Source organism: Prinia subflava, chromosome 3 (genome assembly GCF_021018805.1).
Source record: "Prinia subflava isolate CZ2003 ecotype Zambia chromosome 3, Cam_Psub_1.2, whole genome shotgun sequence".
Classification (NCBI taxonomy): Eukaryota; Metazoa; Chordata; class Aves; order Passeriformes; family Cisticolidae; genus Prinia; species Prinia subflava.
Genome location: NC_086249.1, coordinates 26,496,270 through 26,640,448, shown reverse-complemented (window position 1 = coordinate 26,640,448; position 144,179 = coordinate 26,496,270). Strand labels below are relative to the sequence as shown.

Below are 144,179 nucleotides of genomic sequence, written 5' to 3'. Positions count from 1 at the left end.
CTGGAACCTTCTCTTCTCCAGGCTGAATAACCCCAGCTGTTTCAGCCTATCTTCACAGGAGAGATACTCCAGACCTCTGAGCATCTTTGTGGCCTCCCCTGGACTTGCTCAAACAGGTCAATGTCCTTATGATGGTGACCCCAAAGCTGAATGCAGTATGGGAAAGCTTGGGACAGCTAAATAAGTTACTGTCTCGAGTTTTCCTGTTCCTTCTGCACTGAGGATAGAGCTGTTCATAAATTATTTGACACTCTAAGCACATTAGAGGTAAATTGACTTTTTAATGCGTGAGGCTAATGAGTCAATGGGCTACCTCACTGATGGAAGGGACGATGCAGCTGGAAGCACTGATCTGGTCAGTGCAGTTCTCTTGTTCTTGCTTTCACTTATTAAGCTGGAACACAAAGAGTAATTTACTAGGGTAGCCTAGGGTTTATCATTGTGCAAGCCCACAGTCTCAGTCTTTGTCCTGTTTCATCCTTGAGACTGTAACCTTGCTAATCTCACAATCATTGTAGTCCAGTGAGTCTGGTAACAGGAGGGATTAAAATTTAAAAAAAATTTTGCACATCTTTTAGAAAATTTACTCATCCTGTATTGCAACTGCATCCTAATAGGCTCAATGTTGATTTTAAGTTTGTTTGTTGCTTTTTCAAACTTTGTTTTACCACTGTGGGTTTAGCCATTCTTTAAGGAAAAAAAAAGAAGGGGAATGGGGTGGGAAGGGGGGAGAAAAAACCCACACATATTCCTAGAAATTCTGTAGTTTACACAGAAACGAACTGGAGTTCAAGGTCACTGCCATTATTGCTGCTTGATTTATTCATTAAGGGTAACAGCCTCCTCTTCCATTGTGTCCTGAATGAATTCTATCTTGAAAAATCTCAAGTTTCCAGAAACATGTGCAATTAGCAGAAAAGATCATGACAAGAAAAGGGGAATAAATGAGGGCAGCTGATTAGTCGATTTATTTCTGCTGAGAATCCACTGCAAAAAAAGTTCAACAGCCTTTTCCTCCCTTTTCCTATGAGAAAGGGCCGTGCTAATTCCTATGTGAACAGTAGTCTTACTTTTCCTGGGTAAAGACTACACTGATTTGCTTCTGGTTTTCCTCAGTTCAAAGCAAGGACTTTACAGCAGCTGACAAGTGGTAGAGAACCATCTTGGCTGGTGTAGATGCACAGCATGGAAAGAAAACACAGGAGAAACACATCTTTATGCTCACTGGAGGGCAACTAGTCAGCTTCCAATGGACCCAAGCCACTGCACACATAATGGGATAACACACTGCATTTGTTACTGAAGCAACAGTTATTAGCGTGGGTCAGAAAGCATCTGCCCTGTCTCTCTGCTAAAATTCCAAAGTACCTAGTCTGGGATATATTTGTTAGCTTCTCCTTTGCAAGGGGTTCACGATGGATTTAGTGGAATGCTAAATGTTTTGATTTATCCCCTGGGGTTACTAAAATTTATTTCAAGCACAAGTTTGAAGATAACAGGCCAGATCTCTGAAGGACACATGCCTTCTCTTACCCCAGTTAATGTGAATGCATGCTAATCAATGTTTTGGTAGTACCTCCTGATTCTCCTTTTTTAAGGTGAAGCTTAGAATTATCTTTGCAATGTTGCCTGACAGGCCCTTTCAGCTGATCAACTCAATGTGTCTGTTCTGGAGTGAGAGCTTTGTGTTTTTTTCTTTATGGCCCTTAGTGGTTGAACCTTAACAATAAGGACTGCGGGTGGTAAAAATGGAAGATTACGCAATTATTATATAACAACTATGACAAGTTCCAACTTCAGAGGACTTCAAAAGAGGATGAGAACAGGCAGAACAAAAATGAAGAATTTCAAGGAAATATAGTTTAGCTCACATCAGTCTTCTAAAAGCAAGGAGGATCATAAGAACAGTTTCTGATTTTTAACTACCACAGGATAACTCATCATAACTCTTAATTTAGAACCAAACAAAGGGAATCATGTGTTAGTATGCCTGTGCACTGTAGGTATATTAATCTGATTCATCAGTAGTTGTAGGAGCTAGTTTGAATTTCATGGAGCAAGTAAGCATGAGGAAGATTTCTTTTTCTCCTTTACTGGTAAATTTTTACTTTACAAACATTAAAACAGAGTATGACTACGCCTTGGACCAAAACAACTGATGACACAATTTTTCATTCTAGGACCTTCTACTACAGGCAACAGCACTGATTTTGCAATATCAACAACATCCAGCTTTCACTGAAATAACTTTAATTAAATAAAAAAATAAATCTATCTTTTGAAATCTGTTCTTCCACTAGGCCAAACAAGACTTAATGACCAGGAGATAGATGATTTTATTTTTGCAGTGAACTGGAAATTTTTTCTTCCCTTTACTTTGTCCCCTCTATTTTGTTGCAAAAGGATTGAACAGTATTGAAAAAATGGGAGAATGATCAGTGGAGAAAACTAGCCAGGTGAAATTCTATCTTGAAAGATAAAGCAATTTTTTTCTCCACTTCGTATTTTTCTTAACAGTTGTCACTGGAAAGAAACACAGAGAGTTGAAAAGATGAACTTTTTTCCCTTTGAAACATGTCACTGCATTCCTCCCTTCTCTTTTGCCCTTCATCTGCTGTAGTTTACATGCAAGCTTTCTTGATGCTGTAGTATGATTATGATGCAGTAGTCTAAATATTTATTAGAGACTTTAAATTTAGTCTTATACTTTCCTGTGCAACAGCTCCAAGCTCACTTATCAGCTATCTATCTCTCTGGAAAGAGCTCTAAAAGAAGTAAACAAAGGAAAGCAGGAGAACTGGCTTCCAGGACCATGGGGTGCCAAGCAGGCATAGGTGAGCTTGTTTTTAAAATTGTTTTTGATTTTTAGGGCCTCTTACCATCTGATTGTTCTCCCTTGCTTCTTGAAAAGGGTCACATTTACTGGTCTTGGGCTCCTTATCCAAAAAATGAATAATCTGTGGGGATATCTGCTTGGACAGAGGGGAGGTTTCGCAGATAAGGCTTAGATAGGACACAGGGAGCTCACAGCTACCAGGTTGGAGCTGCCATTCCCTGTTCCACCCCACACAAGCTCCCTGGAACTGTGTTCCTGCTGCACCCTGTCTCAAGATCTGAGATAGGTCTGCTCTCTGAATCCTCATTTTTCTGTGAGGAGATGTGTTTTTTTCCTGCTTTAATGAACACTACCAGCTCAGGAAGCACTCGGGAAAGCATGACCACAAGGCAGCACTGGGACAGAGAGGAGGTGGAACTCCTTATTTCTTCTTTCATGGTGTCCTGGCTGCTTCTTTCAGCAAGCTCCTAGACTTGACTCGATTATCTGTAGCAGAACTCTTACTTTATAAATTAGGATATTAAAGCCCCCTCTTTATTTTCTTTAAAACTGAGGCATTTTTGGAATCTGAGAAACAGGAGCAAGAGATGTGTCAACCAGTCCAAAAGGGAATGTAATAATGACAAAATTGTGGTTTTCCTACAGTCCCCTTCATGTTTCTCCCATGTTAATTAAGACTTCAACACACTTGCCAGCTAACTGTGGCATGAGAATATGAAGAATCTTGCCCAAGGTCACATAGGAAGTTACTAGCAGATCCCAGGAGTCTCTGCCTTGCAACAGTGAACTGCCCTGCTGGAGTCAGAGGAAACAGTGCTGCTTAATTGAATTGGCATTCTGTGCCCCATTCTGTTCACTGCAAGCTGCAGAAGTCTTGTATCAGTAAAAACAAAATATTCCTGCTCTCCGATTCATTATTTGATTTGAACCAGATGCCCTTTTTGTTCCCTTTGGGAATAACTCCTTGGCTTATAAAAAAAAATCTTCTGGAGGAAATGCTACTGGGCTTGGCAGATCTCAAGAGAAAGCTAAATAAAGATAGATTGAGTGAGTGAGAGGTGACATTTCAAAGCAGGGCAAGATTGTCTTGGGAACCTTTTCTACCCTGCAGCTGAAGCCTCTGCCATCTGAAATCTGGCATCCTTGGGTGCTGCTGGTGGTGTTTATTTATTTTTGAGTCATATTTTATGCTTTAAGTTTCAGAAATGGGCATAACTTTGCAGATCACCTGTGAGAAATTGTCCCTTTTCCCAGGCACTGCCCAAAAAGCAGGGTTGCTGTTTTGGTTTCTTTTTTTGTGTGGCTGTTGGCTGTCCCTGTTTATCTTTTACTGGCAACCTCTCAGTCCCAGTGCTCCTTCCAATCAGCACTTAGTTAGCTCTGAATATATTTAATTAAAGCTGCCTCTTACAGCAGGGGAAGTATTAGCAGTCTGTGTATCATTAGGGGTTTGTTTTGTTTTGTTTTTAGGATCCTCACTATGAAAATATCATGACATCCCCATCTGCTTTCTCTTGACAGAAGCTGTAGCCAGCTACAAAATATAGACTGTGTCATCTGCAAGATGAGAGAAATCTCCTTCCTAATCAACATTGTCTTAATTGTAAAGCACTATGACTGCAGTCATGCTTTAGATTTTGTACTTCCTCATGTAAAATACTTAAATACTTCAGTGATGAAAGTTAATAAAAACACCTGTCATTGACTTATGTCAATGCAGTTACCAGAAAATGGGAAAGAGGAAATATGAAACAGAAAAAACTCCACATATAGATTTGGAGGCTCCATCCATCAAAGTTACTGAATAAGGAAATAAAGGGGGATTTTTGTTTTTGAGATGCAATTATGTCCTGGTTCCAGCCAGTCCAGTATTAATTTGTGCAGTGGCCGGCAGGAGCCATAACCAGGACCTAGAGATTATTCTATACCACCTCATGTCATTGCTGAGGGCAGAGAGAAGGGCAGGAGGAAGGGCAGGGAGAAGGAGTCCTTTCCAAAGAGAAGGGGTTCCTTCTAGACCAGTCCAGTAAGCGTGGCAGAGGGAGTGGCTGTGTGGCCCTGCTTCAGAGCTGGAGGGGCAGCACTGGTTCCGAGCTGCAGGGACCAGTCAGGGTGCTGTGGCTGTGGGGGTTGGGTCAAGCTTCACAGTGAGCATTTTGGCATGAGAATCGCTGTCTCTATTGTACACTTTTGTTATTGATATTATTTCTGTTACTGTTTGTTTTCTTAGCTCATTACTGTTTCTGATAAATTGCTCTTATCTCAGCACCCTTCCTTTGGTGCCTCCAATCCTCCTCTCCAGCCCACAGCAAGAGAGTGAGTGACAGTGTGGTTTGGAGAGGCCCAGCAGGAGCACTAAACTGGGGACTGCCATTCCTAAACCATGGACAACTATCTGACAGAAGTTTTTTTTTTTTATTTATTTCCTGTTTCTCTGCCCCATTGTCTTTCAAATACGCTGTAGCAGTTGTCATTGGTATTCCCTGGCTAGGGGTTGAACACCTTCTTGCTGCTCCAGGCCATGCTCTTCCACCAGTAAATCCCGAAATCCTTCAAAATCCAAACATGCATTACCTGTCATCACAGCCTCAGTCTATCTTCTGCAACATTGTAGCAATATTTTACCCTTGTACTACCTTTGGCAAGACTCTCTTGACAGTAAAAACCAAATTGAGCCTCTACAACTACTGGGAATCTAGAAATGACATCAAATGTGCTTGCAGGTTTAAAAAGAGAAAGTGGCAGAAGACTGAGGTGAATGTTAGAAAATGTTATTGGTTTTGATGGCTCAAGACTTTTGTTTTATCTAGACAAATTGTTATGCAGAAGGCCTCTGCTAGGACATCACTATTATTATAGTAGTTTAGAGACATAGAGTATATACAGACAACTTCACAGGCTGTATCCATGCATAATGGAAACTAAAAATGGAGCAAAGATGAAGGAAATCTTTGGAAAACCACTGCTTTGCTTTATTTTTGGTGGGAGGGGAGCCATATCCTTACAAAAATAATAAACTCCAGTCCATGACTGTAGGTTTGACATCATAATTTTACAAATTATTGTCATGTATCCATAGTGAGAGTCCTAAAATGTTGTAAGATTAATAAAAATAGTAAAGGGGTTCTATTGTTGTTTCAATGCCTAAAGAAATGGGTAGCTATGAAGGGGTCAGCATCAAGGAATTATTAATATCAATATGCTATTTCTAGGTTCTTTCTTAAGTTTATATAGTTCATCCTTTCCCTTTCTAGGTCTGATTTGCATCAAATCTGTGCAGTGATTTGGAGTAGGGTAGTGCACAGCAGGCCCAGTGTCCTGACTGACCTCCCACTGGGACCTCCACTCCTGTCCTCCGTCCTTTTCTCCAAGAGCTCTGCTTAAGCTGGGGCTGTTTTTATGCCTTGCCTAAGCTATACTGTATACATTCCTAGTCCTGTCTCTTATCTTGCTGGCTTGTTTCTGGTCTTGCTTCCAGCCTGTCTCTTGCCTCTCTGGACTCCTTGGATACATGTTGGACTGGATTCATCCCCTTCCTTTGTCTTGGATTGCCAACAAAACAGCTGTTATCAATACCCTGGTGGGCTCAGATATCTGGGTCTTGCAGCAAATCTCTGCTGCGATCATCTGCAGCTCCCAGCTCATCTTCCTGTGTGCAACAGCCTTGCTCTTGCTGCTCCCTAACACAAGAAATTTTTTTTTTCCCTTTTGCAGAAATTCTAAGTAGGAACTTGGGCATTATCTTGCGAACTGCCAGACATGAAGTTCCATTCAAACAGTATCTTGATTAAAAATTGCCAGAAATGAAGTGGAAGCTGAACACAAGATTCTTATCATCCAAGGGAGAAAGTATGTATATGGGAAGAATGAAATATATTTCATTCCAGAATTCTGATATTCTGATAGCTTTAAACCTGAGTGCATTAGTGAGATTTATAGCCAAATGGTGGGGGAAGAAGGGCAGAGAGGACAGAAGTTAAACGCAGCTTGTAGAGAGGATAAAACAGAATTTGATTATGTTGGACTGTGTTGATTGTATGAAAGAGTTTACAATGTAATTTGAAGGATTTTTTGGAGCCCATGAACTGTTCTTGAGTAACTGAGAAAAGGCAACATGCACTTCCCAAGAACAAACAACCAATAACCCAAACATTTTCTCTGGTAAGAGTTCTGGGTTTTGCTAAAAAAAGAGACACAATAAATTTCCCTTATCTTGGCTTCAGTAAAGAATTTCGAAACAACAAACAAAATGCTGTGATATATTGAACAACATGTTGCTACCAGAGAGAAGGAATTATCAATGTTATTGACCAAGGCTCTGGAAACTTGACTGTGATTGCAGTCTCTTTCCAGGAAAGAGTCATAACTCAGCCTCAGTACACATGTGGGATTCAAGACTTCAGACAACCCCAGAAAATATCTTTATCCTATATTTGGCTTATCAAAGCAGAGTTTGAGTGGACAGGTCATAGTGTTGAAAAGGAAGAACTAGAAAAACAGAAATTAAACAAATTCAGGAAAGATTTCAGAGAGTGTAAATACATTTAAGCTGGATAGCAAAAGTATCTAAGTTCCGAAGAATGAAGCTGTATGATGATCACTCAATAGTAACAAAAAGAGCAGAATTCAAATTGGAATTAATTTTAAGAAATAACTTAATCTGTTTATGAAATAAGCCTTGGAGAGGTTCCTCAAAGGTCTGAGTACACCAATTGAAGAGTTTCCTTTCACTCATGTTGTTTTTTTCAGCGGACTGAAGATGGATTGATTTTGACAGAGCACAAGACTATTTGGGAACTCTGACAATTGTCTTTTTCCCTTTATACTTGTACATGGTCTACTCTTTATTACTGTGTTCTTCAATTTATCACACATTTCAGACTGTTTTATCTTCACATGAATAATGAGAAATACTTCTGCTGAAGGCGCTGGTCCTGTGTTAATGGATGACTTATGGAGATAATTTTCCATTATTGTGCAGTGGCAAGACTGTATCCACTGTAATATAAATTCAACTCAATGCAAAATGATGTCTTCTGCTTCAAATAAATGATGGAGTTTTTTCACAGACACCTACCTTAAAAATTCTGTCTGCCAACCTTCTAAGTTGTTAGAAAGTTACAATTTTCCTCCCATACCTGAGAAAGTGCAGCTTGAATTCCCCTTTTAAGAACAACCTAGAATTAATGATATCTTTCAGGAAGAAGAGTTATATTCAGATCAGTGTAAAAAGCTCCTTTGGTTCATGTGTGGGAATATCAGAAATTGAAAACAAGAGCATTACTGGGCACAGGAACTGCCTGGTGGCAGAGGATAACTGGGAGGAAGGCAAATTAACATCCTGCCCTGGGCACTGAAATACCTGGATACAGCACTGCAGCCACTACAGTGAGACATGATATTTCCTCCCATGAGATAAAGAGAGGTGAAAATGATTCCATACTCACTCTTAACACCTTTGCAAAACTAAGGGGAGAGGATAACACCTCTGTGAAGCAACTGGACAGCTTATAATACAGAAATTCCTGTGATTGTGTATCAAGGTGTCTGATACTCTACTGCTCAGGAGTGTTTAGGAAGCAACAATCTTCTTCCCATTAAATAATTAATTATGCTTCTCAATAAAATAATCATAAATAAAATTCTCTTATTCATATTCATAATTCTTGTGTCTCTGTATGGTAGCCCTGATTTTCCTCTATTACAGTTTGAATTAGAGCAACCTAAATCTGCTCCTTTTTCCACTTCTGAACACTTCTCATCCATCCCTTCATGACTTTGGCACAGATGCTATTTCTGAAGCAAAGGCAAAAAGAGAATAAAACATTTCCCATCCTTGTAGGATTTCTCAGAACTGCTCTATTGCCCTACAGGGAAAAAACATTTTAACAAGGCTGGACAATTTTCATAAGCCGTTCTCTGTTTTCTTTGGAGGAAACCATCATGCTTTCTGCTTTGAAATCTAGTAGGTGATTCATGTGTTAAGAACTGTCAAGAAAAAATCATTTATAGGCCATGCAACGTTGTCTTGATTAAAAAAAAAATCCCACAACACCAAATAAATGTTTCTATGAATAGAAGTAATTTTAATTTGTTCCTTTAACAGAAAATATGAATTACAAAAACCTTTGTAGTTTGCGGAAATAAGTTTCATTGAGGTGTTCTTTCAAAACACTGGAGAGAGGTTATCTCTGTGTCTGTGTGCACCCACACCTCTCTGCAGTGAGGAGGAAGACACAGACTTGTTCCAGTCTGAAACCCCAGTGTTTCTCATTTCTTTCAGTAAAGGAGAAAATCTATGTCCAAGCTTGATGGGGAAATAGATTTGTGTTCTGGAGTCAAGGTGTGCGAGTGGATGACGTAGTTCTGTATGTGCCTAATCACAACTAAGAAGTTTGCTTTGGCTAGTGCCACATATCATCTTCTCCCAGTTTGCTAGAAGTAGTCCTGGTTATTCTGAGAAGGATTTTGTTGGTAAGCATGTGAGGAACACAGCTTGTTTCCTGGAACTTAAGAAACAACTAAGAGAAAAACAGACTGACATCTTCAGACTTTGACTAATGGGACAAAATTGATTTTATGGAGAGAGATAACAAAGCTGAGTAATGTGTGCAGCTTTGTGGGTTTGAGAAACAGATTTAAGCATGCCGGGGGACAGAAAACAGGAATATGAATAGCATGAGATGAACTTGCAGAGACAATCTCACTAGAAAATAGCTTTTAGGTTAGATAATTTTCATTTCAGTTTCATTTTTTATGTAAAAGGAGCTTTTTCCTTAGTTTTTCTTAGAAGAGACATTAAAAGCCATGTTCTTGTTTATGATATCACAACAAGAGTACAAGCATGGAGGAGTGAATTTATTTGCTCTAATTTGTTCAGGATTTTCCCTACTGCAAAACAATATCTTGAATAATTTCTCTTACTGCTCACAGTGCATGCTGTGATATATTATTTTAGGATGTTAATCATAATTCCTCCTTCATAGTTCTTTGGGAGATCTAGCCTTTTAGTTTCCTTTAATTTTTTAAATTCTATTTTAAACTTCAAAAATATCCACTGTATTACTGTGGATGAAGAGGAATGGCATTATGCCTCTTACTGTTGATCTTCATTTCCCCAAAGAATTGTTGGAACACATTAATGGCAAGCTCATTCCTTACAGCTGGTCAACTCAGGCAAAATAGGATGAGGTCATCCCTATCCAGTGTCTGAACATTTTATGCTGTGCTACTGTTTTGAGTACACCTCCTTTTGCCTTAGGTTCATGTGCAGTTCTCTCCAGACAGGCAAATATGAAGAAAAAAAAAATCAACAAGTTGGTCTAGCAAATTAAAAACAGAAAGTCTTGCCAGGAAAAAAAAAATATTGAAGAGAAGTTATTCAGTCTCTGTTTATCTCAGTTGGAATGACTGATGGCTGTTTTTCTTCTCCTCTTTGGCTGTTTCCTCTTCTTCAATTTGAGCTTAAAATCTTCATAAAAATATTTAAACTTCAAGTAATTATAATCCCTAAACACTCTTAATCTTGAGGCACGGATACTCAAGATACTTAGTCCTCAAAATTTCTCTATGGGCAAGTTTATTAACTTGTTAAGACTGTCTCCAGAAAAGCAATGACACCAGTATATATTTATAAATGTTAATTGCTTGAAACTATACTCATGCTTGTAAGTGCAGCATATATGTGACTTGTACTTTCCTTAAACAAATCAGCAAACATCTGATTTTTCTTTGTGTTAGTCTTGGCCAGTGTTTCTGAGCTGGCTAACATGGCTCAAAAGAAAACAAAAATTAACACACATGTAGTTTTCAAATAACACAAAAGTTGTAGGACAGGTCAATTGTATCAATAGGTTTCTACTGCTGCATTTGGAGTGTACCTATGAAGAGTTTGTTTTTTAAGGTCAAGGAAAGTCAAGGGAAAAGGCCATATACATATGGTAAGAAACTGTCTCTTGGAAAAATGATTCTGAGATAGGGGCTGGGACATGATCTCTAGCAAAGCAAGTGCAAGCTTACAGTATGGTGCTGCAGTTGAAGATAAACAGAGTACTTGGATCTGCCATCACAGGAACTTTAGCTAGAAAAAAATGTGATGTTGCAGTCATGTGCAGAACAGAGAAGACAACTACTGGAATGTTCTTACCAGATCAGTTTAATTTCTTCAAAAAGAAGTATCAAGCAATTCCTAAGCATTCTGAAAAGAAGTGAGAGATTTAAAGTTTTGTTTCAGGTATGGTAACTCAGCTTGATTTGCTGAATTTCTATTTGTTTGCAAATAGAAATATTACGATGTTGAGCCTTTTGAATATACTGACAGAAGACAATAAGTCTGTCAGTACTTGCTCTCTGACCTAAGAGCACAAGGCATGTCTGCGAATCTCTAGAAAATAAAGACAAATCAGTTTAGATTGAGAATGAAGTGAAACATTTGAATGGTTAATAAACTACTAAGAACTAAGAAGTGGAAGATTTTTGATTTACCATTTGAGTCATTAAATGAGAGTGGGTATCTTTAAGAAACATCATCAAGCACTGTAGAAATTGCTGGATAAAGTCCTTTGGCATGTGATACTCCAAAAGCTAGGCAGGATTACCTTAATTGTACATTGTCTCTAAAGGACTAACTGCTTTTTTGACAAGTAGTTGTGGTTGAAATCCCCAACCTGTCATTATCAGGTTTGACAGGACTTCTAATTTGGATCTCTGTAAATTATGATCAGGCATCTTTCTTTGGAAGCTGTGATTTAAGCACCCTTTCCTTCCAATCAGAACCAAATAATTCCAATACTTCACACAAGTCATAAAATAATGGAGCTAGGTGTGGAAACAGAGTGGGAAAAGATCACGGAAACCCATTTTTTTGAAAAATATGAAGATATAAATAATGATAGAAAAGGTGTTTCCTGAGAAGCCCATGGTTGGAAAAAAATATGCATAATGATTTGTAGGAATCTCTGTTGACACTGAGGGTACTGATATGTAGCCACCATTATTACCTGCCAAGTTTTTCTGAATGTAAAGTGTTTTACAACACCTTAAGGGTAGCATCAGGGACATGGTAAATGATGATTTTTTTATGGGGAGTGAAGAAGGGAACAACTTGCTCTCTTCTTCCTGTTGGGTCTCCCTTGACACATTCTGCTTTTAAAAAAGCTGTAACTTGCCTTCTGCCACATCATGCCATGGTCCTGCCACTTGTGCTATGATCATTTCCTTTGTCTCTGCAATAAAGATTTGGCATGCACTGGGGATTACATGAAGCAGAGGGACACACCTACACCAATATTTTACTGCAGTTGGTTGCCCCCCAAAAAGTGAAATGTCTGTAAGATTCACCTCAGTTCACTTTAAATAAAGACCAAAATGCAAACATTGTTTGATTTGTAGAAAAGCAAGAAATCCAGTTCTTGGTTATGAAATTAGAAACATCTTCTTGAAAAAACCCCAGAAATAAGAAGGCATAAGTCACAGAAACATTCTGCTGATGTTTTGTTGCAGATGACACTTGATGCAGACTCAGACTTGCAGGTTTCCATCTTCAGGAGCCTCTGAAGGCTGCTCTCACTCCTTTTCCTGCCTGCTCATATGGATTAGAAGAGGACACTGAATGCAAATGAGATTCAGAGCAGTTCCAAGGAACTCTCAGTTCTTCCTTCATAACAATGGAGATTTTTTATACGATTACTTCTGTTAATTTTATTATTTCTGAGTACAAATCCAGTCTTTTTTTCTGGATCTGAATTGCATTTTGAAATTCAATGAGACTGTGTTGTGTTGCTTTCTCCCCTAGGACGACCTCCCTGTTATGAAGCTAATTGCATTAGAGTCTGATCTGGATTTTTCCCAGTGTGATTTGCCCTATGAAACTTTGTATGGCTTCGTAGCAAATTACTGAAGCATAAATATTATTTGTAGACTTTCATAGTCTTACAATCCTTGACAAATTTCTGGCTTTCCAAGAAGAACCCTCATGCCAAGGGACTGATAGAGAAGTCCAAGGCAATCCTTAAGCCAGCTTTGCTGAAGCATTTTAAAGTTTCCTCCTCCTGCCTGAAGCTTTTGGTCAATTTTAGGGGTCAGGCCTGATGAATGATTCTATAAACTTCTGTAGCAGCCTGATCCTTGTTTTTGTGCTTTTGGTGGATTGTTTGTTATGTTTAAATGTTTTTCAGAATTAAACTCACCATAATTCTGTTTAATAAAGATAAAGACTCAGAGTTCTTCCTCTCCAAATTCCCATTTCTCACTATTTGAAAAGTTGTTTTCCAATTTCCTTTGTTTCTTAGCAGCTTCACATTCTTTCAGATTACTTTTCTGATTTGTGTTCAGATGTGCCTGAAACCAACTCTGTTGAGGCAATTAAAGCTTATCCATTTTTCTCTCTTTGCCAGTCTGTGTTTAGATATTTTTCTTCCATGCAACTGTGATTGGAGGCTGTCATACTGCTGCTTCTTCCCAGCAGACAGTAACATTTCTCTCCTTACTGTCTTCTCACAAATTCATTCCTCAGCTTCTTAGAGGAGATCCTCAAGTACCATCTTTATTCAATAATGTCTCTTTCCACAGTTTGTTTCTACTTTCAAATGCTTTATGATATTGATCATTATTTCTAGGGTTTCCTTTTCTTTGTATTTTCTTTATTTTCTTGTCTTGTTAAACCACACTGTACCATCACTTAGGATTCTTGATGGGATTTAGCTAAGTGGCTTATTACCATCCAAAATGTTGGGAACTTAGGTCAGTGCATCTTTTAACAATTCCAAATCAACTTTGTTTTGTCATCTGCAGATTTAATATGACTTAAATATTGATGCATATGTTCTTAGTCTAGTCAACACTAAAAACAAACAAAAAGCCCCCAATAAAACAAAATTCTAAGCTATTCTTTTTTATTCATATTGTTCATTTGGTTTCACAACTTTGATCTACAGTGTGGCAATTTTTCTCTTCCTCTTTAGTGTAGCCTTTACACATGTTACAGTATTTTTTGGGGGTTTATTCATTGAGCTGTTTATTTTTTTGGTTGAGTCTGATTAAAACTGACAATTGTCAGATTATTATAAAAATACACTTTACTTAGTTCTAAAATTCTCAGTTTCTTTTATGTAAAACGTTGTTCCTTACATATATTTGAATTGTATGGTCTAGAAACAATGTCAGAGCTCTTTTGAACCAGTGCTACATAGCATCCATCCTGTTCCACCAGGTTATAGTGTACCTGGGAGAGGAACAGACAAGGCAACCAGTCTGAGAAGGAGCTAATAGCAGAACTGGGGAGTATCATCCAGGAAGAAACGTACCTTTGAGGGGAAGGGCACATACAGGTCTTCAAAATCTTAAGCGCTTTGGTAAAAATTAGTACATAACAATTCTAATTGTAAAACAACAAATAGGAAACGTCAGATGAAACCGCTAAGTGATCTTATGTGGGTGAAGAAAATTTTGTTCATCTATAGTTCAGCTGTAGAATTTCTTACCCGTGGAGGTAGTAGACACTGAAAGCCTACATGGCTCTTATAGTGATGGACAATCATCTGTTGGGAAGGGAAATCGACTATAAGGGAAGAAAAATCCCGACTGACTCTCAGGGACCACCTGAACCACAAATACTGAGATGCTGGAAGATTATTATGGAGAGGCATCCCTAAGACTCTCACTGTTTTCTTATGTTTTTTACTGGCTGCCTTAAGACACAGGATAATGTACGAGGTGGTTTATATGATTCTGAAATGGATATTGAGCACAAAAGCACCTTTTCAGATTTTTATAATATAAACTTGCATGCTTGGAATTCAATAAATCATGATATGAATTGCAAGTTGTCTTCCGGCATTTTGGGTCACTTAACATTGAACAGAGACTGGAGCCTCTGGGGCAGTCGACTTTGAAAACTGCAAAGGCACTGCAAGTGCTAGGGAGACATAGCTGTTGTGTTTAGTCTAGAGAAGTATGTGTACCCCTGGCCTGGGAAGAGCATATATTCCCTAAAGCAACTCCCTTGTGAACTGAATCTGCCTGTATGTGGCACAAGCTAGAGAAGAAACTTGAAAAAGCGAAGGCAAAGAAGATGTACTGGGAGCCCAAATTTTTTCTCTTCCCCAAAGTGTTGTTTAACTTACCAATACTTGACATGTGCCTGGCAAGATGGCCAAAACCGCAAATTCTTTCTCAATCTCTATGGGAAAAAATTATCTTCTATCATCCCACATTGTTTATTCAGCACTGACAAGACAAAAAGATGAGGAGGGCAATTGATCTTGTAAAGCTTGTAATGTAACAAGTGGAAAGCCAACACAATTGGAGAGCAGAAAAAGGAAAAATTGAAGGATTTAGAACTAAAGAATTTCAACCATTCAGAATCTTAGCATTTTAGGGAAAAATTGCTCTACTTAAGCTTCTTATCTGTAAAATAAGGATATCTCACTAGGTTGCATGGAAATTTGTGAAAGGTAGAGGTGTTTCTTTTCTGCAGTAATGCACACAATAAAAAAGCTCCTGAGGAAACAGAATATTCTGTGTCCAAGCAATATATGAAAGTGTGAGGCCACACACTGGGTAAAGAGGAAAAGAAAAAATGAAACAAAGAAATAATAGATAAAATGTAGAAACAAAAACAATTCTGAACAGCAAGATGTTTCATTTGCTGAGCACTCTCCATCAAAGGATCTAATTAAAAAAAAAAGAAAAAATCCAAACCGCAAGATTTGTTAAGAGTACAGAGACAGTCTTCCGAGGATAAAATAAAAAGTCTGAGCAGCACTTTTTGTCCCTCAGCAGGTCTGAGTTAATATGAAAGGATGGCATATCATGTTTTTTATTTTATTTTTCCTCTGAGAGGTGAGGATTTTTTCCCTTATTACCGTATACCTTTCCAACTTTCCTAACTATTCAGTCTGATAGGTCTGCTACCATATTTTTCTGAATATCTATCTTCTCACAGCCTTGTGAGGTTTCTGCAGGTTTTCTGGACTTTTCATACAAGCATCTGTTCCTTGGAGCTATCCCCAGATCATTCATTTTGTTTGTACCATGTCAGTTTGCTCAGTCTTTGTGATTATGGTTCTGGATGCCAGAGTTATGCTCATGATCTTAATAACCATGGTTCTGACTCTCCTTCCGTACACAGTGAGGTGATATCCCCATTTTATCCAGGCTCAGGCACTACTTCATGCTCTTTGAGATGCATAATTTTAACTCTGGCAGTGCTCAAGTATCTTAAAGGTTGTGCTTCTACTCAGGCCCTAGGCATCTCTTCCCAGAAGGTAACAGGCTGCTCATTTTTTGCTCCCATGCAAGTCATGCTCTCATCTGAAAATTTTAATGACAGCTGAGCTACATCAAACAGACCTTCTCAAAACTCTTACCAAACTGGGAACTTTGCTGAATACTACTGCACTATTTTTCTTTCAGCTACAGAATAAGATGATAACTGGGTTGATTAAGTACCCTGAAAGTGAGAGCAGACAGGCAAGATGCTAGAAGATTAATGATGAGATATTTCTCAAGCTCAGGGACTAAAACTCACCCTGTGTGCTTTGTGGGAGGATGTGTTTACCACCAGCCAGCCAAACAGGCTGGGCTGGAAGCAGTGTCTTCCCTCTGGTGATGGCATGACACTGCTCTTTTACTCAGTGATTGTAGGATTCTGTAGGGCAGAAGACAGCTCTCTGAGCAGAAGAGGATAACCCAGGAACCTCATTTCCAGTCTCTGATCCAATGTCTTTCATGTCTAAAACATTTGACTCTAAAATCTGAGTTAAATATTTTGAAAACAAACAAACAAACAAAAAAACATATCGTGAAAACAGTTTTGAACATTATTTCACTGCCACATTAGTGAGAAAAAGTACTGGAGTATTAATCTCTCAGAAACAAATAAGCAATTAAAAAAAAACCCCCTTGCTTATCAAGTTTTCTATGGAATTGATTACATTAGAATTACTAAACCCAGCAATACTTCTCTGCATTACATGAATACTGGAAGATTAGAGCTCTATTAATTATCTTTTACAAATGGGATATGAAGATACTGAAGCTTGTCCCTGCCACCAATACTGAAGTTTTTGACACTGATTTGTGAATTGCCCTTCTTCATATGGAAAATTCCTTAGTATTTTTATCAATCTTCATGGTGAGTTGCTCCTTTTCACTGACACATCAAACATAAAATACTTAGATTAACCTTGGTGGTTATTACCTCTCATTTGCTATCACAGTATCAATCACCAACCTCTATCAATGAGTCCTTCTGACTTGCTTGGTCCACTTACTAAATCCATCAGTTGACACAAACTGGACTTTTTCCCATTCTGTCACTCTGGCTAAAAGAAGCTTGCTGTAAAAATATTGAAAGCCACTTAAATTGCCTGCTTCAAATCCTTCAGTACCATACTTACAAAAACCTTGGCCATGCTGGTGGGTTTGCATAACTTCTTCTAGTTATTAGTATCCTTGGTATCCATTGCTTTGACTTCAGTTCGTCTTCTCCTGCTTCCTATCTTTGGAAAATATGGAAATTCACAGCAAAGGATGGTGTTAGCCAGTGGTGGTAATGTTCTTAACATGAGTAGTTACTTTGATGTATAAAATGCACTTCTGCCATTCTATGAAAATGTTTCTTTTAAAAGTGTTTCTTAAACTTAAGCACAAGAATCTTGGTGTAAACCAGTGATGCATTTTAGATAGAATATTGCCATACTGTTTCCGAATTAGGTTGGCTTTATTTTTCCTGGAATGAAACTAATGCAAAAGCAAAATTTCCAGCCCCTAGGCTAGGGTCCCCCAAGGAACTGACATTTCTAGGAAGTCTGTTGTACTGTTCATTATTACTTCATTTAGTTCACTGAAATAACAAGTAGACAATGTTTAATGTAATAACCAACACTAAAAGCAATATTACAAAATGATTTTGGTTTTTTTCTTTTTTCTCATATAGCATGATAAAGGTCCTTGTTATACATCACTTTATGACTCTCTTTTGTTTCTTTAATTTATATAGTTTGATAATCAAAACATGAGAAAAGGCCAGCTAAATGAGAATTGTACTGATCACACTTCAGTACGTCTGACACTTCTTTGAAATATTGTCTAGGCCAGCTTAAAATAATGAATCTGACAGAAGAGTAACAGCTGTGATTAGAAAAATAACAGCAATTCTTTGTCAATTATTCTTGCCTTCAGAAAATAATATGCTGTATAAATCGTGCAAACTAATGTGGAAAAGTGAAAATCTCCAAGTATTCTGCTTTTTTATTGTTTTGGTTTTATTTAATTTCTCCAACTCTGCCCAGCTAATTCATTCTTGCTGCCTTTTTTCCTGCTGCTGGAAGGTTATGAGAACAACTCTGCTTCCTTAAAATATATTGCTATTTACTTTCTTTGAACAATAGAGATTTTAAATATCAATTCAGAATCAATACAGAAGTTAAGATAGTGACAAAGAATAAGGGTCAATGAGAAAACTAAAGTCAAATGTTATCTTGGTATTCAGTAGAAAAATGTGAATTCTATAATTAGAAATTACATGGAACAGGTAAACAATCAAAGCATTCTCCAGTGAGAACATCAGTTTCTCTGTGGTAGGTTCTTATTTTTTGTTGAGTTAGAACAATTTTATGCCAAACAACAGGGAGTTCTTTATTTAAAAAGATGAAGTGTATAAATAAATTGTATAAACTGCTGCAGCAATCATGGCAAAGGAAATGAATTTATAAAACTGTTCCTACTGGCATTTACATTTGAAAATAATTATACTTAGAAATATTATGGGATATAAAACAAATGAATAAAACTATAAAATGCTATCAGGACCTTTATATTTATATGATGCATTTTACTATTTAGCATCATAATGGTTTCTCTGATTGTGCCTACAAAAAGAGATGTTACTTTGAATAAATATTCATGTCTTTATAGATACCTAAGCACATGTATTGCAGATTTTTGCTAAAAGAGATTAAGTTTAGTGTTGTTCTATAGACAAACAGCACTTATATGATGCACAGTTTTGCCTGGAAGGTGTGATAAACTGTGGCAGCCCTGCTGTGCTAGAACTGGCCAGGGAATGATGTCTATTTTTGTGTCCTGGGGAATGAGATCCAGGTGCTCAGCACTCCCATCCAGGAGTGACTGTTGCCCTTGCAGTATATCTTACCTCACAGCTCTTTGATGGGTGCATAGAGGATGATGATTGCAAAGTGCTACAGGAATTGCTTTCTGCTGAAAGGGTAAGTATTTCTATTAGCACAACAGAGGATACTGTTCAATCTCTTATGAAATACCCATATCTTTCTGTTTTTACTAATCCTACTAAACCTCTTAGAAACAGTTCAATAGGTTTTAAAGCACCTCCAGCTGTGGGCATCATTCCCTTTCTCCTTCCTTCCTTCCCTGCCCAATTTTGCAGCGACACCAAAGTGTTCCTTGAGAACCTTATCTCAAAGCAAGGGCTGCAGAACCTGCTTCTCCACTCTCTTATGCAAGGCTATCAAGATGTGCAAGCCTCTACCTTCTCCACTCATCTGACACTGCTAATCCCAAATGCTCAAAAGCACCGTCCTAAGGAATGTTATCCCTCAGGGGGAGGAGAAGGCATGTGTGGTTTGCTTTTTGGTGTCTCTAAATCTAATCTCTTTCCAGCATCAGGGTAAGGAACTGTATGCAGATGCCAGTGAGGATGGGGAGGAGACACAGACGTAGCAAGAGCAGTTGGTACAGCAGCAGAACAAGCTGGAAGTCAGGGATTCTGCAATAGACTTGAAACAGAGCTGTGTTGGTAGAGCATCTACTAGGGCATCAGGATGCTCTGCCTAAGTGGAGGTAGAACAGCTTGAGCAGTACCCTATTTAAACAAGTTATCACTGGTGGAAAGACAAGGGGAGTCACTGCTTCTGGTGCTGGAGAATGCTGAGGCTCATCAAAGCCAAAGTTCAACACAGAGGAAGTGCAATGTTTCCTAACTGAAGCTGGCACTGGTGATGATGTGACAAAGTTCCTGATAAAGGAATCAACAAGTGATAGTACTGATAACTTATCTAAGGCTGCTGAGCTGACACTGGTGGTGACAGCAAGGTGACACTGCTGGCCTGTAGACACATGACTGACAGCCCTCCTTTTAACTGCAAGATCTTCTAACATACCCCTTCTCAGAGGGTGTGTGGAATTTCCTCCCTTGAGTGGGGACACTCCTAACGGTTTTCCCTTGAGCCTAAACAAAATTTGCCCACAATTGAGTATGGGTGAGTAAAATAAACCTCTACTTAATAATTATCTTGCTAGCTTTAATATCATTACTTCAACATTGCTTCCATTAAGAGGGGACTATACTAGTAGTTGTAGCTATCTGTGAAGTAAATAATTTTGATTAAGGTTTTTAGTCTAGGTATCACCACCATCCATTTAGACAGATCATTTATTTAGTTATATAAATACATTTGGTTTGCTGTTCTTAATCCTGTGGGACAAAATCTTATAAAGCATCAATCACGCATATTATAATCCTTTAGACATGAGCCTTTGACCAAGTCCGGGGCTAAGATTGGATCCAGCTGCACCTAGGCTCCTGTCTGAGAAGGAGTTGAGAAATCAAAGGGGTCCTTTCTGCACCTCATGACACAAGAGGAGGATCTCCCTGATAAACTTTGTCTGAAGCTTCCATTCTGTCCATGGCAAATTCCACTACTACAGCATTCCTTTAATGCCCATCACTGAGTTTCTTGAGAAGTTGGTCAATAAAAGGAAAGAAAAGGTCTTTCTCACAGAAGACACTGGTGTTTTGAATTACAGTGAAAACTATCTACCAAAGACTTGTTTGGGAAAAATGTAAAAATAACTTTAATTTCTGTAATTGCATTTTTTAATGTCTTGCAAATGTTTATCACATCTTCTTGAAACATATCACAACATGTCAGGAGATACACTGTGAAATTCTGTATCTCAAATTAACACTGTCATTAAATACTAATAAAAATACATGATTTTCTCAATCTACCCACTTCTACTGTAATAGTGTGACACAAAAGAAGAAGGTTAAGCATCTGGTGAACAAATTTGAGGAGCACCTGTTTTTGACAAGTTGTGTTAGCTTGCTAGTGTTCTACTCAGCATCAATATGAGGAGCTGGAACTTCAAGAGCAAAATCATACTTTTATGTACGCTTTTCCATTGTAGCAGAACAAAAACATTACTTGTGCTCATCTTCCTTTTTGCTGCCTGAATTTTGCATTATTTAGTGCACTGGATGAGAGTTTCAGTGGCATGTCCACATTCCAGTCTACACTGGAAACTGGTGGTAGGGAAAAAAATACAGGAATAAATCCCCTTGGACTGAGGACAAAACATGTAGGTTCAATATTAGATGACACTCAATGATAAGCTTTAGATCTAGTGGTCATCCTCAGCGATCTGGGATTCATTCTGTGGTTTTCTTATTTGATCCACTACGACCATGGACTATGTTTTGGCTTCTTGGAGTGAAATGTTCATGTTTCAAAAAACCCTAAAACCAACAATAACCCCACAAAAAACAGCACCAAAAACCCAACCAACCAACCAACAATTCCTCCCCACAAAAACCCCACAGAAACCCTCCATGCAAGGCCTAGTTCCAAAAAAGGGTTTAAAACTCACCATTATAAATTAATCAAATTCCTGTATGTCTGGAAATTTTAAATACATAGTTAAGGTCCTCATATTACTCAGGAAAGCATGTCTTGGTGGAAGGACAAACTAGATGACAAATGTAGCTCTACCTGCAAAGAACTATGATGAGAATGTGTCTGTGAATTCCTTCACCAATGTGTAGCAAGAGAAGTAAAGGAATCAAACATCGAGAAACAAAGTGAACAGTGACCAGCTTGTACAAATAATTTTATGCTGAACTAGCTTTTTCCTATTAAAGCATTAATTTCTGTCAAATAAAATCGTATAGATTTACATACTTAAAAATGTTAGTATCTTAGTGTTTCAGACTCTCCTTGTAGATGCTGGGGAATATTAGCTGATGAAAGACTGGTATTGAACTGAAAAATGTATTTCCTCTGGGAAGCAATTTAATTACAGAAAAATGTTTTTCATTTTCACAGAAAATTGACTGTATTTTGTTTGTTTATTTCTTTTTGCTTCTGCTGTCAGTCCATTACCATTACTGGAAGGAAAATGTAAATGGATTTCATTCCTGGCAAGCATATTTCACCTTCCCCTTGTGTTTCTTAATCAAACAGCAAAATTAGCTTGGCATTAAATTATTGAAAAATTGTGCTGTTTATTGACCTTTGGATTTTAAACACCTTTAAAAATATTTCCGCTCTTAATTCTTGAAAAATAATTAATATCAACTGTTTATTTGATACCATAATTCACATTTTTGCCTTCCAAAGCAGGCAATAATAGATAAAATTCCATTGAAGGTACAGAGCAAGAAAAGAACATCCAAAAAATCTGCTCAAGAATACTCAAGCATATAATTCACTATTTAAATGATTTAATGTACTTCAAATTGAATTTGTGAGAGAAAAAAACTTTTGCTTTTTAATAACATTTAAGAAGTGGAACTGCTTTCAGGCACCAAATGACCAAGTAAGGAGGAATTACTGATGTAATTCCAAAAGTCCAGCATAACTGAAAGTAAACGTTATTCATCTGTTCTAGTTTATAAAGTGTTCATAATACTTCACACAAAAAAGGATGAATAATGATTAGAACAATTCTTATTTGGCGGAATGAGAGCATTTCTTTCAAAGTTATACAATATATTTTCCTTAAGATGGAAATTGGAATTACTGAACAATTAATTTTGTATGTAAATGAATTAAAGAAAACATATCATTAATATCTATGCTATTCTTTTATTTTTTTAATCAGTGGAGCTAAACTTGCAGAAAGCAAAAATGTTCAAGGAAAACTTGCATGAAGAAACCAAGCACTTCCTCCTAGAGTATTTGTAAAAGGTGTTTGTTCATAAACAGATTATAATAAATTGTTTATATTTTCCTAGCAAGGCATCCAGTAAAAAAATATTATCTTCATATGCATTCCATGCTTTTTTCACCAGCTACAAATCTTGACACTCTTGTTGAAAGTGTCACACCTTCTCTATTCCATTTGTTTTTATCCTACAACACATTCACATGTAAATTTAATTTTTCCTCTTCTTAATCAATATGTAGCAAACTTTGCCCTGCAATAAATTCAGCCTTGTCAAACTTGCCTTTTAGAGCAGTAATGTACCTCATATCTGGGGATATTTATTTTCAACAACTTTTTTGGTGCTGGACTTCAGTGGCTTCCTATTGTTCTCTCAGTGGAGGGAATCGAAGCTGGTTACATCCCTTAGGTTCAGTGAGGCTTAACATAATCCAAAGTGTTCCTAGGGGAAGCCTTTGGCTAACGTATTTTGTCCCTGCAATACAGCAAGGTGACTGCAGCAAAGATTTGAGGCAGCAAATAAATAAGGAAAAAGACAACAGTGCTGCCATAGAACATGGTTGAGGCAATACTAAATAGTTATGGAAATAGCTCACTCTCCGCATAGCTGAGGGATGCAACTACCATGCAGGGGTTTTAATTTCTCAGTTGTGGAATTGGTCTCACACAAACTCCAGACCCAGCTGTCATTATGCTCTTGGTAGGTTCAGTTCAAGTAGCCTCACCAGAAGAAAAGTTTCATTAGTTTGCAAGGGTTGTATAGTGCTTGTGGCTCCAGAAGAATAAGGAACATTAATTTAAGGCCCTATTATACAGTGAGGAGACTTTCAGCTTCTCCCAAAAGACTGTCTAGTACAAAAGCACAGAAAAGTTTCAGGTAAGTAAGACTTGTCCTAGTTTTCTACCTAGATACTTCTCAAAGGAAAGGCACAGTCTGACAAAAAAAAAAAAAAAAAAAAAAAATTGTACCAATAGTTATAAGTAAATCATAAACCTCTAGATATTGAATAACTCTTAAATGTTAAATGCATGTTAATGCAATGTTAAATGTTGAAATGCATTTAACATTGTCCTGGTTTGAGACAAATTTGGGAGTCACCCCAGGACATCCATAAAGGTTCTCAAGCCAGCAGCAATTTTGTGTCAAGGTTTTTCATAATGGCTTTCTCTAATAAAACTGGCTCTGTTACTCAGAATACTGAGAACAAGGAGAAATACACATTATATTCCCAGCCTAACTGACATCATTCCATACACCTCTGCAATGTTTCTTGCCATTTACTCAATGTGCAAGACTTTGGTTAAACAGAGCAGTTACATATGTGCTGAAAGCCCTCACTGAGCACAGAAATCCCTTTACTTAACTGTAGGCAAAGTTAGACTGGGTGGCAGTGCTTGGTTTTTGTTTTTTTCTAAAGTTAAATTTGTGCTTAAGACCTTTACTGGATGAGAGCCTAATTGAATAAAATAGAATATTCGAGTTTATCCCCTATAATCTTCTCCACAATGTTCACAATCTTTCTTCTCTAAACTATCTTTCCTGATACTGTTTTCCTTGTCTTAGCACTAAATGCAACATGATCCCCTGAAATTTCCACATGGCACTGGGCTTCATAAAACTGAGCAAGGGGTGGGGATTCCCTGACATAATGAGATTTCCTTTGTAGGTCATACTAAGCAAGAAATATGAGTTAAATTTGCACTGCAATTAATTGTCAAGCAGGAAAATTAAGTATTGCTTTTACAAAAATAGTTGAACTCTGGTGTAAGGCCATTAATTCAAAATAAGAAGCACATTCTCAAGAAAGTTCATGAGGATTTTAATAAAAGAAAGAGAGAGAAATGTTGTTGTGTTCAATATTAAATAGAAAATACAACATCAGAATGAAATTAACAATTCTGACCCAAAAGCCTGCTACTGAAACTGGAAGTAGTAGTGAAGTCAGCAGCATGCCTGGCTGATAGGAGTCCTGGGTGGCAACTCCTGATCACTGTGATGATTTCTGGAAGGTGTGTTTGGAGTGGAAGACCTTTTCTGAAACTGGATCATTTAATAGTCTTCCACTTACTCTGAGAAATATTATACAGTCATTTCCATAAAACAATAGAGCTCCAACACCTAACAAGTTCTTTTCTCTTTCCTCACTACTCTCACCGGAAAGCTGTTCCAGCACACTGCTGCACCTTGTCTGATTTCCAGACTAAATTTAACCATGACCAGGGTATAAATATTTATTCACATACTGTGTTTCCCTTTATTTAAAGGCCGGTAGAGTGCTTTGCCTCACTAGTGTTTACACTTTTACCTCCCAGCACAGCTGCTTTGTCTGACTGAATCCCACATCACCTTTTCTCTCCAAGCCAAGCAGATCTTGCCCTTCCACTGTGTCTGCATTAGTCCTCAGCTGCCCTGCAAGTGCAGATGGATGGCACAGTCAGCTTTTCTGCCTGAAATCTGTACTGCTGTCATGACAGGTTCTGGTCTTTGCTTATGTGCTTTTGTGTTTTGTTGTTGTTTTTGTTTTTCTTTTTTGGTTGGATGATTTGCTTTTGTTGTGTTCACCTTTTATTTTTATTTATTTTCCCATGTTTTTGTGATGTTTTGGGGTGTTTTTTGGTGCTGTTTCAGGCCTTCACCTTCATATGGATGTTCAGAGATTTTTGTACCTCTGGTTATAGCTTGTCTTGCACTTCAGGTTGCCTATCTGTACTGGCAGCAAGACACATCTTGAAGGAAACCAAAAGGCATCTTTCTAAAAGCAAACTTTTAAAGGCAGAGTAATTAGAAGAGGTATATCTGAGCAACTCTTCTTTGCACCTCCAGGCGAACTTCTTTCTCAAATGTGCAGACAGCAGTGAACTTCCACACAAGTAGTCTACAGGACTCACTCAAGCAGGTTTTATGAAGACAAATGTAATCACAGAGTAAATAAGAGTAATAAAGTTGTGCATGGAACTTAATTATAGAGGATTGTGAAGTGTGGCAATGTGAACAGACAAAGAATCAACACTCCCTCAGGTAGGAATTTGTAATATCTGAAATATCTGACTAGAATTTGGTCACTTTTTATTTTGCTATGTCAAAACTGCTTTTCTGATTTTACTTTTTACCGAAATCATAGTTAGAAGTAAACATTATTCTCTGACATCCTCTGTTAGCTTCATGCCCTCCTTTGCCTTGCCTTTCTGATATTTTTTTTCCTGACCCACTAACTTTGTAGTAAAAGTGTAAACACCAGTTTGGCAAAGTTAATGCAGAATAACATGCCAGCCTCTCAGATCTGCTGTCTTGATGCTTTTAACTTTAGAGTCTTCCAAGGAAAAATGTTTTTCTAAGAGTTGGGGAAATATGGGTGTTTATTCAGTGTTGATACTTATGATGTTTGCATAAGCAAGTTTTTGGATGTTGTCTTGTAGACTTTAAGAGTTTCTATAAACTATGGTCTTTAACTATAAGAGTTGCACTATTAATGTTTAAATTTTTTTCAGTTAATCGAGACTGATGTTTTCTTGATGAGTGCCCTGGGAAACTTGGATACTGCAGATTACTTGGCCTTGACTTTAGTATCCTGGCATTGAATGATCCACCCTGACGTAATGTCAGCATGCACTACGTCACCTTGGGATGTGAGCTATGAGACATGTTTTATTTCTTGTCTTAAGTTACTGCTGCATGCTCTTGACCAGTTCTCCCTTTCTACCTCAGCAGTGACAGTGCTGATATGAAACCTTTCTTGACTAGTTTTTTTTTCTTAGTTCATGGACTTTTCAAAGACTATAAAACTATTAATAATTCCACTAAAGCTCTGGTCTCTCTTTGAGGGATTATTACCTTTTTACTGAAATGGGATTGATAGGATTGAAATACTGAAAAGGGATTGATATTCAGTGGTGGTGTGTTAATGTAATTGCTCAGTAACATTTTTTTTCCACACCAGCTCTGTTCAATAGCTTTTAATGATGGTCTGGAAGAATTAATAATATTCAGTTCAGTGCTGTAGTTAAATTGGCTAACACAATAACTTTGCCTCAGTCCTCACCAACAGGTGCTCCAGATACACCATCCAAACCAAAGAAGACAAAGGGACTGGGAGAATGCAGAACCACCTGACTGTAGGAGCTACGGAACATAAAGATGCACAAGTCCATGGTGCAACAGGCCATTTCTGCAGGTTAAAACATCTTAAAGGTCTAAAGACATTTTAAAGTTTATGCAGAGTTGTTTATTACATAAATGCATAGGTCTGAAGGCAAAAGAGTTCTGGATAAGCAGTCTTACAACAGTTATGAGCATAAAATCCCAGAAAGATGAAACACCAGGGTAAACAGCAATTTAGCATAGAATTTAACAGAGAATCTCAGCCTCAGAGCAAAGCAGCCTCCCGCTCCACCTCCTGTGCCCAGGCAGCATTCCCAGCAGCAGGGCCACAGTGACAGGAAGGGGTCCCAGGATCTCAAGCCCCAGCAGAGTTCCCACGACAGGCACCGCAAAGGCAGAGGGGGATCCTGGTGCTCAGATCCCAAGCACCAAGGACTGCAATAGACAATACCTTATAAATCCCATCTCAGCTCCCAGGCAGGGCTCTTCCCTCAGGCTGTGGATGGTGGAGGTTGGATTGATAGATTGGAAATTAATTGATTGATGCTTCCACTCCTAACCCAGAGGCCTTTTATCCATAAATCCTAAATGCATATTCATATCCTTATCTGTAAGATACCTAATCTAAGTCCAATTCTTAAAGTTCATAAAATATGAAAAACCACGAAAGGCAGTATCAAAAACCTATGCATATAGCATATCATATAGCACATCTATTAACGTAAGAAGCTCCATCTTACTAATGTAAAAACTCTGTCTTATTGTGTGCAAAAACTCTATCTTATTGTGCTTAAAAAACTTTATCTTACATGCGTAGAAATTGTATCTAAAGTTATGAACAGTACTCTACTATATTTTTGTTATGTCTAAAGTTATATCAGTAAACTTGAAGATCTGAACTCTATGTTAGCAGTTAGGCATTTGGCGTGTATTTTCTTAAAGTTAAAGCTTAAACCTCTACTTTATGTATATGTGGCTTAATATATTCTAATTTCTCTAAAGCCTTTAATTCAACTCCTGTACTTTTCTCTCTCTGTGGAGAATCCATGGAAACATAGGCTCTAACACCATGGGATCAGGTGAGATGCATCCACAGATCCTAGACAACGGGTCAATGAAGTGGCTAAGCCTCTTTCCACCCCATTTGAGAAGCTGTGGCAGGCCAATGAAGTTCCCACTTCCTGGAACAGGGGACACATAACTCCCATTTTTAAAAAGGGAAAAAAGGAAGACAGATGATTACAGGCCAGTCAGTGTCATCTCTGTTTCCACCAAGATCATTTCCACACTGGAAACTATGTTAAGGTAAAAGGAAAACGAGAAGGTGATTGCTGACAGCCCTTCACTAAGGGCAAATTTTGCCAGACAAATCTGTTTGCCTTCTATGACAGGGTTACAGTGTTGGTGGATAAGGGAAGATCAACTCATGTCATCTGCCTGGACTTGCACAAAACATTTCCCACTGCCTCACATAACATCCTACTCTCTAAACTGTGGAGACATGGATTTGATGGATGGACCACTTGGTGGATAAGGAATCGTATGGATGGTCCCACTCCAAGCTTGGTGACATTTTTTCAAAGAACTTCTCAAACAGAGTTGGTTGGCCAAATATAGGAATAATTGGCTAAAAACCTCTGGAATGCCATCTTGAGGAACTCTCATGGCCTCTAAAATAAATGCAGTATATATTTTAATCCCTGTACTAAACTCAGACCTGTTTCCCACTCACAGCAAAACCAAGGAAAGGCCCAAAAACTCACTGGAAGGTAGACAGGACCTAAAAGCTTTTACAAGGAACAAGATGCAGTGTGTTAGTGATCCTTACATCTGTGGTTCAATTTTGAATTAAGTGTTCAAGAAAACCTTGCAAACAGTTGGAAAAATAAATATAACTGACATTTCTCTCAAATTGTCATGGAATGCACTCCAGCTGTATTTATTATACACATTTTCCCCATGTGCTATGTGCTTGCATTCTTTAGTGATGAATGATGTTGCCGTGTGTTGGAGTCTTCGTGCTATCTTTCTTTGAATCAGGAATGTGTAGGAGGTTATTTGAGAACAAAATACTGTAGGACCTCCCCTCATATTTTTGAATTTGTAGCATGGAGCTAAGCAGTGGTTGAATGGCTTGGTTTAGGAGAGTTCACTGGAAGCAGAGCACAGCCTGATAATGCTACCAGAGGACTCATGCCTTGCTGCCCATTTTGCCATGCCTGCAAAAACTGAGGATCAGAACTCCATCTTTTGTTGTCTGACTTTCCATTGGGAGTCTTTGGACATAAACGTTACCTTTCTGATAAGGTAAATTGTGGGCCTGGGCATGCCTAATACTCCTAGACACTACGGCAGCAGTAAATAATGCATTACCATGAATCACTGTAGCTTCATGGAAATTAATAAACTTGGCTGCCACCCAAACCTGGAGAAGAATTTTACCCTGCAGAGGCCTCCAACTCCATCACAGAGCATACTAGAAAGCAAGCTGATCTTGTGGTAGGCAGCAAATGTAAAGATCCTGTTCCAAAAAGGGAAAGAAATGATACAACATGTAATGCCATAAAAGCCATATGCTATCGCACAGGATATTACTCACATGGCACAGATCCTCGCAGTGATGTACACTTTGATTGCTATTTTACCCTTATGTTGTGACTGAGTGCTAGAGTTAAAGGAAAAGTGATAAAGGTAAACAGCACGTAGCTTTAGTTTAAAGAGAAAGTCTCCAAGAAATACAAGTTCATTTGTGGGAAAAGCTTTCTGTTTCTGGTTTCTTCTGTGATTGCAGTTTTCCAAAAACACGTTGAATTTTGAGATTTGTTCTGCATATTTTCTTCCAATGGAAACAACAAATGAACAGGCATCCCAAGTCTCCTCTTCCTAGATGATCTTCTCTCTTCCTTAGTGCACTGTTACCACTTGGCCAGAATTGCTTTCTGATTTTCTCTCTGACCTCTTTCTCTTGGCTTCCTGGCAGCACAGTGGCTCACTTGGAGATTGTTTCCTTCTCTGACCCCAGTGAAAAGCAGTGGTTAGGAAACTTTCCTAGGATGTGAATGCAATGGCTTCAGCTCTTTGAGAAAGATCCAGCTCTCCCACTACTGGGCAAGAGCTGTAATCACTCAGCTGTTATGCAGAATCTGCATTTTTCCTGTTGTCTGTAATGAAGTCAGTGCCAACATTTTCTTGTCCTCCCATGATCTCAGTGCTAAGGGTAAATATTCCGAGAAGGCACAGGGGACAACCCCCCTTAGGGATGCATGTAGAATTTAAGGGCCTATCTGCCTAAATCCAGACTGCAACTGAGCGGAATATGAGGAGCCTGGATCGCTCCCCAGGCTGGGAGGACAGTGTTGTGCTCACGACAATACATGCCATCACTGCAGGAACTTGCAGGATGGTCATGATATGCTGACATGATTTAGGTGAGTTTAGGTGATTTAACTCTGGATCACTTTCAGGTACATAAGCAGAATTCAAGCACAAGAAAATTTATAAGCCATGTCTGTAACATTAACTACAACATTCAGCAAGGTGTTTGTTGTAAAGTACCCAAACTCACTTCAGGAGAGTAGATTTGAGGGTAGAGGATGTTGATGGGAAGGAGGCCTGGAAGTTGACTGTGCAGTCAGGATGACTTTGCTGATGCAGTAGAAGAAACATTATCAGAGCAACTGTATCTTCAGTGTCTAGGACAGTGTAGAGGTTGTCCTTGGCTGGATCCCAGGCACCCACTAAAGCCTCTCTATCACTCCTCTCTGCAACTGGACAGGGGAGAGAAAACAAAGAAAAAGGTTCATGGGTAGAGATAAGGACTGGGAGAGATCACTCACCAAATACTGTCCCAGGCAAAACAGACTGGAATAGGGGTTATTAAATTAATTTATTGCTAACAAAAGCAGAGCAGGATAAAGAAAAATGAAAAAAAGATTTTAAAAACACCTTCCCCTAATCCCTCCCTCCTTAGCAGCTCTATCTCCAGTGGTGCAGGGAGATAGGGAAAGGGTTCATTATGTCTCTGCTCAGGGAGAGGAGTCCTTCTCCTGCTCCAGCATAGGGTCCCTCCCATGCCAGACAGTTCTTCGTGAACTTCTCCAATACGAAGCAACCATCCCATGAGCAACAATTCTCCACAAGCAGCTACAATGTGGGTCACCCTTTCATGTGGTGCACTCCTTCAAGGACAGGTCTACTCCAGAGTGGGTCCCCCATGGTGTCACAAGTCCTACAAGACAGCTGCTCCAGCATGGGCTCCTCTCTCCATGTGTATGCAGGTCCCTGCCAGGAGCCTGCTCCATCATGGGCCTTCCGTAAGTTCACAGCCTCCTCTCAGATATCCATCTGCTCAAGCATGGGTCTCCTTCATGGGCTGCAGGTGGATCCCTGCATCCCTGTAGACCTCATGGGCTGCAGGGGCACAGCTGCCTCACCACGGTCTGCACCAGGGTCTGAAAGGGAATCTCTGCTCTGGTGCCTGAAGCACCTCCTGCCTTCCTTCAGCACTGACCTTGGGGTCTGCAAGGCTGTTCCTCTCACATATTCTCACCCTGCTCTTCTCTGGCCCCAACTACATCTGCACAATAACTTTCTTCTTCTTCATCATCTTCAATATGTTATCACAGAGTCATTACCTCCATTTCTGATTGGCTCAGCCTTGGCCAGTAGCACATCTGTCTTGTAGCCTCTTGAGATTGTCTCTGCTGGACATGGAGGAAGCTTCCAGCAACTTCTCACAGAAGACACCCCTGTAGGCCCCCTCACTACCAAGATCTAACAAAATCACACAAACCCAATGCAGATGGGCTGTCTACCTCAGCACTGCTCTGTCCAGTTGGTAGGACAAAGCACTAAGACCATCATAACCAGAGGATGGATGCCCACAAAGCAAAGATGAGCTCAAATGGTTTGAGAGTCATAACTTTTCTAATTATTTGGATTGTAACTAACATCTGTGGTAATTTCTGAGTGCTCTTAAGTTTAAAACACATGTTCATATGTAACTGGGATGGCTTAACACTGAAAATGAACTCAGCCTTTTCTGTGGAGGAAGAATGTAGATGTATTAGTGTGGCACTAGTCTTTGCCAGACTCTTTGGCTAATGATTCAAAGCCCTTGGCTGTTTCCAGGGAGAAGGAAAATAGGGATGTTTTCTACAAAAACACATTCCTTGCTCTGTACCTAGATATGATGTAGGATCCAATGTGGACAAGCATGAGTCATGTGCTCCATATGCCTTATGGCACTTTGTAAGTAGGCAGTGAAGTGCTGGCTCATGAGTCATCAGCTTCAAGTGAGTGGGCAGTCAAATCCTGCATAAGCTGATTTTTCAGAATCATTTCTAATGGGCAAATATAGCATGGACAAATTATTTTGGTTTTGTTTGTGTCTCCTCGGCGTCACTTTTGGCCAAGACCCCATGTTATTAGTCCTGACATATCCCACAAGTTTTATTTTGTGCCATCCCAGCTTTGACATGCTTGTCCCGAGAAGATTCATCACCCGCTTTTCTGTAAGCAGTTTCCATTTTCCTTAGCATTACAACAGAAGCAAGGAAGTGAATGGAAATAGCAAACAAGATAAATAAACTGTACTGTTTCTTCTGCTGTTAGGGCTGCTTTGGCATCAAACTATGGTTCTGTTGAGTCTTATTTTCAAAAGATATATTTTCCCTTTCATGAGTTCTCCTGTCAGTGTCATTAGCTGGTACAAAATGGATGTAATCCTGCTATATGAAAACTTCACCTAAAACTTCATATAGCCCCAGAAAGCCTGCCACTTGTTGAGATAGAGCTCCTGCTGCAGCAAAAACACCCTCAGCTGAGTTTCAAAGGTGCCATGACCTGGCACTCTTTATTCCCAGGACCACATATGAGCCAGAATTCCCTCCACCTTTATACAAGCTGCAGAAAGATGGCACCTTGCCCCCTTCCATTCTTCTCTGGACCCTTGGTGTGTGGCTCATAAGAAGCTCAAAAATTGGCAACTTTCCAGATAATAAGAGAAAGACAGCCAGCTCAAACTGGACTGGATGAGTTCCCTCAGCACCACTCCTTGGACTTGGCATCTCCCAGAAAACCAGCCTTGCTCTGCTGCCAGCTGCCACTGCTGCCGCTATCTCAAGGAACGCCGTGTGCACCGCGATGCCCGGTGGAACTGCTCCGCTGACTCACAAGGCTGTCCTGTTTGAAAGCTGCTAGCCACAAGCTTTTTATTTATTTTTTCTTTATTTTTAAAAAGCTTTTTCTTTATATAAAAGTTAGTATCCGGTGCAACTTTCCCTCCAACCCCACCCTCCCCAAACCCAGACTAAACGCGAAGACCACCAGCACAGGCAGACTGCCGGCCAAGCGCAGCAGCCCAGACTGTGGACAGTGGATGTGGAATTGCCCATGGCCCCTTTTCTTGGCTGCTGCTCGACTGCACACCCGCTGTGCCGGCACACAGGAGGCGGCCTCTTCCAGCGTCCTCCAGGGACACCTGATGGAGCAGGATCAGACTGCAAACAAATAACACAGCCTGTCCCTTCCCGGCTTTCGAGGGCCTCCCGTACCGCCCGAACAGTAGTTTCTTGGACAGCCTCTTTGTTTCACCCGAGCGGCAGAGCAGTTGCATGCACGGCTGCTCCCCCGCTCCCTCCTGCTTTCTGTATCGCATTTCAGCCCGGGCGGGAATGGGGGTCGGAAAAGTGGGATCCCCACGGACGGGATTCTCCGCGGGGAAACGCTCTTGGCAAGGCGGGGGATGCGAGGAAGCGGCCGCAGCGCGGCGGGGCAGGGCAGGGCAGAGGGCAGGGCAGAGGGCAGGGCACAGGGCACGCTGCCCTCCGGGGATGCCCCCGAGCCCCGCTCCGCCCCGGGCGGCTGCGCCGCGGCTCCCGGGGCGCTCGGCCGCGGACAAGGCGGCAGCGCCGGCGGGACGGGGCCGGAGCGCTACGCCCCGGCGGCCGGAAGACAGGGCGGGGGGTGAGGGGTGGGGAGAGGGGAGGGCGGCTCGGCCCGGCTGAAAAGGAGGGCTCGCCCGGCGGCCCCCACCCTCGGTCCTGCCCCGCGGGCGTCCCGCAGCATGGCGCTGTCCTGGAGGAGCTGGCTGGCCAACGAGGGGAGCAAGCACCTCTTCCTGGTAGGGGCGGCCCCGGGGGGAGGCTCAGGAGGGGCCCGTGGGTGCTGGCAGCGGCGGGGCCGGCCGGGCGGGATGTGCTCCGGCAGGGATGGATGCCAGCCCGGGACAGTGCCCGCGTCCCTGCCCTGCCGGGCTCGCACACGCTGTGCTTGTGCTTGCGCTTTGTTTGGCTCTCTTCGAGAAAGTTTGGGGGAGAAGATGCAGCTTCGTGGAGGACAAGTTCTTTCTTCCTTTGTCTCTTTGTTGTTGTTTTTTTTATTCTTTGAGTCTCTTAAATGCAACATCCAGCCAAAGATGTGGGATAGCGTCTTGTATGGGGGTGCTTTGGCAGCTCTCGGTTGTCGCAAGATACAAAAATTTTTGTGAAGTTCAGTGAAAGTGAAAATTTCCCACATAGGGGCACTTCCTTTTAGTACTTTAAAACATACTATGTGCATGAAGTTTGCTTTCCCATTCCATTTACACATGTTTATGAAACTACAGACCTATGAGTTTTATGAATGAAATGAACACTGAAAAGTTTGCACATGTAACTTTCACTTACAATCTCTTGTTTCTGTTTCATTTCAGTTTTTCTGGCTGTCCCTCAATGTCTGGCTCTTTGGGAAAACCTTCCTGCTTTATAATCAAGGTCTACAGTATTATTATTTGCATCAGATGTTAGGGGTGAGTGACCTGGACATTACTTTTTGCCCTGGAAATTGGGATGCTCGAGGATGGGATAAGGGGCAAAATGCATTTGCTAATCAAATGTGACATAAACTTCCTGTTAACTTTTCAAAGTGGGAAAAGATCAAGTAAGAAATTACTGGGATACTTCTGACAGTCATTTAGGAGTAGAAGGTGAACACTGTTATGAAGAAAAAGAGACAGTCAAGTGTGAGACAGCTATTCTTTTCCCTTCTCTCTCCCCTCCTGGTGTTCCCAGCAGCAGACAGGCTCACAGGAACACAGACATGCTCAGCAAATGACTGGAACTCCACTCTTCGTCATCAACACATTAAGCTATGGACTCATATTGGCAAATTCTTTCCAATTCAGTTATTGTAATATATACATGCTTGCTGAGAGACTTCTTTTAATGTCTTAGTTCTTTTCAATCTTTGTCATTCTCATGGATATACTGTTCTGTGTAAATTCACTGTAATGCCTATAACCTTAGTTTTGTTTTCTAATAGTAAGGTCTTTGATTCTGGATGGTTTAATGAACTTCCAGGTATTTTGATTCAGCAAGAGCAACACCCACCACCAACAGATGAACCCAAAAAGAACTCCATCTGCTTTGGAGATGTGAGATACTGGCCTGCCTTGGGAAGTTACCCACTGTAGTAATTTGAAAAAAACTTCTATCTAAAAAGGAACACAGTAAGAGTTAACATGTTTCTGGAAAATACCTACGGGTTGCTCAGAATTTGACAATCCAGGAAAAAGTGGCTGAGTAACACGATGCTTTGTAACGCTATGTCGTACTCAGGAGTGGATTTCAATAGAAAGCTGACATGGGATTAAACACAGATGATGCACATCCTAATCTGCTGTAGAGCCTCTGGCCTTTATTTTTGGTAAATCCAGGGTATATAGTTTCATGTGGCTGATATTGTCATAACTAGCCAGTACCATAAAGTTTTGTGATCTTGCTTGGAAATAAGTTGAGTTGATACAATTTTCTCTTTTTTTTTTCTTTCTTCTTATGGGTGATCCAGATGTGTTCAAGAGTGAATCTTAGCAAAGGCGGTGCGAAAAAAGAAGGGAATGACAATAATTAAATCCTTCATGGTGGTGACTTTCTTGACAGAAAAAGCATGAAAGTGTGTTTAATTTCAACTTAATATCTAGTGGCTTTGCAGCCCAATGAATCCATTTAAAAACTGCATTTGTTCCTGGTGGAGCAAATGGGTTGTTTATAAGCAAATGTTCTTGGGTAACATGCTGGACCAGATTTTCAGCTGGTATCAATCAGGAAGTTTCTCTCAGTTCAGATGACTTTTCTGCCTCATACCAGCTCATCATCTGGTTGGGATTTTATTTGGTTTTCTTATACTTCAAAATGGAAGACACTTGCAAAGTAACTTAATTTGTGTTCAGAACCTGTGAGATGACTCAGGCAACAGATTCTCTGTCTTGGTCAGGTGATGAGGACTAGGAGGTCATGCTTTTAAGTTTGTCTAATTTTGTCTGCCACTGTGAGAAAAAGTACCACAGAATTTAGGAACTTCCAAAATAAGTTTACAAATGAAGAGCTAAGTCTAAAAGATAATTTTGGTCAAAGTTATAAAACCAATTTTAACATTTTGAAAATACTAAAGACTGTAAAATGTACTTGCAATTCATTTTTTACAGTTTCTCTAAATATCTTCAGTAGATCTCAAAGTTAGCTTTCTCCCTTCTCTTCATCATATCTGTGTATGCGTATTAATCATAGAGATTATTTTGCAGGAGTTGGGAAAACTGAACCCAATTTGGTTTCTTCAGGAGATAGCATAGGCAATTCTACAGCTTTAACTGCTTTCCACAGGGATTTTTTCCCCTCTTCTTTTTCTTCATTGGTTTGTATAGCCACTGACCCATGGCCCATCTGCTTGACTAGTCTCCTCTCTGTTCTGTGCATGTGGTTTGCAGAACCTCTGTGCCATGTCTTGGCGTCTGAAGATTTTGAGATTTAGACTAATTTCTTTGTTTGTAATTCAAGAGTTGATAATTTTTGTTTAAACAGATTGAACTCTTTAATGGATACTTCAATGACAACTGGTTCCTTTTTCCGGAGAGCTAACAAAATTGCCAAAATGGAGTGGCACTTTTTGAATTAAAAAAGTTGTGGGTTTTTTTTGTTGTTGTTGTTTTGTTTTTGTTTTTTCCAGTGAGGTTTCCTAAGGAGTTGGCTTTTTTTCTTTCTTAGTATGCTACAATAGGCTATAATCTCCTTAAGAACTTCTGCACTTGCAGCATGGAAAGATTTACCACAAGTAATTTTGTTGTTTACCAAGTAACAGGATGGAGAACAAGAAGAGCTGGAAATCAGAGTGCGATATGAAATGAGATAATGGACTGAATATTCTGGGTATATTCAACAATGCCGCATCTTCATGCCATCTCTTTTCTTTCTGATGTGAAGAAGGAGAAAGAATGGAGTTGGTCTTTTGTTCAGTGGTCACTGATTTGCTTTCCTTCAGCTGTCTGTAGAAGAACGAGGCTCAGATTTATTCTTTTCCAATTGCATTCTATGTGATGTTGAACAAGGTCCTTTAGGACAGGATTTTAAAATTGTTTAGGTACCTAACTCTCACTCAGTCTTTCAATGACAATCGTCCTAATTCTACACCTATAAAAAGGCACTAAGAGCATGGTGGTGTCCTGGAAGTGCAAAAAGAACAAATGAGTGGAAGTGAGTAATGTGGAAGGAGGAGGTTGATCAGCCTTTTATGTACCAGGCAACTTAGTGGTATTTTGTGTCAAATATCTCTGCTTCCCTCAGTTTGACTTCCGTTGACTAGACCATGAACTCCTCACTGTGCAATCTCTATCCCTGGGCTTTTTCAAAACCTACTTGAACAAAAAACCCTGAGCAGACTTCATCTGAGTTTGATGTTGAACATGGGTAGAACAGGAGGTTTGAGCAGAGACATCCTGAGGTCCCTTCCAACCAGAATAATTCTGTGGTTGCATAATGCTTGCAGTGAAAGTTCACCAGAACCTAGTGGATGTAAATCCCTTTCCAGTACTTTTGCCTTGATGAACCATCCCTTTGGATACTGAATTACTTGTAACACTGCAGGTCATGGTCTTACTCTATTCATTGACATTGGTTCAAAAACACAATTCAGATAAAGAATCTCATTTTTTAATGATTTGATAGATGTTAAAGTGTGGTCTTACATTGCTCAAGGAAGAGAAGCCTGTGAAGAAATCCCCAACAGACATGAATTTCTCATAAAAGAGTTTGGCAAAGAGGAAAGGAATATTCTCATATTTGTGTGCATGATAGGTACTATACTGTGTAGTAGGCATGAGTTACAGAAAGGGAGAGTCTTCAATTACTTGACTCTAAAATCTTCGTGTTGAAGATTTTGGTGTGCTCAGTCAATGAAATTGTCCAGATTGATTTCTTCACAGACTTCAGGATTTCTCTCTTCAGTCTAGCTTGGCTGTATTTTTGTCCAACAAGTTTGATTGTGCCTGGTCAAAAAAAATCAGTCATAAATTTAGTACTGGCCTTGTAGAACTCAAGTCTTGCTTTAACAGAATTATATGAAATGCTTGTTTCTTGTTGCTTGAGTTCACTGTGAGCAGAAAGAGCTTTGAGCTCATTTTGTCATGGCATGAAGGGTCTCTGTTTCCCCCTTCCCTCTCTTGTCCCTGCTCAAATAACTGTAATGTAGTCAAATGTTAATGCAAGAGATAAGCTTCTGGGTTTCAGAGCAAAGTGAAGAAAATGCATTGTCAGAAGGATCTCTGGAAAAAAGACTGAATAACTGAAAATGGAGCTGAAAAGAAAAAGTGCTGCCTCACTTTTTTATCTGTACAGTGGCTGCCTTCTTACTGTGCAGTACTGTGTATAGCATTTGTCACCTTTATTCACTGTTTGGAATACGTTCCAGATGTTCCAGTAACTTTCATGTCTTTCCTTGCTAGTTTATTATAATGACAGAGATTTTGCTAATTGAGGCCAAGTTCCGCTTTCATTGATTGTTACACAACCACACTGCAAACTGCTTACCCTCCACATCTTAGCATTGGAGGGAGTTGCCTATCTTGATCCTTTGCTTGGAGATTATCAGAGAAGTTGGAAGCTATTACTGCACTCAAGATTAAGTTAGTTGCTTTCTTCAGTTTGAATGACTGATTTAAGCAGAAGGAGGAGTACATCCTACACAAAGGCACTGTGTATAAAATGGGAACGTGACCTAATCTTGTAGACAAGAAGAGATGGAAAACCGTCAAAGAATGCCTTTGTGATGAGGTACAAGTGAACAGGGAGAATACTGATTCTCAGTGATGCAGGGAAGATACCAGATACATATTAAAAAATATTGCACCACGTAAAATGATTTTTAAGGTGTTGCAGTGCATGAGATGGGAATTTACAGAGTCCTTCTGAAACCTTCCTTCTTCAGGAGCAAAACCAAGTCAAACTTTCGTAGAAGTTTTCACATGTTCTGGTAGGTTTCCCCTACTCTCACATTTTTCCTTCTTTTCAGCTGCTTCATGTTCTTGTTGCTAGAACTCCAGCCAGATTTGACAAGCCTAAGGGGAATAATTGCTGTGCACACAGTTCAGTTGTGTCCTACTCAAGAGAAGGAGTACTCCATGAAGAAAAGGAACTGGGTCAAAAGGACACATGTTGTGTTGCACAGTTGGTTCCACCTAGGAAAATAACTAACTTTAGCTGCTCCAGTACTGATCTGAGGAGGTGGTCTATGACCTGTGTCTACAGAGCAGCGTGTGGCTTGTGAGTCTTGCCAGAACCTTTCAAGGTGCCCCGAACCAAAGAAAATTGAAAAAAATTAAAGAAAGACTCTTAAGAGACATCATCAGGTGTGGTGTCTCTATTGCACCATGACCTGTTTAGGGTTGTTGCTTGTAGATACTGAAATCTTGAGAAACAGAATAACGTCACTCTCAGGTGTGGAAGGGTTTGCATTATTTTAACATTTTTTGATACAAGATTGACTTAAAAGGTGAGATAGGACAGTATTTGTTGAAATCTTCATTTTACAACCATGTATCAAATATCAGATTTCTGTGCACAGCAGTTGCAGGTAACATTCATCTCTGTATTTATAACTGATGAACCTTGAAGAATTTTGGGGTACGCAGTAAGGTACTTCAGCCCTCAATCTAATACTGAAATCATTTGCCTAACAGAGAAAGCTCCTTTTCCTGACAGAGGAAGCTAATTTTCCCACTTTCATTCTTGCTGACAGCAAGATTCAATGAGAACTGACTCTTCTCTGTCCTACTTTGTGTGTTGTATGAGCGCAGCCAGGAGTCCATCTGTATGTCTGTGGGGCTGTACATCAGACAGGGATAACTGGAGAACTTATATTCTGGAGTTCTTTTAAGCTGCATTGGAGAAGGTGGTGATTCCTTTATGCTTGTCTAGGGGAAAGAAATCTAATCTAGTTTTTAGGATTTGAGTTTGTGGATGGTCCAGTTCCCTACTATTTTTGCCACAGATTTAGTCTGTAAATTCGAGTAATCCTTTAGTTTTTCTATGCCTCTTTGCTCCTCCGTGAAATGACATACCAGTGTATGTTGTACCAGGTAGGCAGATCACGGAAGGAGGTGGACAAATGCTTGGGTATAGTATCAGCAACGCTGGATAAAACAGTTCCAGCAGAGATTTTTTTTTTCTTTTTTTTTTTTGGTCATGCAGAAATTTCACATGCTAGTAACATGCAACAACAATTTTTTTTAAGACAGCAAAAGACTTCAGGAAGAAAATAGGATTCTATTTCTCTCCTTTTTAAACTACTTAATAAGGCTATATATTGACTTTTAGACACAGTGAGTTGCCTTGGAGCAAAAATCATCCTGTATTCTACTATTGTTTAAAAATCCAACAATGTACTGTGTTAATTTGTTACTATGCCTCCCAGGCAATGCAAAGGAAGTTAAGACAGAGATCTCTTGGAAACCATTTGGAAAGAATTAGTTTCATGGTTATATTTTTAGCTTTTGGATATATATTAAGAGCAAACTTTAAACTCTTTCTTCTTGCATGAATTTTGATTCTAAGAAATTTCTAAATGTATTTACCATTGTTTGGTAAATGGGCTTTTATTGCAGGAAATATTGCTGAACTTTATTTCTTCAGAATAAAACCTTACATGAACCATTGGTAACAATATTTTAATGTTTGAATCATACTTCCCTGGCAATGCAGTACATATTTAAGCAGTTGTTTGCTGGTCTCTCTTCTTTTTTATTTTCTTTTTTTTTTCCTTCTATGTACAGGTGTTGATAGCATTGAATTATAATGAATGTAAGGACATTTCCTCCATAGCAATTGCATGATGAATGAATATTTGCCATTTGTTAAATAGTGGAGGAAAACAAAGGAAGGTTAAAAGGAAAGGCTTTTCTACACGTCACTGGTGATTCATACTTGTTAAATTGCTTGGCATTTTACTTAGAATCACAGAATATGCTGAGCTGGAAGGGACCCATCAGTCCAACTCCTGGCACTTAGCAGGGCATCCCAAGAATCACACCATGTGACTGAGAGTGTTCAAATGCTTCTTGAACTCTGCCAGGAGTTATTTCATTTACTTAACACTATACAGTGTGGGGTTGACTCTCTTCTAGACCAAACTATTGTTTTGTTGAAGCTTTGCAAGAAAAATGGTTATGCTTAGTAAAGGAAGTCTTGGGTAACTGATGTCGTGCCTAGTTTATGTTTAAACTCAAACACAACGTAAATTCTTGAGAAACTAATGATGCATCATATAGGCCATACAACAGAAGTTGTTAAAAATTTCAAACTGTTCATTAATGGTACTGCCACTGTTTCAGATTTTGTGTGTTGGTCAACAACTACAAAAATGATTCAGTTTACTTCTGGAGTTTGCGTAACATTGTTTCTACATAATTCTTGAGTTTTTCAAGTAATGCCCATTTAATCACTGCAATGCTGTCGCACATCAGTAACCCCCAATTAAAAATTCTTACATGTTTTAATGACCATATTTCTGAAGTTATTGCTCCAATGAGATGTATAGCTCATTTTTGACTTCTCTTTAGAAGATTTAATGAAAACAGAGACAGTGTTGTTTATGCAGACAGTGCATTATAGAGACATTTTTCTTCTCATTATGTCCAGTCTGTTCAAGGGTCATTTCCAGTTGGGAGGATCCAGAGTGGGGAGGAGAGGATGGCCTCAGGTCCGAAGAACATGGCTTATGAGGAAAGAGTAGCAAGAAAAAAATCTTGTTGTGCAAGCAATCAGGGAGTGAAGTAACAGATGAAATAGAAGCAAGGGAGGTTTATGTAAGGAAAAAGAGGATTAACAGTACATTAGAAGAAATAGTGGAGGACATCTGGAGAGTGGGAAAGAACTAAGTGACATGGCTCATTTTAGTCTTATTTTCTATCATTCAGTAGGTTGGAGATGATCTGTTCCTGGGATTTTTTTCCTGGAGATCTCACATTTACATGGTAGAGAACAAGGTAGAGCACATTTTGTGGGGCAATTGCTCCTACTTCTCATGGGCAGCTTTTGAGAGAGGGTACCCTGGTGACTGTTCTGTTCTGTGGAAGCTGGTAGGGTCTGGGAGGAGGTCCCTGGCAGTCAGGTCTAACTAAATAATGTAAAGTAGCCAGAAGAGGGAAAAGATTTAGGTGCAGAGCTTGGTTCTTCAGGCAGATTGAACATCTTTACCTTCTGTTTGCCTCCTGGTGCTGTGCCCAGGTGTGCTGCAGAGCAAGTGAGGTACATGGGTATTGCTAACTGTGAGAGGAGGCAGTTGTTTTATGGTAGTGGTGTTTGGAAACCCTTTCATACTGTTGTGCTTGACATCTTGCAAGACATTCTGAAGTGCAGTAATTCTGTTTTTTCTCACTAGCTTACATATTCATCCATTTCTGTGCCACAAACATAAGTCTGTAAATTTTGTTTCTTGTTGATAAAGAATATGATAGATGTTTCACGGATTATTTTTTGTCTGAAAAAGTAAAACATGCTCATTTTTTAATGTAGAGTTTAACTTTGAAAAGGTAATAAATCTTAAGTAATTTCTATTAGATAATTTGTATCTGTTCAACTCATTCACATGCTCCTGCAGTATGTGAGTTATCTTTAATATTATAATACTTTTTTACTAATTTATTCAGGGATTGAAATACTTGGGGTTTTGAGAACACTATAAGAAATATCATTCCAGAAATCTGTTGACAGTCTAAAAACATCTTTTATATAAGCTAGTAAAATGGTAATTCAACCTAATAACTCGGAGAACAATGGCGTTTTGCTAACTTTCTAAAATCATAAATGAATGAGATAATATAATAAGATTAAAAATACAGGTTTATGACATGAATGTGTGCTTTGTTCATTTATTTGACAAGTGTTTTTGTTCTAATTATGTAAGTTCCAAATATATCAGTGAAAGCATTAGTGAAATTAGATTTCATTACGGTTCCCAGCTATTGAGCAGTTTAACTGAAGAAAGCCTACTTTCTTTATGTCCAAATGCGGCGTTGCGTAATGTGAATGGATGAGGAGTTTTGTGACAATTCTGTAACAGTCCTTGAAACTCTGTGACTATTTCAGTTTGACTGAATCAATATTTTTTTACATCTTTTGTGGCTTAACAGAAAATCATTACATTTGAGTGGTTGTCTAGTGTCATCATAGTATTTATCGCTGTTTTTTATTATGTCTGTTGAAGTCTTCAGGTGAATTCTCAGAGGACACTTGCTGTTGTCTCAGATGTTTTGCTCCATGTGACTTTGGGCACTGATGAGGATATTAGCTCTTCCCATAGAAAGTTTTCATTTGCTGTTGACAAAATTAATTTTTAATAACTTCTTGATGCAAAGATGAGAGCTGTTTCTTTCCCTGTGAGGACAGAATAGCATGCTGTGTGTACCATGGTTTCTCCAGTACGATAAAACATCACGAAGCTCCACTACTGTGGTGACTCAGAGAGCAAGGGAACCATTTGGTTTCACAGCAGAGAAAAAGAGGGACAATACTGACACCTTTCTCCCAGTAATCTAACTCTTGCAATGTTTGTTCAGCTAGGATTGTGTATAAGCAGAGCTTCGGCATCTGTCCTCAATCTCAACTGCTGCCTCGTCCTGCTCCCAATGTGCCGTGTCCTCCTGGCTTTCCTGCGGGGATCCCAGAAGGTGAGTGATTCCCAGAAGGAGTGCAGCACTTCAGAAGGGGGCCCTGGTCTCTGTTTAGTATTAAAGTGATAGGAAAAGTCTATTCCATCTCTGTTTGTTCTTACACCGTGTGCTTGCATGGTGCAAGTGTCAGACATTTAGCCTGGATTCATGACTCCTTTGAAGACAGGCATTGTCTGGTTTGATTGGACCTGCTGAGAGCGTGGTTTCTTCAGTGCCTTTTTGAAGGATGGGGAGTTGCTGGGGAGCTGTAGCCAGGTGAATTCTCCTCTGTCATTCCAAACTCATATATTGGAGGTATATGTGTCCTCTCAAGTGCTTCCTGGTACAATTCAACAGAGTAAACCCAACTTTGTCTCTGCATGACCACAAGTATCCTACTGGAGGTGATAGGACATTCTGTAAAAATACCCAAAGTGATACATTTGTTATCATGGGAGAAACAATGGTTTAGCTGCTTTGTGATTTGCCAGTTGCTTTTACAGAAATGTAAATAATGCTTTTGAGGAACATTTGTGTTTGCTAGATGCTTGCAAATTGAACCTGTGAGTTCTGTTAAACATGTGACAATACCTATAAAATTTGATGCCTATAGAGGCACATATGTATGCAAATATACTATTCCTTTTGATCTTGCCTATAAAAGAGTCAGTGATGCCTTCACAATTAATGCTGGAATTCCTAAATATTAAGGCCAGGAGGTACACTATATACTCTTGACGTCTGTTTAATGTCTTCATTAAGTCCTCAAAATTGTCTCCTCGGCATAAACCAGTAGTTTTTAAATTTAGGTACTACACTTGCAAAGGTGTTAAACCTAGTGAAAACTGAAGCTGCTATTATATCATCACAGTTGCTGTTAGGATTTTTTTCTTTCCTTTGTTTTGGAAGAGATTGTTTGAATTCTTCTCTTACTAGGTTGCCAGCAAGAAAACCAGAAGGCTGCTAGATAAAAGCAAAACTTTCCATGTCACATGTGGTGTTACAATATGCATCTTTTCAGGTGAGATCTTACTGTGCTGGGCCGCAGCACATTTTGGAAGCACGTTGATGCAGTACTTTGTGCTTTTTCTGCTGCAGTACATTTGGGGGTAGTCTTGCTCTGTGCTTGCTCATCTTAAATTGTAAAATCTTGCTCGAATGTGTGTGGGTTTTGGTTCATTTTTTTGCTTTAAACACATGGGCATACGTTCTAATGTCAAGCCTCTCCTTAAAATGCCAGTTTTTTAGAAGACAGGTTTGTGAGATCAGGTCAAGATCTGGCATTACAAGTGAACCCTCATTGTGCCTGAGGAATCTGAGTGAAAAAACAGGGTACTACACACTTACCTGCAAAGGAGGGAGCAGTGGAGACAGCTACCCAGTTTAGTGAAGGAGAAATATTCTTGGCTGGACACCTTTGCATGTTCTCTCTCAGCTGAAGCATTGCAGTACAGAAATCATTGCTGTAGTGTTAAAAAAAGTTCCTAAAATGCATACAGCTTTCTGTCATTAACATTTATAAGCTGATTTACTCTTGAAAAAGAATTAAGAATTCCTTAGTCCCTGGTATTTATCATGCAGGTGATGTGATTATATCTTGGCATCTGGGTGGCCATAGGGAACATCCAGGACTTGTTTACAGATACTCAGCTTTACTCAGTTTTTTTGGGTTTTTTTAGCCTTACATGTTGCTGCTCATCTGGTGAATGCTCTTAACTTCTCTGAGAACTACAATGAAGAATTTGTGACCCTAAATGCAGCAAACTATCGTGGTGAGGTGAGCCAGCTTTCTTTTCATATTTTGATTTTAAGCATATAATTTAAATATATGAATATTTGCAGTATTCAATGCCATTGTGTGATCTATACAGTGCTCCTGTTTCATGCACTGAAAACTCACCATCATGTGGATTCCTTTTTTATTTCTTTCTCTGGCCAAATTGTATTAAAGTGAGCAAGGTTCAGTCCTATTTGATTATTAGATGGAGAATGCAATCATCCAAACTTTTCACATGCACCTCGTTCTCCTGCTTCTCTTCTGCTTCTCTGTTTCTTGGGTAGGCCTGGTTGACACATTTCTGATGCTTTTTGGGCAGATTTGTTCTGCATTTCCACTATTTAGAATACAGTGAGATTTGAAACTGATTATGCATTTTGCAGCTGCAATGAATGCATATATGAATATATATGCTAAGCATGGAATTAGTTATCTACATGAACTGATTTCTACTTGCTAAATACTTGATTCGTGTGCCTTGTCTGACTGTGGGGCAGATCTCTTGCAGGAATATGAGATTCCTAGTCCCTTGGCCAAGTGCTTACTTGTGTATTTGGCACTGGAGAGATATTTGCAGATTTTAGTAGCTAGACCAGAGTCCAGCACCCTTTCTTCTTGGGCTGCAGTCAAATTCTCTCTTGTTTGTGTTCATTCTGGTCTCTGGTCTGCATTTCTTTTCTACCAGTTTCATTAGGAAATATTTAGAATGACCCTATCCCAGCTGCATGGTTTCCTGGAAAAAGAGAGCTTGGCTCAGTCCAGGCTCATGAGGACCAGCAACCAAGGTCTTCCACTCCCTGGGTGAATGATCTAATCTCTGAGCTATTCAATGGCAGACAGACATGCCAGACATGCAACACCAACTATTGTGCTGAGCTTCTGGGTTGAACTGTGTGTCTGCTTGTGTTAGGAGTGGTCTGATAGACTTAACTTCATCAGGAACATCAGCAGGAGCTTGCCTCGGGCAAGAACGTGCCAGGGTTCTAAGCCTCTGCTAAGCAGCCTTAGGAGTTTTGCAATAGAAAGTGGAGACAATAGCAAGGTTTTTAGGAACTCTAGGATCAAAACTCCTGAGTTTTAGGTAGTTTAGTAGCTCTTGCACCTTTGTACTTGAATCCCACATATATCCCTTTTTAAACTGTGGTGGACAGTCTGGATGCTGCTCTCATCCTCTCTGCCTGGGTACACACATGTGGATGCAGACAAGGTCAGAAAGAGGGTCACTTCATTTTTCCTGTCCTGTGTGAACACTTCTCACCTCCCCTCACTACATTTTACTGCAAGTTTAAATAAAAAAGTTTTCCAAGCAGTGAAGACAAAACCTCTTGAAGTATAGGATCGGGGAAATGAGGCAGTCTCCCTGATGCTGAAATATCCCCTCTTCCTTTCACATGTGCTGAAGGACACAGGAAGATCTGTCAGATCCTTTGTGTTCAGTCTTGCTTCACTAGGGTCCACTGCAAATGTCTTGGTGATGTAGCTGGCAGTAAAGTGCTTGCCTCTTACCTTACATTTAAATTCAAAACCTCTCCCTCTTGTGCTCCTCTCTGTCCTCTCAAAGGGATGAGGTAACTGAGTAAAGCTAAGCTTTCAAAAAATAATTATCTGTAAAATTATCTGAATCCAGATTATAGATCAAAACTATCTTTGCTGGGGGAATGCAAAGACTAAAAGTTTAGGTTTTGTTGATTTGCAGTCAATGTAAACTGTTACCGAATACCAAATCCATTCCTGCTTCCAGATTTAGGGACTGCATATGTCTTAAAATGTGTGAGCTTCATGGGCTACTTATTATTATAAAATTATTCATATTATAGTAGTATAATCATATTATTCATGTTACATATAAAATACCATATATTGCTTTTATTTGTTTTTGCTTGTCTGTTTTTCAGGACCCAAGAAAACTACTTTTTGCAACTGGTAAGTCCTGCGAGACTGAATGAGAAAAGTTTGCTGCTTGTCATCAGTCTGCAAACAAAACTTCTTTTGGTCCTGTATTGGCATGCTCCAGTTGTTGTATCTCAGCTATCTGGAGTTGCATTATTTGTGTTAATATAACCTGGGTTTGCTTATCCAGTAGTCAGGGGTCAGGAGTTACATAAGGCCAGTAGCAGGATGGGCAGCATCTTCAAATCTGTTGTTGTACAGGTGAGTCAGCAGAAATCCATTAGTTTCAAACAGAGATTCTTGTAATATTAAAACCAAATACCTAAATGATCCAATTTCTAGAAAAAGAAACATAATGGCAAACCAGTCTTTTTTGCTTCAGCTGGTTTATTTAGGGGCTGGTTGGGTTTCTGAGCAATCTAAACTGTTACATGGGAATCAGGCTTCAGCACTCATACAGAATAAATAGACAAAGACATTTTGGGAGCAGGAATTTAGAAGGGACCAATGTTTGGGTATGGAGGGGCAGGCACCAGTCTGAGCTGTAACACTTCATAAGCAGATAAAGTTCCTTCCTGATGCCATCACATTTCCTCCCTTATTTGGATCAAACACAAAAATCCTGACTTGGTAGCATTTAGGGTACAGTCAAATCAACCCTGTGAACAGACAGCAATGATTCTAGGTTTGTCAGTCCCAATAGGTGTCCTGGAATTAGCAGCTGGCACACCAGCATTTCCTAAAAACTCTAGGGAAGGTTTAGATCAGTTGAGAGTAGAGGAAGGGAGAAAATGAGCTGACAGAAACTGAGGTCAGAGTTATCCTAAATTTAAAATTACTCCATTCACTCCCAGTCCTAATGACTGGTAATTACCATGTACTATTTGTGCTGAAGGAGTGCTCAGGCAGGGACCAAGATTTGCTGCCCTGGGAGCTCTGCAAATAAGCCAAAACCCCCTGGTTTCTTCCCATACGGTTCAGAACTGCAAAGAGAAGAAATAAGGAATCAGAAGGATTTATAGAGTGATGATGGCTTTTCAGATTAGTCCAGGAAATAACCTCGTTGTATAAGGGTGTGAGGCAGACTGTGGGAGGAACAAGTATTCAAGATTATACTTACTGGAGCAAAGGAGAGTCAGGGACAGGGCAGAGAGGAAACACTAAAAATGAACTGATAAACTGGGGCAAGACTTTGAGTGATTTCAGTTTGGTGGAGAAGATAATTGAAAAACTGGACATAAAAGGTGACCTCTGGCTTGAGTAACAGTGTAGGAAGCTGGATCAAATGCTGTACTGCAATTGCATTGGAGGTATTTGTTCAGAGTTGACATTCATTGCATGCTACACATCAAATCAGATTGAGAAAAAAGAAATTAAAAAGGAGAGGCAGTGGACAGAATGCATATTTTTTTTATTGCAACTGCTTTTAATTGCAATCTTTCCATGAAGGAGGGAAAACAATTTTTTATGCAGTCCATGACAAAGTTTCCATTGATTGTAGGGCTGTAAAAAACTGAGGAGTGAAATGTGGAGTGTCAGATTTTGGGTATCAGACTTTTCAATAAGTGGGTATTGAGAGGTTTATAAAAAGATAAGATCTGAGATTATTTCTCCTTTGACTTAAAAAAGACCTTAGGATAAACTAGTTCTGATACAAGTCTTCATTTGAGCAGATGAGTCAAATCCTTAATATTGTTAACATTTGCTTCCCAAGTGCTGGCTGCAGATCACTCTCACAGACCTTGCTCTTTGGGCAGCAATTTCAAGAGTGGTACAATGCTGTGGAGAGTAATTTCAGCCTCTTCTTCATTCCAGAATAAAATGGGCTGGCAAAAAATTGTAGTGACAGCTTGCCCAGAAATTGATTTTCTTGAAATTCTGTCCCTGAACAGGTTTTTAATTGTCATGATCAACAGAGTATAGTGTTTGGAATAAAAAAGAAACAGAAACTTGCACAGTCAGGCTTGCAAGTAAACAGTGTTTGTTCTTAGTTACCTGCTTAGAAACAGATGTCCCAAGCAAAAGATGACAGGAGCAAAGACAAATAGGAAATTGTGATGCATGGTGAAATGCAAGGAAAAGGGTATTTTCCTTTGGGAAGGTGGGAAATTACACAAGAATCTTCTTTCCTATCTGGTTTGATATATGAGTTGTCCTCAAGAGATAAGTATATTCAAGAGTTTGATTGAATCATGATTTGTATGTCTAATTCCACTTTCTGAGGTCATACATAGTAGACAAGTATGCCTCTTCACAGTTCAAATGTAAGTTATGTCCCTTTTAGTTCCAGGTCTGACTGGAGTCCTTATGGTGTTAGTGTTATTCCTGATGTGTACAGCTTCCACATATGCCATCAGGTAAGATATAATCTGATCATTATGCTGAAAAACGACATTTCCTAAATCATGTTCTCCTGCTGCCTAGAGTGTTAAAACCACCAGTTTTCTTGTCCTTTTTTCCTAGCTTGCAGTAAAATTAGCACAGTGAATTTTCTATGAAAACAATTACAAGACCTGATTGAATTGCCTTCTGAAAAAATACTGTTTAATGAGTGTGCTGAGTTTAAAATGTGAACCTTTAAAAATTTAAATAGTTCTTTTATTCCTGGTTGTAGGGGATGCAGTAAACTCAGCATATGGGAAGTTCTGCCCAGTGCATAAATTAAGTCCAGTGGAAGAAAAAATAAGGTGCTATTGTTATCTTAATTATTTTCACCAGTTAATTGTAATAATGAAATGTAACAAAAATGTAAGGAAAAACCCAAACAAAAAACAAACAAACAAAAACCCCAATAACAACAACAACAAAAAAAACCCACAAAAAAAACCCCCAAAACCCACAAAAACCCCAAACTATCAGCAATGAAACAGACAGACACAAAATTATGCTACTGAACTGGAACGTTGCTTTTAAGAGCTCTGCTTCTGTTGTCAGATAAATTCCTTTTAATATGAATTGTAACATACCAAACAGCAATGCAGTATTGGCTCAGAGCAGCTGCTGGGATTTCCAAAGTTTTGGTCCTGTGGTGGGTTGGCATTCTGTACCAATGTTAGTGAACACACGTGATAGGACCTGTGAATGACTGGTACCTTGTGGGGTCTAGCCCAATGCTGAAGTATTTTTAAGGCTTGGATTCTGCAATTGAGCATGTAAGAATAACACCTTAGTTTTACAGAGGTTGAATTTGCAGTATGTCTGTGTAAGTGCTTCACCTCAATTCAGCGAACACGGAAAGATAGGTTAATTACATATCTTCAGACATTAATGGTGCTCCACTGATGTGAGTTAGATATGTGGCTGTGAGCTTTGTTGAACCAATCTGCCTCTCCTGAGTAGCTGTGTTACCTGGCAGTGTTATCCTGTGATTTGAGAAAGTAGTTCAGGAAACACTTGTGCATTTTCAGTAGACAAGGCTTCTTCCAGGACTGAGACTTTTGTGAGGCACTGCAGGCTGCAGAAATGCAGGATTAGGCTGCTGCACCAGATGTAACATGGCTGCACATCACATGGTCCACACAGATGGCTCTACTTGCAATAGAAAGACAATTTTGGGAAGATGGAAAAATAAAACTATTACTTTACTCATTGAGCCAGAACAAAGTCCTGTCTCCTTCAAGGCCAAATTAAATTAGAAAAACATAATGTATTAGTGACAGAGAAGCTTAGAAAAATACATGTAGTTGGAGACATTCTTGGAAATAATTTTGGGGTTCATGCAATATCTTTTGAAGTTACACACTTTTTAGTTCCTTCCATAGTTACTGCAAGTGCAAAATACTTCCCCAGCTTTCTGCTATCTCGTCAGCAGAATCAAAGCCCCAAAAGAGATAATCTGCATCTCCTGTTACCCTAGCAATAATTCTTACTTGGGAATTTTATCCTGGTTTCTCCCTCCAGCATAGAATTCAAGCTTGTCTTTATTTCAGTGTTTTCTCCTAAGGAAACAAGTTGCTGCATGCGTCTCTCTGTCCCTTTTCAGTCTCTTTCCCTGTAAATTCTCACTGAGATTTCATATGATATACATGTGAAATCTGTATGAGCATATGAGCATACAGCACAGTTTTAGGAAAGTTAATTGTAAACGTTCACTGTCTATCAGAAACTGAGCTTTTTGAAATGTATTTCAGAGGCTGTTATAGTCTAGGGTTTCAGCTCTAATCTGCTCTTGCACACTGACCTGCTTAGTGATTTCTTCCTTTGTGTGTTTTTCCTGAAATTGTTCATACTATGCATGAGTATTCCTCTATTTTCCTGTCTTTTCAGTAAATTGTACAAATAAGTATTGGAAGGACTGAATTAGCTGCTAATGTTTTAAAAAGGGAAAGTGATTATTAGTTGAAAAATTTTCTAAATTTTTCCCATGTCATACTTGAAAATTAGACCAACATTTTTTGTTCAGTAGTTGTTTTCAGTAGGGTTATGAAGTTATCAGAAAACACAATAAATCCTGTCAATAAATGTTGACATTTTGGCCAACTTTAAAATTAATGATGTATAAGATTTGGAAGTTATGTATTTAAAAGAACATTAAAAATAAGGTGCTGCAGTGCCATCTGCGTTTGTAACCAAATATTCTAGTCTTCATTTTCATCTTCTAAACTACAACATACATTTTCCTTTTCAAAACTGTCTGTAACAGGATTAAAAATATTTTTCTAGAACTGTGCTGCTTAGTGTGTCCCTTTAAAGCATGATAAATTCCCCTTACATTTCTCAGTAAATTAACTCTTGCAGGTCTTTATCTGCAAAATTCTAAAGTAGGTTAACCAAAATTAAATATTCAACTTACCTCAAATTTTCAAGACTTTGCATTCCTAAGAAATGCATCCTTTCTGTGAATAATGTCTATTTTAAGCCCTAAGAAGGTAAAAAAAGTAAATGTTCTGAAGAGCTATAAAAATTTGTGTGAATCAATAGGAAGACTGACTATATTAGAATACTGTATGTATCTACAGGATACACAGTTTAAGGATACAAGTAAAAATATGTAATTATTACAGTGTTGGAAAATAAGTTTCATGGTAAGAGGTTCAAGGATTTACATATCCTTATAATTTAAGGAGGTAAAGTTCAGAGAGCCTGCTCACATTTGCAATTTGATACATGTAAGGAACTAGGATTTTATAGTAGAGGTTTCTGTAGGAGTGCTGAAAGAAGAATAAAATGCTCAACAAGCTGGAAGCTGACATTTAGATGTATTCAGGAAAGAAGTGTGCAGTAATTTTAATCAGTAACAATAATTAGCTGTTGAAGGCAACATCAGGAGCAGTCCAGGAACTGGCTTTTCATCACTGAAATTCTGAAAAATTGGTGCATTCTGAAAAAGATGCTCAAGAGCCAATGAAACATTCAGTGTGCTGCTTTTGGTATTGTAGCATGAAACCAAATTAAACCAGAGCTCCAAGACCTGTTCTTGTCCCTTCTCATGGTATGGCGGTTCAATCTAGACCATCTTTAAGGTCTCATTTTAGGATTCTATGATTGATTTTGAGACAGAGGGTAAATTGTACTCCCTTTGTGTCTTCCAATTGTGCTTCCACTCTGCACACCATTGTTCTTATTTTCTCCTTACTGCTCCCACAGCTTCTCATAGATGCTGATGAGTGACTGCATGGAAATGCCTCCCAGGGAGTGGGGAGCTAGGAAAGGCTTGAGCAGCTTCGAGGAGGCAAAACTGTTAACATAGGGCTGACTGGGGGAAGAATGGCAGGGTGGAGGGGGGATTTCAGAGCTCCTTGCTGTTGTATTCCTTCTTTTGCTTCCTTTTTTCCTCCTCTGCTTCCTTCCTTGTTACTTTGCTGGCTTGGATTTTATTTTGGTAGCCCTTGGATTATCTAAGTTATTTTTCCTCTCTTGAGAAAGAAAACAAATAAATCCTGTATTGACTGAAACAAATGCAGTGTATGTCTCAGTTGTATTGAAGGAAGAACAGTTGGCTGGTTGTGTAGAAGACCACAGGAGGGAAAAGGTTCTGGAAAAAAAAAAGATGTTAGCTGTGTCAAGAAAAATAGCTTCTTAAACCATGTTCTCAGAGCTAATGATTTTTTTAAAATTTATTAATTGTTTTGGTTTATGAATGGGAGTAGGTTTTTTGGTTTTAGAGGGGACTCTCCTACCTTACTGTGTAGTGTGAGAGGTGTTTGTGTGCTGTGAAGTAGTGTATTTTCTTAGCCATTTTGTTGTTTGTTGGTAACTATTTTACTCAAAAAACCCTGAACAAGCTTAACAGAAAACAGTTCCAGATGGGTATGTTCTTTGGTCTGGATTTTTTTTTTGCTATTGTCTAACAAATTACTGCTAAAAGGAAGTGCTCTTTTCCCTTCACATCTCCTCATCTCATAGGGATAATGTTTTTGTTCCTCCCAAGACCATCAGTCCTGGAGCAGTAATGTACCTGGCTTCCTGCAATGAAGATTCTCCTATCCATGCTCTTGTTTTCTCCTTGCTCTAGGTCCTGTTCTTCCTGTATCTCCTTCCACTCCATACCTTCACAAGCTCTTTACCCTTCCCACTGGCCCTTCTGCTGCTGTCCGTGCCACCTGTTTGTGTGCTGCAGCCTGGGTGACACGTTAAACTGTATTGGGGCAGGGAGAATGCAAGGTGGCACTCACTGTAAGGAGGTGGAGCTTTGAGACTGGAGCTGGAAGAACTATTCCAGCTATAAGGGTCTCGTGGAGACTTACTAGCATCTGTGGAAGTAGTCAAGTCTCCCAGTTTCAGAAGAGTTCTCTATTCCTGGCTCTGTACTTCTGCACCCTTACGTCTCCTTCTCAGCTTGTTGCTTTTGTGCCAGTCACTTGTTCTTCTCAACACTTAATTGTGTCCAAGTACAGTGTGCCTGTGGGAAAACATTCTGGGCTTTGAATATTTTGCATGAGTGTGCAGTGTATAATAATGTCCTGTGTGCACAGGTCTGCTTTTAATTAGCAGTGATTCCATGTGAGTTGAAACAGCATTGAACCATGCTTTATTCTTTTCAGGGTTTCAAACTATGACATCTTCTGGTATACACACAACCTTTTCTTTGTCTTCTATATGCTGCTGATGCTGCATGTTTCTGGGTAAGTAAATGGAAAACACTTTTCCTTTTCCTGAAGCACAACCAGAAAGAGCAGTTTCCTTGATTGCTGCCTTTCCTGAGCTTGCTTGAGCACAGTGGGCCAACTTTGGGACAAGACATTGTCCTCTGGTGTGTGTTTCAATAAAGATCTTGGAGATTTTTATTTTGCTATAGCCAACTAGCATAAACTTCTTCACTTTCAAGGTTATTCCTTTTCCATTTCCATTGCTCAGTGTTGAGTGAGAAATCAAGAAAATATAGTTTGTTTTTCTGCCCCCTCCTGCCTGTTTGCTGAGACAAGAATATGAAACCAAGTTGCTCATCCCTTGCATTTTCCTTTCTGCCTTCCTTTTTGACTCCAAAGGAGAGGGAAGGAATGGCATCTCCCTAATTGCCTCTTTTTATTTACTTACAAAATTTACTAGATTTTTCTTCTCACAAACGTCAGACCAGTGTTTATGTGCCATGAAGCTGATGGTCAGATCTGTATCAGGCACAAACAAACTGAGCTCTGTTGCGAGGTAAAGCATCTTCCTGGAGTTACAATATATGAGTTGGGGGTTGGGCTAGATGACCTTTAAAGGTTCCTTCCAACCCAAACTATTCTATGATTCTGTGAAAATCTGTCACATTAACATCTTTGAAGTCTGTGGATATTGATGCAGAATGTAGAGAAGAGAAGGTATATTTGAGTGAGGTTTATTTCTCCATGTCATCAAACATCTACTGAAACACAGGGTGCTTGAATGTGTGACACTGAGCCCTGCTGCTCAAAGAAAACATGGAAAGGGAATTAGGCCTAACAAGATCATGGTAGGAATACATTCCAGAATAAAATATGCTGTTTGAGAGATAAGGAGTTCAAAACAATTGAAACTTCTGGACACAATTCCAATTCTCAATGAGTTTGTTGGGGTCTCTTGGGGGTTTTGGGGGTGTTATTGTTAGTTTTGGGGGTTTGTTTTTGTTTTTGGGGTTTGTTTGTTTGTTTGGCATAGCACTTGTTTATAGCTGGGGAAGATGAGTTTAACCTGTTCTCCCCATCCTAGGCCAGGATGAACTTTTTCTAAATTATTCTTGACAGGTGTTTGTCAAATTCTTTAAAACATCTGGTGACTGAAATCCTTTAACCTCCCTAGGCAGTTTGTTCCAGTGATCGCCTTAGGGGTATTTTTCATGTCCAGTTTAATTAATCTCCTTCATAGTGTTATCCTTTGCCCATTGTTTTCCTAACCATGTTTCATTTACCAAGTTTACAAACCAAAGCTGCAGCAACACAGCAAGCAACGAACAGGCATATTCTGGTACACAGCCTCCTTAGTATTGAATTACAAAGGTAATCAGTGCAAATCTGAAAGAACTGAGTGTCAGAAGTGGGAGAGGAATGAGTCATGGAGAGTGGGAGTCAGTTCAACTTTAAGATGCCTAAATGTAGGTCTCTACATGTTTTCTCTGTGTCTTTCCCATTATGGTCTAATGAATTCTGATAAATACAGCCAATGGAGCCTGAAGAATGCTTCGTGTAATTTGCTGTTTCAGAGATCTGCATTCAGGTGAACTGGGCTGATGCCTGGCTTCATTAGTGATATTAGCAACAGAAAGTGGCCAAAAGTTGTATGAGGGGTGATTTAGATTTGACATTAGGAAAAATTTCTTCACCAAAGGGGTTGTCAGGCACTGGAACAGGCTGGCCATGGAAGCAATAAAGTCCCTGGGGGTATTTAAGAGATGTGTAGATGCAGTGCTTAGGGATATGGTTTAGTGGTGAACATGGCAGTGCTGCGTTAATGGTTGGACTTTACAATCTTAGAGGTCTTTTCCAACCTAAACAATTCTTTGATCTCTTTTGAGAATAAAGGAAGCTTAGATATTCATGCTTAGGTGCCCAAATTACTCCTGTGTGAGACATCTTAGAGATTTGCAGACACATAGCCAATTACTGTATAGACCAAGACATCTCCTGTGGCTGAACTGTGCTGGCAGATTGACTGAGGTTTTACCTTTCTTAGTAAAATATTTCCACAGTATTGCTGAATTCTTGTTTTGTTTCAAACTGTTGTAGGTATGTTTTTACAGTATCCTTCAGGCAGCCAACCTCTTCTCAGCAATACATAAAGTAATGTGATTCATCTGTCCTATGTTAGTGGTTTGTTTGTTTAGTGCAGAACTCAACCTTTCTGGGCACTGATCTTGGGTGTGTAAGTCTGACCTTTCCTTGACAGCTTCAGAAATGGGAGTTACTGAGCTGCTGTTATCAGGCAGCTTTGCAACCCCTGTTTGCCTCTCAGTTAGCATGTTTGTAATAGGTTAAATAAACTGGAGGTCACTGGAGGGGGTGCTCGTGTTTGCAGCTTCTCTCAAGGCAATCCTCTTTTGGGGTGTGCTGAGAAGAGAGAAGCTGTGAGAGTTGCTGCCAGGCATGCACGCAAGGTTCACTGGAAAAATATCGCATGGCCTTTGAATTCCAGCTAAATTCACGAGGCACCATAATATTTATGGAGCAAGGAACTAGCATAATGCTGGGGAAATCTGTCACTTTGCCAATACGTGTTGACCAGCAGTGATGCCAGATGCAAGTGATAGGCATGATTGAGCAATAAATGCAGGCAGAAGCATGGGTGTAGGTGCAAGGACACTTCCCAGATGATTCTCCCAGGGTCAGATGTGGAATTCAAGAGTGAGCAGACTTAACTTCCAAGCTGACATGATTCACTGGACCATGTAGGAAGCTTGTTACTAGCTGTCAGGACTGCATTTTGGTAGGGAAGATTGCCAGTAGCCTGTCAGAGCCCATTTAGGTTGTGAATATTGCAGATGTCCTAGTTCTCTTTCTTCTGAATTAAACTCTGTTGCTGCTGCTGTGTATATGTTGAGGAAAGGAGGGGGGAGCACCTGTCCTTATGTTTGATTGTAGTCTTGAGCTGAACTTTCATAATAAGGCTTAGCACTCAGAGGGCATTGTCTTAGTATGCCTCATTTCCCACCCAGCACCATCCTCTACAGGTGTTATTCAGCATTTCTTTTTTTAAATTTTCTTCCTTGCGATTTTACTGTCATAAAATCTAGATTTGGAAACATGTAGTACTTCTGAGGAATTTTATTACTACTGTTATCTGTTCTTCCCTGTTTTCAGTGATTCATTCATGTGCTGAGATATCCAAGAGTGTCTTAGGTTTCTGATTCTTTCTTCAGAGTTTCTAACTGCAGTTTCGAAGTTCTTACTTCATTTTACTCTAAATTTAACTTAGTTTGATAAAAAATAAAATAAGGATGGACCTCATAAAATAATTGGCAAGTAAGGTTCCTTGGCTCCCATGCAGAACTTTCTCATTTCCTTCTATCTATTTGTGTGCAAACCTGATAAACACCAAGTAGTGGGAACATTCCTGCAGTTTATGATTTAGCAACTTAGGCCAATTCTGCTACAGGATTGCCTTAAACGCAAGGCTTGCTAACAGTAGGGATGATGAGTGAAAACAGCCTGTGTGTGATTGAATTGGAAATGTGATTATTTATTTTTTTTTTCAAGGCCCCCACAATGTTTTCTCCCTTTCAAGCAGTGTTAAGCTAGAGGCTGTTCAGTGGGGAGTACCAAGTGAACTGGAGAAGTTAAACCTTGCCTCTAGTGACAGAAGGCTCTATTGTTGCAAAGTTTCAATCTCATTGAAAGTCCTGAAGGCAAATGGAATAAAATTTCTAACAGAAGATGAGGCTTATGACTGCTTTCTGAAGTCCTCTCTGAATGAAAAAGAAGTTGTTTTTTATTTACTGTTGCTTTAGTGTCTTTATTACTTTTATTTTCCTGTAGGGGAGTGCTCAAGTTCCAGACCAACTTAGAGGAACACCCTCCTGGTTGCTTTAATCCTAACAAAACACTCCGACAGAATCTGACTGTGCCAAAGGCCTTTGAAGAGCTTTTTCCTGACTACACCACTGAGCCTTTCCCAGAGGACCTAGCAGCACCAGAACCCTTTGTACAAAATAGCTTTATGAGGGTTTGTTCCGAGGAACCCAAGTTCCAGTCGCACTTCCCAGAGGTCTGTATGATCCGACATTTCAGGTATTAAAAGCCATGCCAAGTCTTTCAGTGAGCCATAACCATTAATTATTGCTTTTCCAGACCAGATGTTTTAATAATGGAAAATATTATTAAAACCTTCTGAGGCATTCAAAGATTTGGTGGGGAAAAAATAATCTGTATTTAACCCTAAAGTCCATTACAATGTGATGCATAGAACAGGGAGGATGAAAAAATGTCAAGAGATTAGCTGTGAAGTTCTTTTTTCACCATAAAAGATGTATTGGTCCTGCTAAAAATGTGATTTTACAGCATTGCATTTCAGAGCAAACATTTATATAACATTTCGTAAGGTCCTTTTGTAAGCATTGTGTGGCAGTAGTTAATTGAAATAATCAAGCTCCATTTGTTCTCTTTTTTACATGTGGATGCAAGTCCTAATACTCATTTCTGGGTTGCAGTTGGTTGTGGTTTGGCTTTTGTAGTCTGTTGTTTGCAGACAGGCTTGTTTTACATGTGGCATGGGTAAATGAGTACGATGACAGTGGGGACAGAAAAGCCTTTTTCTGTTTTCCATTTTCCTTTTGTTTCTTTGTTTTGTGGCAGCTTTTTCTTCATCCAAAATTTTTTCTTTTCTTTTGAGAAAAGATGAGCTGTGCTGTACTGGCAAGTAGCCTGAGGAAGCTTGCAAATATGGAGTTCATGATTCCAAGGCCCACCATTCAAGATGGTCCCATAACAGACCCCAGAGGAGTTTTTCTTTATTATTATCATCATTGTTTTCTGTTGAATATGTGTGCCCCTTACTAGCTGCTCTGGGAACCCATTTTTTCTATGGAGCATGTAATCCTAATGAGTAACAGTTAATTCTACATTGAGTTCCTCCAACAAAGCTCTTTGGATTGGTATTTTATTGTGGTAATACTCATGAATTATAAGGATGAGTGTATATCTGGCTCCATATGACCCACAGGACAGCAAGGAGTCTTCTCAGGGGCTTAAGATGCCTGCTTTAGAGCCATTAATGGGAAAGAAGTAATGGAAAGAAATGACCACTCAGTGTTCTCCTGACAGCTTTGAAATACTATTTAGGACTTGTTTGGATTTGGAAATATTGTGATACCAAGTTTAAAAGAAAAGAAAGCTCTGAGCTACTGAAACTTGTAAGGCTTTTTTGTTAGAAGTAAATGCTCTGCTAGTTGCGAGAGATGTGGATGTGTAATGTCAGAAATTGGGAAGGGGGAGGGAAGATAGATGAGGGTTGAGGGGCATTTCAATGCCACAGCTTGAATGACTGAGCAGATGTGGAATTAGTAGATAAGTCTGCCATAAGCTATTGATAATTGACTCTTAGGATGGGGTTTAGCTGAGCAGCTGCAAATGTCTCCATCTGGAGTAGTCACCCAGGACTCCCTATGTAATCAGTGCAGAAAAATGGGCATTTCCAGGGCATTTTCTGTCTAGCATATATCTTCCATGGAAGCAAATGGAATGGGATTCAGAAGTGCCCATTTCTCACTGTTATCTATGATTTTACACTAGTTCTGTATCAACATCATTTCCCTAGCACAAGAATGCAGCTTTCTTAGGTTTTTACTTGAACCTGAGATGGCCATAAGAAGGTAATAATTAAATAATACTGCAAGTCAGACAGCATTTTTCCATAAATGTTAACCGGTTGTATAGTACTCATGTCTGTGTAGGTACTGATTCTTTCATTGCTGAAACCCGCTGCAATCTAAGTACATAAAAGCAGAATAACATGTGAGCAAATGAGGTAATTAGCTTTTTTTTCCTGATGTGTTTTATGACTAAAATTGATTGTGCCTGTGGGCGATGCTGCTGGTTAGACTGATCAAGGCTTTGAGACACTCTTGGGTTTCTTCATGTAGAGAGGGCGTGGATGTTAGATGTGAAGTGAGATCCTGAAAGCACTCGTGTAGTGTGAAAATAGAAAACAGAAAGTTGAAAGTCTTTGCAAAGTAACATACTTTTGTTCTCCCTTAGACGTGGTTCTGGATTTCCGGACCTCTGTGCCTGTACTGTGTGGAGCGGCTGTACCGCTACATCCGCAGCAATAAACCAGTCACAATAACCTCGGTAATCAGCCACCCCTCCAACGTCCTGGAAGTCAGGATGATAAAAGAGGACTTTGAAGCAAGGCCTGGTCAGGTGAGTTCATGTGCCCCTAAAAAATCACTTTGCTTTCGTGTAACGTTATTTGTAGGGATGACTGTCACTTCATGAGTACTAGCCCATCGCTGAATGTTTTGAATGTATCCTTTCTACCATTTTATTTCAGTATGTTATTCTCCACTGTCCAAGAGTGTCTGCCCTGGAAAGCCATCCATTCACTCTTACAATGGTAAGAAATAGTGTTTTTTCTGTACTTTCTCTTTTATTTATATTTGGTAAGCAAATGGCCTTTTGATTCTCTCAAGGTGACAATTCTCTCCAGCAGAGTTCATGTTTCATTTATGAGGGTACCAATGAATATGAAATGACATGATTATTATGTCTGACTCAATACATATTTAATTTATTTAATTTTCTCCACTGTTGAGAAAAAGATAATGGGAACTTTTTTCAAAGTCTTCCATAAGTGAAAACCAATAATAAATAAATCAACAAAATCCATATGATTTTGAAAAGTCTTTTATAAAAGAAGTTTTTCAGCCATATTTCTAGACCTTAATACAGAAGAGGCACAAATTGTAATGAATGTTTGCCACTTTTCTTTTTCAATGAGAACATATTTCTGTGACTGCCTTTTTCAAAGTTAGAAAAACATCAAGTTAAAAAAAAAGTTTCTAAATTTGTCTTCTGCTTTATTTCTATATTAAGAGATATATCTATGACTTAAGGTGATATACCAGTGAGGTCATAGAATGTTAGGATTGCTACTTACTCATTTGATCTAGAATGGGAACGGAAATGTGTAGAGAAAGACTGGAATAATATGCAATTGTGTATAAACATACCTAAATTCTTTGGGAGTACCTAGTACAGAGACCTGGTAGATTCTGCTAAAAAATCACTGTACTGACTGGCTATATTGTTACAAAAGTAGAGTCTGAGGCTGAATATTTGTGGCAGTCTTTTCATTCCAATGAGAGTAAATGCTTTTGGATTACCTGAATTGGAAATTCTTCTTCAGGAAGACTGTGGAGGTTAATGTTTGTGTTTGATTGCTTTCTTTGGACTTATAACTGATACTTTATTTCTACTGAGTTATAGCTAGTGCTGTAAAGCAATTGAGATGTTTTTATGCTACCTGATATTCAGAGGGCACAACTAGTCCAGTTTTTTGGGTTTGTGGGGTGTTTTATTTTGGTTTGTTAATTTACTTATCTGTATGCTGAGCTAGGAATCACAGGGTAACCCACACTAATTTCTACCCCAAATCAATTTTGTGCTATAAATCTAGGCATGAATCTCACTTAAAGGAAGCTGGCTCTGTATAGCTTGAAGAACTCATGGCACTTTTGCATAGTTTTCATGGCTATTCACTTTACCAGTACAACCCAGAGAAATGTTATTTAGCTGTTGTTAATGGAAGTAGTCACTTTTTAAGACTGTCCTCCGTATAGTGCACAAAGATAAGTTGACATAGAATGCTGAAAAATTACATGCATATATGAATTTATGCAGAATGGTTTAGTCAGTATTTATTTACATTTTCTTATTAAATTAGTGATCGGAACATAAATTTCAAGAACTGAGTTTAAGTCTTTGGGTAGTTCTTTCCACTCATTTGCCCTAATATAGCTATAGAGCTGGTCTGTACAAGTGGGCATATCTTATTTAAGCATTAATCTTAAAACATCATGTTCCTCATTTCTTGCTGTCCATCTCAGTCAAAATTAATATGATGGTAATAATTTGATCATTATTAGTAGATGCACAGTTTGGAAACTGGAACTCGTATTATAAAGACTTAGTCTTCTTATATTAGGACACTGCTAAAACAATGGATTTTGTAGTTTTAATTTTTATAAATGATGTCACCAAAAAACATTTGCCTTGGTTCAGATGAGAGTTTTTGTCAGACAAGACTGCTGACAGCCCTACTGGATGAGATCATAAGATGGAGTTGAATTAGATGTCAGATTCTTTGCATGAATTGAGAATTTCATCCAGTATTTAAAATGACATAGCATGACAATGCATGTTATGAAAATTTATTTTTACACGTGAACTTTTAGAGCTAGGAACTGTGGAAAATTGTGAATTTGAGTTTTGTTAGTGAACATGAATAAGTCCTTCATATACAGATAATGTGCAGTATATTTTCAATATGTAATTGTAGTTGATAAATTACAGTTTGTATAAGTTTTACAACCACATATTAAATATCTAACATTAAAATTAGCAATTTCCACTCATGCATGATGCATTGTATTTTAGGTAAGTAATACTAGACCAGGCAATTTCTGTTCATGCTCAATGTTTTACACTTTTAAGTGTGGTGATATCCTTCAGCATAGCAGCATATCCTTTAAGATCACATATCTATTCTAACTATTACAAGATATTAAGTTATCACTGAGTTGCCAGAAGCGTATTTTGCTACAACATTAACTCTGCTGGAGAAAGGCTGTCATTGGGTAAATGACTTTTACAGCATAATGAGGATTCAAAGTGTCTAGATATATGACAATCTTTTTACCCAGCCTAAGCAGGGGACACATTTCCACATGTCCTTCTAGATCAGAGAATATGCTGTGGGCTGATGTCCTGCTTAGAAAGCTATTTTGTTGTTTAATATGATGCCAGCCATGGGACAATGCTTGTAGAATTAGCAGGCAAAAGCTTAACTCAGTTGTTTTTCCACTCCCATTTGACCTACTTGTAGTTACCAAGCAATCTGGAACACTACTGCTGCTTCTTTTGTTGAATGATCATAATTCCTGGGTTATTTTTCTAGATTGGTGATGGGGTGGGAGGCTTAGTTCCAGAACAAGAAATTAATGAAAGGTTTGTGTACTTCAGATACTGGATGTGTGCTGCAGCAATGACTTCAGCAGTGACTGCAGCAGAGCTGGGGTCTTCTTCCTGACACTCTTGCCCTGCTTAGAATCATAGAATACTTTGGTTGGAAGGACCCTCTAAAACATCTTCAACTCAATCAGGCTGCTGAGAGCCCCATCCAACTCAGGGATGTTGAAGGTTTCCAGGAACAGGGCATCTGCCAGCTGTCTGGGCAACCTGCTCCAGTGTGTCACCATCCTCATTCTAAAACATTTCTCCCCTATTTCTGCTCTAGATCTACCCTCTTTCAGTTTAAAACCATTACCCTGTGTCCATTACCCTCATCCTGGTCCCAGGTCATGTTAAAAAGTCTGTCTCTAGGCTCTATGTAGTGTCCTGTTCACATTGCTGAAATATCTCACTGTGCCTAGAGCATGCTTAAGAGACAAAAAATGACCATTTCAGGCATATCTTTATACTCCTAAATCTGGGTAATAACCTTAAGTGGAAAAAAAGGGATGAGTCAGAATGAAGGAGTCACAGAGATATTTTACTAGTCCCTTCCCTTTTTGAGATTGTGTAATATTTACAGTTTAGCTCAGTTTCTTACATAACACCAGGGTGGAGGAACACACAGGGAGGCTGTGTGAAGGCCCTGAACCCACTCCCATTCCACTCTGGCAAAGCTCCCATGTGTTTTGCTCAGAGCCAGAGGGAGCTCAGAATTGCAACCAAGTGAGCATAAAGAGGCTTTATTCTTTTTGCACCCTGCCTTTGGGTGCTTTACATTGATAAGGTCCCCTTGAGCCTTCTGTTTTCCAGGAGTGAGAGCTGAACAGTCACAGCTCTCACAAACTTTCTTTGTGGGAGATGTGTTCTAGTCCCATCATTATCTTCATGGCCTTTGTCTGGACTCTGCAGTATGTTCATGTCTCTCTTGTAGTGATGAACCCAGCACTGGACACAGGTCTCAAATTGTGGTTTCACCAGTGCTGAATAAAGGAGGATCACCTACCTCAACCCTCTGGTAGTGCCACTTGTACCTGTCTCACTCAGACACTTGGGAATAGCAGTTTTCTCTCATGAGCAGTGTGATTTCCATTTTTGAAGTGTTTTTTGTTCACTAGTGAATTTGTACTCACTAGTGTGACTCCTTGTCTTTGGGAGGTCTGGGAAAGGTGAGGAAGGGATGGCCCAACATTTGGGATTCCTGCGAGTGACCTGCTGGATGGTCCTAGGTCATGCATAGTGGGACATTCGCTTCACAGTGTCTTCATTGCTCCATTGTTTGGATTTCATTTCCACAAAAAGTTTTCTTTTTTGCATGTTTTATGATGGTTTTTTCACTGATTTGTTTTTTTTTTTTTTTTGCACAATGGTACATATCTGTTATTGTGCTGTGTAAGACAGTGTGAGTCACATTTTCAGTCCTGTATGCCCTCATGTCCAATATACTTATTTTAGGTTGGGCATTGTTGCATCTTAGAATTGAATTTGAGAAGAACATAGTCAGTTCCAAGATATTTTCATCTGTAGTGAGGAGAATTACATTCTGTATATAAATACTTTAGTTGAGTGTTTGTAAATGGACAAATTATTTTTGTGTATTTTACCCCTGATGAACTCATTTAATAAAGAGATTTGTCTTTCCGATCGAGTGCAAGATATGGTCTGAGGATCAGACCATCCAGAGAAACATGCTCTGCTTCCCGAGACTAACATTTCTTTACACTTTTTGGAGGAAAGTGTGGAACTTATCTGCTGTGGAATGCAATTTAAATGTAATTGCCTAAATCAGTCTTTAGAAACCTTGAAGTCTTTTTTCCTTTTTGTTATTTTGGAGAGTGTTCATTTCCTTCAACATCATTCTGGTTGCTCTTTGTTTTAATCTGTAGGAACAAGAAGAGACTAAGGCTTGTAGTTTACAGTGGCATTGGGTTTTTTTCGATCATACATTTTCTCCTTGGTGCTGAGTTCCCTTTCTTTTCAGACACTTAACTGCATTACTCATGATTTACAGCAGCATGAAACCATGACTGCATGCTTCCCTTTTTTTTTTTTTTTTTTTTTTTTTGCAAATGAGTGGCATTGGAAGCAGAGTCCTATTTAGTATATAAGTTAGTGTCTTAAGTCACTTTTTTTTTTTTACGGTGTTTCTGGAATTTCTTGCATTAGCAAGCAGTGACTAGAAGTAAGCCTCATGGAAATAGCCTTGTGCTTTGCAGATTTTAAGTGTTCTAAAAGATGTCCTGGGTTCTCTCATGAGGTGTCTGCTGAATACACTACACAGTCAAAGCACAAACTCTCACAAGATGCAATTTACACCACTTGCCTATCAAAAGACTGGTGTCTACTCCCAGCAGCTCATAAAGCACAGTGACCTTGTTATTTCAGTAGTGTTGATTTTTGTGTGGCAAAGGAAGGTAGGAAATAATTACATCACTTCATTTAGAATTTAGACTGTAGCAGACCTTGAAATAAGGACAAGAGTAAGAGGTGAATCCTTTTAAATTTGGAGGTGGGTCAGATCTGAGGTTTGGTTTGGGAAAATTCTGTTTTGCAGCAAACATCCATAATTGCAGCATCAAATAATCTGTTATTTCAAAGTTTTGACAGTTTTGGCTGTCATGTCCCTGGTTCCTCCTTGGAGCTAAAGTCTGAATATGCTGAAGTTTCCTTTGTTGCCTTCTTTTTTCGTCAGTTGACACATACATGTACCTAAAAATACTTCTGTTGATATTTAAACACAGGTAGCTTGCATAAACACTTGCTGAGCTTTTCCTGTGTCTGTATAAGACATTCTCTGCATATTCACTGGTGAGTAGCTTCATGAGATAGAGTTAAAAGAGAGAGGTGACTTGGAAGTGGCACATAAAAAGCAAAAAAAAATTGAAACAAGCCAAACCAAAGATCCCAGACTTGAGATGCCAGGGCTTTATGAAATATGTGCTTTATTAATAACATGGGAGACTGCTTCTTCAGACCCTCCAAAATGTTTTAGCTCTTCATTCAATGTCTAAATCCCAGTTCTGGTAACAGTTAAGTAGTGATCAACTACCGGCAACAAGAGGTTTGAAACATTCTTTGAAACGAGAAATTTTGTCCTGTGTCAGTGTGCTCTGACCTCCCCTACTTTAGTGTTGCATTTAGTCTGCTTTTAAATCCCATTGAAGTAGAAACTGGAAGAGCTTGGTAATAAAAAGCTCCAAGAAGTTCTGCCCTTTTGCTGGTTCTCCATATTTTTGAGCAGATGGTTAATTTGAAGCAGATCACATCAGGAGGATTTGCAGTGCAACATCTTCCTTCCTTTCCTTCCACATACAGTTCTATATGAGTAAGAAAAGTCCAGAGGGAGGAGGGTATGTGTGCATTTTTTAACAAGACAAAACTGAGTTTTCAGGAGAGGATAAGTTTGCATATGCAGGTAGTCAGATCCACTCAAATGCAAATATATATTATTAAAGAAGAATACTTGCTTGATTAGTATCCAAATTAGTAAAGTAATACTGATCCTCAGACAGAGAAACTCTTACGTCCATTAACTATCTCAGGTTAGATAGAAGAATTACCTGGGAGGAATGTACATGACAAATTATATACTGTACCTGAAAGTCTCAGAGCTATTACTTAATCATAGATTTTCTACCTTTAAGAGTTTTGTTTAGGTTTGCATTTTTTTGTAGATTGAGTTTTTCTCATTACCTCTGCATCTCTGTTAAAGTCCATTTAGTATCTGGATTTAGACATGGTGGGATTAAAACATGGTGGCCCTTATCTGTACATTTTATGTTTTGGGGCCTGATTCCTTGTCAGAAGAATCTCAGCAAATTTTATAACCAATATAAACAACATCAGAAGTAGCACTTTATTTTTTTGTAAAAGAAAACTAGTGTTTTGTAGACCCAGAGTTGTCTTTATCCCAGGATAATCCAGGGTTCATTTAAGATCGGTGAAGTTCTTAACAGTCTAGCAGTGAAGTTTTAGCTCTAAGCTTCTTTAAGCCAGAAATTTTGTACTACATAAGAAGATGATAGAGAAACACGTGCCCTGCACTGTAAATTTAAGAAATAAGCTATCCACAACAGGAAAAGCCTAGGGGCCGAATTCTGAAATACTTTATTTAAAAAATGGAAAAAATTGTTGGATGGTTGCCCGAGTAAAAAGTACATAAGGGCATGAAGAGCTAAGTTCATACAGTTAGATAAATACAATAAAAACAAAATCTAACATGATGACATTCTAATAAGATTTGTTAAATATCTTGTGCAAATAGTTATGAAACTTGTCTTTATGAGATGATTTGCAGAGTGTTTAGGGAAATTGTGAAGTATCTTGCTGGCACACTAAAGAAATCCCTAGAGCTTGTCTGCTCTTCGTAGAAGTACAATATCTAGCAGCTGTTTGATGAAGAATTTAAGTAAATCAAAAATAGAATAGATTAATATTGCAGATGTCTTTAGTACTTCCTTAGACTTGTTTGGTTTGGGGATTAATAGTTGTGGGGTCTGTATAAAAACCCTATGTAAACCCTGACTTTTATTTAAACTTTCAAATCTGACTCTCTTGGTGAGAACATAGAAATTGTTACACTCAAGTTCACTATATCCCAAGTTCTCCTTCAGCAGATACTTTAAACAGAAGGTGGCAGATCCTGCTAATAATCCCCAGGGTTTGGGGTTTTTTGATTTGATGAAAGTAAATTTACAATACATAATAAGCATCTACTGACTTTAGCAGAGAAAAGTGTTTTCTTCCATCACAAATAGTGCTTCTGGTTTAGCTGCTAAGTCAGGCTAGAGCAAGGTCTGGGAACTGCAGGAGAACATCAATATAAACCAAACAAAAAAGACCAACAACACCTCCCTCCAGACAAACAACAACAAAAAAAACCCGTGAACCCAAGCTTTAAGCATGAACATGGTTAACATGTGGACAAAATATTAGAGGAAATCAAGTGCCTTGCCTCTTGCTGTCCTAAAATTAAGACCATCTGGCTGGTGGAGCTTTCTGCTTTAGCTTGGCGAAATACAGTGTGTGCTGTTAGGGGGGTTCAGAGGGACACAGCGGTTCCTCAAGGTGGTGGTGATCTGACTGGAAAACCTGTTTATCCTTTGATTGTTCTTTCCATGAGTGTCTCACACCACTGAGAGCCAGTTATCATGAGCCTGGAGGTGGCCCATTGTTTCGCTTGGGGATGATTGTGCTGTTCAGTTTCCTTGTCTGATGTTTTTTAGCTCCATGCATTGTTGCTTGACAATGTGTCCATGTACCGTTGGAGGACTTGGAGAGGCAGCCTCGGGAAGGACCATTCTTCTGCTTTTTATTCCTTCAGGGACAAAGGCTTGCATCCTGAGCATCTCAAAATGTTGTGTTTTGATTTTTTTTCCCCTGAGCCATCAAGTTGAGATGCATAAATTATATAGGTTGAATATTGCAAGGATTGAAACATTTTTATCTGTTTTAGAGAGCTGGACTTGACGATCCCTATGGGTTCCTTCCAACTCAGTCATTCTGTGGCTCTGTGATGTGTAGAGTGCCTGATGGGGTGAAAGGGTAGTCAGCAAGTTTTTTGCCTTGGTTGAGCTGCAGAGGAAAAGAAATGCTGGTTAGTCTCTAAAAGTGTACCTTTGTAGTATGTCCATAGCAGCAATAGAGTAGCAGTTGGACTATTACAGACCTACTAGAAAAGAGATGAAGAAATTTCCTATTATATATCCAACAATTTATTTTATGACATATTGTGTGTATTTTTCAAGTATTGGTCTGTTTACAATCCTAAGACAACACTACATTAAAAATTTGCATTTTCTTGTGGTGCGAGAGTGGAATCAAGGAACAAGTAGATTTTATAGATAGCAATCTCATAGATTGAGACCTAAAGAAAGCAAAAATAATTTTTTAACACTGAGAGAAATCTAACTGATATTGCAGAGAGTGAATTAGCAAATGCTGAACTACATACTCACGGGAATTAGTGGGTGTGGGTTTGTGGTTTGTGTTACAGAGGAAGTTAGACCCCAGATGACCAGAATGATCCTTCTTGGAACTGCAGCTGCCCAGTGATGCATCCTGCTGTGTTATGGTGTGTTTTTTCCACTAGCTAGACTGCAGGTGTCTGAGGTTGTACAGCAAGGAGTACATGGCAATGGAAAGTGAGAAGTGTATTGGATATGTTACTGCAGCTGCTTGCTGGGAGTTGGCTCTGCTATGGAAAGGCTCTGGCTGAAGCCATGGGTATTTGAGGCATGGTGGTCTTGCTTGATCATCCTGGCACCCCTGATACTTAAATCATGCTCCATGGTTAGGATTTCCCCATGTTCAAGATGTTATGATGTCTGCCAGTTCAATTAGGGTAGCTGTAAGGCCAAGTCTCTAACAGGAAAAGCTTTTAACTAAGATCCAATCTGTAAAATAACGTAAAACAGAGAAATAAATAGAGACATTTTAAAAAATCTCCAAGCCTTTAAGGCAGAAATGTGTTTAAAAGAATAACTCCACTAAGTAACTTCTTTTCCTCTGAAATTTTCTTCTTACAGGAGTAATTAGTTAAAGCAGGGATAGCCCAGTGTTACAGAGTTCAACTCCTGTGAGTCAGACTGAAGTCTAGCTACTATTTTTTGGCTACCTTTATATAGCATGCCTGTGTTTGTCATCACTCCTCTCCATTTTCTAATGTCAGAATGAATCATTTTAGGAATGTTTGTATCAGTTCTGTATGAAACCAGACAAGCTGCAGCTTACCGAGCTTCCAAGGTTCCTATTTTCTTGTCAGTTGACAAAGTTGAAACCTTTTTATTTCTTTTTCTCTCTTTTCAAAATTTTTTTCCCTTTTACAGGAGGAAAAATACATTGATTGTGTTTAGTTCTTCTTTTTTCCCCCTCACGTCTGCCTCTTTTCCAAACATGCCAAGTCTCTAATTCTCTAAGTGTTTCTCTTGGTCTGGGTAAGGGTTCATTGAGTCTGGAGCAAGGATGGACTGATGAATAGGGGTTTGCAGTAAAGCTGGTCCACCCTGGCAGGCAGGACCATGGAAGCAGGGTCTCTGCACTGTTTGCAATCCCTGCCAGGATATCTGCAAATCCGTATTAGGATCATATCATGGCTTTTTCCTCAAAGTGAAAGACTTCTTTGAAGGAGTTTCCTTTTATGTAAACAATTCCCACAAGGAGCTTTTTAATTCCCCCAATCAGACACTTTGTTCTTCCAGCTGTAGCACAGATCTTCTTTGTAATTTTGGTCATTGTTCAGGCCACCTACTGCAGCACCAAATGCAGAAGGTGATGTTTACTGTGGTGCAGTTTACTTGAGAGCTGTATCTCCACTGGAACTTGTAAGGAGTTTTATTTGCAGAACCACTGGGGGTTTGTAACTTGGGCATCCCTTTCATCTCCTTTCTTCTGATAACAGGTATTCCTCAGTGTTACCTGGGTGCATGCATTAGCATTTTTGTGATAGTCAGTAATTAAAACTTAACACCTCTCTAAAGAGGCTTCACAGTTCTTATGGCAGAGGTGCAAAGAAGAACTGGAAACATTTAGGAATTAACTTTCTATTTTCTTGTTAGTTTGCTGTTGTCTCACCCCATTCCCTGCACTCCAATACCTAAAAAGAATGTTTTAAAACACCGAACAGTATTTAATAACATTAAAATAACTACAGTAAGATTTGACTCATTTCTTGTTCTGGACAGGATTTTTGACTGGGAATAGATAAACAGTGCTGTTAAATATTCAGGGCACTCTAAGCTAGAAGCACAGGTGTTCACAACATAGCTTTCAGTTGCCTTGTGCTGGGCTCTCGTGCACAGATTTCTCCATTGCTCATTGCCTTGAGCAGATTTATGCTCAAGGTATAGAATCACACAGTCACACAGGTTGGAAAAGATCATTCATCCAGCACTGCCGTGTCCACCACTAACCCATGTCCCTACGCACCACATCTGCATGTCTTTTGAGGATTTCCAGGGATGGTGACTCCACCACTTCCTCTGACAGCCTGTTACAATTCTTGGCCACTCTTTTGGTGAAGACATTCTTCCTAATATCCCGTCTAAGTTTCTGCTAGTGCAACCTGGGGCCGTTATACAGTGGGTATAAAGTAGAACTGCTGTGATCTAACAGTAATTAGTTTGCTCACTTTGTATTCATATAAAAACAAGGCAGAGAACGACAGAGAACCATGATCACAATATAAAATTGTTAAATAAAATGTATTTCGAGTATGTATTAATCTAGCAGTGTACTATAAATTAGTTAAATTATTCAGTTTATCTTGGCATAGAGATAGATAGTAGAGCATTGGTTACTGGTGAATGTAAATAATTTAGTGGTTTATAAACATAAAGTTCTCCAGGGATTGTTGCACAATCCTTGAGTGATAACTTGCATTTGTATTCCAAATTAGCTTGAAGAAAAAAGGGGAAAAAAATATGGAAAGTTGTTTTTTTTATCAAGATGTAGAACAACCTGTTCTAAATTTTGTCTACAAATAAAATACAATAATTTTGTTGAATATGAGAGTATATACAAAAATAGGCATTAGAAACTGAGGAAAGTCTTCTATCTTAAAGATAAGAACATAATTTGGTTTCTTTGAGGGTGCAAATCTGCACAGCTCTATTGAATTTAGCAGAGTTCCTTAGGCTTCCAGTTGTTTTTGAAGAGGGGCCAAATGCTGGCAGATAACCTGATTATTGTAGACATTCATACCTGTGAAATCTTTCACTTTTTAAAGGTATAGATCTCTTGAGGTTAGAATAAGATGAATATTACTTCATCAGTAATTACAGTATCTGCAACAGTTAATTTGTGTATCATAGGATTTTAATCAAATGAGTGCAGTAAGGAAGTTCAAAAGGTGGAAAGAATTACTGAAAAGCACTTTTAGTGCTTTAGTCACTTTTTAGTGCCTTTTAGTTTTGTCTACTCTCCCTTCTCATTACAGATTATTCAAGCTAGTGATTTCTCTTTTTGGAAAACAAGGCTGATTTAAGGAAAAGGACTTAAGATAAAGGGTTTGTTTTTTTTTGCTATTTTAAGATTTAAATCTTTATAATTTTCCACTGGACAGTGTGCTGGGCAATAAAGGAAGAGTAGGGGGCTACATATACCTGTCAACATAGTACAGTGGATTGTTTCTTAGGGCTCCTAGGTTAAAAGAAGCAGGGGGAAATGAAAATGTTATTTTCCAAAACAGAAAATAATTTAAATTGGTTTTGTTCACGACCTCAGAGAGGGCGTGGTGCATTTCTGAGGGGGCTTTGGCACATCTTCATTTACCCAAGGCAATAACCACAGGTACTTGCACGTGATGGGAATTGTCTACTGGAAAGGAGCTCAGCAAAGAGTTGCCAGGGAGTCCTGGTGAACACCAAGTTGACCATGAACCCACGATGTGCCCTTGCAGCAGAGAAAGCCAGCACCTTCCTGAGCTATATTAGGCAGGGTGTTGCCAGCAGGTGGAGAGAGGTGACCTTTCTCTAGTTAGTGATATATCTGGAGCTCTGTGCCTGGTTCTGGACTTCTCAGTGCAAGAGAGACATGGATGTATTGAAGGACAAAGAGCCAGGAGTATGAGTAAGGAACTGGAGCATCTCGGAGTATGAGGAGAGGCTGACACAGCTGAACTCAGGGATAAGTGAAGAAAATAGAATTAGTCTCCTCAGAGGCACCGAGTGACAGGACAACAAAAACTGATATACAGGAGGTTTTCTCTGGACCTAAGAGAAACCCAGCTTTTTCTCTGAGGGTGGCACAGGTTGCCCAGACAGGCTGGGGAGTCTTTCAGTCCATCCTTGGAGACATTCAAAGCACAACAGGATGCTCTCCTGGGCCCACCTGCTGTTGCAAACCCTGCTCTCCCAAGGGGATCCAAGTAGTCAATCTCCACTGGTGCATTCTGATCTGTTATTACACAATTCTGTGATTTCATAGAGGTTAAATATATAAGAGAATATTTTCATTGCACCTCATTACACATTCCCAGTCTGTTAAGAACACAGGAAAATTTAGCCTTTTCATGATTAAAGTTCTGAAAAACTGTCTTTGAATATTCCTTAAGCTGCTGGAATATATTCTCCAGCAGAGGGAAGAAGCCACAGTTTAGAGTCTTAATTGTGTTTATAGAGATGAAAGAGGTAAAATAAGCATTCTGTGCAGTAAAAAAATGTAAATAAAAATTTCAAAGTTAAAATTATAGGTGTATAGAAAAGTCTGAAAGTCAGAGGAGGCCTGTGGAGATCATCTGGTTTGACCTTCTGGTGCTAGGGCTGTGGATGAGGTTATTCAGGGTCACGTGAGGCTGAACTAGCAGGAGGATTTGTACCATTTCCCTGGCTGCCTATTCCGTGATGCAGAACACTTTTCTTAAATCCAGTTGAAATGTCCCCTGAAACAACTTGTACTCCTGGTCTGTTGTCTTGTTGCCATGCACGGTGCTGAAGAGAGAGAGCACCTTCATCTTCTCTATAGCTGTTTTTTTAGTTATTGGTGACAGGCATCTCCCCAAGGCTTCTCTTCTATGGGTTACCCAAGCACATTCCCTTACTGACCCCTCTTTGAGTGTCAAGTTATCCAGTCCTCTCACTGCTTTGATGGTCCTTTGCTGGATCACCTACATTCTTTCTCTCTTTTAAAATGAGGGAAATTCACTCCATGTAGTCCAGGTATGCTTCTTCTGGTAAGATTTAGCAGCACAAGGAGATTTTTCCAGAACTCTATAAGGATGTCTCATAGCTAGTTATTAATATCAAAATAGTTTTCCTAAAGTCTAAGGAGAAATAAATATCACTTTTATTGGATAATTTTTCAGGGTAGTGCAGAAAAGAGTTAGTCATAAGGGTGGTGTAAAGTATAATGGATTTGAACTTATTCTGAGGGGAGACAAGGGGTATTCTGCCATTAACTTTGTGGAAGCAGGGAATAACAAATAATTTTGTAGAAGGTGTGCTGAACTGGGACTGTGGATAGTTGGACTAAGAAAATCAGTCAACCTCCTGTGAAACACAGAGAGCCCTGGGGCAGCCCAGAGTGAAAAACCTTACAAAAACCTCCTGAACAGGCCTTTTTGCTGAAAGTATACAACTTTCCACCTCAGAGGCTGCTTACTTGGTTCTATATGGAGAATTGGTCTTGAGATTTTTGTTGAAAGATATTGCAATGAGACATAGTGAACACTGGCCTCATTGTGTGAAGTTTGTCTGCATCCCTCCCTTGATGCTCTTTTCCTTTGAAGGCTAAGCCTTGCTGAAATAATTGGGACTCTGGGTTTCTGTACCTCATTTTTATCAGAAAACTTGGAATATAATAAGGATTTACATGTAAGTCTATCTAGTAATCAGTAGCTGTAAAAGGAGTGCTCTTCCCCCTCAGCAGAACAGAGTGATGAGCTGGGACTTTGTATTCCCCGTTTAGGTTTTCCAAGATGTAGATAATGTTAACCTTTTACCTGTGTCTGCCAAATACAGAACTGACAGGAACTGATTCTCAGCCCTGAGTTCAGTGGTTTCACACTGCCCAGAACAGATTATCTTGGGGAACTTACAGCAAAGGTCCAGAGCAGAGTCAAGAAACGTCTTCATAAGCATGGTGCATGAGTATTTGGTGCATGGATTCTCTACTTGGGTAGAGTAGAGAATCCTTTTTATTTATAATATAGATTTATAATATAGATTTATAATCCCTTTTATTTATAATATAGATGTGTTCCTTTAATTTAAGCCCTTCCCTCAAAACTCCTGTTTGTCCTTAGTAGTAGAAAAAAAAAAGGAAAAGGGACAGAGCATCATCTTTTGGATATTGGTTTCATAATAGAGCTTGGATTGATCATTAACAGGTTCTAAGAAAGGCATCAAAACTCAGGAGTACGTCTCTTATCACAGAGAAACCAGTTGTGTTGGTTTATAGCAGGAAAGTGAAGAATCTTTTCTTGACTAATGTTGCTTGTCCTGTTAATGTGTGCATCATGTGGTGTACCTGCAAAAGCTGACCAGGCAGTGCATTTGAAATGTCCTTCTAGCTAGCAAGGAATGAAAGTGAGGGGAGTCCTTAGTCCTTAACTGGAGGTTTTTAAAAACCATTGTGTGGATAAGATTGTAAGTTATAACATTCCTGTGTAGATAGTCACAATCAATAGCCCTGAAGTGAGGGCATATGTGTAGAGTGAGAGAATGCTGGCTGCAATGGGATTTTTATGAGATGCCGTGGAATCTGGTGCTTTTCCTTTGTAAACTGTAAGCTCTTGTGAAGTGAAACAAAATCTCAGTTTCCATTCCAAAGAAAGCATCAGTCATATGAGAATGGTCAACTTGAAAACATGGGCCTTGACATTCAAGAATCAAAAGTCTCTTAAATACCTTAAGAATGATGGGACAGTTCCTGATTTTGAATGATGTGTCAGTGGTAGAGGAGTATTTCCATTCTGTTGTTGGTATCCTTGCTGAATACTGTGTAGTGAAGTGGCTGTTCCAAATCACACCCCCAAGCAAGCATCCAGACTCCTCTGTGACCAGAAGAAAGGGTTAAGTCTGAGTGGATACTAGGCATACTTGGCTTCCCCAGCTGTGTTGATGATAGACTTGCTTCTTTAAGGGTACAGCTGCTGGTGTCGCTGTTTAGGAATAACCTATTCACACCAGATTCTGTCTTAACAACTGTACTTTGAATGCATTTTGTTATTGTTTTCTTACTCGGAACTGGTTCTTAATATATTTAATATTTTTAGTGCCCTACAGATACCAAAGCAACGTTTGGGGTCCACCTAAAAGTAGTAGGAGACTGGACAGGTATGTAGAAAAACAATTCCTTTTCAGAGACAAATGCCTTTACTTGAACTTTTCTCACTTTCTGGCTTCAGCACAATTGTTCCTTGATGGTGGTGTATTGTCACTAGAGATTGTTCATGCTTGTTTTCCCAAAGTTATTTTTATTACATTCTTTATACAATCCCTGCTTTATTCAGATGTGCCATTTCCTTAAATAACATGTTTTTCCAACTGCTAGCTGATCTTCTGATTGCACTGTAATAATTTTCAGCATTCCTCCATTTCTGCCTCCTTTTCTTGTTTTTGGGCAGCCTGCTACCCCTGTGCAGTGCAGTGCCTCTGTGCATAGTAGTCTGCAGAAATGCTGAAATGTGCAGCTCCCAGATAAGTGGATTTTGATGCCAACTGTTTGGATGGCAGCCAGGTTAATTAACGCCTGTGGTACACTGAGATTACAGGTTTGCTTTCATGTTCTTCCATGCTCTTCCATTGCTCTTTGAATGTCCTCCAGACCAGGGGTGTAAGCCAGGATTCCCCGCAGAGGAGTACGGCAATTTGGTGCTCCCTGTGACAGCCGTATACTCAAGTGATAGTTGTCTTTATTCCTTAGTGTCCGACTTTGTTCTTGCTCAGCATAGCATTTCCTTGTAAGGAAGACAGATACACAGCAGGGTCTGGTTCGTTTCTTGGGAAGAAATGTTCTCCATGTTAATTTGTATCAGCTTGTGTTTGTGGAAGTGAGTCAAATGAGCTTGTCGCCCTAAGAGGGATTAGACCAATGCAGAGATAATAAGTCTGTGCATATTTGTTGAACTTTCTAGTCGGGCTACATACTTGCCTCTGCAAGACTTCAATAGGGCAAAGGCTGGGAGGGCAATGCCATATGCACATGTGTTCCATAATCCCCCTGATTTTCTCTCCTTGCTTGGAGTGTTGGTCTGACAGGGGCAGATTAAGCTCTAGTCTGCCTCTGAATGATGTCTCTTTTGTTAAGCATCATTCCTACATGGGAGATGACAGTAGGCTATTGGAAAAGGGGGATGGAGAAATACTAGCTAAATGATTTTCCCAAAATAAGTGGCATCTTTAATCAGTTTTCTGATTACCTCTCTGGTGTGAATTGCTCTCTTTCAGCATTTATATATTATTCTCCCAAGTCAGTATCTACAGTCTCCACTGAAAGGAAGGTCTATCTAGGTTGGACTGTGTGATATCCAGGACACTGTCAAGTTACAGAGACCATTTATTGTAGTAGTTTTGCTAAACAGAGATCTCTCTCCCAGTGTCAAATGTGCTGTTGAGAAGCAGAGGGTTTACCCAGCCCTTTATCCTGCAGCAGTACCATGGAGCCCTGTTCTCACTCATTCCCTCAAGCCCTGTGACAATTAATAGTCTCTAATCTGCTGACTGTTTGAGGAAGGATTATTATATTTGCCACATTACTTATTATCTTTCTTAAGCATGCTCTAAAGGCTGCTTCTGCAGACAGGATATTAGACTGGAGTTTTTATGGGACATACTGTCATTTGAGCTCTTTTCGTGACCTATTCTCTCAGCTTTTATCCTATTTATTAAAATTGTCTTTTGTATCACTGTGTCCCATTCCTGACAGTTTATACCTGACACCAAAGAGACTTGATGATTTATTTCAGACAACTCAATTACAAGCCTAAATTAAAAGGATGCAAGAGAGGTACAGATATGCCGTGAAATGCAGAGAAGAACTGCCTAGTTGAGGTATTTCTCCTCTGGACAGCCTGAACTTCTGCTGCCTGCACCTGGGAGATGTGGTGAAGGAACATTTCCTGCCACTAGCTGTAAGGACAGGAGAGGGAGTACAGACTGCTGGCAAACCAATTCCTCAAGTTGTTTCGGGTCAAGTGCCCTTAATAATGTCTCTGACTGATATTTTGAAAATGTAATAGAATGCCTTGTTTTGTAGGTTGGGAAAGCAACTGCATGTCAAGAGAAAAGGGGTAATAGTGTTTTCAACTCCTGATGAGAAGTTGTTGTTGATGGGAGTCATTTATTGCCCATATCTCAGTGTATATAATTTTAGATTTCACATAAAATAAGCTGAAAGAAGCAGCTTTTGGAAAAGTCAGTAATTCTAGAAATAATGCTTTGCGCAAGAGCTGATACTTAGTAGATTTTCAGGCAGTACTGTTATTTGCTTTTTAAAATCAACTATTTGAATAATGGAAAATATAGGACAGAAAAAGTAGGTAAGAGAAGAAGAAGCTACAAAAACAGTAGCAGAGACTTTTGCAAACCAACCGGTAATCTAGACCCCCTGTTTCATGCTCCATTCAAATGAAATGGTGCTGAGCTGAGAATCTGCCCCCTTGGAAGCAGATTTGGATAAAAGCACAGATTTCCCTTCCATTATATAAGCACCCACATCCTTTTCCAATACAAATCTGAGATTGCCTATTTCTCACCCATGTTGTGATGGTATTAATAACTGTGTAGTGCTTAACTTTCATGTTCGTCACAGAAAATAAACACAGAGGCACTGGTATTGCTGTAATGTGCCCTCAGATGCCTTTGGAGAACATATTTTCTCCTGAAATGATTCCCATAACTTTGTAGACCTCTGACTTGTTTATATGTCTAGTTTAGGATAAGACAAGCCAGGCCCCAAGAATGCCTTTCTCTCTTCATTCATTGTAGAGAGTTTATCTATATCGATCTCATTGCCTTAGGTAGTTCAGTTAATTGGCACTGGTTGTGATTTTTCCCATGTAAACATTTCTAATTTGATTTTTCCTTCCATCTTTTGCCATGTGCCGTGGGTACTGTGAACAGAGGAACAACTATCATAGACTTTCCTAAAAATGGGGTTGTGATTATGCAATTGCTGTCCTGCTGACGTGTGACTGCTTAAGTCAGCACCCATTGTATTAACAAAACATTCCGTGGCTCTGTGGAACAGCCAGGTTTAGTTGGACAGTCAGGACTTGGGTGCCCAAGTTAGGATATGTTTACAGTGGTTGATTGCAGGTGTGTAGGTTGGTTTAGCCCCGTGGTGCAGAGCTGTGTCAGCCTGTCCTCCTCTGTGGCTTCGTCAAGCTGAACTGGTGGGTGTTTAAAGCCTGCAGTAACACCGAGGGTCCTGCAGTGGCTCATGCATGGGTCAGAGCTGTGAGATGCATGGATGAGCTAATAAGCTGACCTTGTTACTGACCATCCCCTCTAAATACCTGTTTTGTTCTGCTTCTCTTGGTACCAGTGCTCGCCTATTTTTTCTTTAGCTTTGAAGTAATTGTTGGCTTAGTATTTACAACATGATTTGTTGGAAGGGTTTTTTTTGTCCCACTTACTGTCTAGTTTGTCCTCAGCATTGTCATCTATCAGCCTTATGTCTCTTCTGTCCTTGCTGCTGCCTCAAGAACTACTGCTTGTTTAGTTTTAAAGCTGACAGTTCATCTGGCACCCCTGGAGGGAAAAAGAGAGGCCATGGGCCGTGCCTCACGTCCAACAACTTGACAGCAGTGAAAAAAAACGTGGCAGTGTATCAAGACAATGTGTCTCCTTCACTAGACAAACTTCAGGGTGTGAGACAGAAAGTGATATTGATGATGCAGAAATAACAGGCTTCAGAAGCCGTGTTTTTTGTGGAAAATAAATACAGAGCACTCGGAGGTGTTGAGGTGAACTGTATGCCTTAAGGCAGTCAAGCATTGCTGTTATGTTGCAGTGTGTTGCTGGAACAAATTGATGTGGCACTGTGTTTAGAACACTGATGCTGTTCTGTGCTGTGCAGTTATTTGTGTAATTTTTATCTAGTAGTGACACCATCCTGCTGTGTGGTTGTGGATGTTCCCAGAGACATTTTCAAGGCTTGTTCTGAGCACTGGGATATTTATTGTGGAGATACCATAAGAACACTTGAGTACCACCCATTGAATCTGAGAGTTCTGTCCTATAGGTTACTAAATGTCATGGCAGCAGGAGGGGGTGATGTGTGCAGGAACTGTCCAGATAGAGCCAGAACAGACAGATTATGGAGTACTGATGTGCTTCATCCCAATAAACTCCAGATCTCATCAGAAAATATATATCTTTCCTTCATTTTTTTTTTTTTTTTTTGCTACAGATGAGGTTATGCCTGGTCACTGGGTCATTCAGGTACAGGTGACCTTATTTGGAATCCTGAAATGGTGTGATGGGAATTTTTGTTACATATTGTCACAGTCCTTTTTCTGGAAGGTCCAGCTTTGGAGCAGGAAGTTTCAGGAGGGAAAAACAAACAAACCATTTTTCAGTTAAAAACAACAATTTTCCAGAGCATGGCAAATGTATGAAAGCATGGATCTTGTTTAATTCCCTATGGAGTAAGACCTGAGACAGCAAACAGCACACACCCCAAATTACTTGTTTTTAAATAGAAAAAAAATCAAAACCAAACAAAAAGGAAGGCAGTTGTTTGGGATTGTGGAGCCTGACTAAGGATTTTTCTCACATTGACCAGAAGAAGAAAATGACATGCCTTTTAAATGCCTCTGAAGGAAGAATGATCTGAACATTCTAGTCTTGAAGAGTTTGTCAGGAGTATCTGCATGACCATGTAAAGCTGTTGCAGCTCCTGATTTAGGGGATGCCTGAAGCTTCCCAAGGCTGTGCATTCCTGCACTTACCTGGAACTTCTCATCAAGTGTAGGATCTAGCAAAGAGGCAATATTTTAAGTTCAGTAACCCTGAGGACAGAACTCAGTCAGTATCTACTGTATTGTTAGTATCAGTATCTACTGATCTTGATTCTGACTGGAGGCATGTGTGCAACAGAAGATGACAAGAAGGAATAATAAGACTACAATATCTGCCCACAGGAAGTGACAAGGTTATCCCAGGTTCACTGTAACTACTACTGAGTTTCTTTAAAAATATCTACTCACTGGTGACTAACATTTGGTCAATTCTTTTGCTGTTACCTCAAGCTCTGTTTGATTTGGGCCTTTTCCATTCCATAGTAACATTTTTTTCTGTTTAGTTATTTCATGAGATTCCTGGCAGGCTGTAAAGGTGCTAATGACGTGGTGCTGTCTGTTGTTCCAGCAAAATCTGTGTGTGGTTTGGGAAGAACAGGGCAGAGATGAGATAGGTGTTATTTTCCACTGGTAGATTTTATGACTAACAATTTTTGTATTGTCAGGGAATCTTACACTTCTGAGGAAGATAGCAGAATTGAGTGCTAAAAAGGTTTAATTGTGTTTCCTTTTAATATAATTTGGCATTAGTAATAAAATGACACGCTTACGTTACTGGGAAGTTAATATGCCTTAACACTATAATGAGTCATAGTGTACTGTAAAAAATATTAATTTTATTCTTCATTGCCATTAACGTTCACTATTTATTTTATTTATTCCTGAAAAAAGCTCAGTAGAAGGCAAGATTTAGAGATTGAAGAAAAAGGAGAACAGATTTAGTTTACTAAAAGGGGTTGAAAGCCCTTTTCCTCTGATTAACTAATGCTAAAGGTGAACATGTCTGAATTTTTGGCTCCAGACCTGGATTATTTTACATTAGTTGAACTCCAGCTGACTTAGTACCAAAAACAGTGTAACTTGAGTCAAATCCAATTTGAACAGTTAATGAGTTTTACGTCTAGAGGGCGAAAAATATATTTGGGTGAGAAAGCTACATTGAGGGAAATTTTCTCTTACACAGAAGTCCTTTCTTGATGCATTCTGTTCTTTGTAAACTTCCACATTTTTGCATATCCCAGGCACTTTTTAATCATGTAATGATTATAGAAAATGACATGGCTCAATGATGTAAATTTATTTTTATCCTTTGATACATTATGCACTGGATGTTTGGATGTTGCTGTAGTTGTAGTTCCAAGAACAGAACACTGCAGGATTTCTTATCATGCCTCATGGCAGGAGCTACAGGAGTGAAGCCTGTGGAGCACCATTAGCATGTAGCAGCTGATAAAATCAGAATGAATGTAGGGAAAAAAAGCAAAATGCTTTCCACTTTGAAAATAGAATTATTAGAGAGAAAAGCTCTAGGACATGTATTTGAGTGGACTGCCAGGCGTGTTTCTGGTTTTGTAATCACTGTGTGCTGCCTTTGCCTGCTTAAGAAGGCAAAGTTGCTGTTCCGGAGTTGCCTGTGTTTCACCATTCTTCTGTTAATGTCTGCTTAGGGAAGACTCGTTCTTACATCATTTCTGTGCAGAGGTACACAGCTGCTTCAAGCACTGAATATACACAGTTTGGCTGGATTTTCAGGTTCCTTTGAGTGAGCATGGTTTCTAGAGAAATATGAGTTCACATCAAAATACCATCTCTTCATGCATATCTGCACTTCCCTAGGCCAATAGATTCTCTTAGATGCCATCCGAGTTCTGCTGAAGAATCCTTGCCAAATGTCTAGCTTTGTTCCCAGTTCATTGTTACTTCTCCCTTGGGGACAGAAGAAAAAAAAAAAGACACATTTTAGATTTGGAATTTTGAGTTACCACACTTTAACTAAAAATTGTTGGTTAAAATATCTTGAAAGTAGATTTGAAATGGTTCTTTTTGGGATCTTTTCCTAAAAGATTGTAAAAATTGCTGTAGTTAATAAGGATAAATGTATTTCAGCTTTAGTACATAAAAAAGGAAAAACTTCTGTAGGAACTGTAGATATTTATAAATTTTGTGATCAGAAGGAACAGTTATCTTTACCTACTCCTGCATGATGCTTGACAGTTTCTCAAAATAATTTTTATACAGAAGTTATATTACAAGCCTGGGGTTATAATGTTCTGTAGAGTTTTCAGCTTCAACCTTTCATAGGGTCTTTTTGTGCTCTTTGTGAAAATGAAGCTCAACTTTGTGATGATTACATAAATTAGTAGTTTTTTTCCCATGTTTTTCATTTTTCTCCATTCTCTTTTTTGCTTTTTTCCTTATTTCAGCACAAGAGCCACCACTAGGAAACATGTGTGCATTTTTGTTGTCTCCCATTTGTGTGCAATTTGTGCAGAAAATGAACGCAGCAGCTTTGAACCTTCTATTTGGTTATCTGTTCTATTAAATCTGAGTTTTGGGACCTTGTATTTGTTTGGTTCTTTGCTTTCTGCACCCTCTCCATTTCTAGCATTCCCTTGAAATAGAGAAGCAGGGTTGCATTTCAATTGAAGCCTTGTTGGTTTGGGCTCTGGTGTGATTTAAAGTGTAGTTCTCTTTTGCATGAAGACCACCAGTAATGGTTGTTGTTGACCTGTCATGTTGCCCAGTATTGCACTTTATTCCTTGTGTTTTTCTACCTGTCTGCTTATTTCTACTGCTGCTTGGGTTGGAAGGGAGGGAGGGGCCTTCACTTAGAATTTGTGCTGTGTTCAGCAGTTAATTCTGTGGGAGTTGATTAAAACTCCCACAGTATTGCAAATGTCAATATGATCAAATAACGTGGTCAAATGAGGTTTCCTATTTTCACAACAAGCGTTATTAAACTGCTTGTTGACATAATATTAGCTTTGACGTTCTAGTTAGGATATCTCATCTCCTTCATTGCAGTATTTTTTCTCATTCTTTCTCTAAGTATATTTACTCCACTTTTCCCAGCTACATGTCCTTACCCTGACTTTCAGTCATCCTTAGACAGCACTTAGCTGTTCCAAAATGGCTTTCCATTCCAAAATGCATTAAAATCAATGCTGGTCTTGTTTGTAGGAGGCAAATCCCACACCCCAAATTTTATCATCAGTTCCCTACAGTTGCTTGCAACTCAGCTTTGCATTCATGTGCCACCCCCTCCTGTTGCTCAATGCTGTCCTTTTGTATATGCATTGTTTCTCAGATGCATCAAAGGAGAGCTGGAAAATTTCACACCATAAGGAAATAGTTCATGATCCAAGAACTTTTAAGGGGCATCTTGCAACCACAGCTCTCTTTTGCCCCATTCCTCCCCTGGAGAAGGATCCCTTTAAATCATAAATATTATTTATAAAAATTTGGCACCAACCACTTGTGTAGTTACCAAGTGCAAAAATAGGATTCAGGTGTTTGTGGTAGCTTCAAAAAAGTTGACTTCTTTAAAGAAACAAATCCAACCAAACCTTAGAACTTGCACAGAAGGCATCATGTCATGAGAACTGGCCAACAGCAAGTTTCCACAGCTTCCCCAAACAGATATTTTGGTATCTGCTATGAACAGAAGAGTTTGGTTTAAAATATTTGTAGCTACGCATTTTATATGACACACAAAAATACATGCTAATCACAACTCTTTACTCAACTTTGAACCTTGTGATCTTGTGCCTCAAAGTTTGGATACCCCAGTGCAGAACACAGGGGTGGAGGCAAGTTCCTAGTGGGAATGGAGTCAGACTTGCCAGTGCAGCCCTTGTTTTAATAGAAAGGCATCCTTTTGTGAGTGTCAGTCCACTAAATTAATTTGTAATAAAAACCTATTTTATTTCCTTTCATCAGATCCTTAAATTACAAAAGGCAACGAGGCAGAAATGTATAATATACTATGAAGTTTAAGATACAGCAAAGTAAATTAATTACTAGCACATCCCGATTTTGAGGGAGACTTGAACTGGTGGCTGTTAGACGCTGAACGTGGCATTTCTTTGAGACAAAGGTCTCAATTATCTCAGTATTAACTAAACTGCTGTGAGGAGAAACTGTAGGAGGGAATTCACAGCCTGGCAATCACTTTCTAAAACGCAAAGGAGATTGCACTGTGGTGCATGGAGTAGACTGTGCTGTGACAGCAATAAATAGCCCTTTGGTATGTAGTGCAGCAGCTGATGGGCAGGGTGCAGCGTGTATTTCATGTCACTAATATTATAACCCACATTTCTGCAGCTCTGGCATATTCCTCTTCTTCCTCTTTCTCTTTCTTTAAAGGTTTTTTTTCCTCAAGATGGGGACAAAGTCTCAGAGCTTGTTTCAAAAAGCTCTTATTAATATAGTTTGTAACATTTGTAGCAGATAAAAACAAAGTACGTTATAATAACATAATATTTTATGAGAGGGAGATTTTGTAGGAAGAAATAATATCTTTCATTAGATCAGCTGAAACATCTGGGAAAGTCAGGTTGTCTTCCAGGCATGCAGAGCCTTCAGCAGGTTTGACAAAGAAGCAGCAAAGTCAAAGCTAAGAGAAGGGAATGAAATAACATTCCTGGCTACTTTTTAAATCAATTTTTTCTTTGGGAAATATGAAAATTAAATTTTCCTAGTAAATGAATAAAATGTAAAATATATGGCTTTTTTTTTTTTTTACAAAAGTTCATTTAACTTTTTAATAGAAAAATACTTATTGTTTCTCAAATAATTCATATAGTCAAGAATACTGTCTGAAAGCCAAAAATATCTTGTAAATACTCTCCCAACTGCCTCTTAGGATTTGTATGTCTCCAGCTTTCTTTATCTTCTCTTGGCTGGGTTCCCAGCTTAGGGTATATTTGCTGTAATATGCCATGGTCTCACTCTCTTCTGGAGAGAGACAAGCACATCTTGGCAGAGTGCAGTTTCTGGCAGGAAAACTGGGAAAAGAGTTGGGCATGTGAGAAAACTTAACTATGACTCTCATGAAGTCCTGCATTTTATTTATATATACATGCCCACACACATCCCTAAACTTTCAGCATTTAGGTGTGGTTTTTATATTTTAATACCTTTTTTCTCTTATAATCTCAATATTCTTGTTAAACAACGGTTTGATTGGGAATCTTTGACTATCTACAGATAGTAAAATTTGGACAATGGTTTACAGAAAGCATCACTGTGTTCTTAGTGATTTGAAGGGAACCTATCCTGCATATAGAAGCTGATAACCAGTGTATGACTGCTTAGCTTTTTGACTTACCTGGAATCAGAAAGTTTTTAGGATAAAATGTTAGTAAAACTTAAAGTTATGTAGCGAACACCATGATCATGAATGAGAGAGTGCTTCTCTGCTGGGGAGAGAGCCTGGAAAGTCTGTGGATCCAAATAAGCATATTAGTGGTTTTTATATGTATTCGAGAAAAAGACACTCAGTGGAGGTGACGTCGACTTCTTTCAGTGTTGAAGGGAGATTTTGAGGAGAGGAAGAGTTTCAGAGCTTTGGCTATTTTGGGTATTGCTCAAGTGTCTGCTGTGAGGATTTTACTGTACTGTCAGTGATAACAAGTACATCTACAGCCTCCAAAAAGCCTCCTCATGTTATGTGAAATTAAAATAAATCAGTGGGCAGTTTGTGCTCTTCACTGCAACAAGCAGCTTTAAGGACTATCTCCTGTCATAAATTTAGCATATTCCCTTATTCATTAAACACACTGTAAGTGCCATTTCCTCAAGGAAGATGCCACAGACACCCACGCACATTTCAGAGTCAAAGCTGTGGTGCTTTGCTGTGCTTTGCCAAGTGACTGGTGCCAGCCTGACGGCACACGGCTTTCCCTCAGGGATTTCACTTCTGTGTCAGCTGAGTGTCTCTTGAGTTTAGCTGTGACTGGTTTGAAAAAAGCAACATTTTTAATGGAAGACATTTTTACAATTTCTGTTATTTGATGTTTTCATTTTTTAATGTGTTGAGGGAATTATGCTAGTTGTGCCCTGTAATCAATAAGCATGGCAAATGAAATTTTCTCAGTGCAATTTCCAAAAAAAGCAGCAAATCCTTAATCCAAAAATTTGTTAAGAAAGAATATTTCTTTAGGAGTATCCCATACTTCCCAGCACATATGCACCAGAATGTGCCATGTCTGGGTGAAGAGGATTTAATAATTTCTGTGCTGTTATGTATTGCTGAGTTTGTGATAGTGCATTGATGTATTGTTATATGCCAGTTCATTACTGGTAACTGATCTCTAATGATCGTTTTATACTTACAGGAATTGGCAAAATCACTTTTTCAGATAGAGATGTGCCAAGTCATTTCCTTAAAGTGATGTGAGAAACTGTTTGATCCAAATTATGTTAAACCACATTAAACCACGTTATTTTAGAGTTATCAGTTTCATAGTAAAATTTTTAAGCTTTTCTCTCCTGTGTAAGGCTGGGAATACTTTTTCTGTTGACTTGAGTAATAACAGACTTTCTATCATGTCTGTGTTATATTTCATTATGTTCATAACATTATAGTTGAAAGATGGAGATGACAACCTTGTAGAAAATCCCACAGCATATTTTAACAAAAGTCTACACAAGAGCTAGTGCTAAGTCAACAAATGTAAGTAATTGTAAGAAATTATGAATTAAGAGTAGATGAAAACTACCCAGACTAGGTTGTATGTAGTAGTTTATATTCAGGCAGTTGTCTGGCTTAAGTTCTCAAGAATGACTTGTCTAATTCAAATGTAAGAAGAAATAACAGAATTGCTCACATCAGGATGAAAGTAAACCATGCTTTGGATACATTTTCTGATACACTTGTGTGGATTAAGTTTTATCACCTATCAAAAAAAAAAAAAAAAGGAGGAAAGCAGTATCTAATGGCTCATTTCATTTATCAGTCATTCAAACGATTTCCTGCTAAGGTTTTTGATATTGCCCTTTGAGAGATTTTATAGGAAATGGAGCTTCAGATGTGATTAGATCTTTGGAAAACATGTACATTTCTTTCCAGTAGATCATACCCAGCTGACTAGCAAAATTTATATAGGAAATAGGATCCAGCTGAGCTCTGGTCACATTATGCTATGTAATGCTTCAGTGTAACTAATGCTTTTAGAGAAGTGTTTGTGTGTGTTCTCTGAAAGAGACAGGCAGCTGAAAACAGAGGAGAAATGATTTTTAGATATCAGTGGAGTCCCTTAGTACCCTGTTTCTGCTTTTTTTTTATTACTGCAGTAATAAAACCACTGTTACTGCAGCAGTTTGGTTCAGCCAAGTGTTTGGCTGGACAGGCATTTCCCGCTCAGGGTCTGCCAGCACCGCTCACACCCAGTGCAGTATCCAGCTTCCCCTCTGGGCACAGCTGAGCACCTTCCCTGCAGGGATCCACACGACCTGGCTGTGAGCAAGGCCAGGTTAGGTCTAATGATCCCTCTAAGGTCAGCTAAGCCTTGGTGATTCTCAGCATGGGGATCAGCAGCTCAGCTCACGGCTGCTGTTGGAGGGATGAGGGTTGGCCAATCTCCACTTTATATTCCAAGGCTGTGAGTGAGGGTCAATTAATAAGGAGACTCCCATTCTCTTTCACAAATGCCTTTTTTCTTTGGCATTCCCCTTCTTCTCCCATCCGTGCCCCAGCTGAGAGAAGGCTGTGTTTAACTTTCCCAGCCCATCTGAAGCTTGCTGCAGGGCAGTGTCTTGTCCCGCATGTCCATCAGCGGTGCAGACAGTTGTCCCCTAACCTCCTGAGCCCCTCTTGTCAGACAGATACAGGTTTGCAGTTTTACCCAGAGGTGGCAATCAATGGGAGCAGCACAAAATATTGCTATTCATATTTTCCTCACAAGCAGGCCTGCTGATTATATCCTAGAATCATAGAATGGTTTGGGCTGGAAGGTATCTTAAAAATCATCTAGTTCCAGTCTTGGAGACAGATAAAACCCAACAGAACATGGCCATGAGCAACCTGCTCTTTCTAACCATGCTTAGAGCAGGACTAGATTATCTCCTAAGATGTCTTCTGCCCTCAACGATTCTGTGATTCTCTGTAGTTATTTAGAGTAATTAATTTGCATGTTTGAAAGTAATGATGTAGTTGTGTCTGTATTAGTAAGAGGTTGAAATGGTCCCATGCTTACAGTTCAAATTGTCACCAAATATGAATAGGCAAAAGCCCAAGAATGAGTTCACAGTGACTGGCAGTGGTTTTGTTATGGTACAAAATTTCAGTCTTGGATAGGATTAATTCCAATATTTTGTCACTGCCATATTAATCTGTTTAATGAAAAGTTCTTGTAGCTTGTTCAAATGTATAAAATATATGACAGTTGGAAACTTATTTTTAGACCTGACTAAAAATACCAGTGGATGTATGCATGTGGGTATGTGCTGGTGTTTAATACATTTGGTGACAAGCTAATACACATGGCTGGCAGTGATGAGACTGTGGCAGCCCAAGAATAACACTTTGGAGTCAGGATAACTATTTCCATGAAGACATCAGCTCAGCAGCAATAAGAGAAAAATTATTAGGAGTGGAGTAGAGAATAAAGCCAAGGAGATGAGTGTGCAGCTGGTGGGTGTTTCTGTGGTGCTACCAGGACTTCAATCCTGTGTGCAGGTCTGGTCTTCATCACCCAGACATGACGCTGGCCAGAGTTTGGGAAGGAATGGCAAAGATGATCAAAAGCAGAGAGAGGCTTCCAAACATGGGATAACTGACTATGCAGGGACTCTTTAGCCTGAAAAAGATATAATTCAGGGGGATATAGCGACAGTTTGCAAAATCATGCATAATGCTGGAAGAGTGGGTTGGTGGAGCCTGACTGTTCACAGTTTCTGCCAGTATCAGAGTTTTTGGCCATCAAATACAGCCAGTGAGATTTCAGAGCAAGCATAAGGTGATGAATCTTCATGTAGTAGGTGAGAAACACATGGAGCTCCTTGTCCAAGAGTGTGGAATAGATTAGGTTTACATGGGGACTGGGCAAGTACTTTAAAAAGAAGTCTAAGAATTTCTTAGTAGACAAACCACCTTAGACGCGGAAGATGCACTGACATAGAAAAGCTTGAAAGCAAAAGGGTCTTAACCTGTGATCATTCTTCCATAGATGTGTCTGCAAATGAATCCAGATATTAGAGTAGGGGGACCTTGGTGTAAATCAGTAGAGCCTGATGAATTGTTTTGCTCAGCTTTTTAGAAGCAAACCCTCTGGAGAGGTGCAGAGCTGGATACTATTGCAGTAATTGCACAGCTGGATAGTAGCTCCATTTCAGTGTTAAAAAGTTCCATGTAGCTTTTGAAAGGTTGATGTTTCTCCAGTTTCTGTATTGGATTACAAGTCACAAAGAGAGAACTAGTTGAATCTCCCCTGCTTTGCATAGTTTGAGTATTTTTTTTCTTTTTCTGTGAAATAAGGACTTTTTAGAACAAGTGTGACCATGTTATCTTAAAGCCCAAAAGGATATACTGGTGCCTAATCATGTCTTCTGGCTTGTCATGAAAGAGGAAAGTACAGCACTAGTGAAGGAAATGGTATTTGAGCCTTCTTGCATTTGCTTATGGGGAATTCAAAAACCAAAGTACAGCCCTTCATGGCCAAAGGCAGCAACTGTAGAATGCAGTGCTATAAAAAACCTTTTTTTAATTTATTTTTTTATATATTTATTTTTAAAAGGAAGATTTGCATTTTATTTCCTTCAGTGCATGTATTGATAAAGGGTTTTTTTTTAAAGTTGAAGTTTTATGTTGTTTAGAAACCATGTTTTACTGTTGTGCTTTGTGAGAGCTGAGTTGTGAAATGAGTTCTACTGTCATGATAGAAATAGTCTTCTATCTCTAAGGCAAAAAAATGTTCCTTGAAAATTGTTCTAAGATTCCTTGATTATTTTGAACTCCAGAAGTCAGCTAATTCCCAGCTCCACTAGGGAGTTGCTGTGTAACCTTCAGAAGGATTTGTAACTCAACAGTGAGCATCAAGACTGCTTGACTTTGGTGTTGTGTCCACTTCTTTTCCCTGGCTGTCTGGGAAACCCGGGTCTGGCAGTGTAGCTAACAGTCTGGGTCACTCAGTGATGTCAGGTCGCCCTTTCAAAATGCAGTCTAAATGGGGTCCTCAGAATCTCTCCTCCCTGTTCTGAAACAAAACAAGTGATGCTTTTGCCTTCCCATTATTCATCTTCCAGCATTTTAAGGTTCGTGGGACAAGAACTGCCTTTTGTTCTGTGTCTTCATTGGCTAATATATGGCTACATTTACCTAAATCATACACATTGTTTGTAGTGATTGTAGTGCAAATGAGGGAGATCTAGTTAGAAATAAATCCATCCAAGCTAATTTTGATGTAGCAGCTGGGACAATTTAAGGACACAAGAAAGATGCTAGAGTTCCATCAAGAAAAGGATTTGCTGATGCTGGAATCAGGGAGGGAGAATGATTTGGAACTGGTAGGTACACAGCTAGAGAAAAGAGAAGGAGCTTTTTAGAATGCAAAGGCAGGTTCGGAGGGAAAACAGAGCATACACAGACTTTCCTTAAAGAAAGGAGGACTATTCTGCAGGTCCAGAGTGACTGGAAGTTCACTGCAGACCTCTGTAATGATTAGTTGAATTCCTTATTTTTCCCTCTCTGCTTATAAACTAAAGTCCTGTAAAAGAAAATGTTGAAAGGAAGGATGATCACTGTTTATTCGCTTACCTTGGAAAATGAAGAGTCCACTTGCCTTTCTGTAAAGGCTTTTCTATTTGCCTTAATAAATATAAACAGCAAAGAGTTTATATATAGTTTTCAACTTTCTGGGCTTTCACTAGTTTTCAGGGTTTTCCAGTAGCTGTGTAAATAATGACCCTAATTAGTCTTTCAGGTGACTGATCAGGAGGGAAGGAAATGGTGGTGAAAAATAGGAGAATTAAACTCTGTGAGGCTTAATGGACTCATGGAAGTTCAATCTGGTCAAAAAGCCTGTCTCTATCAGCGAAATATGTATGTTTCAGGGGAATTCCAAGGCTGATGATCTAATCATTTTGGAACCTTTTGATCATCAGCATTAACTCATCATCTTTTTTTTCCCTCTCCTTTTAATATGATGAAGGATATTTGTAGCACTGACTCTTCAAGAGGAGAGAAGTGATAGCTCCTTAACTTCAGGAACTTTGGCCATTAATAAGCCACAGGTCAAACTAAAATATCAGACATTTCATTTTTATGCCATCTTGTTGTTCATCATCGTTTTATAGCCCTGAACTGGCAAAGATTTCTTCCTAAATGCCTTTTATTTTTACAAGGCACTGTGGAACTACTTATGACAGCATTTCCAAATTTATAGAGCTTGAAAACAAGTCAGATTAGTGCATCTCAAATCCTATTAAATATCATCATCAGTTTTAAAAAAGATGATTTCTTTTTAAATTTATTTTATTTTAATTACTGCAAGTTGTTATTCATGACATGAAAGGTGTTCAGTCCACTGTGCATTTTGCATAAAACTAGGCAGATTTTTTTAGTTTGAAATTGCAGAACTTACAAGTGTCCTTGTGGTGAAAGGTGGAACTGATACTTGTTTCTCAGTGAATGCAGGAGAGGTAATTACAGAAATATCACTACAAAATATCCAAATGTAGAAGTATCACTATGGATAGACCATTTGGTAGACAGCTTGGCTGGCTGCTGACCTGCAATTTCTGTACTTTATAACGGATGAAGCTATTCTGTTCTCCAACTCTCTGGATGCTTTCTCATCACATTTCTATTTATTCTTATAACTTAATTTTAAAAAAAAACCCATAAAACTGGTATTTTAAAAATCCTTATCTTGCTAAGCCAGTTGCCATCAGTTTTACAATGTTCTTAACTGAGCTGATTGTATGCAATTCAACCTTTTTTATTAGAGGTTCAGAAAATGGTCCAAAGGTGTTGGGTAAAAGATGGTTGGGATAAACAAACCAGTAAGTCTCAGACTTCAGTTATATAGTGCAGTAACTTCATAACTTCATACCCATCAAACTCTGAAGGAGCAGGGATTTGATTTTTCAAGACCCTTGGAATTCAGCAGAGTGAAATCACAGTGATAGTGGAATGACTTTGCTGTTATTTTCTGTAAGGTATTTTGTAAGAAGAAGAAGTGAGAAAAGACAACCACAAGACCTGACTTTTAAAGTCAAACCTTACACAACTGCAGTGTGTGACTTTTGGCATAATTTTTGAAGTGCTAAAGCAGTAAGAGCTTCAGGGACGTGACAGCTTTAAAAAACAAGGCCAGTGCTCATTGTGCCACAGTGTGTTTCTGTCTACAGAATGTGAATAATAATGTGTTTTAACTCACAGGGACTTTCTATACAAATTATTTTTCTTCGCTTTGAGAAGCCCCAGATATTAAAATATTGCAAAAATTTCCTTTGTCTCTCTTTCCACTTGTGTAATTGTGTATCCTGGAAGAAGGAAACTTGACTGCATAACCAGTTTCAGTGACCTTCAGACCGTATGCTCATTCTTGCTCTCATTTTTCTGACATTGCTGTCAACTCACCATACTGAGCACAACCCCGTTCTGTTTGATGCAGCATTAATCTAAATATTTTAAAGGGAAAATTTCTCTTGAAATGCATCCTTCTGTCCTTGTAGATTAACTGGCTTGGCATAACATAAAAATGTTAAGGGCATTTATAACTGAGGTTGCTGTAGGTGACTTGTGATTATGTTATGCTGGGAGGGGGAGGAAGAGCAAAAGGTAGAATAGAGAGAAGAAAAATTAGATAAAAGCCAGGGAAGAAAGGTGTATAACCATATAGGACAGGTTAAAGCCATAAAGATTTCAATGGCAAACTTTCTCTTCTTTATAGTCTGCAGCCTTCCTGATTTAGGAGAACAGGGCATAAGACTGTGTTATTACAACCAGTCTCCAGTCATCACAGGTAACTAATTATGCTTCATGTTTAGCTAAATGTGAATGGTCTCAATGAGACTGCCTAAATTTAACTGGGGACTTCTCTCTGATAAAGGATTTGGAAGGAATTGTACGCTCAAAGTGAAAGTCAGGAGGAAGTTGAGTTGCTCATCATATTGAAAACATAAGCTTGAGCATAGGATATGACAGTGCAACCATTCTTAATGTCCCTGAGAACTTTGTCCTGTGGGCAGACTTAGGAGAGCACCAGTGAGACAGGCTGCAGTGTCGCACTCAACAGAGCGACAAAACAATCAGTGGGATAGCTGATCTCAGAGCAATGTGAACAATCCTGTAGCTAGTACAGACTTAAACTCATGCAAATTGTATGAATAGAAGGAGGTACAGAGAAGATAATTGCCAGTTTTCAAAAGTAAGCAACTTTGGCTAAGTAAATGTTATTCTTTTTTATTTTAACGAATCAGACCAACACCTAGACAAAAGCATCACAGGAAAAAGGACTCAATTTTGAAAGACACCTCTCTAAAATTATCCAAGTAATGAAAAGATTGTGACCTGTTTGAGTTCTATTGATCAACTACTGGTTGCAAATCAAAATAATGCAAAAATGCTCTAATTATTGGTTTCATTAGTTCTCAAGTCTTTAATTTGTTGTAGCATGATTTAGAACAAGGTCTTTGGTTTCTGAAAACGTGCTTCCTCCTTTGGGGAGCTATCATTGTGACTTTTTCTTGTGAATTGAAAAGGCTTTTGTAAAGCATTACTCTTCTCATTGTTGTAATTCTCATTGCTCTTTGTAAGAGCACCAAAAGTACCTGTGCTGGCAGTAGCTACCAAGACTCTTGTCACCTCCCTCATCACCTTGATGGAAGGTCCTTAAGGGCAATAATGTCATTTGTACTGCAGTGACTTTGGTAATACGCACACATACACGTAATAGGAGACTGTCATAGAGCTGGAAAGTGACATGTGTATACAATGGCCCCATGGGACAAATCCTACAGATTCCTGAATGCCATTTCTCTTTCGAGGATTTACAGGACATGGAGGTTAATGTGCTGGGAGAAGCTGTAGAATAGATTCGAGATGAGGCACAACACTACCATATAGTGTGTTTCTGTGGCGTCCTGATTTCAGCTGGAACAGAGCCAGTTTTCTTAGTAATAGTTGGTACAGTGCTGTGTTTTGGATTTAGGATGAGAAAAATGTTGATAACACACTGATATTTTAGTTGTTGCCAAGTAGTCTTTATGCAAAGACAAGGACTTTTCATCTTTACATGCCCTGCCAGTGAGAAGGCTGGAAGGCATAAGGAGTTGGCAGGGGCACAGCCAGATCAGCTGACCCCAGCTGGTCAGAAGGATGTTCTGTACCATATGGCATCATGTTCAGTGCATAAACTGTGAGGAAAGCTGGCCAGGAGCTGCTGCTCAGGAACTGGCTGGGCATTGGTTGGCAAGTATGAGCTGACTGCATTGTGCATCACTTGTTTTATCTATTCTAATTATTTTTATTATTACTGCCATGATTATAATTTCTTCCCTTGTCTGTCCTAGTAAACTGTCTTTGTCTCAACCCATGAGTTTTCTTGCTTTTAGTTCTCTGATTATCTCCCCCATCCCACCATGGGGGGAGTGAGCAAGCAGCTGTGTGGAGCTTGGTTGCTGTCTGAGCTTAAGCCACGCCACATGGAAAAATGAGTAAAGTCATATGGTGAAAAGAAAATACATCTGCCTGGGAAATTTGCCATGGTGTGGGGGGAAAAAAAGTTGACTACAACTAAAACAAGATCTAGCAGAAAAACTGTTCAGGCCAATTTCAGATGCCATAACTTGGCTTCTTTTGCTCCAGTACTGGCCAACCCTGTCACATTACTATTCAAAATATTTTCAAGATCACTGCTTGCTGAATTGAGTCCTGGAGTGCAGCCAAGTGGCCTTGATCAATGTGGAAGGGCAGCAGCACAAGAAAAAGTCACAGAGTAGGAGATAGAGAAGGAATATGGCTCTCTGCCTGGGTAAAACCCATCTCAGACAGAACAATGGGGCAGAACATATCTGCCCACTCACTGCGATGTGTTTTGTCTCTCCCAGAGAGTCACAGATCCCTACCAAGATCTGAGAAACCAGCTTCACTAGCCTATCTGCAATGTGGTGTTGTGCAGCACTGAGCTGAGCGAGAACACGTCTCTCTGTGTTTTACATCGCTGTCACGCCTGGTTACAGGCCCTCACAAGTAAATCAGCTGTGCCACGGCAAAGACAGATCCTTAATCACGGTGTCTCGCACCGTGTCCTAGAGATCAAAATCCTCAAGTCACGGGAAGAAATGCTGTCACTCAGTGTTTGCCATTGTGAACTTCCTCCCGTTCCTCCACCCGGCACACACAAAGGCTGCTGTTTGGATGAAGGTTTTTGTAAAGCGTGTCTGGAAATGCAGCGGTAGCTTGGGTTGTGTGGGGAGATTACTGAAGTAGAGGTGGAAGTTAATGTGAAACATGAGGGGATATTTTGCATGGATGAAAACTTTCTGAAGCCTTTCGATTCTTGTCCATTTGCTTCTGAAAACGGTAATGTATCATCTTTAAGGATGATAGGGGTTGTGTGTGCAGCCTATTGCCGTGTACCAGAAGACTGAAAGAAAAGCAAATTTCTTCATCTTCCTAAAAATTCAAGCAGAGGTCAAGAAGTAGCGTAATGGCAAGCTTTTCCTCAAGACAGTGAGCAGGCTGTTTGCTGAAAGGTACTCATTGGATTTAGCTTTCATCTTTACAGCATTGCATTTATTGCATTTATTTTTGTTGGCCACATCTACTCTTTGTTCTAGTTAGGTACAGGAAGGCTAAGTTACATTTTAAAGATGTGAGAAGAGTTGTGGAGGTAGGAGTGCTTATTGCTTTCAGAATTGAACATGAGGAGGTGTAGAAATAAAGGAAAAAAGATAAGCCCTTCTTTCTTCACTGGCAGATCTTGGTATCTTATCCAAGATGTTTGCAATACATCTTAGCCAGCTGAGAAAAGACTAGAGGTGTGAGACAGCTTACCTTTAAAACTGAGGCCTTAAGAAAGAGTTTTCTTTGTGAATTAACTGTACTTTTTTTAAGGTGTTACAACTTTATGAAGTATGGTTTGGATGGGTTTCCACTCTAGAGGCTACATAGCAGAATTGTATCCAAATTAATAGTTTGGAGTTTAGTTTTGATGACAGAACATTACATAAAACTAAATATTTTTTTTCTGTAATTTCCTTATCCATAAACTTGGTGTTAGAGGATATTTTAAGATACATAGGAATCTAAGAGGAGGACTACACTGACTGGTTCAGTTTCCAGAATGAAAACTCCATGGAAGAGGATTTGTTTAGAGAAATCCATGGTGATGCTGCCACACACAACACAGGCTACAAACCGTGGTTTAGCAAAAGAAGGATAATACCTATAGCTGAAGACTTTCAGCCACAGTTATAAAGTATTGAAGGAAGGGTAGGAGGTGGAAAGGGCATTGGTTCTGTACCAGTGTAGGGCAAATTAAAGTTGCAGCTAGCAGAAGGAAAGAAAGAAACTGCGTGTCCTATGCTATAGAGAGCTACAGGTGCTCTAAAGGAATTTGATCTGGGTGGGAAATCCTATTCTATCCCTGAATCTGGGTATCATGTGAATTTTGAGGAGCTTTCCATCTTTCACAACTGAGAAATCTGGACTGATAGAAAGTCCTACAGGTCCCACATGCCTTGCTATGTCTAACCACTTCTAGAGAAAAGCGTAAGAGAAAGGCAGCTACACAAACTATAACCACCCATTCATTTGGTGGTCGGTGAAATTAAGTTACAAAAGCTTTACCTCCTGCAGATAATCCTATCATGCAGTTTTTGAAACAGGTAACAATGACAAAAATGCAATCCAGTCTTCCAACCATCCCTAAAAACACTGAGTCAGTTACCAAAGGATTTGTACTGCAGTTTAATTCATATGAATTAATTAATCTATGTTTATTTCAACTGCTGTGATGCTTGAATGGCTGGTGATTTCTTAGGGGCTCCTCCTTTCTGTTTAGACTAGGCTCGTCAAGGCAGGGATTGTTTATGCCTGTCTGTGTATGATACCCAGAAGACCTCTGTGAAGACCTCAGAAACTTATAGGCACTACTAGAATTCAGTATTGAATGAAAAAAAAAGACATTTTAAAATATTAAAAGGTTTTAGAGGAACTGATTTTTAGTCCATTTATGCTTAGTTTTGTCCTTTTCTAAATATTGCTGGAGAAGAGAATTCACTGATATTACTGCTTGCTTACTTGTGGCCTGAACATATAATGCAGAGTCACAGTCTGCGTTTGTTTTGTTTTTTTTGTTTTTTTTTTTTTTTTTTTTCTTCTTTTTTTCTTTTTTTTTCCTTTGTCCTGACAGAAAGATTTCGGGATTTACTGCTTCTGCATTCAAATCAAGATACAGAGATTCTGCCCATCTTTCAGCAGAGACGCTATCCCAAGTAAGTAAGATTGTCTTCTTGGGAGAAATAAAATCATTATCTATTTGCAGCGAGGGAGAGTAAAGCATTTATAGCACTGTACATGCTTTTGGTGCAAAGTCCTTAGGCAGAGCTGTCAGGGAGCCACGTAGCACTGACCTCTGCAGTCTTTTGAGTGGTGTCGAGGAGAAGCAGACATGCATTGCAAGCACGCTCAGCTGTCAGTGGGGGAGGTGGTGGAGCACAGATGTTGAGGTGCCTGGATCAGTGCCTGATGGAGCTTTGTTTCTCTGTTGACACAGGTAGATGTTTTGTCAGGCTAATCTCCACTCTTGTCTTCTGGGATTCCATCATTTATGGTGACAGATTCCCTTAAATCCCTTGAATTTTAATTCAATTCCCTTGAATTTTAACAGGCTGTCCTCTGAAAGCCTGCAAACACTAGGAAACTTTTTTTTTCTGCCTTTTTGGGGGTATATGTTTGCCTATATCCCTAAAGGGATTGAAAGAGTAATGTTGAGTGTTAAGGAGGTCTTGAATGTATTGTGTATCCTGGACAATACCTCTTCTTTTTCAAATGACATACCTGAGTGAAACAATAAAAGCTCTTTGCTATTACATTGACTAGAAGAAACAGTCTCTTTCAGCTTGAACAAGAGGCAGTGAAGGGGAAAGAATAAGAAATAGTCCTCGCATTAATCCTGACCAGAATGAGCAATGAAAGAATGCTAGTGCAGGGTGGACAGAGGGAAGAGATGGAATAAAGAATGTATGAAGATAGTTCCTCAATGATGATGGAAATAAGCAAAGTTACATATTTTAGTTATCATTGTTAGGAGGTTTCTGAAACAGATAAGAAGTCAATGAAGCTGGGTTTTAAATCTGATAATACAAATTTCTTTTAAGAGCAGAGAATTAGAGAGGCTGAGTGCTGAAAGCCAGTCACCTCCTCACTGTGAATACTTGAAAATAAGAACACTCAAGGATGAAATCCTGATTCTGAAAATGGTGAAGTTTTGCTTTGACTCCAAGGGAGACACAGTTTTATCCTCCTAAAATTCTTGTTTGCATTGTCCATTGTCACTATATTACTGGAATACTGTGGAGGTACAATATATAAAATAATGGAAGGCATCTTATGTATGGATTGATCTGCTTGTTTCATTTGGACTTCCATGAATTATTACTTTTCTCTACATCCTTTGGAACCCTGGCAGTACTGTGTTTTGCTTGGCTTACATTATTTCATTTTTGATATGGACACTGTCAGACTGGTCTGAGAAACCAGTTTGTTGTCCTTCCTCAAAGAACAGACGAATCTCTACGTAAATCATTCCTAAGATGTTTGACTTTCCATTTCATTACATTCAATTTATTGCTAGCATTCTTGGCAAAACGTCTACTAACAATATTACACAATGTCAGATTCATGGGCGAATGAGTTGTCTGTTGTCTTCTGACAGAGGATGCGTTCAACTTCTCAAAGATCACAGACCAAAGAACTTGTATGGAGCTCTGCTGCTTTTTGAAGTTATAGTGGCCTTGCATCACAAAAAGCATACCTGTTTTCAGCTGCATTACTTGGAAAGGTTGATTCCTCCAACATACAGAAGTCAGCCAAGTTTTAGCACCTAACCAAAAAGGAGTTTGCATATGTTCCTAAAAGCAATAGATTCTTGTTTATAGCATCATTAATTGGTGCAAATTTTCTTGCTTGCTATAGAAATTTATCATCTATTACAGCTCATTTAGAAACTGGTTGAACACTATTGACATATCCAAATTTCCCCAGCGGTTGTCTTTTGAGCAAGGTACTTGTGTTCAACAAATTAGAAAACCTGTTTATCTTCATAATATATTTTGTCTTATACCCATATCATTTTTTTCACCTTTCCTATTCTCATTTTCACTGAAGGGTCACTTAACAGAAATTAAGATAATGAAGATACAGATCTCATAAATCAGTATCCCTTCATTGACTTCAGCTGAGCAGTAGCTGGTTGTACTACATTAGGATCTGAGCAGGAAGATCATTTTAAGGAGATGTTGTCATAGAGCACAAGCTGTAGCTTGTAATGATTAAAGAAATCCTAAGAATATTGAAGGTTAAAAATAGAAGAGAATTCTTAGTAATGACTTGGCTGAATATCTTGACTAAGCAGGGCTTAGTAGTAGAAAGGATAAAAGTTTTTGCATATTTAAGAGACAAATGTCCAAAGGAAGGAGATTGGATAGGAGAATGTTCAGCACCACTCAGGATATTTAGAATCATTGCAATAAATATTAAAGGCTAAATGGGCAAACTATAATCCATCAACTTTTGGAAGAAATAGAAACCTTGGTGTTCTTGCCTGATTTATGTTCTTGTTCATTTATTACATTGAGACCTGAACTCTTTCCCAGGTAACAGCAGGATAATTTTGGATGCCTGTTGTTCTCAGAAATGTCTATGCACTGGAATGGCTGGAAGAGGTGTTCTAGAATATGCATGGACGTTTTCCTGGATTTTCTGTGGTAAATGTGTCAAAGTGCTTTGCCCTACTAGTTGATGGAGAAATGTGAGATCTTTTTATTGTCCTTGTGTTTGCCTGAGTCTATTTGGATAGCCTTAGCTTGGCCAAGGAGCCAATACCTGCTCTGGCAAGCAGAGGAGACTACAGAGGCCTGATCTTACAAAGAACAAGTCTTATAAAGCCACCCAGCACATCACCTTGGCTTCTTGACGTACCACTGTGTGCCCACAATTCACATAGCATCATGAGCACCGGTTGTGTCCATGGCCTGTGGGCTGGGACACAGTGCTCTGGCAGCACATGGGGACAGCACCCACACAGCCAGCCCAGCCTGCACTCTCTGTCCTCTCACTTCTCTTCATGGGGTTGCAGAGCAGAAGGAACTTGGCTGTATCTTACACTTCAGTCTCATGCCTAGAGTGGAGTTTTTAATGGAACACGCTGCACTGCGTGTAATTACATGTCACAGAACTAGCAAGAGCAGCCTAATCCAGGCAAGTCTTTTTGATACCTCAAGTGACTAATGTGGTTCAGGGATCAGATGTGACTAAACCCCCCTCATCCATCTCATCTGGAAGCTGACTTGTCCACAAAGAGAAATATTTTGAGGGGAAAACCTGTCTACTTGCTGACATGAAGCCATTACCATGTCCACAAGGATTTGCATTCCTGAAACTAAGAATAAACCTGCAGCTGTGGGCAACCAAGTGGGCTGGGGTGCATAGCTGCTGCTGAGTGTAGCCTCCTGGGAAAACCCTCTGCGTGCAAAACAAATGACAGACACATCTGCAGCTTGGTCCTGCTCTCCCCCCCTCCACAGCCCTGCTGAAGTCACTGAGGGGAGTTACGCCAACACCATCAGGTCTGTCAGCAAACCAAACTTTTTCAAAAAATTTTATCCCGACTCCTTACTTTTCAAATGAGCATTACGGCCTCTGTATATCATAAAAAACTTTTAAAAGTTTCACATTTAGCACATTTCTGCAGGAGCTTTTCTCATGTTGGTATCCAGTTCATGCTTTCCTTGCTTGCCCATTTTGTCAAGGACATTCCTACAGGTTTTTTTTCAGTTTCACTCATAATATGCAAGAACTTCTAGAGTGCAGCAAAGGCTACACAGGATTGCTCCAGAAGAAGGCACTATGCTCATTAATTTGGCTGCAGTGTCCAGCATGTGATAGGGTGGTTGGTGGTAGCAGGAGCTCAGGTTTCTGCATCCCCTTGGGGTCTGGAGCGGGTCTTTCCCTGCTGACTCCACTCTGCTCCTGACTGCCTGTGCTGTGTGCACAAAGGAAGGATGTGCAATTGCCTTGAAGTGCCAGGGAGAAGTGCCCCTTGTAGCTGGGCCTGATAATGTCAAAAGAAAAAGGTAAATCCAAAAGAACAGAGTAAGGGATGTGATAAAAGAGCAAGAGTGAGAAATTAGGTTGATGGGTGAATGAGGCAGGAGAGAGGCTGGCACAACATAAAACAGCACTTAAAGAGGGATGTGCCAGAAATGCTACTGGCGTTACAGGTTTTTAGCAGTTTTTTTCTGTCTAGAAGTGACTTGACAGTTCAGCTGTACTTTATAGTTTCAACTTATTGCTGAAATCCTCACATAAATATGTGGGCTTTTTTAGAGGGATTATTTGCTTCTATTTTTTCCCATTCAGAAATATTTGCAGTCTTCACTCTTATCTTCTGTAGGTTTGGTAAAAAAGTTTTTGGATGATTCAAAGATTTTAAGAACAGAAGGAGCAGTTATGTTCCAGATAATTTGAGTCCCTTCTTAACATAAGCCATAGAGCATTACTGATAATCCCTGCAGCAAGTTTCTCGTTCAGCCAGAGCAGGAATTTAGGATCAAATTGAGATGTTAAAAACTGAAAAACTCACAGGCCTTTAGATCAGCTTGTTTCAGTTGTCAGTTCCTTCACCTGTGATAATTTTTTTAAATTCAGTTTCCAGTTTCTGCCATCTCACTGCACCATTTTCTGCTGAACAAGAAAGTCCTGTACCATCTGAAATGACACCTCTGTAGAAAAGGATGGAGGTCAGTTTAAAACTTGCCCTTCTCTTGAACAAAATAAATAACCTTGCAGAGTAAGGCTTGCTAAAAAGGTCTCTCCCAAAATTTTAAAACCTTTTAAAAGTTTTCCCACTTATTTTTTAAATAAAGCAAAATAAACAAACAAACAAAAGGCAGAAATTAAGAAAAACAAGATTTTGGTGACTGTTTCCATAATGTGCACATAGAGAAATAACAGCACTTCTTGATAGTCAAATAGAGAGAGAATCTAAACTCACAAATTTGACTGTATAAGAAATAAATCTTATTATTTAAATGGAATGACAAAGTCTTGAATTTTTGAAAAAAAATGAACTTAGAACTTAGCAGGTATGATGAAAAAAATATTCCATATACATTTACTTTTCATTAGTCACAAAGTTACAAACCATTTTTTGGTATATATTCATTGTAAATTAAGGTAGTCTTCTTGTGTATGCAGAAATTATGGCAACTTTAACATCACAAAAAATCCCAGAAAATACAGATCTTGATATATATGTATATGTATGTATCTTCAGATGCATATTTGTGAAGGTCATCTTTGAAAAGCTGTTGAAAAGTTTCAGCTCAAACAAAGCTAAATGATGTTATTCCATTCTCATCATGGAGAAGTCTGGACAAACAGACGGCAGAAAGTTAGTGCCCTCCCTAAACCATTGTCTTCTGGTTCCCAATTACTATTCATTTTAATGATAATGGGTCTGTAATGGATCTGTGGCAATTTCCTACAGCTTGAGTTCTGAGCCAAGAAACAGATAAAATTTCATAAATAATACCCCAGGAATAAAACTTGTGTCTTATTTGCAGCTGTCTTGAGAACATTTTTCTTTTTAGAGGAAAATAATTTGTGTCTAACTGAAGAAAGTAGTGAGTTGTGGCTGCTGGAAGTTGTCCTGCTCAGTCAGTGCATCCTCTGAGATTCCCTTGAATCACAGATTGAAACATGCACAAGAGCAGTGAGCAGGATCATGGCCTAGAAACCCAGTTCAGTTTGCATTAGAAACAAAGGCAACATCTTCCCTGGTGTTCTTCAAGGGGAAAAATCGTGACCTATGTGTTCAACACCAAGTCTAGATTGTAAAGGCAAAGAGATTTTTAATTCTAAAAAGAGATGGAGAACTCTTAAGGAGTGGTTTTCTATAAAAGGCTTCCTGTGAAGTGCTTTAGAAAAGATGTCCTCTTGTTACAGAGGGAAAACTGAAGCATGGGACTCTGATGTGAGTTACCAGCATCATCCAGGAACAGTTCTCCTTGGGATGAGACCAGAAATAGAAATCAGGTCTTCCACAGTCCTTTCAGTTGTGTGCAGTTGGCTCTCTCATCTGAAATAATATCTATCCTGTTTTCCACTGCAGAAACACGTGGCCTGCACATATTGCTGAAATCAGATGGGAAGGTGCCAAATGAAGGAGCCTTTCAGAAGTGCCCACACAAGCACTTTAAATGCTTTGTGTAGCATTGTACATGAAGCATGACAATTACTGGTTTTGAAATGCTCCAAGATTTATTTCAAAATGCAGGCTAGAAGTGAACTATCTCATCATCAGTCTGAGTCCTCAGAAACCTAAGTTTCAGAGAATTTTGATGACTTTATTAAAAAAGAGACTTTGATGACTTGATTAAAAAAGAGACCTGTTAAAGGAATCTGGAATGACCTTTAAAAGAAATTCGAGCTGTTTATAGAGAAGAATATTTTTAGGGAGTTTCAATTTCATCTCTTTTTTTAAATTTATTCTTGTTTTAATTTTTTTAATATGACTTTTTGCAGTGATAACACCTTATTCTGTAGAGTTTAAAAACCAGTCCAAGGCTGAGCTCCATGACAATAAAACCCCCATTCTACATAAACTGCATTTTCCTGTCATTAGGGATTTTTACAAAATAGAAAGAACCGTAGCAATGGGGTAGCTGGTAGCTGTTCATTCAAAAGAACAATCATATTATAGGAGTAAAAATGCAAGTATTGCATCTAAATTGTTTTGAAACAGAAATGAAAACAGAAAGAAAGAGGACAGTAATTCATTTTGTGCATTACATCTTTGAGCTCAGATTCTACAAAGAACTTGTGTGGACCCATCCAGATAATATCAAATGGGACCAAGGCAGTATCTTGAAATATTAGGACTACACATTAAGATATGGGTCATAAATTCCTCAAAGTATAGGCTATATTTTTTCAGAATACCAGTACAGTTCTACAAGAACTTGCAAAATAAAGACAATTTTGTTCTTTTTTTAAAAGCCTCGAGCTCATGTAAGAATGGCACAAATTGAACCAGTCCCCTCAAAGTCAAGGGGAATTTTGCTGCTAGCTTCAACAGGGCTCAGACCTGAAATCTAAGGCACAAGTACAAATCTCTCTAGGTAGAAAAATGTGGGGGGGAAAAAAGAAAACAACAAAAACACCACAACATATTTGTGCAGCAACATACATGCAAAATTGAAGCTCTGTGTGCATACATCTCTTTTAATTACCAAGCATTCTAGAATGCTTGAACTTACCTGTTTATCATAGCATAATTGTGGCTCAATAGCAGTGGCTCAATAGCAGGCATGAACTGTTTTATGCAAAGCATTGTGATCATCCCAGTTGAGAATGGGAAATGGCTGACTGAGAATAAAAGATGATTAAACCCCTCACAACTTTTGGAAGATGAAATCATTGCTTTGTTCAAAGTGAATTGATTATGACAGATCATTAGAGCTGGTTTTCATTTGGCTATCTGGGAGTATGAGCATGGTTCTTGATAAAACTTGCCAATTAATTGATACATACATATCTACTACTGAACAGCATCATGACACTGTGGGGGACTATCTGCTACCAAGTATCTCAAGAGATGATTTTTTAAAACAATTCAAACAGAAGTTATAGTAGCTTGGTGCTGAAATTATTAATGAGGTTCTTTGATTCATTATGTAAGAGAATTAAAATGATCCCTTCCGCCCTTATATCCAATTTTATCATAGTTTTTAAAATAATAGCTTATATTAGTTTTAAAAAGTAGCTTTACAATTACCATAGTTACAGAAATCCAAGCACCAGGCTCTGGAAAAGAAGAGAAACAAGTGCTAAGGGGTTTTGGTTGTTGACAGTGGTAATTTCCTCCTGGATGCAGCAGTCTTGTGCAGCCTACTCCAGATGGGGGTTGGACTAGATGACCTCCAGAGGTCCTTTCCAGCTCCAACCATTCTGTGGTTCTGCGGTGCTGTGTGACTCTGGATAAAAGGGGCAGCATCTTTCATTCAGTCCAATACGCCTACCTGCACATTAGCATTTTTATTTTTGGCCCCATTCTTTCAAGTGAGGGACCCCAAGGCTGTTTTCTTTCATAGAAACTGTTGAAGGAGGCAGCATCTTTGGTTGGTGTTTTGTCAGTAAGTCTTGATGGAAAAGGGAGAAAAGAAAGATTCCAGCTGTAATAAAAGGCGGTGTCATGTCCCTAAACATTTGGAGGAAAAAAAAACCAAACAACAAAAAACCTGCCTGCCATGTCATCCTTTGAGTTTCATGTAAGACATAAGCCATAAACGTACCTCCTTGCCTTTAACAATGGTAGAAATTTATCAACACTCATTGCAGTTCTGGCCATTTGCCAAATAGGTTTGAAAATGCAGGTAAACTGTCAGATAAGCATTTCATGAATACCACAAATGTCTCTTCATGCTTTAATACTGCAGAGGAGAGGAAAGCACAAACATTCAAGGTAAAGGAGACTGTTACAGTGTTCTAGTTTTGCATGAAATGGGCAAGGATGGTTTGTTCTTTTCAGGAGATGAGCCTGGGTTTCCGTTTTAGCAGCCTTTTGGTGTATGGCACTGGTGGAGTGATTCAATTCTGAGTGCCAGGCTATTTAATGGATATGTAAGGGAGACACTTGACATTTCCTTGTCATGAAGTATGCTGGCATTTAAACTCTTGGTGGTAATCAGAGGCAGCAACAGGCCCATGTTGATCTAACAGCCATTCCCTGTCTCTTCAGACAAGTGTTTAGGAGACCTGGGCTGTGGGATGCCAAGAGGACCACCCTGAATTGAGAATCCCCAAATAAACACGTCAGCCCCATGTCATGGAGGGAGCTGGCTCAGCATCTGGGCCAGAGCTTAGCTCAGAACTATGAAGTCGTAAAGATTGGCCATGGTGGAAAAGCTGTCTCATCCTATAGAATATTATTGTAGATGTTAATTATCCTCATGAGGACAGGAGTTGGCTGCGGGTTGATAGTGCCCAGTGGGCCAAGCCTAGCCCCAAGGAAACTTCCTCTATGACCTTGTCAAGTGGTTTGAAAGCATCACAAGTGCTTTTGAATGGCCAGACAGCTAGCAGCTGGAAAACATTGTTAGCAGCTGCAGGACTGCAACAGCCCGTTGCAGATATTAGCTGCCAAATCCTTTCTGATTGTTGCCTAATCAGCTGGCTGTGGCTGTTCACAAACAGAATTGGAGACTAAAGTAGGTAAGTCCAAACACAAAAGCTGTTTGAATAGAAGATATGTACTGTTTTGTTGGATGGTGAAGATAAATTTGGTGGTATTCAGAGTTCCTGGCTGTTGTTTTTTAACAGAAGGATCTTGTGGGTTATGGGTTTGCAGAAAATTATTAGTCTAAGCATCTGCACCTAACGTGAGGCATCGTGTGTGTCAAGTGAGGTGATGAACAATGTGTTTCTGTTGTATCAAGAATGTGGTGACATTTTTTCTTCCCTTAAAGCAATGAGAGAAGGTGTCTTATAGGCACCAACCACAAAGAAAAGATTATGAAAATAATTTGCTTTGGAGCCTAATAACTTTCATATAACACTCTGCTTTATATCTTAATTATCTATTGCTGTCAAGGTATCTTTATAAAACAAGGTTTAAATTAAATTTGTGTGGGGTTGAAAGTGATGTAGATCAAACTCTCATTTAAAACCAAATATTTTGAACTTTCTTATTCCTCTGGGAGCTTGTATAAAGCAAAATTGCTGCCTACTCCAAAAACCAGGGTCAGTCCTCTTACCCCAAGTCCACTTGACCAGTATGGAAATGACAACCTATATTACAAGTGTTCTGCATATCCTCTCTGGTTTAAAAAAAAAATCAGAAGTGTCTTATGAAAGCAAAATGCCTGGGAGTTTCCAAGGTCCCGTTTTCCCTCTGCATGGTGCATCATGATGTTATGTAAGGATATTGTAGCTTTGTATTTCCATTCACTCTGTACTGTGCCTTCAAGATTAAAATAGGTCTTCTAGGTACATTAATGTTGGTGATTTCTAATATTCTTAAGATTTAATTAGTTCCTCTTTTAGACAAATCACTTGAACAGATTGAATATTTTTATTATATTGAACCAGTTCTGAGTGTCTCACAGTAGATTAAATTATTCTTTTATTTGCATGGATAGCTGAATTTCCTAAACAATATTTGAAATGCAGACATGCATTTACAGTGATTTCTTCAAAATGAAGGTATTTGCATCCCTTCTCAAAAGACTTATCAAAGCTATTTGTCCTTTTTTTTCCTGTGCCTTACTTCCTAATGTTGTTAGGGAAAATACAGCAATGGAAGTGGCTGTTGACAATTTCTCCATCACATGGTACTCTTTTACCACAACAAGCAAAGAAATGGTGGCAGAACTGAGCCATCCATTTTCTTGTGCTTCAATTTGGACAAGACAAATCATGTAGATGTAATGCTATCTTGCGAAGGAGTCACAAACCTGATGTTCTGGCTGTTTGGGCATTGTCAAGATGAAACTCTGTGATCCTAATAATACATCAAGAGTATCTCCTGCCACTGCAATTTTAAGGTAACCATCTCTAGGATTTCAGCATGTCACTCCGTGAGTAAGAGTTTGAAGTGCGTTGGAGAGATCCCACTCACTGTGCTCAAATCTAGGAAACTGGCACTTCATTCAAGCTGGTATAAGGTAAACTCTGGAGTTGTGAACCGAGCCCAGGCTTTCCATAACTTTTTCAGTTTAACGAAAGATTAGAAAGTACCAAAATCTATTTAGGGTGATGCAATGAGCAATTCAGTGTCAGTGCTGGTGTTTCTGAGTGGTGCTGTCCTGAAGGATCACTGCTGGTCTGTAACCATTGGTTACGTAGTTAAGTTATGCCAGAGTGAAATGCTTTGCTGCTTTCCATCCAGAAAGAGCAGGCTTTCTGTGAAGGGCTGTTGTTACATGGCAGCCTCTCTGTCAGCCCTGTTTTTTTTTAAGGAGACAACATTAAACTCTTCAACTCACATGTGTCAGACAAGGTCGCTGAACTGAAGCAAAAGGAAAAAACTATAGTATAGTTTGTTTTCTGAGGGAAGGGAAGGGAAGGGAAGGGAAGGGAAGGGAAGGGAAGGGAAGGGAAGGGAAGGGAAGGGAAGGGAAGGGAAGGGAAGGGAAGGGAAGGGAAGGGAAGGGAAGGGAAGGTCAGATGTAACTTACTGGTTTTTGCACAGTCCACATTACATGGAGAAAGATCCCTTAATTCAAAAGCGTGGGTTTACCTCCTGGGATCAGCAGAGCAGAATGTAATGAGCTTGTTCAGTGACACAGGCTGTAATGAGAGCCTCTGGGCACTGCTTTTCTGTGACAGGCAAGCAATGTTGGTATTGATGGACAACCTCATCTCCCTCTGTTTTTTGCTAGGAAAGAGGGTTGAAGGAATGTCTTGTTAATTTATTTGTGAATTGCTGTGTCCTGATGAGAAAACAGGCTCGGTTCAGCATCTGCAAGTCTTCTTTTACACATGCTTCCATTAGCACTTGAACATCTTAATTTCAAGCTCTAAGTGCAGCAGAAGGGTTGTCCCTGGAGCTTAGCCCCTGCTTCCCTCTTTTCAGAGTCAGCACAAGCTGAGAACTTTCCTAGCTTTCACTGCTGCATCTGTAGCCGTGCCTCACTGTCTGAGAGCATAGTTAGTGTGTATCTCGATATATTTTGCCTTTCTGTTGTTAGATGGCAGTAACTGGATATGTAATTGTTATGGTTGACTTTTTTTGTTGGTGCATATTTGCACTACAGTTAAGGAATACATTTTAAAGAAGCCATGTAAACAGGAGCTGTCAAAATTTGATCTCTCTCAAGTAATTTGACAGCAAGATAGAGTAGGTTGGCTGCAGGCAGCTCTTAGGAGCACCACTGGAACTTAAGAAATCCATTTATGTCTGCACTGGCTATGCCAGCTGTTTGTGGTCAGAGTCACTCCCCTCACTGAATTAACTTTGTTTTTAGTCATTTGGCCCTGCACTCAGATTCTGGCACCAGTGAGTAGCATCTGCACCATGTAGAAATGTTTTGACAATTATGAGCCAATTAAGTTCAGCTTGTTCCCTTGTTCGATCCTTATGATATCCCGCAAGAAGACTCATGAGTGAAATATTTAACATTTATTAGAAAACAAAAAATGTCTCAATTTTGTAGAGTCTGGGGTCTGTTTATCTCTGTGCCGAAGGTTCCTTGAAGAACGAAATTTCAAGGGAAATCATCATTAAAACTTCTTCACAGAAAAATATATATCAAAAGTAATTCTAAATCATGTATGGTTTTATTGTCATTTGGCCACTTGTGTTAAAAATGCCCATGGGGTTTTTAACACAAGTATTCAAACACTGTCATCTAAGGTTAACTAAACAGATGAAATAGGATTAACAAGGAAATAACAAGGATGGTGGCTTTATCCACAGTTGTCTTTGCACTTTCTTTAATTTGTTTGTATTGGCAAGGCTTTTCCAATGAGATATGAAGTATTTCTTACACTTTTTTGTCCGATCAGATCTGCAGATGGAAACTGTAAACCAAGAAATATCTAGAAACACTCCTTTGTGTGATGTTGTACTCCTTTCCTTTTACTTGCTCTTTAAAAATTGTGATCTATTTATTGATGAGATTTATGGCCACCATTACAGGGTATTTATGGGCCTCACAAACCTTTAATGAAGTCATTTTTGCAATGCTCGTCTCTGTCTGAGAAATACAACTATTTCTGTCCAACAGGTAGATACTATCACACAGTGTCAAGCTGATTTGCCCAGGTTCTCCTAAGAAAGGTATGACAGAGACTGGGTAAATCCCAGCATAGCACCAAAGCTGCTGCATTCCTCCTTTCTCGTTTTGCTCTTTGTAAAGTTCCTACACTACGCTAAAGGGGGAGTACCTTTTGATTAGGGATCTTTAGGCACTTTCACAGTAGTTGAAGTGATGTTAGAAACCTTCAGTGGTGTTTAGCAAATGGTTGATATATGCAGCCATTAGGAAGAACATTAATGCAGTATTCAGAATGTCAGAGAGGAACAACCAGAAAGTATTCACCTGTCTGTCCAGTCTTAACTTTGCAATTTGTTTAAATTACAGCTCTTAAGGGAATCCTTAAACAGAAGCAAAGTAAGTGGTGTGTGTAACACCTAAATCACTGATCACAGCTGATGGATAAAGAGTGAGCTCTTTTAAAGAGTGAGGTTTAGTGGATACACAGAACCTAGAGGGCAGGAATTTCATCCACTCTGTACTGCCATGTCCTACTGTCTTTACCTGCAGACATAGGCACCATAGCAGGATAAATGGCAAAAAGCTGTTCCACTGAAGCTAATCTACTTTTATAGTGTATTTCTGCCTGATAAAACACCTTTTACTCCTGCAGAAGTAAATTCTGATATCATGTAATTCAGTGGTATTTTTGCCATTTGTTTTGTACTGGAAGCAGATTTTTTTTCTATAGAGAATTCAGCAAAGTATTATCTAGATAAGAATATAGTATTAAATGAAGAAAAAGTCAATGTTGACAGGTGGGAAGCAGCAAACAGTTCTTAAACAGAGAGTTTTAAAATGAATAAGGTACCAAATAGGGAGCAATTCATCTTGGGATATATTCTTTCAATATATCAAATAATGAATGATAAGGAGGGAGATGTTAACACCAAGTTAATTAAATCCTTGGATGATATTGGACCAGGGAGGATAGTGTATATCAGAGCAGATGGAATGAAATTTCTGAATCATCTGGCAAATTTTAGGAGATGGATGGAAGAAAAGGAAGATGAGTTGGAATAGGCAGAATCTCAGACAGTCCATCAGAAGAGAAATTGTTGAATTAGAAAGAATGATATGGGGTGGGGAAATTGTTAGGCTCATTCTTTATAGCAGCCTTTTGTCTGTGTGTATTAAATTTTGAAACCTGTTAGAATCATGGAATCATTAAGGTTGGAACTAAACCTCCAAGATTCTTGAGTCCAAGAATCCTGTGACCAATCACTAAGTTAACTAAATTACTCCACTAAGTGCCTTGTACAGTCATTTTTGAACACTCCAGCGATGGTGACTCCACCACTTCCCTGGGTAGCCTGTTCCAATGCTTAACCACCCTTTTGGTTAAAAAATTCGTCCTCATGTCTGACCTGAACTTACCCTGGCACAGTTTAAGTCTATGTCCTTTTGTTCTGTTGCTGGTTGCCTGGGAGGAAACTCTGGCTACAGCCTCCTTTCCGGTAGTTTTAGGGAGTGAAAGATCCCTCCAGTGCTTCCTTTTCTCCAGGCTGAACAACCCCAGCTCCCTCAGTCACACCTCACAGGGCTTACTCCAGACCCTTCATCAGCTTCATTGCCCTTGTCTGTCTGAACTCATCCCAGAAGCTCAATGTGTTTCTTGAAATCAGGGACCCAAAACTGAACACAAGATTTGAGGTGCAGCCTCAAATAAACTTAAACACTAAGCTAATTAAACTTAAACTAAACCCTATCTCTTGGAGGAGAGTTCTGAGAATGTGTTGCTTTCTGGGTTCACCAAAACAAAGAACATTAACTGAGGCTGTAAGTGACATTCTGGAAATGACAGTGGATAAGCATGACAGAAATGGTATTAAAAGTGTGGACTTCTCCTGTTTTTGACTGGTAAGAGCTGTCATTTTAGGTTAAACCTGAGACACAGTTCTGGGATCTACATCTCACAGTGATGACGAACATGATGGGGATCGGTGTGGAGGTGCAGGACACTGATTTTGTGCAAGAAGTCTCACGTGCACAAATTGTTGTGTATAATGACAAGACCAGTCACACCCAGGGGTGTATTACTCTGTATATATGCAGAGTAACTTTAGGGGTCCTGTTTGATATTGAACTGATATCAAACCTACAGGAGAGGCTCCTTTGGCTTAGACCCTGACTCTGTGCCAGAGGTATTCATTCTGTGATGCCCAGCCTCTGTTCTGTTCAGTCAACTTGTCCTGCAGCAGTCTCACATCCAGTGGGTTGTAGACCTCAGGATACTTATGAAAAGTGACGGTGGGAAGGGTTAGGAAAAGAATGATGTATTTACAGTAATTAAATACTAGACCCGTATCTCTCTGTCTCTCACCAAGTCACTTACCTGTTTTGTTTGGGATCACCTGTTCTCTGTAAGCTTCTTAAATGTAACTCATAGAGTAATGCTAAAAAGGCTCTGTTAATATGAGCACATAGAAAGGTAAGACCTTGAAGGAGTTTAAAAATTCAAGGGACAAAAATTTCTTTATTTTGAATAACACAAGACTGCTGCACAGAGGCATCTTTGTATGGCTAGAAAGGTAATAGCAATGACACTGTCACCTATGAATAATAATGTCATTATACAGGGCCTTGGCAGGACTGAAACTGGAACACTGCAGACAATAATAGGCCATTGAGTCTGAAAAACAGAACTGGAAATAAGAAGTTGGATCATAGTCAGAGAAAAATAAAGAAGAGGTCAAGATAGTCAGGACTGCATTGAGCTCATCTATGATGTAATGCAGTATATTTTCTGGTAGATGATAAGCTTCTGCCAATGAATCTATGTGCAGACTCATCTGTAGGCTTCTGTTGACTTCAGAAATTCCTGATCCAATTTGGGTGATCTCATCCTTAGTCTGCCATTTTATTCCAACTGTGAATGGTTCACTCTACTGCCGGACAGGTGTTCTTTCTTTACATTTTGGCCTTGCCAGTTTTCTGTATCCCTTCCAGATAAAAGACTCTGCTTAAGGAAATGAACTTGTCTGACATTACAACACATCTGGAAGACATCTGAAGTTGCACTATCACTATCTTGCAGACCTCTCTCTTCAACTGTCAGAGGAATATTTAGAGAATTTCTTTCAAGGCTTTCTGGCAGCTAAATTCAAGCAAAGCTACTTTACAGACCCCAAGCCAGTAATGACTTGCTTCATGAAGCTGCCCCAAAGGAAACAGTCCTGTAGGCACAATCGCTGGCCTGTATAGGATGTGAAGCTCATGGAGAACATCTTTCCTTAAAGGAAGTGTAGCTGAAAGACATTTTTTGAAAAAGAGAGTTTTCCGGATAAAAGATGGACTTATGACTGGACAAAGTCACTTTGTTTACCCAATGTAAACCCTAAGACAGAAAAGAGTCAGCAGTGAGACATGGAAAATTTTTCTATGGAGTTAATTACATTTTAGATAGCATATTTGTGTTTAGGTTTTAACAGATATTGAGGATCCCATTTTATTGCAGGAGTAACTGCTTCGTTCCATCTGAAGAATTTGTTGTGAGATTTGCCGTTCTGTGTTTTTTCTTTGTATCCTCCTTATTTGGAATTCTTCATCTCTACTTAATCCAGTCCAAAGAGCCTGAGCAGGCTGACTTTGGAGAGAGCTGTGATATGCCTGTCCTTGTCTTCAGATTGATCTGCTGTATCTGCCAGCCCTTCAGTCAGCTGCTTCTCTCCTCCCCTTTTGTTTCTACAGATACCCAGATAGAATTCTAAATCCTGTACTTTGTCATCCTTGTGATTTGTCAGCAGAAGCCAACTTTTCTTTCCCCATCCCTGAGGTGTACTGGAGCTTGACTGGGAAAGCCTGCAGCAGTGTGAATGTTTAACTACAGTGGTCTTCTTTTTCCCCCAGCCTGCTCTATCCAAAGATGTATTTTTCCCTTTGGTATAATATGTCTCCTGAGTATATTTGTAACTGCAAAAGAGCTTCTGGGGGTGAGAAACTCATATATTTACTGTCAGGCTTTCCTGAGTCCTAAACTCCCATGTAGTTCTCCCATTCTTACTTCAACTGAGAGTACCCAAACCCTGACTTGAGGGAACTGCATTAGGCTTCCAGTGCTGGTTAATACGTAATAATTAGAGATGTGAAAAAACTTGAAACAGCATCTGAAATCTGCAAGGTGGTTGCATCACTATGGAAAGGGGTCAGAGGTCTTTGGTGGTCTTGATCCCCCCCTACATTCCATTCCCACTTTTTGACTTCAGTCCTGCACTTGTGCTGTACTGTGTTGTGCTCTTCTCCAGGAGCTGGAACAAGGATGTTTGTCCCAGGAAAGTGATGCCCTACATCTGTGTGACCCCTTGTCCAGCCACATCCTGTTCTTTCTCACAGTGTGTTAGTGCAAACAATGCTTGGCTGTTGCTTCCAACAGTCCTTTTTTGGCTCCACAGCTATCCGTCCAGCTGTTGCTGCTTGTGACATGGACATTAGCCACCTTGCCTTCCAGGCTTCTACAGAAACTGATGCTGCAGGTATTTCCACTGGTGTGGAGACATAGGATATCCTGTCTCAGTGAGTATCACTTACCAAGTGAGGAAGAGGTCTAATATTGGCAGTACTTCCATGACATACGTTGGATGGCATCACCTCTCTGAGAGGACCACCAAAGGCAGTGGTGTAGGCAGCAGAAAGTTTCCTTTAAATATTGAAAGAGACCAGAGAACAAATATGGAAGTGGATTGCTCTAGAGCAGAAATACAGTTTTCAGTGAGATGAGCAGATAACTACTGTGTCAGTGAATGGGTTATGGAGAAATATGGCAAGCACATTCTACCTCATTGTGTGCTGGTCTGCAGCATTTTATCACTTAATGATGCAACAAATAAATTTTAAAAAAAGAAGATACAATAGATGATGCAGTCATTACCAATGCTCTTCTTTTAATTTTCTTGATTACCTCAGGCAAAATTGGTAGGACGCAAGTTTATGGAGAGGAAAGGCACTTCACAAAATAGCAATTGAAATTGGTAAGGAAAAAGGTGTACAGTGGGATTTCTTGTTGTAATAAAATGCAATTATGTGTTCTTTAATCAAAGAAATACATTTTGAGAACATTTTGTAAACATGACCTTAAAAAGGTTGCCATGGAGAAGAATTAATGGAACATTAATTAAGAATATTGACCCAAAAAAATTGGTACAGGAAGTACAGGTACTTTCAGAGAGCAAAGTTGCCTCGGTTTATAATTATGTTTGATTGTAATTCTCATAGTGATTTTACAGACCTTTTTAATGGAGTAAGTGAATGGTGTAAACTGTTGCTTCTCTCCTGTAATAGTCAGCAATGAGTAGTCAGAAATATGGGTTCTCCATAAATACTTCAGGCAATATTTAGACAATTTTAGTTAGTTCTGAGGGAAACTAGCTTGGTCTGAGAGGTTGCTTTCAGGTTGCTTTGGGTGTCATGAACAAGGAAGAGCTGTGTTTATACACGTGTCCATCAGACGTGCAAGTCTGTTCTCTGTTGCCATCAGCAGTAGTTTGGTCTCCATGTTTTTTGAACTTCTCATTTGTAGTTAGGAGGTTCTTTTCTTCTTCTCTCCTCCTCCTCACTCCTCTGTTACAAGTCCAGATCCCAAAAGGTAATTGTACAAATTTTGCTGCTGTAGTGTTGCAGCCCACTCCAGTGGAATCTTCTCAAACCTGCACTGTGTGCCATAGAAAGTCACGAATCTCAGTTTGGGATTTACAGGAGGAGCATTATCCATGAAAATAGGGGTGCCTGCTCAGCTGTTCCACTTTCTGACCCTTATCATCATGCCTTCAACATACTTCCTCTTGCCAAGGATGTTGCAGAGCTGGAAATTCTTCTTTAGTTACCTCTTCTTCTTCTTTATTTACTTTTTATACCCTTGAGAGTATAAAAAGCTGAAAAAAGGTGATTTTTTGCCCAATCAGAGGGAAATAAATGGAACCGAGGTATACTAAAACTGATGGTTCTTACAGGATTATAAAAATAAGGATGATTTAGCAGATTTCTATTTGAAGAAAATTTGGTGCTAACTGATTCTGTAGTTTTTTAAACCATCCATGTTGTTATAATTAGATATTTCACTAGCTGATCAAAGAATCAACTTTGGTAGAAAAGAGAAGGAAACTTCTGCAAGCTGTAGTACATACTGTAAGGATATGTTTGAAGCTATAAGGAAAAAAATGTGAATAATCAATCAGAAATTAAACTCGAGCAGTTTAAAAAAATCAGGAGAGGATGGCTAATGAAACCTGAATTAGAATCATAACCATTTGCAGTCTTGCACAAAACAGTATATAAATTTAATTGGACCCACTGGGTTTTGCAAGCTGACTTGTCTAAGGGGCTGCTGATTTCTTTAATGGAAACATCATCCTTCACAGTGTCAGGAGAACACATGGGAATCTCTGATCACACATGCCAGATGTCACATTTTGTGACACTTTTAAATCTTGAAAAGCTGTTGTACTTTTGGAAATCCATAAAAGCCAAGGATGGCATGCTTTGTTCACTAGTGGTTCTTTTGTAAAAGGCTGTTGGTACTAAAATTCTGTCAATAATCACAACCTCTCTGGTAACATAGTGTCAGAGTGTACACATATAAATTGAGCCTTAAATAATGATGCGAAGTATTGTATGTTGACTTCATAAAATGAAGTGGCTGTCTTGATTTTTGCTGCAGAAAATATTTTAAAGTCTTTGGTAGTAATAAATGCAGCTTTTTTGAAAAGTCACCTAATTTCTTGTAGCTAGGCTTTTACTGAAAAATGTGAATTGAACCTTGAACTCCAAAATGTTCTAGAACAGTGCAGTAGTCTGTTTTTACTTTCTGCAGGCTATGAAAGATTGTCTCTGATACAAGTTTCAGATTTGGATGGCTTCCAGTAATCCTTCTCTGATCTCTGTTATGCTGGTGCCCTGAAGATGGGGTCATGCATCAGGAAGCCATTCTAATAGACAGAGCCACACAGCAAAGAGACAAACCAACTTAAACTGGAGAAACAGCAGACAACAGATGGATACAATCAGACAGCAAAATTCAGGGAAACAGTGAGACAGTACTGATCCAGAATATGACTGAGCTATAGTGAGTACATCAAGAACCTGTTTTTTTATATTTCTGAGTAAAGAGGAGTCTTAAGAAGGAATTTGAAGGGAGATAATGAAATAGCTCTGCAGATGTTTACTGAGATTTCCTCCCAGGCATGAAGGAAAATGTGGGAGGAACATGGGGGCACTTGTTTGAATATTTGTCATGTGAGGGTGGAAGCTGATATTGTGGGTTATCAGAAAGAGATGATTGCATCTCTCTGGTAGTGCAGCAGAGTTAGTTAAAGCAGCAGAAGAACATAAGGAAACTGCTTCAGCCATCAGACTGTCCATCGGTTCCTTGGAGTTCTCAGGCTGAATCTGTCAGTACTGAGATGTGGATTGTTAGGACAAGTAGAAGAGAAGAACAAGCATGGGAGAAGGGTGGTTTAGTTGATTTTATCATGATTTTGGAGACTGTCAATGATGTTTTTATAAGGAATCAGGGGAGGGATTCATGTCCATTAGCTTTATTGACTGTGTCTCATGACTATCCAGAACTTAGTGTGCTCACACAAAGATACCTACATGTGGATCTTAGTAAGAACTGAATGCCAAGGATATAAAATCTCATGCTGCAGGTTTAAATCCTTCTTTAGTTGACGTTGTTAAGGGCTTTGCCTGAAACTTCAGTCAGACTAGGGTTTCACTTTTTGTGCTCTATGTAGTACTTTGTATCCAAGCGTTCTGTTCAGCTTGCAGATGATGATACTTCCTACAAGCTCTCGATTTAACTTCCCTAACCATCTGTTATCCCTCTAATATCCCAGATAATGTCTTACAGTAGCTCCCAGAGACCCTAGAAAAAAACCTGATAGCATCAGAGTATGAAGTACAATCAGAGTATTATCTTTTCTAAGGGTTGCTACACCCTGAACTAAAGCAAGGCACTAAAAGCCAAGTCCAAGAGGTGTAAGCAGCTATCTCCACACATCACTATGCAGTTCCTTTTGGAAAATAATGACTTGAGTCTCAAAAGCAGTACAGCTGCCTGTGTCCCTGAGACAGTGTCCCTCTTAGGGGCAGCCCCATGTTAGTGCAGTGGCATTGCCCAGCATTGGAACAAGCTGGTTTAGTGCTTGTTGGGCTATTTTGGTACCACTGCACTGTAGAATGGGAGTGTGCTTTAAATAGAAAATAGCTATAAGATGCTTCTTAATAATGTGCTCTGCTAATCTTTTTGTGATGTATTCTATTTTGAAGAGCGTTTTTTTTCTCTTTCTGAGCTAAAAATTGTGCCACAATAATAATCAAGAGCACTTCTAAGACTGGAAGTGAATATATGTGAAAAGAACGACTCATTATTTGAATAAGTTTGCCTGAAGGGGCAATTTCTAAACTTTTAGTAAAATTCCATTCCCTTCCTTCACGTTAATTAAATGAAAGCTGGGGGGATAGGAGAGCATAGCATGTTAGTGTGATATATCTGGGCCACAGCTCAAGAAGCATCTTACCCCCCTTGGCTTTTTATTGAGTGCTGTGATATTTCATTTTCAGTAATGAACTGCTTTTATGCAAAAGTTTTCAGTCCTACCAAATGAAAGGAGGAATGTGTTGACAGGAAACAAAAATTGCATAATCTCTGCAGAAGTCTGTGACTGAATCACCACTCTGTTCAACCCTATGCCATTTGATATGGCATCAGGAGGTTTCTTGCTTCCACTGACATAAATAAGAAAAGGATAAATGACCACTGCCATTAAGGCATCAGGGCAACATTTGTCTCAGTTATAAATTATCCCCGTAATAAAATGGGATTAAATAGTGTATGTTTACGACCTCCAACAAAATCTTCCAGGGAGATCATGTTATGCTTGGAGTCAGTCTTTTCAGGCTGGAACTTGTGGAGTGGGTTAACGCAGTAGCAATATTTCTCCAGGTTTTCACCCATTTCTCTTTTTCACACTTGGAAGCAGTGACTTCTGGCTGCTTTGTGCTGGACCACATGCAGACACAGCAGGAGGCTCTTGGCTTCTCTGACTGCATCTGCTGTCCAAGCAACTGCTCCTCACTCCCTCAGAGGAAGACACAGTGGGCAAATAGAAATACTTTGCGGGCCAGATGGGGCTAATGGACCACAAACTGGAGCATTCTGACCAAAATGCATATTTAATTGCAGGTTGTTTCTTGAATTTCTGGCATGCGCTGTGCTTGACTGGTTTCTGGTGACCAGATCTAGCTTTGCATTTTTCTGCTCCTGATCATGTCAGTATTATTCAGAGGCACTCAGACTTTCCAGGAATTGCTTAATCCCTCTGAGATCAGGGATACATGCATACATTCAGGTAGTCCTCAAGCAATGCAGTTATGTTAAGTGGTACCCCTACAATATAAAACTGTTGTCACATCCACTGTGGCAATTTCTGGAAAAATGTGCTTTGCTTGTTTTTGTTTCATTAGGTTGTGGTTTTCACTCAAAATGTTGTCTTTACATTTGTGTATCCAAAAGAAAGGTAATGCTGCTTATCCAGAATGTAAAGAATTTCCCTCAGGCCTGTGCTTTTGTCCTTCATACTTTTAGGAGCAATTCTCTAGATTTCACCAGATAGGTGGGGGCTGATTAGGGTATATGAGGTCTGCCAGGAATGCCAGGATTGCTGGTCTTTGTTATCCAGTTGTTTTGGGTTTTGTTTGTTTGTTTGTTTTGGTTTTTGTTTTTGACATACTCTGATATCCCAAAATTAGATCTCTGTGTACATCTGTTACATAAACATCTGAGACCCATAACATTTTTGGAGTTCTTTCAGAATATTGCCTGGACCAAATTATTTCCGTGTTACAACCTGCTTCTCAACATTTCATCTATTGCTTATTTAAATAGGAGATACTCCTTTACCTCCTCTGTCAAACTAGTGCAACTTTTAGATCTCTTAAAGCAGCTGCTGCTGCATTCTGCACCAGCAGTGGTATCATTTCATTAGTGGAAAATAAACCCTTGTTAAGTAAATGTCGTATAAAGTGTTATGCAAGAGGAAACATTTAATGAGCAGATACCTAAAGTTCTCTTTATATTGTATGCACATGGCCAGTTAAGTTTTTCTTGGCCCCATTGTGTAAAACAATATGTCTGTTCAAAGTAAGGAGTGAATTTGTTTTTCTAACATTCCCATCATGCTGGAACTAAAATATCTGACATTGCAAAGCTTTGAGATTCTCCAAGAGAATATTTGTAGAATATTGTAGAGACTATAAATGCAGAAATAAGAAAAAGCATATTTAGACTGAAGAAGGCTTAGTTAAAAAATTTGGTTGCTGAAAAACATTTCCGATGCCTTTTGATGATGTTTTTGGCTGTGCCAGTGTCTTCTCCCTTTCTCTCCAGGTAGGACACCAAGTAAGGAGTTTGTAAGACAGGACATAGTTAAGGATCAGCCTTCAGATCCATCAGAAAGTTGGTAGTTATCTGTGTTTAGTTAAGACACCACAGAAGAAGGAGGCTAACATATGAGGCATCAAGCAACAATAGCAGAGGTCTGGAAAAAAAATCCTAAAAAGGACTATACTGGCCAAAGACACCCAGACAAGATGTTGTCTTGACTGGTAAGATGATGCCAAGGGTCAGACCACAAAACTAAAAGAAATGAGATCAGACTGAGAACTTAAGTCATGGCTAAAATCCAGCCCTCCAAAGGAATTAATCAGATGAGGTTTGGAAGGCTTTGTCTGGGAAAAGAGATGTCTTCTCTGCCTTTAATTCTCGGGCTGTTGTTGTAAAGAAGCAGCTTGGGCCCTTTCATTAGGCGTGGAGTATGTGCAGCTTGGTTGTGCAATAAGTACCAGTGTGTGTGTATGAAATTGATGTGTGTTGGAGTTTTTTAGTGGACTCGGGCCAAAGCTGGCTCTTGATCAGCAGATCTGTGGGCAAGTACTGTTCACTGAGCTGCTGCACACAGTGCTGGTCCCAGCACACTTGGCTGTGTTCAGCAGTTATCTAAAACGTGCTGATCCAGTGAGCCACTCATACACAGAGCAGGCCTTGAGTAAGTGTCCTGTTCAAGTTCTCTTTATAGCAGTTGTTAAAGATGAATCTGTTACTGAGGTAAGATATGCAGTTGGTTTTCCATAGGTAGAATAGAGGTATGAAATTTTACAGCCCATAAATTTTGATCTGTCTGTGGGTGACCTCGCTCAGATTGTCAGCAGTATAGGAAAGATCTTGTAGGAGGTCAAACTCTTGAAAATACCTAAAGCTGACTCTTAAATTATAGTCAGTGTTGTACCCAGTAGTATCCGAAGTATTAAAAATGGGTTGGAAATGGGACACAACTTCCTAAATAATTTTTAAAATCAAGCGGACAAAATGGTTATAATAATGATAGGTATGAGTCAAAGCGGAAAAACTCAGTGGTTTTTCTCCCTCTTCAGAAAACATGTGTAAAATGAACCTCCTAGGCAGGCCCAGCCAAAAGCCTTTCTTTCCTATGTATGACTCACCAAATCATTGCTTCCAGTACAGGCCTTTCTTTGCCCTCTAACACCAGACAAAATAGGAAGCCGTAATTTGGTCACCTCCACTTGTTCAATTAAAAAATAGCTTGTCTAATCATGGAACATGCCAAGAGATTTTAGATAACAGTTTTTCTTACCACCTGTACATTCATTTCTGTCTACATAAAGTTTTCCAGGAAAAGATTTTCCACATTCATCATCCCAAGACTAATAAAAATTTAAAACAAATTCTTCACAGGGTTTTAATTCCAGCTTGTTTCTCTTTACCTTTGTCTGACCTTAACAGCTTCCTCTAAAAGTGTGCTTTTTGCTCTTTATGCAGACTGTATGTGGATGGACCTTTTGGAAGTCCCTTTGAGGAATCCCTGAACTACGAGGTCAGCCTCTGCGTGGCTGGAGGTATTGGGGTTACACCATTTGCATCTGTGCTCAACACGCTGCTGTAAGTGAGCTTAAGCCTTTAAAGCCATTTTGCCCCAGTTTACAGAAACAGTGCATGTCAGAAAGGCTTTGAGGGTCTTAGAAAACTTCCACTTGGAAAGATGTAGAGGACTAGGATGTCCCTAAAGAGCATAAATCCTCTCATAACAGCCCTGTAAACCAAAGAGTTGTGGCAGAGATGTGCCAGAGATGCACCTGAACTGGGGCAGTGTCACCAGCCTTTGTATCCTGCCACCAACCAAGCCTGTGATTAATCTGGTCACAGCCCTTTAGCAAGACTTGTTCCCCTAGTCCCAGCTTAGATGAGGCTGTGTACTTACTGTAAGAGTTTCTAGGAGTCAGACCATTGTGACAATCCTTCTGCTGGAAATGCAGGACCAGCTCTCCTGGTTTGACTTTTTAAATGCCTAAGCTTGAGGTTTTAATAGAAGTGGATCAGCCTGAATTCAGGTAGCATGAAGATGTTTAACCCCATTTGAAAAGCTTAATTTTTAGGTATGTATTTCCATTTTTCTCTTGTTTCTCTTTCTATTTTTAAGTTTTATTTTAATGGAAAGCTTTTGATATTCTATGCAGATTAAACCTTTCACCTCTTGTTTTTCTGTCACACTGACAGCATGGTTCCCACTAAATCCTATGCTGTGTGAAATAGGCTTCCTTTTATGATTGCTATTGATTTTATTTTTCTTTGCTAGAGTTATTGTTTAAGGGCTACATCACAGGTTGAGCACCCCTGTTTCAAAGGCCCAGTATAAGCAGCCAGCCAAAGCAGCAAACCTTCCCAGAGAAGCTAACTGGCTTTGAGAGGGCTTTACAATGCACAATTAAAGCATTTCTTGCAAGGTGAACACACCAGTAATCAGCTCTAACTCCAAAGAGAAGTTGAAGTGTAGAATTTAGGTGCTGCACATGTTCTTCTGTCCTTAGCCTGGGCTGGACCTGACAGTGCCAAGTGCTACAGAGAGTTATTAGCCTTGTGTGTCTTATAGTGCTGCAGCCTGCAAAGACCATCTTGGCCTCCCTCATTTTCTTTTCTTGAGAGCATATGGATCACTCTCTCAAAACCAGGGTACATTTTTATTGAAAGCCTGGGGCTCAGGTGGATAAAATGACTGTTTTCCTTGTGATGGATTATCCCTGATAAGGTTTAGCAAAAAATGTCATGGAACACAGAGATGGGCCAACAGCAGGTAATTAGATGTTTGCCTCTCCCAGTGTGTTATCCAAGGCTGTAGGAATTGGCACAGACACTGCAAGAAAATGGTAGTGTCCAAAGGATTTTGCAATGTCCATTTATCTGCATAAAGCCATAAGTTGACTTCCAAGGAGCTAATTCCGTAACCTGCCTTTGTAGCCACTCTTCCCCTTGTGCACTGTACAATATACAAGGGAATCATTCTGGGGGAAAGAAAGGGTTTAAGTCTGCTTCCCTCCTCGGTATTTAAACATCAACAAGGCACCGGTTTAGTGGCTGATCTGCCTGTGTCTTTGCCCTGGCTTGGAAGCAGATATTGGCAAGTATGAACATGCAAACTGCCCGCTGGTGCCAGCGCTGCAGAGCAGCCAGGGCAGTCCTGTTGTGTCAAGGACACACAGGTCTAGGAGAGATCCAAAGCCTGTCCTTGAAATCTTATTTCCTGCTCTGTTGTTTTCCTGTTGTATGTACAAAATTTGATTCATGCCCCTGCCCTTCCCTCCACTTAGCTGTTGAACCCTGTGCCCTGTTTTAAGAAATTATAATGTACTTTACAGAAGCTTGAGGCTTTTATGCACAAGAGTCTGTAAATAATGGCTGTTATGGACAGTGTAGCAGAAATACACAAGAAATGTTACATACACGTGGTTGAAATGGGGGACTGCACTTCTCCTGCACAATATATCCTGCTGGAGGCACACCCAGGCATGTGTGTCTGGGGTGCTATTTTAAATCTGTGCTGGACTTGTTTGATGAAGCCTTGCAGTCCAGCCTCTTTGTCTGTCTGCAGTGTTTCTTCACCGAGAGTGGTGTTTTGTTACTGAACTGGAGCATTTCAAGACAAAGTGCCTTCCATTTTTCTCTTCTTTTATCCCTTTTTATGATGAAAAGCACTTATTTTCCTTGCTACTGTTTATAGTTCTCTTGTCATATCTGACCAGACTGTGACCCTTCCTAAGTGCTTGTCTTAGTCTAGGCAGTCAGAAAGAGATGGAGGAAATCGTGTTTGGAAAGTCAGCAATTAACAAATAAAAAATTGGAAATCAGGACTTGAAAGACAGTGTTCTCCCCAGTCTAAAAGCACTTTTTTTACTCTCTCTGGGGAGTTTACATGAAAGGTGAGTTCTCAGTTCTGTGTGCTGCTGAGGTGGCGCTGATGTCTCCATCCTTGATCCTTAGGGGGGCAGGACACTGGTTGGAGCCATCACTTACATAGATCTATTAACCCTATATCCTTGCTGGATATGCCAGCAACTCTAGAGCTTGGAATAAGGTACAGTGGGTGTGGTGAGATGTATCATGAAACTTTTCAGGCAAGCCTGGCTCCTAGGATTGCCATTATAAGTGAAGAGGCTATGGCCTTCTCTACCTGAAAATCATTCTAGGAGGATAAGGAGGAAACTGTGCACTGACCATTTCAGTGATCAGAACAACAATAAGAAAATGCTTCCTGAATACTTGTGCTTTTTTTTTTGAACTCATTATTCATCAGGATATTTTTATTTCTATTTTCTTTCCCAGTTCATTCTAATCCTTCCTTTGTACTTATTTGTGTTTTAATTGAATTAGAAATCTGACACGAGAGTCCTGTTTTCCTAAATGCAATGCCAGAATCTGCCCATGGCTGCACTTTATCCACCAGCATTTTCTGAGGTCTGTAATATATCACACAGCTCCTTAACACAATGGAGCTCTGATTTGATTTGGTCTTTGTGATTTTTGTTACAGTATTAATTACAATCAACCAGATCCTTTCACATAGAAAGGCAGAATGAAGTCCTGACATTATTGCATTTGTCAATATTTTCCACTTACGGGCCTCTTTATAAACCTAATAAAGCATTGACATAATGCACTTGAACTTAGAATGTCTCCTTTGCTTTGAAATAAAAGTTTGATGATGATACATGACTCCATATTTGCTGCCCAAATCATCTGTATAGCTGACAATTTCCTAGTGTGGAAGTAGCATCTATGAAGGCTGTTAGCTCTGTGGTAGATACTTAATATTCTCAGGATAATCCAAATAGGCTGTGTGGGTCAATTCAGGGTCTGATGTATCATAGCTTGAAGAGCAACTTAGCAGTTAGCTTCTAAAGGAAATTCATGTTTCCATTAATAAATGTAAGGCAGCCTAATTAATATTTCCTTTTTAAATTGTAATTTTTAACTACCCACACGTTTTATTTTCAAGTGACGACTGGAAATGCTACAAGCTTAGAAGGCTCTACTTCGTTTGGGTGTGCAGGGACATTGAGTCTTTCCGCTGGTTTGCAGATCTGCTCTGTATGTTGCATAACAAGGTAATGGGTGTTGTTTGGAGGGATCCTGACAACTTAAATGCAGGGTGTGCCCACACCACACACGAGGCATTCTGTAGGGAATAGCTCACTCAAAAGGAGTGAGCTCCAGCAGAAACTTGGGCTGCCTGATCCAGGCTTCATTTCTCTTGGAGCTACACAAACCAGTTTGGGTATCTCTCACCAATGTTTCATTGCAGTGTTGCCATGTTCCAGTAGCCTGGACTCTTACCTGTGTCCAGACTACTTTATGAGATGGAAGAAGCAGCACATGCAGTCTGGGAAGCCTTGAGTGGCCTTTAGTCATTTGGCTAGTAGGCAGATTGAGAAGGGAGTGGGATTTACAATTTCAAGTGTATTTTAAGAGCCATGTAGCTTCCTAAAATAATATTTTTTAGGCAGCATGAATTGCTATGCAAGCACATCCCCTTCATTAAAAAGCTTACTTCACTGATGCTGAAGCCCATGTCCCTCAGCATAGTAGGCACAAGTGACTTCACACTTACATTGAGAAAAAGAATATTATTTCACTAGCTTTTTTTATCATCCTCCCAGCTTTGGCAGGAGAATCGGCCAGACTATATAAATATCCAGCTGTACCTCAGTCAAACAGATGGAATACAGGTATGTGGCCAAATGTTGTTTGTAAACCAAACTAGACCTTGGAGGAATAGGCAAACTGTCAGTCAGAGGCAGAAGGGGATTAATGCAGATGGTAAAAACAGGAGATGAGGCTGTAAGCTGGTGTGACTGATTCATTAATAGGGCAAGAAAGCCAGTTGATCCCCACAGCATTAAGAGAGTCAAGTGTAGTACCCTTAACTTGATTAGGTGTGGGCAGAAATCCATATCTTCCTTTTCTAGGAACAAGATCCTTCCAGGCCAGGCCCCAGACCAGACAGTTGGCCATGTTTGATGGGAAATCTACTTCATTTCTGGGCTAAGAATCAAACCAGAATAGTTCTAGGAACTTGCAAGCTTAAATCTTCTTTTCCCGTATATATTTTGAAAGAATCTAGCTATTTTTAAAAGCTTTTTATTTCACTGTCTCATACATGGTAGAAAGGTATAAATTTCTTGATGTGTAAGACTGGAAATTATACTGAACTGTCAATTGACATGTATTGCCAACCCTGAGGCCAGGCTAATTCCCCAACTCTTGGCATTTCCTGTAACTATTTATGCTTGCAATCTTCATTTTGCATCATTTAGCGCATAAGCCTAGGTACAAGTCTTTACTGTGCTGTGTCAGGAAGCTTTCCATTGACTACAGGGGGCCCAGAGCCAAGCCTAACAATTACTGCAAAACATGAAATCCAGTGAAAAACCATGCCCAAAGGATTTTGATCTGCCTGCTATCAGGTGGAGATAGCTTAACATTCACAGCTCTGGTAGGAACACAATCCTGTCGTTTAAGTAATGTGATAGCTACAGTAGTTATGACTATGAAAAATGTAATGTCTGGGCAGCATATGTTGATGGAAATAAAATGCTTGAAAATGTCTAATTGATGAACCTGATATGTAATTGTTAGGTTAAAATTAAAACCTGAAGCAGGACTGCAATGCAATGAGATAGGGAAAGTGAAATAATAGTCAATTCAAAGGGAATTTTCTGATGCTATGTAGTATACCAATACTGCATTGTGATACTAATTAAGCAGCTGCTGAATTTATTTAAGTTGGCTTTTTGGTTGAAGTCCTCCTTTAAAGTCACTTTCTTTTTGTGGCTGTTGAACAGAGCTGCCATGAAGCATAATGCTGCTCATAATTGCTCAAGGAGGAATTAAGTCTCCATGGCCATACAGGTGCTGTGTTCACTGATTGTCCAAATTTCTGACTGCTGCCAAAATTTGGGCAGTTGCACCTCATGCTTCCCTTGTGAGAAGGCCTTGTGCCTGTGTGGTAAGATTCCACCCTGCAGCAAGTGCCTCTTGTCTTCTGAAGCCCAAGGGAGGCTGAGTTGGCCAGGACTGTTTGCATTGGTGTGAGCAGTGTTTGGGGTTGTTCAGCAAGTCAGGGAAAGTGGGAGCCTAGATAATGTGTAACTCTGCCTCTTGCTGTTGTGTTAGGACAGCAAACCCAGGGTTGTGCCCTGCAGTGGGAGGGCATTTCACCTGATCAAAATGCTGGTGAGTTAGCATTCTGGAATGGAGTGGGTTCCATCTGGGGAGCAGTTGTGGCTGCTTTCTGCTGTTACAGCAGCTCAAAACAGCTGGCAAACTACTCTCAGGGAGAAAAGTAAGATTTCCCTTGTTACTTTTTCAGACCTAGTCATCTTAATAGTTACTTGTACAAAGTTTTTTAAAAACTACTTCAGACAGAAATATGATTTTTGCTTCAGCAGCATTTCTTCCAGCTTAGCATTAAAAGGCAGTGTGGGAATGAGTAATAGGAGGATGGTTATTATTTTATGGCTTAAGTAAATTGGTTTAAAGGTAATGTGGAAATTAATGAGCAGATGCATGAGGGACAATGTATAACAAACACCAAGGAGAGCCATTGAAAAAGTACTGAGCAGAGGTATCGGTGCATAAAATGATTGCAGTTCTCATCACAACTGTTTGGTGCTTGTGCTCAGGTTTTACACCTCAGCACTCTGGCAAGTCAGCCAATACCAGAAATGGGAGCCCTGGGTGATGTGAGGCAATTTGCAAATCAGGCAGAATGGAGTTTTTTGTTTCTTGCAGAAAATAATTGGTGAAAAATATCAAGCTTTAAACTCCAGGCTTTTGATTGGGCGGCCCCGGTGGAAGCTCCTGTTGGATGACATAGCGAAGTGCAATAGGAGGTAAGTGCTCGTCCTCCTGAAGGGTGCCACAGCTCCATGGCTGGGCATATCTGCTTCTGGCTGTGTTTGTATGGAAATATTTCTGAGCTTTATCTTGCTGAGAGATAGCCTATACAAACTGAAACACTTTTTTTTTTTACGCTCAGAGCAGTTCAGCTTTTCATGCAGATGAGATGTTCAGTGGCTCAGAAAATAAACGTAGCAGATTTCCATCTCACTACACAGAGATTACATACATTCTTGTCCGTGGCAATGTCTTGCTTTCAACATATGCTGTTTTTTTATATAAAGTTACATTTCTTAAAATTGTTGATTCATGATTTGTAATGCTAGTTTACAAACAGAATTCACAAGGAAGAATTTGAATTACCTTGTTTTTATTCAGATGACTTATCATCTTTGGGTATTTCTACTATTTTTTGTTCTCTGTTAAAATCTGGCAATGCTTTTTCACTGCACTGGGAAAGCATATTATGGTCTGAAATACGAGAAGTGTAAACCAGGGAAGACATGCATATGGAATGTCTTAGTCCAGATCCAACTTTGTTGAGTATTTCACCCACCACTGGCAGTTTATTGCCTCAAAAGCTGATCTCGAGAAGGGACTGTGTGAATCTTCCCTAATCCACTTCTGGCAAAGTCAGTGGTGTGGGAGCAAACTCCCCTGAGCAGCTGTTGATGGTAATCTGGGTGCATCAGGTTGAGAGGTGCTCTGCATAACTTTACCTCAAGAACTTTTTGTCCTCTCTTGCACTTCCAAAGTGAAATCTGCCCATGGCTTGTTGACTCTTCTCTTTTGAGGCTAGATATAACTAGAGGACACTGAGCCCTGGCTCTTGAGAAATACTGAGTGCCCAATGTATCACTGTGGGCAGTGTGAGCTGCTGACAATACTTGTGTTGGATTCAGGTGATAGAGCGTGTTGTGAGCAGCACAAGGCTCCAAAGGCTGCTACATCTCTAGTAGAATTTTCACACTTAGAGGAGTTTAGAACAAAGAACCATGGGAAAGAAAGAGCAATAGAGAGTTCAGAGAACCAAACTAGCTCTCTGGGCTCAAAGATCTCTGCATAGTAGACTGTTGACCTTTTATGCTCCATGCTAATGTCTTTGTTTAACTATGTGAGTGCAGTTTTAGCAGAATAAAATGATGAGGTTCCTGCCGTTTCCTTCCAAGGATGTAAGAGCACATAATAGAGATGAAGCCATTAGAAGAAGTAGTAGTAGTAGTCATACTTGATTTTTCTTTTTTGCTTTCCATTGCATTACTCCTAATTAGACTTCAAGTACCATTTCCTCTGCATTTTCACATCAGGTCTTTAAATTGGGCCACCATTTTCAAGCAAGATGTCTTTAACACCTGAATAATGTTCTGTCTCTTTTGATTACCTTGCTAAGATGTAGGCTTTGTCACTCTTTGTCATCTCTTTATCATGGTTTATATAGGTCTGTACCTACAGATTTAGTTACTTGTAATGATGCACAGTAGTGAAGCCTTTGACAACCTCAGCTGTCTTGCAGAAATTTACCTTTTGTAGGTAATTATTGTACATATTTTCATGGATGAGATGGAAACTTCAGTTTTTCCCTCTAGCCCAATTTTCAGGTCTGCCACTAGCCTTATTTCAGTTCTTATTTCTCTGTAACTTTCCACCTAAGCGTCCCTGCTGCTATATAGAGACCAAAAAAACCAAACTAAAGCAAAACAGGTCAATCAAGTTGTTTCCAACATCTGGTGCCAATGTTCAGGCTTTTACATTTGCAATCATCCCCTTGGGCTTGTTTATGGGCAGCCAAGATATTTTCCAGTTTTTATCTTGTGATTTTAGGGAAAGCTGCATATAAATAAACAGGCAGCTGGCAAAGCTCTCACTGTGTTGCCGTCTGATTGCTGTGTGCTTTGTGAATTGTTGCTGTTGTTGCTGCTTGGGTCCCAAATAAGCAAAGTGCATTTGTAAGTGTCTGAGCTTTGCCAGACCTTCAGAGCGTGACATGGGACAGCCCAGCACCAGGTTCCTGATCCTTTTTTTTTCGGTTGGGAAAAGAGGAGCAGATGTATGCCATCTACTGTTCATAGTTCATATTTCACCTGCAGACCTAGCAACCTGAATTGGAACAGTTACCTAATAAATTACTGCTCTTTTTCTTTCATGTTTTTGTGGGGGCATGGAGCAACAGCCTTGTTCCTGTTCAGTTGTGTCCTGGATGAAAAGCTTGTCCCATGCTCATTTTGCTTAGGTCAAATGAGCATGTGCTTTTTTTCCAGGTAGAGAACGACCTAGAAAAAGACATGAATACCTGTAGGAGAAAAAAGCATGGAGCACCATGATACATTTCTCATGTGCCCTAAAGGAGAAACCTCTCTCTAGGAACAAATGTGGGATTTAAAACAGGAACATTTCAAGTCCTGACTCTGTCCTCTCAATGTAGCAAAGTATTTCAACTCTCTCTCAACTCCTGCTGTTCATAAAATGGATGTAAGAATATGTGCTGACCTACTCTGAAGAATTACTTGCTTAGTGCTCTGAGTAAATTCTATACTGAAGTTTGTAATTATTACAAAGAATGGCCTGTAACATAGTTTCCCTAACTGTAAACATGTTAATGGTATTAATGAAGATTTTCAGACATAGGACTACACAGCTGCCTGTTTTCATCTAAGCCACAAAGTGAGCCTTTGTCCCAAACAAGTTAAAGCCCATCAGCTCAGGGCAGTAATATGCTGCTCCATGTTGTAGCTTTCCTCAGCCACCTTTCTGCTTGTGTTCCAGCAGCCAGGCAGGAGCTGGGCGAGGCAGGGGGGGAGGCATCTGCAGGCAGGGACACAGAGGAGGAAGGTAGGTGGTGCATGAAGGGGTGTCCAGATGAGATGCTGATGGTGAGTATCCCAGGAAGGCAGTCTGAGAGCCTGTGGCTCACTACACAGAACAGTGACTCAGCTGGGTTTCAGGAGACCTTAGCCATTGGTCTCTTGTGTGACTTCAGGCAAATCATTTAACCTTCCTGGAATTCTGATTACTAGCTAAAAATTCTGTATACCTTGGAAGGATGTTGCTGGGATGGGAATACATTGGCAGTGTGTGCTGCTTAGACATGTATTTACCTTGTTGGCTGTTTATATGTAATGAAAGGGAGAGGGGCAGCTGAACTCTTTAGGGTTTATTTTGTCAGTTCACTGTACTAATTAGACTAAAGAAAAAGAAAAACAAAAAAACCCTCCAAACCCAACAACATTAATTCTTTCAATTAAATACACAGTAGAAGACAGAGTCCTGCTGGCAGCTCATGAATCCTTTTTCTCCAGTGTGCACAGATTAGAGGGAGTTCAGAGTCTGCAAGTGCTGAGGAATCTTATTTGAGAGCATCAAGCAACAGCTCTCTCATTATTGCAGCAAATTCTGCCACCAGCACAACACTCATTGCCATTAAAAGGAGTACTGCCAGAACAGGAATGCTTAATAGATAAACATAAAGGTGTGAAAACTATGACTTATGACTTTGCCATGGATTGATATGAGAGATGATGCTATTGAGGGCAATAAAAATCCATGTTGTGCCTGCACAAGAACACCACTGCAGTTACCTGCATAATTTTGTGACGATTTTTGGTGTTTGAGTGCTCAGTTGTACCATGCAGCGTGCACTGCCATGCTATTCCAGCAGCTGACTGACACCTGAAATGTACATGTGTGCACCAAAGATTTCTTCTTGTATTAGTTACCTCCTCTCATCAAACACATATACAGGGAACTTTAAACTTGCATATGTTAAAATATTGTATATTAAATAGTTAGTGGATAAAATACTGAAACAGTCCTGGCAGAAGAGCCCAGAACCCAAACCTCCAGCCTCTTGGTGAGTGCTGTAGATCACAATAGTTAGAGCCATGTTCCCTCTTGTATGCTTTTTTATTCATCCTTGTAAATCTTTAAGATCGTTTGCTGTAGTGGCACAATTTCAGCAGGAAGAAGATGATTGGGTTTTTTTCATGATACAGAAAAGGCAGCACTGCATTGTCTTTCCCTGCTTCCTTTCTCTCTCCTCATCTTAAAAAAAAAAAAAAAAAGCAGATAGTGAATATTGTGGATAGCTCAGTCCCACTGTGGTGGATGTGCTTTGTTCTTCTGCTGGCTACAGTTCTCAGCCTTCAAATGTTGTATGAGTGTGAGTCTGACTTACAGCCTATTTTTAAGGTGACCAGAGAGCAAAGAGCTGTTTTCAGTAGAGTGGTGTGAAAAAGTCAGGTTAACTAAAAAACCTGGGCCAAAATCTATGAGTGATGAGCAAGGATAATACTCTGTGTTTGACTTTCTGTAAGATTTCTCATTATAGATGTGGAAGGAAAAACTGCATGCTAATGTGAAAGCAAAGCAGTAAAAGTATTCTGTTGCTGCCAGAAATAATCATGGGTTAGTAGAGCTCTGTTTTCATTGGTGTAACAAATCACTGTTAGTGACTAGATATGCTTGTGTAATTCATGAGTTACACTAAGGAAATCTTTACAGTGAGACATACTTTTAACAAAAAAGTGATTAATCATGGAAAAAAATAGAGTGGAAAATAGTAATATTTCATCATTTGGTATCGTGAGACTAAGATGAAGCACTTCTTAGAGTTGTCTTAGTCAGATAAATAATAGGGTGTGTTGTAGGGATACTTGGGAGAGATATGGTGACTTCAGTAAAACTAACTGCATCATCTAGCGAACTGTTCTCACCTGAAAATCTATATGTAGGTGGCTTATGTATAATACCATGAGGCCAAGATCCCTCCTTCCATCTGTTATTGAAAATTACTGTTTATTCATAATTTCATAACTTCCCTTCCCCCCTCTCTTTTTTTTTTTTCCCCACAGGAAGACTATTGGAGTTTTCTGCTGTGGACCAAACAAAATCTCTAAGATACTTCATAAACTGAGCAACAGCAGCAATTCTTACGGGACAAGGTTCGAGTACAATAAAGAATCCTTCAGCTGAAAGTCTGTTGGAGCAAGACTCTCTAGAAGATAAAAGTGCAATTTTTTGTATGTAAAAGTTCAGCTGTGGTTTAAACAGACAGAAATGTACCAAAGAATAGCACAAATGTTTTTATTTATGATTATTTAAGACTCGTGGATGCAGCAGTATACCAACAAATAACCAGTGCTTTTACTCAAACGCGCTCACACAATATTTGTGGTGGGAGTGATTGTTTGGATTTGTTTCTGTTAATTAAAAAGTACAGAAGCTGGGGAGAGACCCAATTGCTTTAAAAGCTGATGGAAGAAGAATCTGTGGAATGTTTGAACTTCTTCCACTTCACTCCTCTGAAGCTGGATCGGTAAATGAAATCCCAGGTTAATCCAAGTGGCAAAACTGTGTATTGCAAAGACTCTTGCTTTTCTTGGTATACAAATCTTATGGCTTTGGGGTGAAAATACTCCATATTAAAGATTTTATTATGCATTGCAGAACTGGGATTCTGTACTTAAAATATAGAGTGTTACTCTTGCTAGTCTACTTCTGTAATGAAGTTAACCTAAGGAAAAGTGAGCACAGTTGTGTAGCAGCAGTGGGCAGCCTCTGTCTGCTGTGATGTTAGTCACAGCCTTTGGCAAGCACACATCTGTACGTGGAGAACTCTGTGTCTTGCATCAATTCAGCATTTGGTGAGTTTGCGAAATAATTATGATTTATGCAGCAATAAAGATGGAACAAGAAAAGCAATGAACAGGAGCAGGCAGAATCTGGAGTTTTATTATATCACACACTCATCATGGAAGGTACGCTCACTCTGCACTCACATGACCTGAATGTCAAATACTTCAAGCTTTCAGATGCTCTGACTGATTATTTTACAACACAGCATGTTGAAATCCAGTTTTAGAGGTCCCAGAGTATGTCTGGTTGACTGTGATCCTCTGGGTGTGTTCTCTGGAGCCACCCTTGTTTGCTCTGGTGCCACTGAAAGCAGGGTGACACCAGATCTACAGCAGAGTGAGAACAAACCCCTCAGCTCTGTGGCTCCTTGGATGATGTGTGCAGATAGAAACATTGCAGGAGCTGCAGTATGTTTTCAGTTCATTCCATAGAGGAAGATATCAAAACATCCCAATTTTAAGCTCTCCTTCCCTTCTCTCCTCAGCTGTTTTCTGCCTGTACTTGCCATGGGAGAGCTAAAGGTTGAAACTGGTACTTCATAAACTTTTGGTTCTGAGAAGCACCTTTTTTTCTCCATCTAAATAACCAATCCAACTTCCTTTATTTCTTCTTTTCTCCCTTTTTCTTGCTTTGCTGAGATGAAGGCATTTAAACAGGAACCAGACACTTAGCTGGCATAAATAGGCATCACTCTAGTGTCTCCTAATAGAGCAGCATCACTTTACAATGGTGAAAACTTTCCCCCTGATCTCCAAGAAAAGCTTGGGAGCAGTGTAGTTTTTGCAGCATACACAGGGGAGGCAGACAACTCTTGTGCCTGTGGTTCACCTGTATTTAGGGAGGTGCATTTGATTTCATTTACATCTTTCCAATGAATACCGTTTTTATTTTAGTGGGAAAGGCACTAAATTTCTGCTCGAGACACAGACTCCGTACAGGAGTTTGCAAGTATCAGTGTGAGTGTTCAGAGGGAAGCATTTTCTAGTAGGTGGTGTATAGGCATACTGAATGTTTATCTAGTGAGAATGAGTTTGGTCTTTGTCCTGGCAGCTTCTGCTCAGGAGTTGCGCTCAGTCACCAACAGGGTGGAGGTGCATCAGTGGAGCCATGTGGGAATGTGCTCCTCAGTGTCCAGACTTGGCACTGAAGTCTTTACCTCTGGCTCTGCCCAATTTGAAATCCAGGGAGGAAGGGAAGAACCAGAGATAGACGAGTTCCTACTGATGAAAATTCTCAAAGTAGTAGATGAGAGAAGCCAAAATAGAAATGCAGTAAAATGGGAGCCTACATTACAGCTACTGATTTTATGTTTTTTTCTCTTTGAGGGAAGGGACCATTATTTTCCTACTGAATATGGTTCATCCATCACTGTAAAACTGGAGGTGTGCAGCAAAGGATTAGATTCTTTTTAATCAGTAAGATTTATTTCTAATACTTCCTGCATAGATTTTATAATAAACATAAAACTGTTGGCAAAATGCATAGATACTGGATATTGTAGGTCCTGCATACTTTTTTTGTTTTCTGACTGTTTAAAGCGTGATTGAAATCGTGCCTGCATCTGTTACCCCCAACTAGAAAGTGATCTCCTCTTGTTTTGAGATCTAGTATCTCATGCTTTTCAAGTACAGTTTAGAGTCATCTAATCACTATGTTGTTTGTGGTTTTACATCTCCTCTGACAGATATCAGCTCCATTACCATATAATGAGCAGCTAGTTTTGCAGTTAGCTCTGTGCTAAAGCAGATTATGCTTTCTGGCTCAGCTTCTGTATGGGGAACACTTTATAATTAAAATAGTAATACTAGTACTGTGCTCTTAATCTGCATTGTTGCAGGAGCTGATGCTGTTTGTAGGCATGTTAAACACATATTGTTACATTAAGCAGTGCTGTCACAGCAAGATCAAAGCAGATCCAGGCTGTCCTCTTTCTCTCTTTGAGCTGTATCCAACTCAGCTGACTCACTTGTAAAACAAGCTCTGGACTGTCTATCTTTCTGGAGTGTTTTGAGGCTTAATTAATGTTTTGGGATCACTTTGGTGCACAAGCAGTGGAAAGATCTGTCTAAATTGCTATGCAAATGTGCTTGTGTTTTATTTTGGGCAAACCTTTCTGTTGCTGATTTGAGTAATTGCTAGACCAGGTGAAGAATAGTTTGGGGAAAGCCTAAAACCCTCAGTTACTTTTTTCCTTTTCCTTGAGTTGTGCTTCTGTAAGAGAGGCAAAAGGTTTAAGGATTGTTGAGAGACTGTGACTGTGACTTGGCTTCAGGAGTGGCAGATATGATGATAAACACAATCTTTCTATAGACTATGTTGTCATTGCTCTTTCGGAGTGTGTCTGCTGCTTGCAAAACAGTGTCAAGCCCTCTTTTAAATTCCATTGCTTTTATATCTAAAGCCAAGTGTATGTAAAAATATAACTCAGTGCCAGAAAAGTAAGTGAAGGCTGACAGCACTCAATTCCACATTTGCAGATCAAGTGGATTTGCGTAATTGAGCATCACTTTGCACTTTAAATTGTGTCCTGTGAGTCTGTCATAAGTGTCCTGCTGGCAGGGGAAGGATCCCATCCTGTATTCTCCCAATTTTCACTCAGTCTTTCACAAAGCTGCAGACTTTGCAGTGTTTGTTCAGCAGGATCTTTGTGTTTTATTCATAGAATGGTTTCTGAAAAGAAGGACTCATTTTTTAACACCAGGAATGTCTGGTCTTTCCATACCATGACAAAAACCAAGCCCTTTCACTGAAACACTTGTGCAGCAGTGTGGGACTCAGGGCTTTACACAGCTAACAGCAGGATTAATCAGATGTACCCACAACCTAATCCCCTATGACTGAGATTACTTGTATGAGTAAATGTCCACTGCCACAAGAAAGAACAGCAGAGAGGAGCCCTGATGTTGGTGGGAAGGCCTGGTGGGGACTGACCTTCACCACAGGAGTCTGCAGAATGGTCTGTCCCTCCACAGTGGATATTCCAGCCCTGTGTTTACAGCAACACTTCCCTGTTTCACTGTGTGGTACTACTACTAGCATGTGAGTTCTTCCTTGTCTTTTTTCTCTTCTTCTAGCCTCTAGCTAGAAGGTGGCAAAGAGATTTGAAGCTGGCTGAGAGAGGGCAGACAGTGCATTAAGTAGCAGGCCGGCTGTGTTGGGATTCAGTAATTCAGCTGTAACAGCCTAACAGAGCAGAGAAGTAAGGGTTTAGTAGGACTTGGAGAGCAGCGGCCTAAGAGAAATCTCTACTTAACATTTAATGCACTGGGTTGTACTTTCAAACCACAAGACATGGCTTAGGGGAAGAAGACATGAGGCTAAAGAGTCATTGCCTATAGCAGCTCAAGGATCATAAGTCAGAGAAGAGGCATAGTTATTAAAATGCAATATTTACTCTCTTGAAAAATAAAAGGATTTTTGGGGAGATTAATTTTCACTTCCTGGCAATCATTTCATCAACACACAGTTTGATATGAGGAAAGGTGGATCTGTTCTCTGGTTTATGCATACAATTTTTCCACCGATTTTCCTCATGATTTCAACCAGTTTTTATTGTTTTAGCCAAGAGGATTTAACAAGAAGGTTTAATCAAAATGCTACTGGTGCCTGTGCTGAGCTGAGGTTTTCTGCTATGAATGTACAGTTTCAGGGATATATATACATATATATATAAATATATAAAAAATATAGCTGATGACTCAACTGTGAACTGTGATTTGGGACTTGCATTGTTTCTGCTGCTGGTGTGTTTCATTAAGGCCACTTCGGTGATGCACTGGCAAAATATATGGAGCTGAAATGAGACTCTTCATTCCCATAAAAAGCCTGGTATTTTAGTGCCTGTACTAAGCATAGTAAATCCTAGGAACTGAAATTTCCTTTGTAGGCACAGTAGATTAACTAGCATCTTTTAAAGTTAAAAACCCCGAGTCTTCTGCTGCACTGACATGTATAATGAATGCTCTGACACAAAGGTTTTGAGCAACAAATGCTTCTCCTTAAAGGACTGGATGAGGATATGTATAGGTTTAGTATCCTGCTAATTGTATCACCCATGTTGTAAAAGGGATGGGATCTGTTTTGGTACCAAGGGATGCTGTGCACTTCCTCTGATGTCATGAATATCTCTAACCTTGCAGTGCGTCCTCAAGGTTTGCTATGCCTGAAGTGTGATATTCTCTAGAGGGATCCTATTTGTAAGAGACAGGTGCTGGATCAGTACTAAGAGCAGTGGATCTGTCCCATTAGTACGTGGACACAGAGAGAAAGCTGGAAAAGCCACATGTCCCAGTTGTAGATTGCTTTTTAACAGAACCCTTGGATGAGAGGGAAGGCTGGTCCTGAAGCTCCAGGTAAGCTGCTGTCAACTGAGGAGCAACCCAAGGAGGGCAGGAGAGGATGATGAATGCCAAGAATAAACAGGGTAAAATATTTTGTACCTGGGAGCCAAGGGGAGGGAGGGAGAAGACATTCTTTTTAGCTTCTCAGTGTTAAAAATTAAAAGCAAACCCCGTTTTCTAGATGTAGATACAGAGTCTCCCTGAGGGTTGAGAGCTAATGTATGCAAATACATTGCATTTCCATGCACAACTCAAAGCTAAAGCCCAGAAGAAAACTAGTATATTTTAGCAAACACCCTGGAAATAAGCAATTCCTTTGAAATAAAACCTTTGCTCTTTCAAGTTAACCTACTTCTAAAAGACATCTACTTCTAATCTGCAGCTGTGGAATTGGGAAATAGCTTTACCTGTTAACTCCTTTTCACCAAAATACTGGAGTGTGGAGTTCTCTGTGTCAGCTGTAAGTAGCTTTGACAGTTTGATAAATAAATTTTGTGTTTGTTGCTGCTGACCCTAGGAAAGGACAGCCTTGAGGATGAGAAGCAGTGTTACATAAATGTCTAGTGTACATAGCAACACTGAGCAGGGAGACACTGCTGCATCGCTTCTGGTGCACCAGTCACTCATTAAAATTCTGTCATTGCAAGGTCATGTTGCTCATCTCATACTCTGCAACCCTGGGGAAGAAATTCGGATGAGAGGTGGGGGAGGAAAAGCGAAAACTTCCTCCTTGTGCTGTAACCAAGAATATATTCATCGACAGCAGGGCACATGATTTGATTTCAAAAGAGCATGCCATTTCTTTTTCAGGGATAACGGGTTTCCTCCTGTGCTGTGTCATGGTGTTTGCATGTTGGAAGTGTAACACAGTGATAACAGATTGCTTCCCCATTGAATAAATAACGCCTCTGAGCTTTTGCTTCTCCCTTGAATAGTCTGAGAGAAATGCAAAATACCAGAGAGCATCTAGAGTGGACCGTGTCCTGAGCTGCACTCGGCACAGCCTGGTTAGGAATGCTGCACAGCAGCTCTGCAGGCTGCTGGGAACAGGCAAGGCTGAGGTTGGAATCCCCGGATGGACCATTCACCTAAATGATGATCCTTGTGGGTCCTTTCCAGCTCAGCCTGTTCTGTGATTCTGTGTAACTGTTTCAAGGAGAGCACGTCAGTGATACGGATCTGTGCTCAGAAGCAGGCCAGGTCACCACACTGGCTGTCACCTCTCTGAGGCACCATGAGTCTGAGCCAGTCCTAGTGTGCTTTGGCAAAGGGAGAGTCAGGGGCTCTTGGACTGAGCCTGCAGGGTGAGATGAAAGGTGTTTTATACAGAGCTGGGGGAGCCTCCTGTGTGCACTTTCAAGCCTGGAGCTCAGAGCTGTCATACCTGAGGGTGAATTGTTTAGGCAATGAGCTGGTCTGACCTTTGGGTACAGCCACAGTTCTATGCTTAGCTGAAGGTATGGACATACCCTATTTCTTTAGCTTCATATGAAGCATGTTGTTCAGGGACAGGGAAGCAGGTTATTGCACTTCATTAGGTGTTAAAAGCTTGAAAGCATGTACTGTTTAGAACAGATGAGGATGGTGAATGCCAGCTTCCATCCACAACTGAATATACCGTGACCATTTTTCTGGTATTCTTGAGGAATAAATGGCAAAATCACTGCAGAGAAGGCACAAATGCTGCATTTTTCTTTTATTGTATCAGAGCAACATAATTACCTGTTAAAAATATTTGCTATGAATGTGAAGATTCACTTATAACATCATTCTTTTGACTGTTTAAATAACAGTTTGATACACGCTTTTTGACAAAAACATAATGCTCTGAAGCTTAAAAATGAGGCTGAGATGGAACTTGGCAAAGGATCTCCACCTGACAGTGAAATATCATTGTCTGTTGGAGCTGGATGCATTTGTGCTTCATTACTCTTGGTCTGCTCCATCACCATGGAAGATTGGAAGGAGCTGAGCTTTCAGATGCACTCTTCCTCTCTGCATATAACTTCAGCCTTCATCTAGAGGTGTGTTTGAACCTTTAGATCACTAGATACATCACTACCCATGTATCACAATAGTCCTTTTGTGCTCTTTCTCCCTCCATAGCACAAATTGTATTAGGAGCCTTTTCCCACTCTTTGTTTCCCATAACTCAGGAAAATGCCATTTTGGGAAATGCAGAGGGCCTCAGTTAAATCTCAGCATGCACCAGCCTGTGTAATACTCCTGGTGTGTGCAATCCAATGGGGCTCTTCTAGTCCCTTTGATTAGCTTCAGGGAAATGAGGGGTGCAGCATCCCAGTGCTGGAGATGCCTCTGGAAATTAGAGGAGGGGCAGTGCTACAAGGGCAGCTATGTAGAAAGTGGGAAAACTCATAAGAGCAAAGATTATATCATCTGCTGAAGAGAATTAGGGATTTGGTTTTGTGAGAGTCAGATCTCTTGTGGCTACCACTGAAATTAAGTCATGCTTCTGCTTTCACACGTAGGCATTTCAGGACACTGGGCAGTGATGGAAAGGGTTTCTTTTTTCAATTACATTTGCTATTTCCATACAGCCCCTACTTTATCAGCTGCATATAATTTCCTTCTTTCACTGATTAAATATTTCCTCGCCTGGTTTCTTTGCTTCTGGGAGCTTGAGAGCTCACTGTTTATAAATGGAAAGAAGAAGTATTGTGCTGTTAAGCAGACAACTCCCAACACATATGTTCAGCTCTGCATCATTGAGAGGGAGGCCCTGATGCTGCTGTGAGTGCAGAAGGGCAGAGCTTCACTGAGATTCAGATGTGACCAGGACCCTCTTCCAGGCTTCATGTATTGATGAAGCTCTGGGCTTATTAATTAGATTTTTCTGAAACAGGTGCCCTTAGTCCAAGTGTGCCAGGTTGTGAAACCCTTACTCCCACTGAGCTTTTGTCTCTTTGTTCCTTCTGATCATTTGCAGGAGCAAATTTGATGAAACACATTTGGGTAAAAAATGGTTCTCTTGGTCTGTGGTTGTTGAGAAGAAAAGTCATAATTGGGGTATCTTCCCTCAAACTGATGTCCAAAAAGTATTTTGAATGGCCCAGCTATATTTGTTCCATAATGTGTATATGGGCAGTTTCTTTCACGATCTATGATTTTACATTTTTAAAGTAAATTTAATTTCATTTTCAGAACCAACCAACCATAAAAAATCTGAAACATCTTTTTTACGTTGAAAATGCTCCTTTGTCCAAAACACATCTCTTTTAAAAGAATTCATCCAAGATGCTTAGAAGAAGAGTGGAAACTAGCTCAAAAAAATCGTATTTTCTAATAGCAAAGCATTGTTTGGTTTTGGTTGTTTTTTTTTTTTTCTTTCTGACCTTCATTAGTGAAAAAGTACAGTTTTGCTTACAGTACTAAGCAACAGTACAGTCTGAGCTTAAGCAATTCGGTATCTTCCTTTAAAAGCAAGGCATCTCTCTATGATCATGTCTACACTGTCATCTGAACCTTCCAGGCAGCGTGTGTAGCAGGTCTAGACTTGGGTTGCTGTGAAGAAGAAGACATGATCCATTTTGGCTTATTTTGGGTAATTATTTTGGACTCACAAGCTGTGTGAGAGTTTGATGTGGTAAACAGACAGGAACTGGAGCCACTGGTACAAGTGTGAGTATGCTGAAAAGACCTTAGCCTGTTATGCCATTTGTCAAATTAATTAAAATCCAGTCCCAGGAAGGAAGGCGTAGGCCACAAAGGAAATTCTTGCTATCCCCAAAAAGCAATAAACTGAAATCAGCTTTCCAATTTTCCTTTTAAGAAATGAGCCGTGGAAGTAGTTATTTACAGTTAACATATATAATGTGATTGAAAAATTAATGCCTTTTCTGTAGCTGAGGGTCTTAACTTTTTCACTTCTGACCACATTGTTCTCTTACTCTTCCCTGTCCTGAAAGGAAGAGACCAGCAAATTCTTTCTGAATTTCAAGTTCTGTAATTATATATCTTTTCCACTAGAGGTGAAATAAAAATAATTTATTAAAAAGGAAGGTGACATTTACTTTTTATATCTCTGTACAATGTGCAAGATAACCATTTTGGAAAGTATTCTCATAAATGTCCACAATTTTGAGTACTCAATGTTCTTTTCAGAGGTGCCTGTTTATATTAATGTAATTTCAATCTGTTCTTATGTTTTTATAGATCAGGATGTGGTACAATTCTTTGAAGAGAAATGTCTGCTTAGTTTCCAAGTGGAACAGAAAGCAAAATTTGGCCCTGAAATTTCATTTGTAAGTTTTTCACCCAAGGTTGATTTTAAGGTAAAGAATAGTACTTAGTGCGTTCTTGTCTATAATAATTCATACTCTTGCCATATGAAACAGCCCATTTTTGTAGCTTCAGCTTGCTGCCCCCCAACACAACAGAGGAATTGTGTTTCACTGACTGGAAGGACTTAAATACGTCACTGTTGTACCTGCATGCCTCATAAACCTTCTAGGAGTAAGCAATAAGCTTTCTGAGTCTGTTCCACTAAAATGAAGGAAAATTTTTAACAGTTGTCTATATAATAAGGCAGAACTAGAAAATTGACCATTAAAAAAGCTCTGGGTTTTTATTTTCCTACTTCCTGTTTTCCTATTTTTCGGGGTTTATTTATTCTTCTCTTTTTGTGAGTCATTTGCAGAACTCTTTTCTCATAATGTCCCTTTCTTACACAGTGTTGTGAGGGTAGATGGAATCCATTGGCAAAAAAAAAAGGACTCAGAGCTCTTGAGCTTTGTCCCATGTTCTTATAGAGTTCCCCTACAAACCAATCACTCTGCGTAGGATTTTCAGAGAAACATGAAGAATTCAAATTCACTGAGATTTTTATACCCAACTGCATTAGGTCTCTTTCTAAAATCGTGTCTTCTTTTTGCCTACAAAAATGGGGGTCAGCCGCACTGGAAAAGAGTTTTGATTTGCCTGGAAAATAGTCCTTCATTTTGAATTTGTTTATAGTTAAAATACAAGATCCTGGTAGCAGTATGGAAAGGAGGCTTCTTGCCCAAAATACTCATCTGAATTAGCCATTTTATCTTAGTGGCAGTCCTGACAACTAAAGTATTTGGCTGCTGAGTTCTTTTGCTGTTCAGATGTTACTTTTACATTCTGTTATATTAGCAGATCATCTTAATGTGATTTTATGTCTCTTATTGTATTTGACAAAACACCATAT

General features: G+C 39.5%; 1 protein-coding gene and 1 long non-coding RNA gene across 3 annotated transcripts; one reads left to right on the top strand and one right to left on the bottom strand.

Moving 5' to 3' along the window:
- The first annotated feature begins 33,839 nt into the window (after positions 1-33,839).
- Positions 33,840-143,584, top strand: NOX4 (NADPH oxidase 4). Of its 2 annotated transcripts, XM_063394461.1 has the most exons (18): positions 33,840-33,984; positions 34,555-34,650; positions 43,723-43,833; positions 44,752-44,836; positions 45,495-45,592; positions 47,488-47,515; positions 49,767-49,839; positions 54,466-54,546; positions 58,354-58,582; positions 60,571-60,735; positions 60,866-60,928; positions 76,256-76,316; positions 98,149-98,230; positions 122,607-122,726; positions 126,115-126,223; positions 126,776-126,844; positions 128,910-129,010; positions 133,865-143,584. In XM_063394461.1, the coding sequence occupies exons 1-18, from the start codon at positions 33,928-33,930 to the stop codon at positions 133,983-133,985; spliced, it is 1,749 nt and encodes a 582-aa protein (XP_063250531.1). In that variant the 5' UTR covers positions 33,840-33,927; the 3' UTR covers positions 133,986-143,584. The 2 variants fall into 2 exon arrangements, with proteins under 2 accessions (XP_063250531.1, XP_063250532.1); XM_063394462.1 differs by lacking the exon at positions 33,840-33,984 and having other exon boundaries at positions 43,727-43,833.
- Positions 48,197-53,997, bottom strand: LOC134549062 (uncharacterized). Its single transcript, XR_010079988.1, has 3 exons — positions 53,880-53,997; positions 50,831-51,010; positions 48,197-48,465 (listed from the first exon to the last, which is right to left on the bottom strand). It is a non-coding gene; the product is annotated as an uncharacterized LOC134549062 (long non-coding RNA).
- Positions 143,585-144,179: the final 595 nt, after the last annotated feature.

What these genes read in the sequence shown, in the direction of transcription:
- NOX4 (XM_063394461.1), top strand. Translation starts at nt 33,928, where the DNA reads ATGGCGCTGTCCTGGAGGAGCTGGCTGGCCAACGAGGGGAGCAAGCAC. An exon ending in ATTTGCATCAGATGTTAGGG is followed by an intron (nt 34,651 to 43,722) that starts GTGAGTGACCTG and finishes ATGTTTGTTCAG; the next exon opens with CTAGGATTGTGTATAAGCAG. An exon ending in TCCAGTCGCACTTCCCAGAG is followed by an intron (nt 58,583 to 60,570) that starts GTCTGTATGATC and finishes GTTCTCCCTTAG; the next exon opens with ACGTGGTTCTGGATTTCCGG.